Source organism: Ptychodera flava, chromosome 16 (assembly GCF_041260155.1).
Source record: "Ptychodera flava strain L36383 chromosome 16, AS_Pfla_20210202, whole genome shotgun sequence".
NCBI classification, from domain to species: domain Eukaryota; kingdom Metazoa; phylum Hemichordata; class Enteropneusta; family Ptychoderidae; genus Ptychodera; species Ptychodera flava.
The window spans coordinates 668,528-795,434 of record NC_091943.1 but is presented as its reverse complement, the minus strand read 5'-3'; the positions used below and the strand labels follow the sequence as shown (position 1 = coordinate 795,434).

The window sequence follows — 126,907 nt, the reverse complement described above, 5'->3', positions numbered from 1 at the left end:
GAAATGTATACTGCAGGTTTTTCATATCAGAGTTCATAACTGTATTACAATGAAGCGATGGTATTAAGTAGTAAGACATCGAAAAGGGTTCTTTACTTTTGATAAAAATGCCAAATTTCCTACCATGAAAAAATGTTAATTCGGCATGCATTCGTGTCTTGATATAGAGGCACTAAAACATTTTCCGCAAGTCACGCCGATTAAATGTACGTAAAGTTACCAACGCCGTTTTAAACCAGATATGAACTGTAAATGCTCACGTGTTTCATTATATATTGCAGTTATGTGTACATTTGAACCTTCGCCACATGTTTGCAACTTCATTGAAAGTGTTATGATCAACATAATGGATAATATTCACCACAGATTAATTCTAAATCCAAGTATATATCCCCAATCAGGAAAGTTCATTAAAATATGCAAATTAGGAATTGACTGAAATGTTCTCATTAAAATGCAAATTAGGAATTGGCTGAAGTAAAAATGTTAAATGACTCTCAATAATCTCGTATCATAATATATTTCATGTAAAAAGCAATTCGTCAACTTTGGTCTAGTCAAGACATATAAATACCCTTAATTAGGAAAGTTCATTAAACTTGCAAATAAGGAATTGGCTGAAATAAAAATTCTTAATGACTTTCAATGTTGTATCATAGTATCTGTAATGTACATAGCAAGTTTCGTCAAATTTGGTATAGTCAATACAGATAAACATGCCTAATTAGGAAAGTTCATTAAATATGCAAATTAGAAATTGGCTGAAGTAAAACTGCTTAATGATTTTCAATAATGTTATATCATTGTATCTTCAATGTACATAGCAAGTTTCATTAACTTTGGTCGAGTCAATTCAGATATATATTATATATATATATCTAATTAGGAAAGTTTATTAAATATGCAAATAAGTATTTGGCTGAAGTAAAAATGCTTAATGACTTTCCAAAATGTTAGATCATAGTATCTTTTATGTACATAGCAAGTTTTATCAATTTTGGTCGAGTCAATTCAAATAAATATCCCTAATTTCAAAAGTCCATTAAATATGCAAATTAAGAGTTTGATGAAGTAAAAATGCTTAATGACTTTCAATAATGTTAAATCATAGTATCTTCAATATACATACCATAACAAGTTTTGTCAATTTTGATCAAGTCAAATCAGATATATATCCCTAATGAGGAAGGTTATTAAATATGTAAATTATCCATTATCTTTTATGTAACCCCTTCATACCTTTATTAGCTGATATATCCTGATGTGATCAACATTTGTAGCGAATCTCATCAAATTGTGTGCAGTTGTTGTCAATATATATCCGTTTTTTCTAAAATCATTAATTATGCAAATGAGCAAAAAGTAAGCAAGCCACACCCACCAAAAACTAATCAGTTCTTGCCATTTTCAAACCCAATCTATGTACCAGATTCATTAATTATTCTGATCTGATGAGCTGTTTTTGAGTTATTGAGTACATAGACAGACAGACAGACATACAGACAGACAGACAGACAGACATCGCTGCGACATATGCCCACGTGTGTCAACACGTGAGCAAAAAAGGGATGCCCTTTGTTCTACTCTGTAGGAGGATTATGGCATAGTTAATTTTTAACGTGTTTCAAACTCTAGTGTAGCCCCTCCAGGGGTCACTTGTTTATTCCTCAGAACATGTATGCTTACATAACTTTCATTACTAGCCAATCAGAGGCTAGATCAACCAGTCGGTCTAAAGGTCACATTTGCTTGCATAATTTATTGATTTCTTTTGTTCATTTCAGAGAACCATAAATGTCACATTAACATAGATTACCTGTATTAGCCAATTAGAGACACATTCATAAAGGTCACATTTGCCTGTATATTCTATTGGTGTATGATGTTTATTTCAGAGAACCATGTAATGTCACATTTACATAGCTTATATCTTCCTTAGCCTATCACAGAGTAAATCAACCAAACATTGTTATAGGTCACATTTGCCTAAATAAATGACTAGTGTATTTAAGCGGGAGTTTTGAATTACATAGTCAATCAGCTATTACATGCAGCAACAGAAGATGGTTCTAGCAAGCAGCAGTAGCAGCCAGCTTTAATACCCACCCACCCACCCACCACTTATTTAATGCTTCAGACAATATTGTTACCTCTTGTTTACTAAGGAGATTTGCGACTTATTGACTTTATTTGATTTTTGTGTTTTGTTTAGATTTTTCGCCTATTTGTAGGGAAAAATAAGAGTAGCTTCACTGCATTGTAACTTCTAGGGGGTTTTTTAGCTCACGTGTGTAAACACGTGGGCTATTGTCATAGCGATGTCTGTCTGTCTGTCCGTGTGTGTGTGTGTGTGTGTTAGTGTGTGTGTGTGTGTGTGTGTGTGTGTCTGTCTGTCTGTCTGTTTACACGATAACTCAAAAACGCCTGAACGGATTCAAGTCAGATTTAGTACACAGGTACCATATGCTACTTGCAAGAACTGATTAGATTTTGGTTAGTGTGGCTTGCATATTAATGAAGTTATGCAATATCGTTTTTTTCCGTACAATGGTTTCCCTATGGAGACGGTAATTACAGTGTAGACATATATCAAGGAATACTGCACAAAATTTCATGAAACTTTTCACAGATGACAATCTAAGAACATAATGATGATACTGTGAGTGTCATGTCAATTATCTTCTCATTTGCATATTTAATGAACTTTTGTTATTAGTGAGATAACTCTGAATTTCCTGCATTAAACTTGATGATACTTGCAACAAATATTGATCTGATATATATCTAATTATACTTAGAAGCATTAGGAAGTGTCAAGTTGATAAATAGCTCATTTGCATATTTTATGAAGGTCTGTAATTAGTCATATAACTCCGTTAAAACTTCACCAAATGTGATGAAATCTGCTGCAGATAATGATCCAACTAATATCTAACTGTAGTGTAAAGCATTTAGTAGTGTGACATTAATTAAGGGTTCATTTGCATATTTAATGAACTTTGTAATTATGTATATAACTTTGAAATTACGGCACCCAAGTCAGTGAAATTAGGTACAGATATTGATTTGATAAATATCTAATTGTACTGAGAAGCATTTGGCAGTGTCAAGTTAACAAATCGGTAATTTGCATATTTTATGAAGTTTTGTAATTAGTGATATAACTCAAAATAACTGCACCAAATGTGATGAAATCTGCTGCAGAGACTGACCCGACAGATATCTAATTGTGGTGTAGAGCATTTAGTTGTGTGAAGTTAATTTAGGGTTCATTTGCATATTTAATGAACTTTGTAATTAGTGATATTACTCCAAAATTACAGAGTTAAATTTCATGAAACTTGCTACAGATGTTGATCTGATAAATATCCAATTGTACTGAGAAGCATTGAGCAGTGTCAAGTTAATAATTAGCTCATTTGCATATTTCATGAAGTCTTATAATTAGTCACATAACTCCGAAATAACTGCATCAAATGTGATGAAAACTGCTGCACATACTGATACGACAGATATCTAACTGTGTTGTAAAGCATTTAGTAGTGTAAAGTTAATTAAGGGTTCATTTGCATATTTAATAAACTTTGTAATTAGATATATAACTCTGAAATTTCGGCACCAAAATTTTGTGAAACGTGCTACAGATATTGATTTGATAAATATTTAATTGTGCTATGAATCATTGAACAGTGTCAAGTTAATTTAGGGTTTATTTGCATATTAAATGAACTTTGTAATTAGTGACATTACTCTAAAATTACAGCATTAAATTAAATGAAACGTGCTACAAATGTTGATCTGATGGATATCTAATTGTCCCATAAAGCATTGAGCAGTGTCAAGTTAATTAACAGCTCATTTGCATATTCAATAAGGTTTTGTAATTAGTGATTAAACTCTGAGAGTACTGTGCGAAGTTGAAAAAACCCTGCTACATATAGTGATAACATATATCTCATTGTTCTGTGAAGCGTACTACTATTGATGAATCTGTTGTAAAACACGTGAGCATATTCAGTTCATATCTGGTTTTCTTTGTTGTAGACTTTAGTCCTTAGGTTAGTGTTTTAGTTTGGTCACGTGTGTTTCCCATAGCCAGCAAGCTTTGTTTACTTATGATAATCAGCTAGTCAGCCAGCAGCACCTGTCAAGGGGGAATCACGTGACCTGTAGATTTGTAGAAATATCTGTTGTGTAGTATTGTAATAAATACCCCCTACTGATACCAGAATTTGAGAAGGTGTCACAGCCCTTTGTTTTCCATTGAAATTGTAATCTAGTGGGTAGATTTACTGATGAGACAATCTGGTGCTAACACAGGCCTATAAGTATTCGTACCTTGCCCGGTCCATGCATGCATGTAGAAACAAAAGGAGATCAAACTATTTGACAAAAGGTGGAGTAAGTAGACAATTTAGGGAGAAGGCAGGAGAGTAAAGAGCCTAGAGCAGAGACCTGAACAGGAAAGATGAAGATGCAAACTGGAACCTGAAACTAAAGTTAAAGGATGGGATTATGTTCTGTTCAACAAAACGAACGTCAGGCCATATCCTGACACCCGAACATTGCAAGACTCCACTCATCCCTGCCTTTGTTTCCTTGAGTATATGTAGTTATAATTGTGTAAGGATTTCGTCGTGCAAAGATTCTAAGTTTGGTCAATATTTGTAAGTGCTCGATGTAGGCTTCCTTTTATATTACATCGTTTTCATATCATATTCGAATTGTAAATTTGAAGTGTTCGTGTCGATTGATTCGACTTTAACACGATCCAAGGAGGTAGCTCTTGTATTTTGCCTAGCGAGATGGCTCCATGAAAATTGAACTTTCCCCAAGTCAAGATAAATCTAGATTTATATAGTATTGTATTGTATTGAAATTAAGTTTCCCAACAACTTTCCCGCTTGACAGATAAGACAATTCTTAAAACATACATGCTAAGCGGGTAGGGGTTAGTTGGTGGGTGACAGTCTGTATTTCAATGAGTGAAATTTTCATGACCCCATATTCGATTGTTAATCATTACAAATTATGAAATGCAAATCTGATGGATGTTTATATTATGAGTCTATTTTTTGTATTTTTTCTCGATAGTATTCCTGTGTTGGACCACTGTACTTTGCATTGCGTTTCTAAGTTAGTATATATGTAATACTTCGAATAAATGTTTTTCTGCACCGTTTTATTTTTGATACACCTTGGTTAAGACTGCAGGATTACCCCTGAGTGAGACAGACGATGTCAAGTTTTTATAATTTTTTTTGCTGGTGTTCATTCGTTTAATTCAGTTTCCCTATACATAAGCGTACTTGAACGCCATGAATTCAGCTCATTTTCACTCGAGTTGGACTCACCACGAAAAGCCAGCACAGTGTTATAATGGCGGAATTCGAACTGTGACGCTGAGGAACGATAAGTCATGACTTTTTGTGATTGGTTCGATTATTATCTTTCTATTGCTGTGTTGAACCACTGTTCTATTCATTGCATTACTAAAGTTTCAAAAATGTAATACTTTGAATTAAGTTTTTCTGTACTGTTGTATATTTGAGACACTTTGATTAAGGATGGAGTGCCAGCCTTGAGGGAGACAGAACTATGTATATGTTACACAATTCAGCTCAGATCTACACTACGGTGATAATTGGTTCCTTCATTGTTAACTATACATTTTACATGGTGGAGAATTCGGGTATAATCACGATACTGTATTGCCACAGTCACTCATTCTCTGAAACTCATTGAGAGATACTCTGATGTATCAGCGTGTGGACCATGCCTCGGTATTCAATAAATAGGTTCCAGTTCAACATTATTGTCCGTCAGTTTCGCCTTCGTATTACTGATTGAGTTTTCACTTGGTGGATATACCAAACCCGGTGAGAAGACCGATCATGGCATATTAGTAACCCTCTCGGCATGCCAAACGAGTGTCATCTACAACCCGCAAAGCGGCTGTAATATACTTCAGGGCATTCTCGAAGCGAAGAGCGAGCGTCATAAAACGAGCAGTTTCCGACATTAAGACCAAAATGTAACATGAGCGATCACCCGGAGAGACCGGCGAGTTGGAGGTTCAACGAAAACGAAAAAAATACACCTACGACTAACAGAAGAAAATGGCTTTCTTGACGTATGTCGACATTCCGAACAGCGCTAATGTTTGCCGTACCAACTCCAAAAGTGTCACAAAATTCCAAGCAAAGTGAAATTCAACATTCCACGGTGAAACCAACTTCAACCATGGAACATATAAAAAACGGCAACTGAAGAAATATGAAACAGGTCATGAACATTCCTTTTCATGAGACTGTTTTGATGACATGTCATCTACTGTCATCTTCACTCTATTGATGGTACTGAGTTGCACGTCACTGCTGTGCGGCCGGAGCGTGTAGACTCGGTCACGATGATTGATGAAATAAAAACACGGGTCAACTCTACACCGTGGAGTTTACTTCACTGGTTTCTCCATCGCTATCTCTATATTTGAAGATAATGTTCACTTCTAGCTACAATAAGTTTATTTAAGATTTTTATTCATACTTTAATCATGATAACTCTCAAAAATTTTTACAATCAAGAATACTCTTCATGGAAATGTCTTGATAAAAGAAAGTAACTTCGTCTGTTGGTTGTTGAAAATCCACCTGAAATGAGTTCTCTCTGGTACGTCAGTGGGAAAACACCTCAAATTTCACGTAAGAAAACAGTGAAATTTAACTTTATATACAAGTTTCATACTGAACGTAAACCTAGGGTCTGAAACTTTGTCCTGGAGGTAAAGTTTACAGTTAAGTGACAAATGTCTGATCCTCTGGGTGAGATACATATTTTTTCTGTTAATTATTTCGGTTGGATAATTTTCTTGGTCGACTGGCTGAAATTGTGAAAATTAAAGTTCATTTACTTGTTCTGCTTTTATTTTAATCCAATGACACTTTTGTTTGTTTTACTCTTTGAATACGTGTCTTTTTCAAAGACCCGTATAACTTCTCGCTCTTGGCTCCTATACTGACAACTTCAGAAAAATGGTTTATCAAGATTAAGAAGCATTGATATTGTGTTGTATGATACATATTCAGAGAGCTTTCAAGTGCCTATATTCCTCACTGATTGAAAATATTTGCATGTATTATTCATGAAATATTGTGCAGTTTGATGTCGTCACATTCAGTATTTGTTGATTGAAAATGAGTAATCAGCTTGTCTTTTTCAACTGTTTATATACTGGAATACAAATTTAAAAAGTTCAACAATTTTTAAAAAATCGAAGCGTTCTGTGTAAGTTTTGAAATAACTGCCTTCCCTTTAGTTGTCCATATAGGCTGTGCGTGCGACATTCACATTATAACATTTACATGCACAAGAAATATGCAAAACGTCGGTGTTTTAAACTATGCGTCCAAGTGTAGTGACGTGTCTTAATCTCTCCTTCAAAGTTTTTTTATTCACAGCTGACTCGGACCCATATTCTTTTATCTCGCACCTGAGCAGATTTTAACCTTTAGGCCTTTTCTTGTTGGCCCAAGGGTTTTTATCGTTTTTTCTTTTTGCCACTTTTTGGGACTCTCTGTGGCCCCTGCTCCCTAATACAAAATCCTATTCTCAACGTCACGTCACCGCCATAGTTGGTTTCCGCCCGGATCCATGAGGTCAATTTTTTTTCGCAAAGGTTTGAAGCAAGCATTTTGTATCCTTTTAGTTTTGACTGGTGTCGTCCTTGAATTTAAGTTTTGCTCGACCTTGACAGATTAACCCTGAAAAGATCAGTTGTTTTTGTATGTCATGTTTGTAGTACATTATTACGTAATTTGAAGCCTCGTCAGATGTATCAACAGTAATACTAATTTGTACCATATCTCGGATCAAATCTGATTTACTGACATGATGGGAATCCTGTTGGAAATCATACTTGATGATTGTAACTGGCATCGATATAGGCGGCCTTTTAATGTTAAATTACAATACCTGTACTTTTAGCACATTCTCCTTTCAGTTGAACATATGCTATTTATGACAAATGCTACTTCCTTGAGCGAAGCAAATACATGTGTGATATGATGAAAAGGGAGAAGTATATGTCAATCATTAATATTGAAGTTTATGGCAGGATAACTTTTCCTCATTTGCGATCAACTTAAAACGCAATACAATGTTATAAAATGATGCAGGCTTGTCCAATTAATACCTGACAAGTAGATTTGGAAGTTGGGTCTGTGCGTGGTGGTGTTAGCTACAAGGATTAAGAAATATTGCAGTGACCGTTCCTATTTTACCAAATCAATTGACAGGTACCTCTCCAACAGTAAAAATGGATTTCTTGAAGGTCGCACATTACTTCTCTGCCGTGTGTCTAGTTTTTGGGTCGATTCGGCTTTCATACAGTATTCCAGCTTGGAAGGTGTTCAGCAACACCTATGTGCATTACAATGCAGCGTGGTCCCCCAACCGACTTGGTCAGGAATTCTTTGACAGTTTACCAAGAAGCCTTACTCATCTGACGATTGTTAACGGCGGGATATCCATCATAACAAATTCTACTTTTGGAAAACTGAGCAACCTAGGGGAATTAGTGATCGAGAGTAACAAGATCCAAGACATCCACAGCAATGCCTTCCGCAATCAGACTCGTCTTAAGAGCCTCTCCTTGTACAAGAATGCTTATTTTGTTGCGTCGGCAGCAGACTGCATAAATGGATACAGTTTTGTTCTGAGTCCTCTTATGCTAAACGGGCTGTCTGCAATCATCAAGCTGGATCTAAGCTATTTGGGTCTGGGCAATGTAGAGTTGAACAAGCACCTGTTTGAGCCACTGAAGAGTCTTGAAGAATTGCTGCTTGGCGGTAACTGTTTTAAGTATGTCGCGGAAGACGCTTTTGATCACTTGGTAAATTTAAGAAAGTTGAACTTAACCCGTACCCTGATTGAAAACCTACAGCCAAACACATTTAGCAAGCTTATCAAACTGAAAGAGTTGTATCTCTCACCATCACGACTGAAGAAGATACCCAATGATGCTCTTGCAGTTCCAAGCTTAGAGGTGTTATATTTAGGTGGGGAGTTTACGGGCATCATTGAGTTCCATGAAAATTTTAATAACAAGACCAAGTTGAAGAAATTTGCAATGAACGGTTGCTACCCATCTTCAAGTTCATTCTTCATAGATTGTATCAGCCTCAATATCACAAACGACTCATTTACAAACGTCAGAGCTAAGCATTTTCTTTTCCATCAACACCAAGGGTTGAGATATGCAGGCCTGAAAAATCTACTCTCTTTCCCACCAGAATGTGAAGACCTGTATCTTGGATGGCACGACGGACTAATTGGCCATGTTCTTTCCCCTACATTCTTTCAAGGATCTTATGAAAGAATAAGAAACATAGAGGCGCTCACTTTGATACATCTTGGTATAATTGGGATACAGAACAGCACCTTCACCAACTTCACAAGTCTAAAATCACTCACACTCTCACACAACCAACTGATAAATCCGTTAGTTGCTGAAAATGCATTTTGGGGTCTGAAAGAACTCAGAAAACTTGATCTGTCATTCAATTCACTCTTAGAAGTTCCCTATCTGGCTCTCTTTAAAGACCAATCATGCAATTGCAAGTTAACTAATGTGCGTTTGAATGAAAACCAAATTCGTATGTTGAAAGAAAACACTTTGAAAGACTTTGGCAACATAGAAACTTTTGATCTGAGAAAGACGCTTGTTGGGGACTCTAGTGCAAACGGATTCCGCAGCATGACTAGTTTAAAAGACCTCAAGTTGACTGGAAACCGCTTCTCCCAACTTGGAAGTTTAGTTGGCGTTTTGTCAAATTTGACAACTTTAGTACACCTTGATTTATCGGAAAACGAGTTTGTAGAGGGTCAGTACAATGACACTTTAAGTCTGTCCATGCTTCACCAGTTGAAGTGTTTGAAACTTAGCGATTATGGAGCTGATTTACGATTACTGACAGACGTTCAATCAATTGAAGAGTTGCATCTCGTCAACCCACAAGGTTATGACATGGTCCTGAGCTGGAAGAAAAATAAACTCTTTTTTCCAAATCTCCTAATATTGCATATATCTGGCAGTCAGATGTCTCTCGATAGAGACATGCTAAGTTCAATGCCCAGTCTGACAATACTAGAATTGCAAAATAACAGAATTGACGTCCTAGATCGAGATGCTCTCGCGGGGCTCGTGTCTCTTGAACATTTGGATCTGACTTATAATGATATCAAGGAGATCAGCGGTCATGCGTGGCGTTTGCCAAGTTTGCACACACTGTATCTCCCTGGGAATAAATTACTTGCCATTGAAGAAGATGACATTGATAGAAAATACCTGCCGTCACTACGATACGTTGACTTCTCGAAAAACTCTTTTGCATGTCATTGTAATTTAGTGTGGTTCAGAAACTGGATTGCGTCGGACAAGATCGTGGATCTGCTTAATTATCACACTTTCACCTGTACGTCTCCCTCAAGTCCACGTGGTGTTATGCTTGTCAGGGACTTCGATCCATCTACGCTAGCATGCCAGTCACTGACACACGTATATTTAGCTGTTGGCTTGGCCTTATTTGCTATTCTGGTGGCAGTGATCGCAGTCACTGGTGTATATTACAGATGGCACATCAAATATGCTATCTTTCTGATAAGGTGCAAAGTAAAGGGTTATGCCAGAATACCTGACCCAGAGAAAGACTACGATGCTTTTATTTCTTTCAATAGTGGTGATGAGGAATGGGTACAGCACACACTGGTACCCCATTTGGAAGAAAACTGTAACACCCAATTCAAGATTTGTGTCCATTATAAAGACTTCATCCCTGGTAAAGCCATTATCGATAACATATTGGATAGCATAGAAAACAGCAGAAAGACTGTGTTAGTCTTGAGTCCCAATTTCGTGAAAAGTGAATGGTGTCATTTTGAAATGCAAATGGCCCATCATAGACTGTTTGAAGACAGGAGAGATGTTGTAGTCTTACTCTTGCTGGAACCGATTCCAGATAAAGACACACCAAGGATGTTGAGAAAGCTTCTGCTGAAAAGATCCTACATCACGTGGCCCAAGAAGGAGCAAGGCCCTGCAAGACAACTGTTCTGGGCACAGTTAGAATCAGCTCTCAATAGACCAAGTCAAGTCGATCATATTCAAGATGTCTGATGTCTGTATAATTATGATAACTTTTGAAGTGTGAAATTGTGTTTAGTCAATTAATTTTTCAGTTGTTGTGAAATATTCACTTCGTTTGTACTTTGTAACAGAACAAACATTACAAACACGAGATTTTTATTTGTTAAAACATTTTTAGATGAAGCGTTTGGCTGTTAAAAACTTCAAATTTCATTTTACATTGTCCTTGGAATGGTTTTCAAATCATTAAGTATTACAAGCAGCCACGTTCTCTGTATAACCGAGGTTTTGTTGAATCTCGACCAATAAACACTGCCATCAAAAGGTATTCTCTGCAAAACCTACAGTGAATTCTACTGTGTTGTTCTGAGCAATGACGTCTTTGTAATTTGTGAAAATTGGCATAAATTCTGCATATGTTCTTTTATAGGGTAGATTTCCCCACTTTTAGTCAAAGGGTGCTCTGCTCTGAAAGTATGATTTTGAAATGTTATTTTCGCGTTCTTTTCTTATTATTTGTTCAAATGATTACCAAATTTGCATTTTTTGAAGCTCAGCTTTGATCACGAAGTCATTACAACACCTGTTTTGGTAGTCTCCGTATTTGATTATTAAGTTTCATGCGCTTAGTTTGAACAAGAATGAGTTAGTTTTCATTGTTTTTCGTTATAAAACAAAGCATTGATGTTTTCCCACTATTAAAATTACAGTAAAATGGACCCACGCAAGTTTTTTGCCTCTTTGCAATATCATTCCAATGTATATACATTTGCAAAATGTTCACTTCTCGTTTTGTAGTATTTTGAGTAATTGTAGTTCTGCACTTTTTAAAAATTGTATTAATATATGGTTATTCATCTTGAAAAGGTTCCCCTTTTCATAAATATTAACCATAAGTGGATGCTATGATTGATAACCCTGGGTGTAACATGCTTCCGTACACAGGAAAGACTGCAATGTGTGTTCTGTAGTACCTGAAATTAAGATAAGAACAAAAACGCAGCAGGCAGAAATGTTCCACATTTATTAACTTTTTATCAGCATATTTTTCTTCAGTTACTGTCTGCTACCAATTGGTTGGTCGTCCCTGTTCATATTCGCCTTTTTTTCTAGATATTCCCCCATCACTGATATAGGTGTACTGTAGTGAAGATGGATCACGCGAAATCCGACGCCGTTTGGCACATACACCTACTCGGAGAATGTCCGATCGGTAAAAATAAATTTTGACAACACATGGATAAAGCCTTTTTCAAAGTCAACATTAAGGAAAAGAAAGACAGCTACTCTTTATGGCGGCACAACATGTACACCATAATTATTTTCAGCAGGAGCGCCAACGCAAAAAACATCAAAGTAACAAGAGACCAAGGACGACTGTCACCTTTATGTTGTCAGTGAAACTTACTCAAGAAATGACAACAACACTTCTACAACTAAACGTTATGCCCACCACAAATTTCTGCCATCCAGTCTGTTTTAGAAGGTACATTTACAGACAAGTTTTAACAGTTGTTCGCCGCAGCGGTCGTCAAACTGATGCTTCAATATCACTTCAACACCGTCTCCGTGCGACTGCAAGCCAAAGCACCGTCGAATCATTGACTGGGGGCTCAGTATCCGAAGTTTTCACGTTTTGTTTGTTTGTTTGATTATGAATACACAGGTAAAGTCAATAAAAATACAACAGAAACTTGACGATGTATATTTATTTCAAATAAATATTTACATAAATAAATAAATAAATTTTACAATGTGAAATGAGCTATCACTCTTCCGTGACAAATATATTCTAGTGGTAGTTCGGGCAGAGAGCTCGTTTTGGCTTGCATTATACATTTAACTCATTGCTTTATTTCACACAATCATACATCGTCATGTTTTAGGTATATTTTTATTTACTCTACCTATGTACCTGCCACTGTGATAGGTTTATGATTCAGGCGAGGACAACTGTAGACTGGAAGATCCGTCGCTCGAGGGCGCTCTCTACGCTTCTCCTCTTAGCTTAGTAGTGTAGGGAGCGTCCTCAAGCGACGGATCTTTCAGTCTAACCCAAAATATTGGACAGTTTGTATTTTTATTGTGGCATTCACAGTCGCTAAGTTTTTCCATTTTAATTTAATCAATTACCAGTGAATATTCCCAAATTAATAAAGCTCTCGCATGGTTCTGAGGACGGGATAGATACGAAACTCAGACTGTTCATATTCGGTGTTCGTTTTATGATTTCAGTATTTTATGCGGTGTTCAAATATTTGAGAATGAGGTGTTTATTCAGGAATAAATTCAATCTCTGATGAAACGCTGAGTAATTTGATTATTTTTAAATCCCAAAGTTGTTCTGTTGAAAATAGTTCGGGATGAGTTTTAATCATAGATGACAATGCGTGCCACGTCGTCATCGACAAGTTGCCATACGAGTGCGTGACGTTCGATAGATGAGGCATGTAATAAAACGGAAGAGGGAATTTTCCACTCCTGATCAATAGATATACTACATGTATAAAATCATGTCCTGAGCAGAACTATTGACACTTCCCATATCATTTTACTGTGTGTGTCATAACTTGTTCGAAAATTCAACGTACTTTTGTTCCTAGCAACTTTAGAGGCTGGACATAAATTACAGGGGGGGGGGGGGGGGGGGGGGGGTGGGGGGGGGGGGGGGGGGGGGGGGGGGGGGGGGGGGTGGGGGGGGGGGGGGGGGGGGGGGGGGGCGGTGTTTTTCGAAACACTGCTGCATCAAAAATAGTGACCCTTCAAAAGTTCATGCACAAAAATTAGTGACCCTCCCCCTTATCCGTGCATGAAAATAAGTGACCCTCCCCTGTTACTCAATACCCCCCACCAACAAACCCGCTATGCGTTCAAGACCTCCTTCTGACTTGCTATACTTTTGAAGTCCCCTCCCAAAAGGAAGGTAAAATGCGGCTGATATAACGCTTTGTCCAAAAAATATCAAATCATGTGTGTGATAATTCATGTAAATGTACTTTGCTTGAAGTGGCAGGTAAAAGTGCATGTATGTACAAAAATGTAATTTTTAGATTTCATCGACAATGTCCATTCACTATGCATGGCAGCCTATGATGAAACTATGAATATTTTTTCCCCAATACAAAACTAGGTAAATCTGTGCATTTATGTACACCTAATTATTAGAATTAATGTTCATGACTAGACTACAGTGGTTTCAAGTCCATGGTTGTGCAAGAAATTTGATTTTGGAATTTCACTGAAATGTCCATTCACTATGCATGGCAGCCTATGATGAAACTATGAATATTTTTTTCCCAATACAAAACTAGGTAAATCTGTGCATTTATGTACACCTAATTATTAGTATTAATGTTCATGACTAGACTACAGTGGTTTCAAGTCTATGGTTGTGCAAGAAATTTGATTTTGGAATTTCACTGAAATGTCTTTTCACTATGCATGGCAGCCTATGATGAAACTATGAATATTTTTTTTCCAATACAAAACTAGGTAAATCTGTGCATTTATGTACACCTAATTATTAGTATTAATGTTCATGATTAGACTAGAGTGGTTTCAAGTCCATGGTTGTGCAAGAAATTTGATTTTGGAATTTCACCGAAATGTTGATTCACTATACATTGTAGGCTATGAGGAAACTACAAATAACTCATAGGTTATCTGATCCTAAATTGTTATTCAAAAGTTGTTCGACCTGAAGCTTCCAGTTGTTATTGATGACATTTTGCACTATTCTGAATAGTTTGTATTCTGTCAATGTCATCAAAAAATGAAAATTGTACATACAGCTTCATGAACATTTGACACCGACCTATACCCAATGTATTGTCAAAGAGAGAATGATATCAAATGAGTGATCTCCCAAATTGTTATTGAAAGCGTCATTATAGGGGACAGTTTATATGTACAATATAGGAGTTGGATAAGTAGAAGTCGTGGCTGCTTGGATCATTAATACATTGTTTATTATACCCTTAAACTTGCGCCCGAAGGGCGCACCGAAAATGGAAATGACAGAAAATAAAAGTGCCAGAAGGTATTTTTTCTTTTTTCAGTATTCCATATTCTTTAATACGTGCACATGCAATCTCAGCTTTGATGCATAAAAAAAGGTGACCCTCCCCCATATGCTTGCACAAAATTTTATGACCCTTCAAAAATGCTTGCGCGAAAAATGGTGACCCACCCCCAAAAAACACCGGCCCACCCCCCCTTGTAATTTGTGTCCAGTCCCTTAAACCTTTTGTTGCCAAAGTTAGAACAGTGAACCAGTTGTATTTTGTTTGTAAAGTCATTCCACAAAGGGTGGTCACATTTAAGACTGAATGATCTTTCAAATCAAAAATACAAATCAGCGCTCTTCAAGCAAATCTGGATTAGACAACCAAATTACTTTACCTGCAGATAGTTGAAAATCAGTTTTCCATAGGACCACAATAGGAAAAGAAAGTTCGGAATTTCGTGGAAAGAAGATGACAGCTGTTCTACAATATCGTAACATTTAGGCTATTTGGAGAAGAAAGTCTATATTTCTCCAAAGTTTGTCTGGAGATGTTGTGTGTGCTTTAGAAGAGGGAATTTTTTCGTTGTACATGTGTGTCAGTTTATTATTCTCTGGAAGGCCTCTAAATTAAATTAAGCTTTCGAACTTCAAAGTACGGTCATCGTTACTTTATTGTACGTGCAAAGTTTACAAATTGCGGGACTACCGATCTGCTATTTTATATTTTGGCAGGAAATGTAAATTTTTGACATTTGCACAGGAAATGTAAATTTTTGACATTTGCACAGGGCGGAAAATGTAGACTTTTGACCCCATGTAACAGAAAATTATAAAACTGCTGTAGTTTGGTGTTTGAATTGTCGAGGGTAGGCTACACCCGATTCAGGACAACCCCTCCCCACCCCCATGGCAGACATATTCACATTATTAGAACATGTTTATACATAAAGAATATACAATAAAATGTTAAAACATTGTTCTGATCAGTCAATGCCATCCATTAAAGGAACATAGGAAGGGGCATAAGCTAGTTTTTCTATGAAAAAAGTAAAATTACAGGAAGTATTTATTTCTTGGCTATTTACTGTTATAGATACATATGAAATGAGAACAATTACAGTACCTGTAATGAGTAGATATAATATTGACTGCATGCAAATTTTGTAATACCAAAGTAAAACCCTTTCACCAACAAAGTTTTTATAGGCCGACACTAAATGTGTTGTTACTGCATGGTAGTTTGCCCTCTACAGGCTGGATGCAGTGTTGAAAGAGTTACCAAAGTGGGCTGTGTATCTTGGTATGTTGAGGGCGCTGTACATTTTGAAATTCGATGGTACTGCAGCTGATCAACACTGATCATAGACAATAAGCCTTTATCATGTTAGGTACTTTCCTGAAAACACATAAGGCATTGTTCTTCATTATCGGTCGACCAGAAATACTCTTGCATTAATTAGTACATGACAAACATACACATGTACACTTGCATGTATGCCTGGAGAAGGGCCAGTGTCATAGGAAGAGTATATACCTCATTATTTACAACCCCACACTTTTCGCCCCATACAGACTTTGACTGCGGAAACTCTGATAAGACTTGGCTCATAACCCCTGTGTTTTACTCAAGCATTACTTTCTAATCCATATCAGCATTATTGAACCATCATTTAATAGAAACTGCATCTTTTAGACAGGAAATGTGACAAAAAAATGTAGAGTTTTACACCCCTCCAATTTCATCGAATAGCACCCAAGAAAATGTGCTTACTTTGGCAAATTGTTGGCGCGATGCACAAGAATGATTGATTGCCATAATTGTAATGATTGATTGTATTGCCGAAAAGTGTCTGCATCAGCCAAAGTCCCTCTACCAAAGTGTCAGAGTAAGGTACAGTCTGTCAGCTTGTTTTCCAATGCGTAAAGTAAAAATCACTGGAAACATTTTTCTTGGCTTTAATGGTAATTTTGTTGTGAGAATACATTACCTGTCATGCACAGAGGCAAAGTTTTTGCATGTCAGTCTCATATTATCAGTAATATGCGACGGACTTCACCAACAAAGTTTAGGTCAACGCTTTTTTTTATTGTCAGAAGTAGTTTCCGCTATATAGGTTGGAAACAGCGGTGAAAATGTTAAAGCTGGTGGTGTATCTCGATGTGTTGAGGGCGCTGTACACTGCCCACTTTCACGATTTTTGCTACTGGACATGTTTTCAATTTTTACAGACGGAGGTGTACGACGTTGAAGGACTGCAAACGGGCCTTATGCTTATTTTACGCAGCATTGGGGTCACTTTATTTCAAAATCGACAACGCAGTCAAAAGCCTTTGTTCAGTGTACGGACTATCCCAAGATATAACTTCAATCTCTCCACGTTGCGAAAAGTAAGCTGCTGCAGCTCTCTGATGAAGAAGGGAAAACATTGAAATATTTTTAAATATCAAAATTTGCTCTAGCAATGGCATGCAGGGATCGAGGGGTCAAGGAATTTTTATTCTCGTCTAAGGAAGTCATCAACTGTTTTAAGTGGAAATGGAGTTTCACTAATTATAACGGAGGAACTAGAAGATGACATGTTTGAAGCAGAATATTGATAAAAAATATTATTGAGAGCTGTTGAATTATCTGAAATTCATTTTTTGGTACTGGCGTCTTTCCCATGATTAGTGAGATTTACAACAGTCAGTGTCAAGATAAGCATACTGATGACCTTTGTATGTAAGATGAAAGGTTAAATGTCGTTTGGATCATTTGAAGGTTGACAGCTTTTTGTGATGCCTATGTGAAGTCTATGTTCAGCTATTATGGAATATCAGTGATCTTTAACATAAGAAACAACATTTACATACTTGTATAGACAGTTCGATGGGCAGTTCATGAGTATTAACCATTTTATATACATTGTTTTCATCTAACATTTCATCGGATATATTAACATTCACTAAAGTTAGTACGTGCCTCAAATCTGAAAGTTTTAATCTTTCGGTCGAATTTTCGATAGAGAAATTTTAACCGATCCTTTTCCATTCACCTTGCATATTTTATTATTACAAAAATAAATTATGTGAAATTCATAAATATTTGAGTTCACAATGGCTGATGTACCTATGCCAAATCGATTGCGAACAAAAATATTTTCGATATTTATAAAACAAGGCAGTGAAAAGTTGATGTAATTATTCCAAAGACTTCAAAATCAGTCTACATAAGCAGGAGGCCAGCAAAATATCACAACAATTTGAGAGTCCAAAAGCTGTTATTATGAAAGTAATTTATCTTACACAATTGATAATGCATTCAGCGGTCGTTGACACCAATATAATTGATTAATGAAAGCACCAGGATCTGTATTTGCATACAAAGCTGCACATACGTAATTGGCAGCAAATGCACAAAGACGCTGATTGTGTTGTACGAATAGTTTACGGGCTTGTTTATCATTTACAACTTAATGAATGAATGTGAGAGTTCCACGTGATGTTTTTGTATCAAGTCAGTTATGAATATGTATTACGATATGTGAATTGTAAATCCAGAGCTGTACAGATATTTTATGATTTGATGAATTATTTTATCCGTAATTCATGTATACTGTATGGTTGAAACCATGCCTTCAAGGTATTGTTTAAAAGTCCATGTTTCGGACAATACAAAAAAAAGCAGCAGGACGAATCAAGATTCCAAGTACCTCTCAGTAAGCCACGACGAGTAATCCTATATCCATAAATCTTAGTAACACTATCGATAATGTAATTCTACCACATATATATTCAATTCGGTGAATGAGACCCTGCCCCAATTTTATCTTGGAAAGGTCGGTTGTTTTTATATGTCATGTTTCTACCTCATTTCTCATCGTTTCAAAAATCATTAATGGCTGTCGCAATGTCACTTGTGGCAACGTCAACAGTGGCAGTAGACCTTTTGAATCATATCTTAGATCAAATCTGATTTGCTTAAATGCATAGCGGGATTCCTATTGGATATGTGGTAAGCCTTGAAGTGTGTATTAAACCTAGCATCAAAATCGGGAGCTTTAAATCATGTTAAATTACAGTATCTAATTTAGGAACATTCTTCTTTCAGAAGACCAATTGCTATTTATATCAAATGCTACTTTACTGAACAAAGCAAGCTAAATGTGTGGTGTGCTGAAAAAGAAGAAGCGATATGTCGATTATTAATGATGAAATTTATGGCAGGGTTCCTTTTTCTTAATACACTGTCATCTTGAAAAAGAAATACAATGTTATAAAATGTTGAAAGCTTGTCCAAGCAATGCCATACAAAGAGATTTGCGAGGTTGGGCCTGTGCTAAGTGGTGCTAGGATTAAGAAATATTGCAGTAATTGTTCCTATTTAACCAAATAACTCGAGAGGTACCTGTCCTAGAGTTAAAATGGATTCCTTAAAGGTCGTACATTGCTTCTTGGCAGTGTGTCTCCTATTTAGGCTGATTCGGCATTCATGCGGTATTCCAACTTGGAAGGTGTTCAGCAACACCTTTGTGAAATACGACGCAGCGTGGTCTCCTACCTCACTTGGTCAGGATTTCTTCGACACTTTGCCGAGTAGCCTTACAAACCTGACTATCTTAAATGGTGGAATATCAATCATAACAAATTCGACTTTTGGAAAGCTCAGCAAGCTAGAGGAACTAGCGATCGAGAGTAACGTGATCAAAGATATCCAAGACAACGCCTTCCGCAATCTGACTCGCCTTAATACCCTCTCCTTGCAGACGAACGCTTATTTTATGAGGTCAGGAGCTGACTGCACAGCTGGATACAGTTTTTCACTGCGGCCTCTGATGCTCGAGGGGCTGTCTGCTCTAGCAAAGCTAGATCTAAGTTATTTGGGTCTGGGCAACATAGGTTTAAAGAAGGATTTGTTTGAGCCACTGAAAAGGCTTGATGAACTGCTGCTTTGTGGAAACTGTTTTACATACATTGACGAAGATGCATTTGATCATCTGATAAATTTGAGGAAGTTGAATTTAAAGCGTACCATAATTGAACACTTAAAACCCAAGACATTTAGCAAGCTTACTAAACTAAAAGAGTTGTATCTCTCACCATCAAAGCTGACGGAGATACCTAACGATGCGCTTGCAGTCCCCAGCTTAAAGGTGCTGCACTTGGGAGGGAAGTTTGTAGGCAACATTGAATTTCATGAAAATTTCAATAACAAGACCAAGCTGAAGGAGTTCGCAATGAACGGATGCTACCCATCGACCAATTCCTCGATCACAATTATAGACTGCATAAGCCTCAATATTACAAACATATCGTACATCAACCTGAGAACTGAGTATTTTCGTTTCCATCAACACCAAGGGTTGAGACATACTGAACTGAAAAATCTACTATCTTTCCCGCCAGAATGTAAAGAGCTGTATCTTGGATGGCACGATGGCCTGATTGGACGTGTTCTTTCTCCTGCGTACTTTCAAGGTTCGTATGACAGAATACAAAACATCGAAGCTCTCACTTTGACGCGTCTTGGTATTATTGGAATACAGAATGAAACCTTTGCCAACTTCACAAGTCTTAAAATGCTCATACTCTCTCATAATCAGCTGATTAATTCGTTAGTTGGTGAAAATGCATTCTATGGTCTGAAAAAACTACAAACACTCGATCTGTCATTCAATTCACTTTTAGAAGTTCCAAATATGGTCTCCTTTGAAAATGGTCCATGCAATTTAACTAATGTGATTCTGAGTGACAACCAACTCCACGTGTTGAAGGTAGACACTTTCAAAGACTTTGGCAGCATAGAATCTCTCAACCTGAGAAACACTTACGTTGGGGACGCCAGTGTAGACAAATTCCGTAATATGACTAAATTAAAAGACCTAAGGTTGACTGGACGTAAATTAGCAGGGGGGAGGGCCGGGGGGATTTCGTAAGAGAGTGACCAAAAATTTATGACCCTCCCCCAAAGCAAGGCTGAAAAATTTATGACCCTCCCCCAAAGCAAGGCTGAAAAATTTGTGACCCTCCCCCAGTTTCAAAAAAATAGAATATTACAAATTGATCGAATCTTTAACGATCAAAAATTGAGATGGGGATTTACAACACAAGGCAATATAGATGGATACCAGCAAGGGATGCCTGCAATTTTTTTATTTTCTTCTGCTTGTGACAAGAACAAGTCTAGATATGGATGTCAGCCTTACCTAAGAATACTTTCAATGACATGGTTGGTGTCAGTCCCATTTGACCAGCATGGGTACTATTTTGTAGAAAAAATCTTGATAATTCTATGCTACAGATTTTTCAGTACTTTTAATAAAAGGGAAACCCCTGATTTCTCTGCCTACACAATATGCATTTTGATTGTTATGATAATGGTTTAATATACTGTTTAACTCTTACACTGTTTAAACTTAGCAAACCAATCACCAGATAAAGGAGTAATGGTATTCTTGTTTCCAGTGTGGTAAGGGTGGATTGTTCTGGGGAACACCATAGGATAAACTTTTTGATTAAATTTATTCATTGTTTGATTTTCTGCACGAGTTTGATGAAATGCTTTATTTTCCACTTTTTCAGCACACTTGTAAATGTGGAACAAACCACAAAAAACAGTTTAAGACTTCACTGGACACAAAAAAATGACACCACTGCCCAAGTGTCATCAGGCTATGCTGACAAACTGAATCAATACTGAGCATATCAGGCTAAAATACAGCAGCTAATACTGAAAATTCTGAAATCTTATGAATGTATATAAGCAAAGTAAACAACAAAACCAACATCTTGTCCATACACCACTGTTTCAAATTACAGTGACTGAGAGGCAAAACTAACAAAACAGCAAACATGGAATTTAGCAATTTTCATTGGCCATTAAAGGGACAAAGTCACTCATTTTTGACAAAATTTTAGTCATTTTAATTTCCGTTGAATATATATGCTTTTCTGCTGCTCACTGAAATGGGCTTAATTGCAATATCTGGTTGTCACAGCTCAACTCATATGCATGCATGGATATAACATGTCGTCACTTAATAATTTGTACCAAAAACTGTCACAGTAAATTTCACATGCTAATGTGCCTTATAAAAAGTGAGAATTTAATTGCAATAACCAGAGAGTGAGCATATTTCAGTGGGAATAATCTATCAAAAGAAATTTAAATGGCAAAATAATGTCAATAACGAGCAACTTTGTCCCTTTAACTCAGTACATATCTAGTAGAGATTCTTTTTATTCAAGTGTCAAGCAGCATGATTGCACTGCTGAAGTATTAAAATGGTGGCAATGAATATTTTTATAATTGGTGCATTGACAAGATAGTACTGTAAAATGTTGACAAAAATAGCTTTGTCCAAAGTATCATAATATTAGCCATTTCTGAACAGGGATGTAAGATTACACCACCATGTGAACTCACAAATATTTCCAATATGAAAGTGCAGTCCTCTGCTGAGTGCCGAATCATGTACCGGTATGTTGTACACCATGGAGGTAGACACCAAGCATAGCATTATGTGAAAAAAGTTAAAGTCTTGGTACTAGATGACCACTAAACAAGATTGGCAGTCCGCTCGTTTCAAAGCTATTAAAAACTTTCTGCTGGGCCTATTTCACATCATACATGACCCTCTGCACTTGACCTGCAAGCTTGGTATTCTGGAAAATGACAGTAATTTCAACGTCATTTTAAGTCAGAGATTCGTCATATTTCACTCAATTATTTCTGTCCGTTCTTCCTGACTGTCAAAATTGATTGAGGTCTAAGTATTCAAAGTTCTTAATTTAATGATGATTTTAACAAATATGTTTCACTTACAACTTGATTAAATTGTCACTACTTCCAAGTGTGACTGTGAACATCATTCTAAAAATATTCAAATACCTTCAACGCATACTAGTTTGTTTACAAGTTTCGCGCTGTACCAAGAAGTTCTCTGGATGTACACTGTACATTTTAGCCTATCATTTTCAGGAAATAAAGGTCTGTATGTTTAAATGATTGACTTATTGGCTTATGAAAAATATATTAAGGATCAGAAGGATGTTGATATTGCAATTCACAAGTCTCGGTGTTGTTTTCCCAAGCAAGAGCGTATCAGCATCACCATGGAACCATAATGAAATTGATGATGAATTTCATTTATTATTTTCATGTAAAAATCATACTTCAGAAAGAATTTTATTGGGACAAAGTAGTGGTACAGATTTTTGTAAATGTTATAGTCTCTTAGAAAAAGAAGAAGTTGTTAAAAAGTTAATGGAACAAAATGTTCTTGATCTAGCTGTATTTCTAAAGAATACAAATGTATGCTGAACCCTCCAGCAGCTCCGGGCTGAAAAATGTCCTGGTAACTTTTGTTCATTTGTTGTTCAGACTTTTACTGTTTTCTTAAAGAGCACATGTTTATACTGAGCTCAAGGAGCTCCAATGAATGTAATTATTGCATGTTTTCGTATTACAGAGATGAATGATTGTTTTTCTTTCTCTGTATTGTTCACTTACATTTGTAACACATCTTGATGTACCATACCATACTCTCTGTTAGTATGTGTTGAGTAAATAAAGATTGATTGATTGATTGATTGATACCTAGCTCTGCATGGCAGGGCTGTGTGTTACCAGCGCGCGTTATACGGCCTCCTACCAAAGGCCGTATAACGCTGGTAACACACAGTCCTACCAAAGGCCGTATAACGCTGGTAACACACACTGCCCTGCCATGCAAAGCTAGGAGCTACCACACTCTTTTGGTAGTACCGTGGTATCATATATTGCTTTATGTAGCTGCAATTCCGAAACTGAAGGGTTTGCTTTTTTCGAGTTTAAGCTTTTAGATTTTAGGGTTTGATCAAGTTGACGTCCTACGGTCCTACCTAAACAGCAGTCCAAATATTGAGGTACAACGGCAATATTGCTCTACGCTAGGACCTACGCTCTACGCTACCACTGTCGCTACGCAAAGACTACTTACCCCAAAGAGCTCTCTCTCTACCGGGTGCATAGGCCTTCGCGTTGCGACTGTGGTTGCACCTGTGTGATGAGTATGCCGTTGTTGGAGGCAATCAAAGCAGCCAATAGCTGAATACTCTTACCAAGTTCTCGAAGGGCTTAGACTGCTACACCAAGTCAATGGCATATATCATGTCAAGTAGGCAGTAGATATGTACCCTTTCACTTTGGCTTTGAACTGCAGATGTGGAATGTTATGATTCAACAGACTGTCCAATAATTCCAATAATGAATGCCCAAATTGGCTCATAATGGAATAGAGCACACTTATACTCCATTAAGAGTGATTGTGATAAGTAATGCTCTTCAAATGTTTTCTTTTATATTAATGCACATGCATGTGCCTGCCATTTTTTCTAAGGAATTATAATTTAATATTTATCAAAATATCAGTGAAATTCATAATTTTGGAATGTATCACATTGACAATTGAGGGAATACCGGAAACACAATCTGACACTGATCTCCATAACAATGATATATGGTCATGTACAATGTATTGAGCAGTTCAATCTCTACATGGGGAGGAAATATGGGAAAGTAGGCTACAATGTATGTTTAAAATGTGTTCCTGGTACAGATATAGAACTACATGTGTGCATGACCCCATTATTCACTAGATTTTATAATATTCCTGATAGACCTGTGTAGTCAGAGAACTGAAAATACCTGTACATGTGCTCATTGCACTCATATCAAATCCAGTTTTACAAAATGTACTATTGTGTTCCAGTAGACAATTAGAAGTTTTGGCCATGTGGGGAAAGGTCAACAGAAAGGCTATGCCTATTCAAACAATAATTTAAGCAAACAATTCAAAGTATGGTCATGGATTGAATGCTATAGTGTGAAATTATGGTGTTTTAACATTGACAATACTTTGTTATTTTTGTGCCTCGTTTCTTTGCATTTTAAACATATCACAGAAAGCAGCCTAGATAATAGAGGATAGACTGATCCTGATTTGACACAGAAGTGGCAAACACTATTTCATGATCAATCAAGTCTTCATATTCTGAAATGACATTGGGATTTCACCATATTTAATCAAGTTCAATCTGAATACGTGATCAACATGGCTGATTCAATGTATAAATTACCCACATTAAATTTCAACAAATGTCATATATCCTGCCTTCACAACACAAATGAACACTATCCATTCCAAAGATAGTACCCACGTGGTAAAGCCAATATAAACTTAAAAAATGCCACAAGTAGCCATACCAATCAGATGACTGTATACTAAAATCACTTTTCTGGAATCAAAATTATTAATTATCACACCAAAGCTTACTCTTAATTTCAAACAATAGTATCTCTAAAAACTAAAATTCCTGTACCTATAAAGTGACTGATGCAGGGTGGAGCTTGGCCTTAAACTTTAAGGGGAAGTGGCTTATGAAAGAGAGGGAACTTTAGTTGATCAACAAAAAGTGGAATGAGAAATAATATTGTCAAATAGTTATAGTTTCAAGATTGACTACATCAGTGGAACAATGTAAGATATTGTGGTAATATCCAGCAGTGTTTTTGTTAAGGGCGGTACCTAGGTAAATGTTACCAGGGTTCCCCGGTCATTTTACCAGGGTTAGCCTTGGTATATCAGTGCAGTCATACTAACGGACAACTAAAATTTTACCAGGGTTCCCAATGTTCCCCAATCTTAGCAAAAACACTGTCCAATGTCAAAACACACTACATGTACACTGGGCAGCCGAGTGCCACGGGTTAGCTGCGGAACAATAGATTGGATTTGCTATAAACTTAATGGCGATAAGAATAGCAACAAGAGACACAATCCTATTTAAGATAATGGTGGGGAAGAGATACACAGAGAGTTGGGAATGAGAACTTAATAGAAAGTAAGAGGCAGTGTGCGAGTGATGTCAGGTGAGCATAATTGTCCATACAAACAATTTGCTTTCTACCTTTAGTGCACTGACAACAAGCCCAAAAATTTGTGACCCTCCCCCTTAGAGGAGCTCAAAAAATTGTGACCCTCCCCCAAACAGAGGCTCAAAAATTTGTGACCCTCCCCCAAATCCCCCCGGCCCTCCCCCCCTGCTAATTTACGTCCAGTCCCTAAGGTTGACTGGAAATCGCTTTTTCCATCTTTCAAGTTTAGTGGGTGTTTTGTTAAGTTTGACAGAGCTGGAAAACTTAGATTTGTTGCAAAATGATTTTGTAGAGGGTCAGTACAATGACACTTTAAGTTTGTCCTTGCTTCGCCAGTTGAAGTGTTTGAAACTTAGCGATTATGGAGCTGATTTACGTTTACTGACAGACGTTCAATCAATTGAAGAGTTGCATCTCGTCAACCCACAAGGTTACGACATGGTCATGAGCTGGAAGAAATATAAACTCTTTTTTCCAAATCTCCGAATGTTGCACATATCAGGGAGTCAGATGTCACTTGAGAGAGACATGCTCAACTCAATGCCAAATCTGACGAAGTTAGAATTACCAAATAACAGAATTGATGTCTTAGATAGAGATGCTTTTGTGGGGGTCGCATCTCTTGTACATTTGGATCTGACCAACAATGACATCAAGGAGATAAGTGGACATGCGTGGCGGCTGCCAAATTTGTACAATCTGTATCTGCCTGGAAATAGATTGATGACATTTGAAGAAGCTGATATTGCTACAAAATATCTGCCATCGCTGAGGTATGTCGACTTCTCAAAAAACTCTTTTGCATGCAGCTGTGATTTGGTATGGTTCAGAAACTGGATTGTATCAGACAAGATTGTCGATCTGCTCAATTACCACTCGTTTACCTGTACGTCTCCTACAAGTCCACGTGGTGTTATGCTTGTCAGGGACTTCGATCCATCTTCACTGGCATGCCGGTCATTGACATACGTATATTTGGCTGTTGGTTTTGCCTCATTCGCTGCTTTGGTCGTTGTCATTGTCGCTACAAGTGTGTATTACAGATGGCACATCAAATATGCTATCTTTCTGATAAGGTGCAAAGTAAAGGGTTATGCCAGAATACCTGACCCAGAGAAAGACTACGATGCTTTTATTTCTTTCAATAGTGGTGATGAAGAATGGGTACAGCACACACTGGTACCCCATTTGGAAGAAAACTGTAACACCCAATTCAAGATTTGTGTCCATTATAAAGACTTCATCCCTGGTAAAGCCATTATCGATAACATATTGGATAGCATAGAAAACAGCAGAAAGACTGTGTTAGTCTTGAGTCCCAATTTCGTGAAAAGTGAATGGTGTCATTTTGAAATGCAAATGGCCCATCATAGACTGTTTGAAGACAGGAGAGATGTTGTAGTCTTACTCTTGCTGGAACCGATTCCAGATAAAGACACACCAAGGATGTTGAGAAAGCTTCTGCTGAAAAGATCCTACATCACGTGGCCCAAGAAGGAGCAAGGCCCTGCAAGACAACTGTTCTGGGCACAGTTAGAATCAGCTCTCAATAGATCAAGTCAAGTCGATCATATTCAAGATGTCTGATTTCTGTATAATGCTAGTAACTTTTGAAGTCACTGTGTGGAATTTTTAGTCAATTAATTTTTTAGTTGTTGTGAAGTTTTCATATCTTTTATACTTTGTAACAGAACAAACATTACAAACATGAGAATTTTATTTGTTTGAGCATTTGTAGATGAAGCGTTTGGCTGTTAAAACTTTAAGTTTTATTTTACATTGTCTTTGCAAGGATTTTTAAATCATTAAGCATTACAAGCAGCCACGTTCTCTGTATAACCAAGCTTTTGTTGAATCTTGACCTATAAACACTGCCATCAAAAAGTATTCTCTGCAAAGCCGACAGTGGATTCTTTCATTGTGTTATTCTGAGCAATAACGTCTTTTTGATTTGTGAAAATTGGCATAAATTCTGCATATGTTATTTTATAGGGCAGATTTCCTCACTTTAAGTTACAGGGCGCTCTGCTCTGAAAGTATGATTGTGAAATGGGATTTTCGCATTCTTTTCTTATTATTTGCTCAAATGATTACCAAATTTGCATTTTTTGGCCTCAGCTTTGATCACGAAGTCATTACAACACCTGTTTTGGTAGTCTCCGTATTTGATTATTAAGTTTCATGCGCTTAGTTTGAATTAGAATAAGTATTCATTAATTGTTCTTCGTTATGAAACAAAGCATTCTTTTTTCCATAATTAAATTAAAGGGACCTGCACAAGTTTTTTGCCACTTTGCAATATCATTCCAATGTATATACATTTGCAAAATGTTCACTTCTCGTTTTGTAGTATTTTAAGTAATCGTAGTTCTGTTTTTTTAAAAACTTATTAATGTATGATTATTCATCTTGAAAAGGTTCCCCTTTTCATAAATAGTAACATAAGTAGGTGCTACGATAGATAGCCCTGGTTTTAACATGTTTCCGTGCACCGCAAGATTGCCAACGTGTGTTCTATAGCACCTTAAATTGAGATAAGAACAAAATATTCCTCCATCACTGATATACAGTACAACTGAAGATCGATCACTTCAAGTCCGACGCGGTTTGGTACATATACCGAGATTGCCCGGTCGGTAAAAGACAACTCGGACAACACACGAATAAAGCAGCTTTGAAAACCAATATCAAGGATTAGAAAGACTTAGATTCTTGATGCAAAACATGTGCAGCACGACCATCATCAGCCATCGCAAAAAAGCATCAAAATAACCAGACATTAAAGGTGGACAGCCTACTACATTTCGAGTCCATGAACTTCAGCTGAACGACCAAAGACGATTGTCATTTTTATGTACTCAGTGAAACTTTATAGTCAAGAAATGACAACAGCACCACTGCCACCAAAACTAAACGTTACGTTCACCACAAATTTCTGCCATCCCGTCTGTTTCAGAAGATACACTTACAGACAAGTTTTAAGACTTGTTCGCCGCAGCAATCAGGCGTCTTGTAAATCACTTCAACACCGTCTCCGCGCGACTGCAAGCCAAAGCATCGTCCATCGAATCACTTTGGGCTCAGCATCCGACATTTTCACGTTGTTTGTCTATGAATGCATATATAAAGTAAAAAAATACAGTGGAAACTTGACGATGTATATTTATTCCAAATAAATCCAAATAAATAAATAAATAAATGAAATATAAAATGTGAAATAAACTATCACTTTTCCGTGACAAATACATTCTAGTGATAGTTCGGGCAGAGCGTACGTGCCCGTTTTGGCTTTCATTTTACAGTTTACCGATTGCTATATTTCAAACAACCATACATCGTCACGTTTCAGTACATTTTTACTTAATCTACCTATGTACCTGCCACTGTGATAGGTTTATGATTCAGGCGAGGACAACCTGTAGACTGGAAGATCCGTCGCTCGAGGGCGCTCTCTACGCTCCCGCCCCCCCCCCCCCCCCCCCCCCCCTCAGCGTAGGAGTGGAGCGTCCTCGAGCGACGGATCTTTCAGTCCAGGGCAACTCTTGAGCCAAAATATTGGACAGTTTGTATTTTTACTGTGGCATTCACAGTCGCTAAGTTTTTCCGTTTTAATTTAATCGATTACCGGTAAATATTCTCAAATTAATAAAGCAGTTAATTGCATGGTTCTGAGGACGGGATAGATACGAAACTCAGACTGTTCATATTCGGTGTTCGTTATATGATTTTAGTATTTTATGCGGTGTTCAAAAATTTGAGAGTGAGGTGTTTATTCAGGAATAAATTCAATCTCTGATGAAACGCTGAGTAATTTGATTATTTTTATATCCCAAAATTGTTCTGTTGAAAATAGTTCGGGATGAGTTTTAATCATAGATGACAATGCGTGCCACGTCGTCATCGACAAGTTGCCATACGAGTGCGTGACATGAGGCATGTAATAAAACGGAAGAGGGAATTTTCCACTCCTGATCAATAGATATACTACATGTATAAAATCATGTCCTGAGCAGAACTATTGACACTTCCCATATCATTTTATTATGTGTGTAATAACTTGTTCGAAAATTCAACGTACTTTTGTTCCTAGCAACTTTAAACCTTTTGTTGCCAAAGTTAGAACAGTGAACCAGTTGTGTTTTGTTTGTAAGTCATTCCACAAAGGGTGGTCACATTCAAGACTGAATGATTTTTCAAATCAAGAATACAAATCAGCGCTCTTCAAGCAAATCTGGATTAGACAACCAAATTACTTTACCTGCAGATTGTTGAAAATCAGTTTTCCATAGGACCACAATAGGAAAAGAAAGTTCGGAATTTCGTGGAAAGAAGATGACAGCTGTTGTACAATATCGTAACATTTATTTGGAGGAGAAAGTCTATATTTCTCCAAAGTTTGTCTGAAGATGTTGTGCTTTAGAAGAGGGAATAAAACCGAATATGGAATTTTCCACTCCTGATCAGTAGATACGCTACGTGCATAAATCATGTCCTGAGCAGAACTATTGACACTTCCCATTTTGTTTTACCATGTGTGTCATAATTGTTCGAAAATTCAACGTACTTTTGTTCCTAGCAACTTTAAACTTTTTGTTTCCAAGGTTAGAACCGTGAACCAGTTGTTTTTTTATAGCTGGTCAAGTATTTTCACAAAGGGTCGTCACATTTGGTGTACTGCGGTTGTTTTTGATCTAACAGCTAAGCTAACAATACAGTAACAGTCAGCTAAAACATCAATATTCACGACTGAAAGATGTTTCATTATCAAGAATATAAGCGCTCTTCATGCCAATGTTTGGATATAGACAACCAATTTACTTTATCTGCAGAGAGTTGAAAATCAGATCGCTGTGGAACCTCAATAGGAAAAGAAAATTTGGAATTTCATGTTAAAGAAGATGATAGTGTTCTACAATATTGTAACGCTATTTGGAGGAGAAAGTTGTAGGACTACCGATCTGATATTTTCTATTTTGGCAGGAAATGTAAATTGTTCACGTTTGCACAGGGCAAAAATGTAGACCTTTGACCCCCATTTAACAGAAAATTATAAAATTGTTGTATTTTGGAGTTTGAATTGTCCAGGGTACACCCGATTCAGGACTGAGTGCCCCCAGCCCCACCTCACCCCCATGGTGCAGACATATTCGCATTATTAAAACCTGTACATACATAAATATATACAACAAATGTTAAAGCAATGTTTTGATCAATCAAGGTCATCCATCAAAGGAATAGGAAGCGGCCGTCTATAAGCTAGTTTTTCTATTGAGAGAGTAAAATTACTGGAAACGTTATACTAGTATTTCTTGTCTATTGATAAATAAGCTTACATACGAACTGAGAACAATTCAAGGACCAACTGTACGGTCCTTGTAATTTGCTGCATACCAATTTTGTAATACAAAATTATTAAATCCTTTCACCAAAAAAGTTTAGACCAACACTAAATTTGTTGTCACTGGTAGTTTGCCCTCAGCAGTGTGGAAGAAGTGTAGAAAGAGTTACCCAGACGGTTGTGTAGCTTGATATGTTGAGGGCGCTGTACACTTTGCAATCTCATGAGCTTGCAGCTTATCAAGCCTTTTATCACGTTTGGTACTTTCCTAAAAACACGTAAACCACTTTTCATTACTGTTGGTTGACCAGCAATACTTGTGCATCATGTTGACTTCTAACCCCTGTTTTTGACTAAAACATTACCTTTCATTCCATACTAGCACTTTTGAACCATAGTTTGATAGAGAATGCAGCTTCTTGACAGGGCATGTGACCAAAAATGTGACTTTTTACACGACCCTCCCATTTAATCGAAAAATGAGCAGCTGTGCTCTTTTAATTTTAGCTATCCATTACCCGATTCAGGACTGTGTGCATTATACATACATTAATACATACATCAAAATTGCTGAAACTCAAAAAACACACAAATCATTCACATTCAGCTCAAACTTTTCGGAAGCAAGGATTTACATCATTTTCAAGAAGATACAACGAAGCAGCGGTTATGTCATGAATAGCAATTTTATTGTGAGAAACTGTCCACAAACTCCACTGCTACATTAACAATTGAGCTTTCCTGAGTGGCAACAGCTTCAGAAACAAAAAAACAACTCTGTTTTCACAAGAAAAAATAATAAAACAGACCACAAAACAATATTAATTTATTATATCTTACAAAGCTGACAAAAAACTGAAAACCCTGCATGAAAAGGAGGCCGGAGTGCACTCTGTTACATGTACTCTGTTACCATGGATGCAGAAATAGACCACTGATTGGAGGAACTTCCTCAGCAAACAAACAGACATGATGGACCTCAGACCTCCTTGTTTATACTCTATTTACAAGACAACACATACAAAACACAAAGTGCAAAAGACAAAACATCTCCATCATCTTTGTGATATTCATAAATACAATAAAATGGCAAGTAATTTTCTTTGCTTTACAGTCATTCTAACCTACATCCAATTGACTTGTGATGGGGCAAAACCTTCAAATCATTGTGACTGAGGGAACAACTGGGTAAGTTATAGTGTCAAGTTATGTAAAAAAAGCCAAGCAGATTGTCTAACAGCTTTCAAATGAATAAAAATAGGTTTTTCTTTTGGGAAGGGGACCACACAATTTGACTTTCCCACCCACGTATTTCTGATTGTGTCAGATTGGGATATTTTCATGTTACAAAGACATAGCTGGTGTATGTTTTAAGTATGACCCTTTGCTGACATGACAAGCAGATACAACCAAAGGGTATATCATTCCATCCATTGCTTTGCACATGAAAAGTAAACTGGACTCTGGATATACTTGGGAAAGGTCAATCGATTGACATGTATGCATATTTTTTCAGCACACAGTGATCTTGGATATTCTTCCCGTATTGTGTGGTATTTGATTTTTACTGGTATACTGTTGTTACTGTGTAGTGTACTGGTCAAACCTGATGGCTTCATTGCTATCTTCATGAAAATTGTCATTGATCCAACATTGGATTATTGTTATGCAGTGAAAGTTATACTTGTTCATCACCAGAGACCAAGCGGTAAATACTCTCTGAGATTTTATAATAGGTAGTACGCATCTCAAAACTTTCAAAACATTCAACCAGTCTTACCAAATCAAGAATAAAATTTTGGGGTCACTGTGTAAAGTTTGGTTAGAGAAACACATTACCCAACATTTACTGATATTCCAAATTCAAAATGGCCACCATCTTTGTGTTCACACTATGGCGGAGAAATTGCATTTTTGATTTTCACTAAGATAATGAAAATTTTTCTTACTCTAAAAGCCTCAAACTGAGCCCAAACGACTGGTAGACCAGAAAAGTATGGTAAAAATTTGAGAGTCTGCATATCTATCCCTGACGTGCATTCTGCTGTAAGTACGTTTTCAAGACAGATGTGTGGTATTAGAAAATGATTCTCTGTCAACCTCATTCAAAAATGAAACATTCACTGAAATTTTGGTTCAATAATAAAAACTTATTGGAACTTGTAGAGCATCGATTTCATCAACACTTTGACCTGAGCATAAATGCTTGCACAGCTCATTAAGTACAAGATAAAATTGCTTGATGAATTCAGTTAAATGCTTGTGGGTAGAAATAAAAACAAAAGCAATACTATTTGATGTTTTAGACATCTGGTGGCAGCAGGTGGGACTTGCATCATTTTTTTAATTTTTGATCACGCAACCAACTGATTTCATTTCAAACACATGTCATGGTCTGGCAAAACAACCCATGTAATGGTCTGGCAAAACAACCCATGTCATGGTCTGGCAAAACAACCCATGTCATGGTCTGGCAAAACAACCCATGTAATGGTCTGGCAAAACAACCCATGTCATGGTCTGGCAAAACAACCCATGTCTTTAAAACCCTATTACAGCTGTATCTTTTTGCATTTTACTTAAAAAAAAACTACCATCCAATCTTCAGAGAGATGTTTGGATTCTAGTTATCAAGCAATATTGCCTTTATAGCTATTTCTATCCTTGGCGATGGATTTGATTCATTAAACAGCATATGTCTTGTATGCATGTTTGTTGCAACTCAAAAATTATTCACTAAATAGTTGTTAAAATCTAATTTGTGCGTCTGTCACCAATGATTGAAAAACATTCTTTTATCAAACTTTGATAAACATTTTTGAATAAGGCGTATTTGACTGCAAACATAGACACAATGCAAAAAGATTAAAACGAAATGGGGCTTTTAATACCATCTTTTACAGATACTTTTCTCACTGATGTTTTTGAAGTTTAAACTTTTTTGTTCAATTCAATATGCATTCCTATGTCACAAATTATGGCTTTATACAACTGCACCAGCATTTAACGGGTGGGCCATGAGGTTTCTTTGCACTGAAGAAGGAGAGATGTGTTTGCCATTCAGAAACTGAAAATTAACCCACTACACTGAAGATTGAAATTTATTATTAAAGCTTTAAGTTACTGTACATATATTATCTAGCTTTAAAAATATTGCACATGTTGGAGTTTGAGGGAGCTAGACAATAAGCAAACAAGAAAACTTTTTCTTTTTGTCCGTTCCTGTTTTGAGAATCAAGCACTGACTTAATTTTCAACTTTGACTTTTTGCAAAAAGTACGTTGAAGTGAAAAGAGATGTGTGAAAAGTAAAACTGTCTTGGGCATGGACCTTTTAGTTGACTTTGGATGGTTTTGTGACATCGGAGGAAATTTTAAGCTTGGCTACATCCCTGATGTGGGCATAGAAGAAATCAGAGTTCAAAACTAGGGAGCTAAATGTAAGTAGGTATTCCTGGCGACACGAGGATGGTTTGTTTTTCAAATTACTTCAGTTTTATCCATGACCAAAACAGTTTTACAGGTTACAAAACACACACATAGCAAAACATCAAGATACATATCAGTACAATGTAATAATTTATAAGCACAAATGGTATCATTTTACATATTTTTTGCTTTTCTTTTTTTTTATTTCAGCCGGTCATACCTAGAAATCAACTGACACTACTTTAATTGGTGATATGTACGTACAGAGAGCGATAAGTAACAAAGCCAAGGTTTTTGTAGAAGTTTCACATAATGTAAAATTTTCCTGTGAGTTTTTTAACGTTTAAGCAGTGCCAGTTTCTTAAACACTTGAATGATAAAAATCTAAAATTTACACTTGTTCGTTTTTTTTTTCACTGAAGGTAAAATAAATATTTTCTGTGCTTGTTAACATTAATGAAAATGGGAGGGACTTGAGTGGATAACTTTGTTTTAAAATGCATCTGGCAGATGACTGGTACACAAAATACTGCAACTGATTTCTTTCTTCTGAGAGTCTTTTTAAGTATTTTAAAAATTTATTCTGATCCATCAAAATAGGAATTTTGCATGGAGTAGAGCTTGTCGATCGGATTACCCAACCTGCCGTTGTTCGTGGCTGTCAATGTATCCGGACTGGGAACTTGTTGGCTGGTTGCTAGGAGACCATCGTCCATCATACGACCAACCATCGGCGGTTCATCTGGAGGGAATATTGGATCTGGTTGCCCTGGGTACATACCATGCCCCTGCATTGGTGTCATTTGATTGGTGAACATAGAGGATGGTGGGTAGGGAGGTTCCATGCTCTGTTGTAACATGGAAAGGCTGCCTGCCGCTATGGGTTGGTGATGGTAGTTGTGGTTCATCAAATCTTCCGGCATAGGATATTTCATGTTTGTCTCCTTCAAGTCACCGTCACTTTCTAAAGCGTAGTTACCTGAAAGATACAACAAAAAAATTCAGCCGCATGTACCTTGACGGGGCAAAGTTGTTGTTCGTTACTTAAAAGTTTCAAATGAGCAAACCAAAAGTCAACTTCCACAGAGCATAGTATAGTTCATACCTTAGAAACGAACATCAACCCTTTCAGAGAATGACTACTTGTCATAATAAGGTCTTTCAATCCACAGTTTGTTTGCATCAAAAACTGTTCTAAGTATACCAGGATATTCTGATGGTATTTCATCAATGATGGTGACATTCCCTCAGTGTCAATGGAATATAAATATATATTCCGTTACACGCAAAGGTATGAGCAAGATTAAATGTTAAGGACTTCAACTGTACCTTTATTGTGTTCATTTAATTTAGAAGTAATACCAACTGACAGCATGCTACAGGGGAATTTGACAACTTTTCCTCAAGTCATGTCAAATTTCCCCATCCACATGCTACAAAAAATATGTCAAATACCCAAGGGTAGGGGAAAATAGAGGCTACATTGTAGATAATTTAGGTCTTGATATCAGTCAAAATTAAAAAGTACGGTACTATTTTGTAGTATTGTCAAAATCCCCTGATTTGTAATCAGTTTCCTCCAGTAACTCTGACTGACTCTCATACCTTCCTCAGTACTGTTGTATTTCAGAACTAAACAGAGCAATCCTTATTATTATTACAAACAAAAACTTACATTTAAGTTTATGGTCAACTGTAGTGATGACCAACATATGTATATTAAAATTAACTTACTTTCATCCTGCTTATCTTTGAGGGCTCTTCTGTTTTGTTGTCTAGACAATCGCCGCGGTGATGTCCCATCTGTATTCTGACCTTGTTCTTGCAAATGTCTTCGCTGCAACTTTTTCATCTGGATCACAGACAGACAATAATTTGACAATGAAATGGCATCCTCAGTATGACTGTGATTGCTCTAATACTTGTTTGTCATGGTCACTGGTAGCCCTCTATGTATTATTATGAGTAATGTTTTACACATGAGTATTAAAAGAATTGAAGTCGTCTTTCTGATTCAATCAAATATTACATTTGATAGAAAGTTGAGTTACAGAGAGATTATACATTCTTTACTGCAGAAATGACTGAATACTTATATTGAACAAACCTGTACGTTGGTCAACACTTTTTAATGGTTTTTGTACAGATTTACAAATACTGATAAGAATATTATAGCAGCTGGCTTACCTTAGCCCTTTGATTCTGGAACCAGACTTGCACTACCCTAACACTAAGACCAGTATCTGCTGCTAGGGATTCACGCACCTATAATTGTGTAAAAAGATAGTGTCAAAGTGCTGAATTTTGTCATATTTACAGAAGAAAAAGAAATACTGAGGAAATTCTAGCAGAAAAGCTGTCTCATGATGGTGTAACAATACTGTTTTGCAAACTCTGACAAAGTAAGGACCATAAAAGTTGCATTTTCCCTGATGTTAGACCAACTGTCACAATTTTTCTTGATTTCTAATGTTCTTTACACATCACTTCTTCCTTTCTCATTTTTTTCTTTCTGAAAATTGTTTATCTACAGAAGATTTGGACCTCTTCAGTTGCCTCTTTCTTCCATGTTTTGTTCAGTGATTTGAATCAACTCTATTAAAGTGAAAGCTATACAGCATAAAGTCACTGCTGTACTAAGGTAATGGACATTTGTAACTCCATAGTATTACATATTGTTAGTCTTGACCATAAGACACCAACTTGCAGTGAGCTAGATCCTTGTTGTTCTTGGTTTGACCAAAGACAATGGAAACACACAAGCTTGGAATGAGAAATCACTGCTGCGTGCAGCACTAAAGGATAATTGAGTCAACTTCCTAGCATAACCAACATTTTCCACAATGTCTTCTTGACTGCAAGTCAAACAGTTAAAATATTTTACCTTGCGACACGGTTTCTGTGAAACTTCAAAAGACTGCTTGAAAGCCCTTCTCTGAGCCGTTGTTAAGATAGTCCTCGGTCGCTTTGGTCCTTTTCTGCCATCACTACTCCCGCTATTACTTGTACTCGTGTTGTTTTGCGTGATACTACTTGAATCACTGTCTTCATCAAGGTTTGTGCTTGGGGGGTTGTCAAGGAAACCGTCGTCTATAATGTCACTGTCATCACAAATGTCTTCTGAATGATGGCCTACATACAGGGAGATAATCACTGTAGTTGAAAAAACTATATTTGAAGATTTTTTGTGTGCATGGCGACTGGCATGAATGGGAAAGGCTGCATAAATAAGCATGTTCACTTCAATCCCCATACCTTGTGCATTAATCATAAATACCACACTGAAATTTACTTTCATTGGAGATTCCAGCAGTTTTCAGGTTTCTCATGCATGGAGTTAACCATTGCAACTAGGAAGAGTACAATAGTTGAAACAGTCAGCATAGCTCACTGTCATACTTTTCCTTGTATGTGAGGGCGCCCTCTATGTCAGAATATTTGCCAGTGAACAGTTCTACGCATGCTATAAAACTTACAATCTGGCATGTAAGTGAACTCTATTACGACTTTGTGATAAAAGCAAGGTCTCCAACTTTGTAAGGGAGACAATGCATAAAAAGAGTTAGAAGAAAATGATTTTCAGAAAAATCATGACTGTAAAAAACGAAGCAAAAAACAGAAAAAGACACAAAAAAATACTGTAAGTCTAGAATTAAATATTAAAGAGAACAGGTCATTGGATATCTTACCTGATGGACTTGCTTGCACAGATCCGTATTCTTTTTCATAATCTACTTTGCAAAACAACTGATTATCTCTCACTACGAACTCATCTCCCTTCTGTAACCGTTGGTTACAAATAACACAGAGAAAACAGCGGAGATGATAGACATTGGACAGCGCCCTCATCACCAGTTCATTTGATGGAATGGACTGTAGACAACCATTGCACTTTGTACTGAATAATCTGGAAGAAGAAAAAAATAACAAAACATTTTGTTAATAGTGTATTCACAAAATTCTTATTTTTTGTTTAAAGTGTGTCTGTGAGACATGGTCTTTTCACCTGCTTCAAAGCTCAGATCATATAGCATGTTACTGAAAATCACATCAAAATAGACTCATGAGGGCACCCTTGCAACCAAGGAGAGTCAGAAAAACAAAACATGTACCACTGTGTGTGCATCAACATTTCACAGGTACTTAAATTAACTGTATTGTTTTGACTGTAGCTGTCAGGAAGCATAAACTTTGCTAGTTTGTAGCACCATACTTTGATATAAAGTTACAATTTCAGCTCGCCTTGGGTAGATCATTATGAACTACTCAATCGCTTACAAGCCTTCCATGTCACCTAGAACAGCGCTGTGATGCACTGATATACATGTTGATTCAAAACAAACTCTAAGCATTGGTAGGCTAATTTGTAGCAAATAGCTCCAATACCAGATAAGAAATACGCCAGATCTGGTGGACTGCATATTGGGCCAGGCACCTGTACCCCAACACTTGACCTCCGACCTCTCAGCTGTCTAGATCATCCAGTGTTTCACCCATCCTTGGAGCGCATATCCCAAACACCATGGACACTACAGTGCTTTACGCATCACTGATTTTCGAGCTAGATAAATAAAAACCCGATCCCCCATCCCACTGGGAAAGCAGAATCTCAGCTATGTCTTCCATCACCCCCTGTAAAGATTTGAGTTTTGGCTTACATCTCCTGGAAATGCTACAAATTGCTGACACTAAAGCTGGTATGGCTGACAATCCAACGCTTGGAGAAGCGAGATGGTTTTTGTAACTTGATGACATTGCGGACCGGTTTTTCCCTTCAAAGAAAACACTTCACAGCGATTAAAGTTCCGAAGCAACTCATACTTGAAAGTATTCATTTGCTACTTTTTTTCCTGTAATTCAAACTATACTTGAGATATATACCATTGAAACGCACAGAGGAGCTTCGTAAATGTTGAATGAAACTTGAACGGAGTGAAATTCATGATGTATCATAGAAGTATACCCTGTCTTATATATAACATTTGGAAATTCCATATACATCAGACAAAATAACGAGTAAAACCTGAGACAAACTGCACCAACCTTGCCTAGTTAAAATACATGACTACTCGAATTTAAAGCTCAATTGACGTATTTCAAACAATCTTTATTCTGTCTGTAATTATAAGTTTCTTGTTCTTCTTATAGTAGTAGTAGTAGTAGTAGTAGTAGTAGTAGTAGTAGTAGTAGTTATTTTTATTTAAGTGTCCTATGTGGGACTTATGTTTCATACAAGAGTATCCGTACAAGGACACATTGAGTAATGTTGCCACATGATTTTCTAACCCATTGGGTTTGTAAGACTCTAAAGTATAACAGAGTTTGTATACATGAAAAAAGCAAATAAATAAATAAATAAATAAACAGACAAACAAATAAATAAATTCATGTCAAAATGTCTTGTATTCAGCTAGCTGACATAGCCTATATTACTGTCGATAGCTGAATTTCAGTATTATTAATCTTTCAACAGTAGCATTGTGAGCTGTACACAAGGGAGTTTTGTTGGCAAGGCTGTCATAATCTGTTTTTCAACAGACTTCAGGGAGAAGAGTAATTCTATAACCAAAATAATGAATATTACCAAAAACTTATAACTTTTGAACCTTTAAGAATTCCTTACAATTCACACACAACATGGCATTTTAATACCCATGACATTTGTACCGTAGTCTTGCTGTACTGTGGAGGGGGTTTACAATTTACGATGAGGCATGAGAAGATACAATATGCTAAAATATATACATATTTCATTGCTGAGTATTATGGCCCATAAAGGTAAAATTGACACAAAAGTCAAAGTTTCATGCAAATACATACTTATCTGACCAATGCTGCAAAACCTATCAGATTGAGCTTGTTTAAGTCATGACAGGGACAGTCTGGAGGTGATCTCATCCCTTTGAGCCCTAAAATCCTATATACAGGTACACCAATGATTACTCATCTATAGATTTAGAAAATATGAATGAAACAAAACTTCAAGTCCTCACATCCTAATACACTACCACACGGATCGTACGTGGCACCAAGGATTTCTTACTCCAGGGTTTTGGTCAGTGTTGTCGGGGCAGTAAACGAACACACTAGAGGAGAGAAAATTCTAATTATGCCGATGGTGTTCACTGATCACCCCAGACAGGAAAAATACAATTAGCAATTTACTTTTCTGCTAATCAATTAATTTGTAGCTGATTACTAATCTAATAATCAGGCTCCAGCGCAACAGGCAATTGATATTATCAGTTTTATTGCCCAAATTATGCAAAGAATTAAGTGAAAATATATTAAAAATTTGGACTGGTTTTGGGCTGGTCTATTATCCCACAGGGTAATCAGAATAAAGCAGTGTCATTGTCTGTACTATGGCTAATTTAAGTCAATGACACGACAACACAGGACATAAAGAGGTAATTAATCTGGTTATAAAGTCTTTTGGATAGAATCTCTGGGTTATTTTATTTTGGAGTAAGATGAAAGAAAGCGGTCTGATTGTGGTGAAGCTTATTTCCTTAATTCTGTCACTAATTTTGATTTCGCTGCTGTAAATGACTGGTGATTTATTAAATCAAACCGGTTTGATAAAAAATACCCCTGCATTCAACACACATCTATAGAGGAGGTAGAAACTGAGATGACAGCTCTGAAATGGACAACTTGAGAGTCTGTACTGATGTAAAAATATGTCACACTGTAAAGTCGATGTGTAATTTGCTTCAATAAAACTGAACTGTGTTCATTATGAACAGTACCATCAGGAAAATATGTCTCCCTTGGATTGAAATATTTCTCCTTCTGGAAACTGTCTGAACACTATTAGACACTGTCACAGCCCACTAGTTTGCTACACAGCCTCTAATCTGTTATCCACTGATGTGCCCTCAACGGGCTGGCTAAGCTGGACCCCAGCCATGCAAAGGTGTGGCGTTCAACCTGATAACACCCAGCTCACTGAGCTGGGTGTTATCAGCTCAAAATCACTGGAGGAGATGTAGTCCGTGGGCTAGAGGGGGTCTACGTGTACCCCCCCCACAGGATAACAAACCTGTATTTTTCAGAACCCTTGGGATCCCTAGAATACGAAATGGAATTTTAACAGAAAAAATATAGGGACGCAATAGCTGTTATGGTCATGTTTTGAAGGGTACCGCAAAATCACGATTTTCCAAGCCAAATGCATTTTCGTCAAATCTGTCTTCTTGTAAGTCATGTGGTGAGCTCATTTTTTAACATAACCTCTCTTGTTTGGTATCATTAGAAAGGGAATTTATTCCTCTTTAAGATGACATATTGCATTATGCAATATCTGCTACAGTTTTTGTCAAATATAACCAAAACTTACCCCTTACCCCAAAATTTAACATAACAAATTACAGAAAATCTCAAATTCTACCAATTTTTTAGCTAGGCATAATAAAAAATGCAATGCTTTGTCTGAAATCTGTTTTATTTGATACAGGGACATGTCAGAAATATGAAATAGACTTTTAACAGAAAAAATATTGGGAATCAACATCTGTAACAGTCATATTTTGAAGGGTACCGCAAAATCATAGTGTAGCAGATTTGCATGCTTTTTGTTAAATTTGTCTTCTTATAAGTTATCTGCTGAGCTTGCTGTTGAATATAACCTGGCTTGTTAGGTATCATTAGAAAGATAATTTACTAATCTTTAGAATGACATATTGTAACATGCAATATCTTCTATAGTTTTCATGATATGTAACCCAAACTTACCCCATACCCCAAAGTTTACATTGAAAATTTCAGTCATAGCTAAAACTAAATTCTACCATTTTTTTAGCTTGACACAAAAAATCTGGCCGTTTTTGCTATTAAATCTATTTTATTTGGTACAGGGACATGTCAGAATTATGAAATAGACTTTTAACAGAAACAATATTGGGAATCAACATCTGTAACAGTCATATTTTGAAGGGTACCGCAAAATCATAGTGTAGCAGATTTGCATGCATTTTTGTCAAATCTGTCTTCTTATAAGTTATCTGCTGAGCTTGTTGTTGAATATAACCTGGCTTGTTAGGTATCATTAGAAAGATAATTCACTAATCTTTAGAATGACATATTGTAACATGCAATATCTTCTATAGTTTTCATGATATGTAACCCAAACTTACCCCATACCCCAAAGTTTACATTGAAAATTTCAGTCATAGCTAAAACTAAATTCTACCATTTTTTTTAGCTTGACACAAAAAAATTGGCCGTTTTTGCTATTAAATCTATTTTATTTGGTACAGGACATGTCAGAATTATGAAATAGACTTTTAACGAAAAAATATTGGGAATCTACATCTGTAACAGTCATATTTTGAAGGGTACCGCAAAATCATAGTGTAGCAGATTTGTATGCATTTTTGTTAAATTTGTCTTCTTATAAGTTATCTGCTGAGCTTGTTGTTGAATATAACCTGGCTTGTTAGGTATCATTAGAAAGATAATTCACTAATCTTTAGAATGACATATTGTAACATGCAATATCTTCTATATTTTTCATGATATATAACCAAAAGTTACCCCATACCCCAAAGTTTACATTGAAAATTTCAGTCATAGCTAAAACTAAATTCTACCATTTTTTTACCTAGACATATAAAATCTGGCCGTTTTTGCTATTAAATCTGTTTTATTTGGTACAGAGACATGTCAGAATTATGAAATAGACTTTTAACAGAAAAAATGTTGGGACTCTACAGCTGTAACAGTCATATTTTGAAGGGTACCGCAAAATCACAGTATTGCCAACTCGCTTGCTTTTTTGTAATATCTGTCTTCTTAAAAGTCATCTGCTGAGCTATATTTTTGACATAACCTGGCTTGTTAGGTATCAATAGAAAGGTAATTTACTAGTCTTTAAATGACATATTGTAATATGCAATGTCTTGTTTAGGTTTCATGAAATAGGACCAAAGCTTACCCCATACACAAGGTTTACACAGCAAATTACTGCAAATCTGAAACTCTACCATTTTTTACAATTTATTAACTTTATATACCAAAGGCAATGCTTGTATGCAATCTATGAAATATGTGTTTTGTTAAAAAGTATGTTACAAATATGAAATTAACTTTTAACAGGAACATAATATGATTTTGTAGCCTTTTGGATCATATTTGGAAGGGTACCCAGGTATCAGGGCAAATTTGCCGAAACACATACATTTGCAATATATGGGTTCCCCCTCCAAAAATGATCCAAATGGCTACTAAATTGTATCATCTTAAAAGTTAAAAGTTAATTTTATACTTGTGACATACTTTTGTAACAAATAAATCAGATTTTAAACAAGAATTGCCTTAATATTATGTGCAGCAAAAAATGGTAGAATTAAGATACGCTGTAATTTGCGATTTTGAACTTTTTGGGTATGGGGTAAAGTTTGACCATATTCCAGGAAAACTATGTATGACATTGTATATTACAATATGTCATCTTAAAGAAGAATAAATTTCCCTACTAATGATACCTCACAAGCCAGGTTGTGTCATAAAATAAGTTCAGCAGATGACTTACAAGAAGAATAATTTAACAAAAAAGGTGCCAATTTGCGGTACTGCGATTTTGCATTTCCCTTCACAATATGGCTGTTACAACTATACAGTCCAAATATTTTTCTGTTAAAAGTCTATTTCACATTTCTGACATGACCCAGTACCATATACAACAGATTTAATACCAAAACAGAGCTATTTTTATCATGTCTAGCTAAAATTCACGGAATTTGATCACGTTATCTATGACAGTACTTTCAATATAAACCTTGGGGTATGGGGTAAGTTTTGGTCATATTCCATGAAAACTATACAAGATATTGCCTGTTACAATATGTCATTGTAAAGACTATGTAATTACCTTTTCAATGATACTGAACAAAACCGGTTATAATCAATAACAAGCTCATTAGACGACTTATAAGGTGACATATTTAACAAATACGCATGCGAATCAGGAATACTGAGATTTTGCTGTACCCTTCAAAATACAGCTGTTACAGCTATAGAATCCCAATATTTTTTCTGTTAAAAGTTCATTTCATATTTCTGATATGGCCAAGTACACAATAAAACAGATTTCATACAAAAAAATTGCCTAATTTTTTATGTCTGCGTTAAAAATTGCTTGAATTTGACATTAGCTATGACAGTAGTTTTCGATGTAAATGTTGGGGTATGGGGTAAGTTTGGTCATATTTCATAAAAATCTGTACAAGATATTGCATGTTCCAATATGCCTTTTTAAACGCTAGTAAATAATCTTACTAATGATACCTAACAACTTACATTATATTCTATAAGAAGCTCAGCAGATGACTTAAAAGACGATAGATTCAACAAAAAGGCACGCAAGTCAGGAATACTGAGATTTTGCTGTACCCTTCAAAATCTGACCGTTACAACTACAGAATTCCAATCTTTTTTCTGTTAAAAGTCTATTTTATATTTTTCACATGACCCATAACCGAATGAAATAGATTTCATACAAATAAATGCCGGAATTTATATGTCTAGGTAAAGAAAATGGTAGAATTTGATTTTAGCAATGATTGCAATTTTCAATGTAAATTTTGGGGTATGGGGTAAGTTTTGGTCATATTTCATGAAAACTATAGAAGATATTGCATGTTACAATATGTCATTCTAAAGATTAGTGAATTATCTTTCTAATGATACCTAACAAACCAGGTTATATTCAACAACAAGCTCAGCAGATAACTTATAAGAAGACAAATTTAACAAAAATGCATACAAATCTGCTACACTATAAATTTGCGGTACCCTTCAAAATATGACTGTTACAGATGTAGATTCCCAATATTTTTTCTGTTAAAAGTCTATTTCATATTTTGACATGTCCCTGTACCAAATAAAAGAGATTTAATAGCAAAAACAGCCAGGTTTTTTGTGTCAAGCTAGAAAAATGGTAGAATTTGGTTTTAGCTATCACTGAAATTTTCAATGTAAACTTTGGGGTATGGGGTAAGTTTGGGTTACATATCATGAAAACTATAGGAGATATTGCATGTTACAATATGTCATTCTAAAGATTAGTGAATTATCTTTCTAATGATACCTAACAAACCAGGTTATATTCAACAACAAGCTCAGCAGATAACTTATAAGAAGACAAATTTAACAAAAATGCATACAAATCTGCTACACTATGATTTTGCGGTACCCTTCAAAATATGACTGTTACAGATGTAGATTCCCAATATTTTTTCTGTTAAAAGTCTATTTCATATTTCTGACATGTCCCTGTACCAAATAAAAGAGATTTAATAGCAAAAACAGCCAGATTTTTTGTGTCAAGCTAGAAAAATGGTAGAATTTGGTTTTAGCTATGACTGAAATTTTCAATGTAAACTTTGGGGTATGGGGTAAGTTTGGGTTACATATCATGAAAACTATAGAAGATATTGCATGTTACAATATGTCATTCTAAAGATTAGTGAATTATCTTTCTAATGATACCTAACAAATCAGGTTATATTCAACAACAAGCTCAGCAGATAACTTATAAGAAGACAAATTTAACAAAAATGCATACAAATCTGCTACACTATGATTTTGCGGTACCCTTCAAAATATGACTGTTACAGATGTAGATTCCCAATATTTTTTCTGTTAAAAGTCTATTTACTATTTCTGACATGTCCCTGTACCAAATAAAACAGATTTAATAGAAAAACGGCCAGGTTCTTTGTGTCAAGCTAAAAAAATGGTAGAATTTAGTTTTAGCTATGACTGAAATTTTCAATGTAAACTTTGGGGTATTGGGTAAGTTTGGGTTACATATCATGAAAACTATAGGAGATATTGCATGTTACAATATGTCATTCTAAAGATTAGTGAATTATCTTTCTAATGATACCTAACAAATCAGGTTATATTCAACAACAAGCTCAGCAGATAACTTATAAGAAGACAAATTTAACAAAAATGCATACAAATCTGCTACACTATGATTTTGCGGTACCCTTCAAAATATGACTGTTACAGATGTAGATTCCCAATATTTTTTCTGTTAAAAGTCTATTTACTATTTCTGACATGTCCCTGTACCAAATAAAACAGATTTAATAGAAAAACGGCCAGGTTTTTTGTGTCAAGCTAAAAAAATGGTAGAATTTAGTTTTAGCTATGACTGAAATTTTCAATGTAAACTTTGGGGTATGGGGTAAGTTTGGGTTACATATCATGAAAACTATAGAAGATATTGCATGTTACAATATGTCATTCTAAAGATTAGTAAATTATCTTTCTAATGATACCTAACAAGCCAGGTTATATTCAACAACAAGCTCAGCAGATAACTTATAAGAAGACAAATTTAACAAAAATGCATGCAAATCTGCAACACTATTATTTTGCGGTACCCTTCAAAATATGACTGTTACAGCTGTAGATTCCCAATATTTTTCTGTTAAAAGTCTATTTCATATTTCTGACATGTCCCTGTATCAAATAAAACAGATTTCAGACAAAGCATTGCATATTTTAATATGCCTAGCTAAAAAATTGGTAGAATTTGAGATTTTCTGTAATTTGTAATGTTAAATTTTGGGTAAGGGTAAGTTTTTGGTTATATTTGACAAAAACTGTAGCAGATATTGCATAATGTAATATGTCATCTTAAAGAGGAATAAATTCCCTTTCTAATGATACCAAACAAGTGAGGTTATGTTAAAAAATGAGCTCAGCACATGACTTACAAGAAGACTGATTTGACGAAAATGCATTTGGCTTGGAAAATCGTGATTTTGCGGTACCCTTCAAAACATGACCATAACAGCTATTGCGTCCCTATATTTTTTCTGTTAAAATTCCATTTCGTATTCTAGGGATCCCAAGGGTTCTGAAAAATACAGGTTTGTTATCCTGTGGGGGGGGTGCACGTAGACCCCCTCTAGCCCACGGACTAATGATCATGTTGCATATAGCATGCAGCAGGTGATGAGAGAGTCTACAGCAGAATGTTTTTGTGTATTTATACTTTTTGGTTTTCATGAATTTGCTTTACATCCAGTTATACTCCATTCTTCAGTGTTATGGTGAACAGTATGAAGGTAGAATGGGCCAAGGGGACAGATATTAGAACACCAAAACTTCTACCATTCTTTTCTGATCTACCACTTGTGGAGGCTCATTTTAAAGCTCTTGGAGGAAGAAACATTTTCACCGTCTTAGTTTTTTTGAAAATCGAAAATTTTGCTTTTCCTCATAGAGTTTTCACAGGGATGGTGGCAATTTGAATTCAAATATTGATAAAATATCAGGTAATTTGTTTCTCTAGTACCAAGATTTGCACTGTGACCCCTGATTTTTATTATTGATTTGGTAAGAGTATGGCTAAAAGTTTCATTGAGGTATGGGAAAATAATAATAATAAAAAAAATAATAACAATAATTTAAAAAAATAGTTTTTATCACTAATAAAAATATAAGACAGCGAAGGAGAAAAATGATAATTGACAGCAACTACAAAATAAATTTGACAACATTGTATTACATCACATCACATTGTATTACATCACATCACATTGTATTACATCACATCACATTGTATTACATCACATCACATTGTATTACATCACATCACATTAATTACATCACATCACATTGTATTACATCACATCACATTGTATTACATCACATCACATTGTATTACATCACATCACATTGTATTACATCACATCACATTGTATTACATCACATTGTATTACATCACATCACATTGTATTACATCACATCACATTGTATTACATCACATCACATTGCAAATTACTAGACATCTAAAGGTATACTGGTGATCTATAATTGAGGTTTATATATGGTATTTTTTAGGAATACCCCAAAAGCAAGACTGCAGTTGATGATAGCTTTTATAGTAGTAATTTGTTTGTTGTTTATATTATTACTTTGTTATTTGCTGCTTTTAGACAATCTTTTTCTCGCTTGACTATGGCATTGGCAATTGAAATATAATGCATTTCATCTTCAACAGCATTAATGTTGCATTTCTTGCAAAATCTATTATCAGCTGGTGTCTTCAGTTTTCTTCGTCTACCCAATTCAATTTCAAGATCGATCAGCGCCAATTTTGATATCATTCTTCTTAACATAGTTTAATTAAAATTTAAAATGTTGTTCTGATAATTCTATTACATTAGGTGTAGCTCTGTCAGACCAACATCTTTGAGGCAAACTCTTGATTTTTACATTCTGAAGAATGTATTCTAAAGTACAATGCTGACAGCAATTCAGCATCCCTATTTATAATGCCAAGATTTCAACCACATGGTCACTCCTTTGACCCCGGGGCAAAACGTTTTCCAGGCATTTCAGGATAATATTCAGTTTAGGCAACCCAGTGAGTCTACCGGTATCACATTTTGTCATATGAGAAACAAACTTCACACAGGACAGAGACATTACAGCTATTGAGTGCTTCCTCAGGCCGCCTGCCACTCAGCAAAAAAGCAGATCACTCGAACCCCATGCAAATATAATGTCCGAAGACAGTTTTAAAAAACTTGAAAATTATTTCATTTCTGTATTAAGACCTTTCAAAACTGAAATGACGTGGGAAGGGACTCCCTTCATCACTTTCCACGACTTGTGTCTGTCAATTTTGAAAGTGAAAGTTGGCGAAAATGAGGTTGGGTGACGCATACGGTGGTGGATGGACGACAAACACACAACATATGTTTTAACTTTGTAAGGTAAGAAGGCAAATCTCACTTGAAGCATTCTGCAAGTAGTATAAATGTTTATGTTGTGTAATGTCCAATTACCCAGATCACACTTGTACAAGTATCCAGCCTAGACGCCAATGACAGCTAAGCCGGCGGTCATTTCTCCACAGCATACCGGTATTTTCTCTCCCTTATGTGTACTCTTACACGCCTCTGGTATTGCAGTTGTATTATTTTTCTCGTATTTTTTTTAACCTCTGTTTCTACAAGTTGGAAATCCTTTCTAAAAATTCATCAACAGTTTTTGGTCTATCCTAGGAACTAGATGACAACGAAGCGATACAAATAATCTCTCTTCACAGACTGCAAAGCATTTAAAGTTGTCATATTTTCTTTGCATTCCAGATTCCCTTATGCTTTTCTACTGTTAACTTGAATAAAGAGCTTAATAAACATTACAAAAATTACACTGCCTTGGATCCCCATAGCATGTTTTTTGTTTTGTTGACTTTGTTCTCGATTTAATGGCATGGTGGAAGAAATACAAGAATTTGCCACACCTGCAATATATTACCTAAGAATAAAATAAACTTTATACGATTAAAACTATAGAGTATTTAAAGCATAGAGTTCAGTCATATCAGTGGACAGCTTTGTAGAATCTGATTAAAAATTGACTTATCCTATTTTTGTGATTTCAGTGTTTGCAAAAAGTTTAATTAAAGTAGTAAAACAGATGATGAAATGATCTTTTAAAGTACTCTTAATGCGAGAGAAAGCTATCACTCAATGTGTTGTATGCATCTACTACTATGTACAAATCAATATTGAATACACACTGTCTGATTGGCTGATGTACGAATACTCATGATAGAAATTATCAGAATTTGCTATTCAGATTAGCTGCAACACTTTTTAATTTACCTGCGACTGCTGAAAGTCTACCGGAAACTGAAACAGTTACCAGTGACTTCAAGCTTGTCTGAGCCAGGACAGTCATCATAAAAAACACCTCTTCTAAGCTGCAGCCTTACCTACATTGCATATCAATTGTATGCTCGCAGTATGTAGATAAGAATTGCGTATCAAATCAAGCGAACACACAAAAGTACCATATATAAACCATTGATATGGTGTATGTCATGTAATTACAAACCTGGCTGTTCATAAAGATGTTTTCATAGCAGTTGCCAGTCTTGGCCAAGCTGCAAAGTCACTGGTAATTGCTATAATTTTAAGTAAACTTTCAGCAGTTTCAAGTAAATTTTGTATCCTCTCGCCCATCTAAACAGTAAACTGCAATATTGTCTGTTGTATGGATGGAAGAAGTACAGAATATCATGGTACGTTTGCCATGGGTTGTGCTGGCAATGCATTGTGACTTTTTGCTTGGTATGGTTGAGATACAATGGCCAAAATATCTCATTTGTGGTCAGTCTAATACTTTAAACAGCCTCACTGAATTTTTTACAGCAAACAGGACATAAAGATTTTTTATGCTTTGACCTAAAACTCAGCACTGTAGAGATGTTACAATAAATAATCGTACAAAAGAGAAAGGAAATTAATTTACCTTTAAATTTATTTACAATATATGTGCTGAAATCTCAAAATGTTAGAGTGAAAAACAATGTAAGTGTGAGGTACAACGAAACTGAAACTGTCAGTTGGCTTGCTTGTTCACATTTTCCTACACCCTGGCTTGGGCTGACATGCTGGGACCAAACCATACAGCGAAGCTGTGCATAAGCTCTTGTTTTTTAAATGTTAAAAGAAAATGGCCATTTTGATATCTGGATTAAGGCACAAGATCATCCTGGATAGAAAAGTGAAAGACAACGTTTAATTTATTTCAGCTTAGTCACAGTAGATCCAGTGCAGGATGACACATTTCATACTGTCCTGTTGGTCCAACAAGATACGGTACTGGTAACAGAGGGATGTGCCACTCATAGTTCTCTGATCACATCATCATCAGCATGAAGGGTCATAGAAAATGCAAAACTTTCAGTGTTGCAAATTAAATATGTCACTTACCCTACCTTCATGTGGAGCTATGGAAAATAATTTCTAGTTAATTTGGTAATTGTGAAAATTAAACTTTTGAAAACCAATCTCTGGAATAACTGTACATATATATATAAATTTATATATATATATATATATATATATATATATATATATATATATATATATATATATATATATATTATATATATATATATATATATATATATATATGTACATATATATATAAAGCTTTTTTCAAAACTGTAATACACAGATAAATCCTAAATTAAATACATTAATTAATAGTTTCAGTGATTCAATAAATGCAGTTCTGCTTAATTAAACGTAAATCTTTCAACAATGTCCATTGCAGATAATTGTGATTAATTGGTAATTAGGCTAGTCTCTGTTATTTGACTTGATTCTCTGCTGTTGATTTTATGAGGTACGGTCAATAAGTTGTTTTAGAGTTCACTGCCTGCATTTAACTGTAAATATAATTAAACATACAGAAAAATAGTATTTTTTTAGTAATTTCATTAGAAATTTTAACAAATTCCAGCTTGAAAGACATAAAAAGATCCTCAACTCTTATCATGAGACAGCTATCAATGACATCATAGGTTTTTAAGAAAAGGATCTAAAGGATATCATCATAAAAAGCAACCTATTACAGTAAACATTTCTCTTTTTAAATTTTTAAAAATGAAATACTTGTTCAGTTGTACTACAAACACAACTGCAACCAGTGGCAAATTAACAAGCCAGTGACATGTTGTATATATTATTCATTATTTAAATTGATTGACACGAATCTTTGAAAAACAGGCATACATACTTCAAAGTAAAATTGTCAGGACAAGAGAAAGATTTTTAATATTCAGCACAATGTACCAAGTAGGACGAGATTTAGTTTTTGGACTGGTCCTACACAACATGTAAACGCTGTGAAAGATGCAACAAAATTTGTGCCAAATTTTCAGTTCAACTTTTCAAATACGCAGTGCTTTTTGTTTTAAACAAAAAATGTCAATTTGAGACCAATGCTATGATATCTGACACAAGAAATACAGAGTTTAAAATGAAAGGAACAATAAACAATAGCATAGTAACTTGTAGAGCAGTGACGAAAAGTTGATATGACACGAAACAATGACCAACCGAGACAGAGGAGATTGACACACACACTAAAAATTTACAACTGTGTTGCATGGAAACATTATAAGATCTGATAAAAATGTCATCAAATTTGTATCTAAAGAGCAACATTGGGCCACAAAAGCTATTCCTGGCTGCTTTCCTTTTATATAGGTCGTATTAAACATTTTCTTTGTTGCAATTTACACACAGCAATATGGAAATGCCCGGCTTGATGCTGCATCTGTGCCTGCATAGCACCACATCAGTTGCAGTGTCACACAATCTGTTGTGCAATAAACACAATCAACGATTCTACTCATAGGAGCGTGACCGGGCAACTGATGACAAAAATTTCACTTGGCATGGCATCTGTGTGTCTAAACGCAAGCTTTTCTATACAATGACTAGAAATGGCACAACGTACTAACTGTTGAATCATGCCTCTCAACTGGTTAGATCATTACTTTTTAACCCTGAAAATTTTCACTACTCTTTGAAAGCAAAGCGTTCATGTATGTCTGATCTAATATGTGTCGTGAAAGTGAAAGACTTAAACTTTTGCTCAAACTTTAAAAATAAAATTTTTGATTTTTGTAAAACTAAGACTGTGAAAAGTTTTCTTACACCAAGAGCTTTAAAATGAACCCCAACATGTGGTAGATCAGAAAAGAATTGTAAATGTTTGAGGGCCTGAATATCTGTCTCCGAGGTGTGTTCTACCTTAAGTCTCTTCTTGATGGCTACATGGATGTTGAAATTTTTCCATTGCACTAGATCATAAGTTGACATATTTTGCCCAATTTATGCATAAATTTTGTTTTCTGGTTCTTTCTTGAAAGCAAGCTGGGTCACATGCTGGATTTGTTGATGCAAAAATAGATGTATGAAGATACACATCCAATTTTTGCAGTGATATTGTCAACACTATGCGCGGATACTAATTCAAAATCCCTATTCAGTGTGAGTGAAAAGCCAAGTTAAATACAGATGTTGCATGAAAATTCATCATCCTATTGTTCCTAGCATGCACCTGGTGTGTCAGATCCACGCTGTGCAGATCAAACACAACCATGTGTAAAACTTGATCTGAAAATATGACAACCCTTTCAATTGTAAAAAATCAGTTTTGCTGGTTTCCAAAAAGGCCAAACATCTCCATCTATGACTCTTTGTCATCCAGGTTCCTGCAGGCTTTTTTTTGTCTATCATTACATATATTCATCTCTTTTCTTAACAAAGAAATGAAAGAAAGAGACAATTATATTTACCATACAATCTTGCAAATAAATTGTAACAAAGTATTTTATCAGAAGATTGACAAAGGTACATCTGCTGTTTCCTCAAATATGAATTTTAGATTCGCTTCTAATTTTTACAAGAGAGCAAGAAGTAAATGTTATTCTAAACTGATCTGTTCAATGACAAGTGTTTGACGCTCACCTCAAAACTCTTGAGGAAAGTATAAAAGAAAATAATTTTTTAACAAAAGAAATCTGTGAAAATAAAAAATACAATTTTACTCACTTGGCATTGATGTTGGTTGGGTAATGAAGTAATCTTATATTTTCACATGAATTTCTTTATGGCATGAAAACCAAATGAGAGACCAGCTATACCAAATTTATAAGTCTGAGGTCTACACCAGCTGTCACTTCACCACAAAGAGAGTGGTGTAAAGAGTATACTCTAATTATTGTTGGCTAGGTTGTTTTGGAGGGCATATGACATATTTTGATGTTACGATGAAATTCATCTGTGAGATAGACAATGCTATTTGCTTGCCCCTTCATAAAAGTCACCACCAAGTCAATGCAAACTATTTGTGGCAAATTTGCCGCGAGTTTGTTTTCCAGATATTTCCTGCAAATTTGCTGTGACTTCATTTTGCAAATAGAAACTAGTTTTTTTTGACCTCACAACAAATTTACTGCAAACCAGGGCTAAAACCTTGCAGCAAAACACTTAGTGGCAAATTTGTTGCAAACAATTAAAAGCCAGTTCCCGGCAACAAGTGTTGTTTGCCATTTCCAAAACCTCATTCTAAACCTGTAGCAATTTTAACTTCACTTTAAAGGTAGTTTGTGCCTTGAAAGTGAAAAACTTAAACTTTTGCTCAAACTTTCCTTGCAGACTCTTTTCAACCATTCTCTTTCAAAATCAAGAATAAAAATAGGGGGTCACCTAGCAAATTTTGGTACTAGGGAAACAAATAACTCAAGATTTACCGATATTTAAAATTCAAAATGGCCGCCATCCCTGTGTTAACTCTATGGAGAAAAATAATATTTTTTTTTTGAATTTCGAAAAACTAAGCTGTTGAAAAGTTTTCTCACACCAAGAGCTTTAAAATGAATCCCCACAAGTGGTAGATCAGAAAAGAATTGTAAAAGTTTGAGAGTCCAAATTTGTTTCAATTAGAGGTGCGTTCTACTTTAATACACAAAGTTGAACCTTCCACCTATGACCTAAGTGGGCTGAAAAGCAAAATTCAGAGTTGCAGTAGTCTTTGAACTGTTACAAACTCTCTTTCAAAAACTATATGCTAACAATGTGCTAAATTTAATTGTTGCAAATTTGCCATGGAGAAAAACTTAGAAGTACCTTGGAAACAAAAGCACTATCCTCTTTTGGGTGTACACCATCACCAGATATTTGGAGAGAAACTTGAACATGTGCACTCTGCTATGGCAACAGGGTATGGGTACAGATATTTAATTCTGGTACACAGATGGACTTGAAGGCTATAATCCACCCATCAAGGTCACCTGTCTCTAAGAGACAAATATCTCATTGATATTCAGGGCGTCCAAAAATAAAAGAATTGCCACACTTTCAGTTTTGCATGTACATGTCAGGATTTACAGCAGAGTACAACTTTTAACTTCTTCTCTTGAAATCTCTCACCTGAGAAATAAACTTGACAGTTGCTATGTTGATCCTAATTACAATGAAAGTTTATTGCTAAACAACGGAGCTCACCTGACTGAACTATTTTTGTTGTCGTTTTCTCTGTCAGCGTGTGATACAACAACAATCTCTATCAACCAGACACACTTATGATCCAGGGCATTTATTCTGATCTTTGTACAGAGACTTGATTGATAAGATGTGTAAGACCTGACTTTGTAGCTTACATGTACTTTGCAACAAAACCATTCCTGCAAGAAAGTCTATTTGGGATGCCCTGAATGCACAAGTCCACTGACTACATGTATACCACTAACTCTGTCTGAGATGGACAAAAGGTTTGAATAACAGAATTGGTATCTCTAACACTTTTCATGCTGACAGAAATCTAGATCCAAATACCCAGGTGCATAAAATACATACAATGATCAATGATGGTATTCAATGTAAAGAGAAATACTGAAAACTGTAACATTATTCAAGGCACAGTGATGACAAAATATTCACGCTCCTGAACCCATGCATCGAATTTCAACAGTGTGTGCATTTATTTTCTTATAAATAAAAAGTAAGGTAATGTTTTGTTACGTTAGCTATATCAGAAATCACTATGAAAGACTATGATTATGATGCCCTCAGCCTTTCAATGGTATCTCAATGTTAAATCAATTTTAACACCGCAACCAGGATAAGTGATATGTACTGGTATGTGGTTAGGAATACAAAAAAATAAAACAAGAAAACTAGACAAGACAAACCTACATTATGAAATCCACACAGCTTAACAAGAGACCACATTTCTTTTGACATACAGGTTTCTGCAAAGTGAGAGGCACTAAAAAGTTCTCCTTAAAATTTTCTGAAAAACATACACTTCATTGAATCCTGGCTGTTTTTATAGATTCTTCCTGTCCAGTGGTCATGTGATTAATCTATTCTCCAATGCCATTATATCATACATTTTGACATATCTTCATTTGAACATCAGGATATGCCTGAAATAATGCCATAATTTGGATACTTTCTCTATTGTTATATATTCCCTATGTTGTTGTGCAAGGTTATTGACTGAGCAGAGTGCACGCAGGTGCTCCGTCTTGTGACTAATGTACTGCAAAATAGCAAGAGCTTGATTTTTTCTGTCTGGAAGAACTGACAGTGCTAAAATCTTCACTAATAGCGCTGATCACATATGACGTCACTGTTCTCTCTCATTAATATGCATAAATAAACATCTGTCTGCATTTTCCGCATAAACAACGAAAATAAAACCTGCGAGTGTTAGAATGGCTATTTAGCGTCACACTTATTCGTATGAATTGATGACTGAGACTACAAGTTGCAACAACAGCCACGCATACAACGACAAAATTTTGTCCTAATTTCAGCCTATTTGTCCGAAAGTCGCACGCGTGCAGCTATATTTAGTAACAAACCCGAAATCGCGATCAACACTATTATATATAAAGAAATCCGTTTTTTCTTCACTGTGACTTGGAGTATCTACAGTGTTCAGGAACACCACCTCGAAACACATCATAGTTAAAGCCTAAAATTTAAACCATAAATCGTATCACTTTCCCCTATCATACCCATTTCAACCCACATAGTTTCAACCACATCATCAAAAACAATGAGGGTTACACCATGTTTAGCGGTCTCAGGGTAAGCCCTTGGATACTTCTGCACTTTATGTCAACAGCAGTATTCAAAGTCTACTACAACAGTGAAAATTTTGAGAAAACTTTTGCTTTTTGGCACTTTTCTGTTTTCTTGCTTTTGATAAAAGTTTACATTGTGATTCAATATTCTCTGGGAGATCTTTACAGCCTTGTTTTCTATAAAAGTAAAAGAAAACAACAAACAACCTTCTCCCTTTGAAACTGTTGAATTATTATTAAATCAATGCAACAGTTCAAGAAAGTTGAGGGTATCTGAATGTATGAAGACTGCTAAAAGACTCACAGCCACAGTAATCACTTTTAACTCTTTGAGTGCCAAAGTCAATTTTTGTCACCTCTATAATTTTTTCAGGTCCAAACATTTTTTTCAGATTTTCCTCAAAATTTTGATCCAGAACTGGTGTCTATGAAAAGTGCTGTCAATTTAGTCCAAAATTTTCAAAAGAATTACAGAAAAATTCATAAAAATTGGGAAAATGTTACACTAAAATTTTGGTGGGAAAAATTTCAGCATTCAAAGGGTTAAAGGCAAAGATTTCGCAACCAGGGAAGGAAGTTGACTGTGACTGTTTCAGTTCTAATTTGAAACTTGTGTTCAGGTGTTCATTTTGTTCAGAAATAACACTGTTAAAAAAAAATTGCCCCTTTAAGTTCTACTGTCCAAACTCCAACAATGCTATCCTGTAACATTTTTCAAAATTTCACAGAAAGTATTCTTCCAGGATTTGGCAGGATGTTTTTCAAAAGACAAGACACCACTTTGCACACAGGCCGTATAAATTGTTGTGACATTGCATGTACTTGCTACATACTTTATTTGGTATACTCTGCTAGCCAGCACAAACAACAATGTTTACTCTTCAATTACACTTGTTTGATAAATGTGACTTTAAAAATCAGACTGATGCTACACTCACTGGTTATTTACTAGTTATTTTGTTTGTCAGTTCACAGGTTGCTAAGACCGTTTACTTACATACTTTGTAACACCTCTATGCCAGAACCATTAAATGCACCTATGACAGTTTGGCCTCCAAAAGTTCAAGGTATGACAATGACATCTTTGTGAGCATTGTAAAACACAGGTAAACATCCCACTCCAAACTCATTGTTGTTTTCTTTTGTTTATTATTTTCAGAAAAAGTCAATGTTATACTCTGCTGAACAATGCTTAAAGTACATCTTTTCCATAACCAGGGCAATGTCCTGATGACAAAATATTTTCTTACAAAAGTTCAATTTTGCCATAGCTTCAGTCAGATGCATTGATTGGAGTTTTATTCAATCAAGTCCCAATTGTTTTACTCCCAAAAATTGTGTCCAGATACAATTTTATTGTTGACAACCAGATTTTAGTCCAGACCAAAAAATCAACTGCCTACAAAATCATTGCATACTGTACACAATATAATGTGTGTTGGCATGGATTAAATATTTAGTATTTTATTCAACATCCTTTCAAGAGCAGAATAAAAATGCCTGTTTGTTTTATAAAACAACAATTACTGAAATTATTGCTGAAAGTTGCAAGCCTATTATCCCTTCAAGTGCACTGACAGCTAAATATTGGTCAAAAGAATGAAAAGACTATATAAATGCGTATTCAAAGTTGATGCAAAATCATCGAAATTCTAAAGATGGTGCCCAATGACAAACGTTCATGTCTTACTGTTGAAGTCTTAAACCCGTAGTTGTCTGTTCTGCAATACCTCAATATTAAAGCATTAAAAATAATTGTATTTTGATGGATTTTAGTCCACTGACATTGAATGATGATGTTTCTGTAAGAGACATTCACAGCTTAAAGAACACAATAGAAGAGATCATGTTATCTGATTGAGCAAAAGAGTTGGACAACAGTGAAGACGCCAACAGGAAGACTTCTTGTCTCCTCTTTCAAGATTTAACATGACTGAGCTTGACACTCCGGAGAAATGTAACTTATAAAGGCGGGAGGGAGAGGATTTCATTTTAACAGACATACAACAAATGTATTAGTGCTTGACTATTTCTTATTTGGGAAAATGCAAGATATCATTACATGTGCTTTGAAACTAACCTATAACTCATCACACTTCGAAGATTATATTATTATATCTACATACACGTATCTGTATATCTACATCTATGTATATCTATATACACAGTCTGTATATATATAAATATATATATATATATATATATATATATATATATATATATATATATATATATATATATATATATATATATATATATATATATATATATATATATACATACACTTCTGGAATTCAAAAACTCAATTATGAAAACCACGAGTTTCAAATTTTAATATAGTCATGTTCAAAATGATAAGTGTGAACCCACAGTAGCTTACTAGGCACTGGCTCACATTATAAGAAATATTCGTATGAGGATCACATTTCTCAATTTTAATTCATACTGAACATGAAGACTTGATGATGAAGCTACAGTTAATAAAAGGGAATTGTTGAAAGTTTTTTTACTTTACTTTAAATATAATGTGGCTTGAAAACCTGATGCCGTTTATTTTTCTTTTTGATAAGTTGTGTATGTCATGAAAGATACAAAATAAAATGGTAGAGTTCATCTTTTATTATAGAACACAACCCATACACATAAATCATTTTTTTCAATAAAGTGACAACAGCAATTTGTGATTCCCAAAAAGAATATGCTAATTTGGAAACCGGACTTGATAAAATTTGATGAGAATTCTGATATGCCATGGCGACCATTTCCTGTGTTTCCATGACGACACTCATATCATGTCTGACAAATATTTTGCTTTTACTTTTAATATAATTTGTGTTAACACATGGTTTGCGTTAGAGGTAAGAACTCATAAAAACGGAACGTTTGTCGAATTTTAAGCCTGATCTGTCTGGATTAAATTGTACACACACATTGTTTAGGTTACTATGTATCTTGTTGCTATGGAAAATACAAATTCAAACGCTGAGAACAACGGTGGTGCGTCCACATCATGGTTGACATGGCAACATCACCAGGTTCTGTAAATGGGGTACTGCATGTATCGCCAGGGTGACTACTTATACTTGGTCCACTTAACACCAAAATTCACGACACTTTCCCTGATGCCGATAGTTAGCAGGTTGTCTTTAAATCCTTTTTTATTGGTTTTTTCCCACAGTACTGGTACTCCATGCCACGGTCCATGGTGGGACCGTGTCCTCATGAAGTAGGAGTTTCGGCATTCTTGCAATTTGGGCCCTATGATGGATTCTAAAAAGTATAACTATTTCAAAGTGCCCTCCACCTTGCAAGTTCACAATTTTACGTAACTTAAATACATGCTTCAAATGCATGTACCTAAACAACATAGCACTATAAGGCTCAAAATGTATGCTCAGGAGTTCCATCACAACTATTTGCAAGTATTACAATGACAAATTTTACTAAATTGTTTTGAATCCATTGAAAAAATGATGTCAATATTTTTTTGTTTTCTGGAACTTATATTTGTACAAAACTTGCGTTGACTGACATGCTCTAAAAATCATTACAAAGGTGAACAATTGTGAGGAAGTTGGCATGGAGGAGGGGTAATTTATTTTTGTGAGAATGCATTATGTTTATTTTTATCTCAGACAGAACCGAGTGTACCTTAAATAACTTATCTTCATATTATGTTTAATTATACGTTTATAATTTGTTTTTGTGAGAATTCATTATTTTTATTTCTATTTCAGATAGAACAGAGGGTACCTGAAAAACATAACTAGTGCCATTTTACCACTTTTTAGATATTTGTTGGCAGGTGAGGTTTTGTTGACCCAGCACCACACTCTTCCACACCACACAAAATCCAAAGTACACTGTAAAACTTTACAGCTACAGTAATTTTTGTCACAACTGCAGGTAAGGCGGCAGAGATCCCAATGGTGACAGTTATTATTACCGGTAGAAACTAACCGCGGCTTTACAATTTGCAGAACACGACTTGCAGCTTTCTCCTTTCAAGCAGCAATAAGTCATGATAAATTCATGTCCAACTGTTCTAAAATAAATCGTTTTACAGCCAGAATCCTTCATTTTCCTACACCTAATAGCATTCTAAATCTGCCTACCATATCAGCCTTAGGCTACCGTTTCCACTGCCTTTCTTCCCATGAGTCCTTGCATCATTGGTCATTCTGCTGTCAAGCTTTGTCAACCCCATCTTTCATTCCATACTGACTGAGACAAAGGTGTCAAGACAATTTTTTTACATCCAACCTTAGTACGCCGAAATATATACAAGTAGTTGATTAAAATATCACGTAAGGCTCACATATCTAGCATAATTAGCTGTCAAACATTTATGTACATCAGTAGGCAATCTCTTTCTCTCTCTGTCTCTGTCTCTGCTTGTGTCTCTCTTTATATATATTTGTGTGTGCGTGTTTTGTGAATATATATATAATATATATATATATAAATGAAATAAACTATATAGCTAAACATGCAAGAGTTTACTGAAGCACACACATATATATTGATATACATATTTGCTAGAACTAAAGATGGAAATCATGGTGAGTGTGAATCTCACACTGCTGATTAGAAAAAAATAGAAAGATAAACCAGATAAATGATGGGTGTGAAATAAATTTTCACTGGTACACGCTAGCGCTTACAAGATAAGCATCCCTTTACACCAAGCACAAACTGATGATGCAGTGAGAAAAAAAATGCAAGAAATGTTTTTCAACAAGACTTAAATGTGTGAAAATATGGAGGGTAATTTTTACACACCTGGAATCTGTAGTTAGTTGCTGCATTCAAAGAGTGTGAGCATAGCTCTGGATTCAATGTTATTTATGTGGAGTAGAGGGCACTGTACATACGTCAAACACCACTCCATGCTGTGTGTACATATGCTTTTTGAGCCCACAAATATGGCTGACATTCTCAGAAAGTCTCCTGTCAGATTTCAATCCTCGAAAAAACATTGCCATTCCTGTGAGTAAACTTTGTTCAAGTTCTGTCAGCACGCAGCATGTTCAAAGATGACCTCCCCTGTATGGGCTATCAGCTGAATCAATATGTATGCAATTTCACTGAACTGACATAATCTTGATCTGCATTTTTCCTACCAAAAATATGACAATTCTTCAGTAAAATTTGCATAAATAAGCCGTCACTACTGTTGCGTAGTATGTTCAAATCCAGCATATGCTTAACGGTCAAGAGAGAAGAAATCAATATCATGGACTCATTGTAGACAAATTTTTGCATGGGTGTTTTCCCGGCTATTTTAGCAGCATGAGAATTATTCTGAAATAAAAATTTGTTTGATCAAGTTCCATCAGCGATCCTGTTAGAAGTTCACCTTTGGCATCTACTAGTCCTGCTGAGTCAATATGGATAAAAAGAAACACCATTTCCTGTGTTCTGCACATTTTCAAAGTGTGTGTTTTCAGTAACCGCCACAAATATTGTACTTTTGACAGCAAATGCTGGATTCATGTCCAGTGTACATTACTTATGGTGAACGCTACTACCGTATCTACAATTATGAGTATGTATGACAGATCTTTGGAATGCTGGAATTAAAAACGGAATATACTTTTAATTAATCTACATAGTGTGTCCTGAAAACTTAATCTGGATCTATGGGTCAATCTTCAATTTACTAGTCAAATCATGCACTATACATCTGGCTATAAACTTCAGATCTGAATAAAGCTTCCATAATATCCCATACTAACACAAAACAAAACTTGTCAGTCATGAGGAAAAGTTATTTTCTCGTATCTATTTTTTTTAAATATTGATACTTTTTCATTACTGATGATTTTACTTTGTTTGTTTTAATGAGCTGACAGGTGGAATGGTATAATTATTGTAGGATTACAGCAGTAAATTAAAAATTTCGTTTTTTTTAACAAAACCGAACAGTGAGCATGAAATTTTGACCAGGAGTTTACAAACCAATTTATCCTTGTACCAACAAGCCTTTGTATGAAAATCCCAGATTCTCTTTTCCTGTTTTGGTAACGTTTGTACATGGAAACATGTTTCTGTGGCAGGTAAAGCTTAACATTCCAATCCTCTATAAAATACATCATGATTGAAATATGATTTCCTGATACAAACATCGTTGACGACAGGATTAAAATATCTGTGATACCAAAATATGGTCCCATTACGTCAATTATACTCGTGATAAAAATTGTAACATTTCTGGAAAACAGCAGTAAAGTTAAGGCAGACTCAATTGAACCCTACAATTAGTAAATTTGGGTTTCATGCCTATACACTAGTAAAAAGAAGATGTGAACCATATTTCTGACAAACAATTAGTTACATCTTTGCGGCACATAACGGTGACCAGCTTTCTGCTTGAAATAGGGCTTAGAGCTATTTTTCAGCAAAAATACCAGTACAGAACATCGCAGGTTGCAACCGTTTTTGCTTAAAAATCCGAAAACATCTAAATGTTTGGAAGCAATCATCAGTGAGATTGATAGGAGTGAATGTGACAGAACCTGCCAGGCAATGCCATATGGCAGAAACAAAATTGTCATACGCCTGCACCACATTTCATCGCTGTGAGCTGACAGTTGTGTGTGTGTATAGTGGCTTGTACAGTACACCTGGCAGATAGAGACAACCTCTAAACTCATCATGGCCACACTTTGGCTCTAGAAGTATGCTTATCCCATCATCAAATGGCAACGAGATCACTGTCACCATAAAATTTAAAATTCATATGACTGACATATTTTTGCAAACAATTTCAAATTTTGGTCAATTTCTTAGCACTTGACTGATATTCAAACATCTACATTAACTTAAAGGCCACAATATTATTCAAAATTTTTGGCGTATCACCATTCTGCCCTTGGCACTTGGAAATGATTGTTGGTCAAAGGACAACAAAACCAGTGATGTGATGTTGTGGTAGACTAACACTATATTTACCAAGGCTGTGGGTGAACAGATTTCTGGTGTCAGTTGATATAAAGTTTTACAGGTATCTTGGAAACTATCAAAACAAGGTTGTCGTACAAGACTCCAGCACATATGAACAGTGGATATCTCTACTTTCAGATTGTTAGCAATCTTTGTAAACTCTTATACAATGAGAATCTTTGATAAAGCGTGTCTGCTTGCTGTTTTTAATCTCTGATAGGAAGGAGAACAGTATCTGTGGTGGAGATGTGTATTAGATCAAGTTCACAGACGTTTTTTTGCCTGGACCTTTGAAATGTGAAGCAATATCATGAAATATTCATGCAAAGTAGGTACCACTGTATACGAACACACACAGCATAATTCAACCAATATTTCACCAGCCTGTGCCATTCCTGTCAGCGTTTTCTAAACTTGGCTTAAACGCGGTAACAGTCATGAACTGGACGTAAATTAACAATTCCTGGAAATTATCAGGAAACAGCAAGAATAATTTCATATACCATGAAGAAAAAGTTGCTTTTGTTCTTAGTAGACTGCTGCCAGATTGACTGTCAATCTAAACTCGTCTGACTGAAGCCAATGTGGTCACATCAAACTGAGAGAATAATGATTTAATACCATAGCTTGTTGTAAGGTTGATCAACAAATTTCTTCATTTTGGGGTTTTTCTTTGAGGGGTTTTTTGAGAAAAAAGTTAAGTTCCTGAACTTTAACACAAAGATTAGAAATAATATATTATTTCTGTTATTTCTCATCCCTGTTGATTCATTGATGAGTGCAAAAGACACAGTTTGTGTTACGTGAAATAAGTTGGATTTTAATTACTTGAAATTTTAATTTCTCCACAAATGTACGTTTTAACTTTATTAACAATCACATTGTATAGTTTGGACAGCGTTGATGTCATCAAATGAATACCAGTTTTTGACAATCCATGGGAAAGGGTGACAGTTCAGACACAAAGCTGGGGGATTTCATTGAATCCTGTCTCAATTATTTTCTAAAGTGTACTCTGGGTCCATACAAACCAATGCAAGCAATAAAGGTTGCAATAAACAGCCATCGAAAGAAAGGCAAAACTTCAAAAGATGACTTTCTTGAGTAAAATGTGGCAATAAGATGAAACTCTTGACCACTGAAAGACAGATCTACATTGGCTTTCTGATTGAATTTTGATACTATCCGGATAAAGCTGGTCCTATGTTTCTTAACAATAGTTGGAAATACTTTGTCTGTGGTCAGAGCCCCTCTGGATTTCACCACACCTGCCGGGGTCTGCATGACATTAACCCTTTGAGTGCTGTAATTTTTCCCATCCAAATTTAGTGCAATTAACATTTTCCAATCTTTATGGATTTTTCTGTAATTTTTTTATATGATTTTGGACAAAATGGACTAAACTTTTTATTGGCTATACTTTTTGATTAAAAATTTGGGAAAAATCCGGAAAAAATTGTCTAGATCTCTTAAAATTTGTACAGGTTACATTTTGTGAAGACGACAAAAATTGATTTTAGCACTCAAAGAGTTAATACCTGTGCAGACTAGAACTTGAACGTCACCTAGCTTTGTAACAGGGCCTTGAAAGGTCAATGATGACATACACAAGTGAATAGGTCAATCCTCTCTCACCGCAGCATAGGACAATCCTATTGTTTTTAGCGGCAAAGTTGGACTTCTATACAAGGAAACGAGGTGAAAGGGTTAATGCAATTTTAGTGACATGATAAAGCTGAACTAAAGGTAGAAACGGAGTGCACTGTGTATGGCAGGCTCAGCTTGGGCACATTAAATTTCTTTTGTATGTGGAACTAGTTTGCAGGTGGAGCTTACTTAAAAGATTGCCTGGAGCAAAATTTTTCCCATATCAACATCCTGGTCGTTGGAGCAGCTCCCCCATTTCCTCTGAGGCTCATAAAACTTTTGTAGTTTAAGGCCCACTGTTGGTTTATCTTCTATTGAATATTAAACGGCTAACATATGTTTCAACAGATTGTATTGTTCAGACGATGATCAGAATTCTCCCCCTGGGGCAGTGAAAGTCTAGTGTCTTGGGACAATCAACAAAACACGTCCTATTTCACCCAGACAACAAAGCCTGCTGCAACACTTTTCCTCCTCAAGCAAACACTATTCCGTTTTCCTACAATGTGGAAAAGACAACCTGTCTATTCTGGATAGCGTGATGATTTCCGTTTCATTGTCTGCAGAAATATGTTGAGAAAACAACTGATAGGAAAAAGAAGGTTTCTGAAAGTAAACATCTTTCATATCTTTACTATCACCCTGACAGCCCGTCAAGTGAAAGACTGACTGACTGACATCACACGTCGTCACTCTCCAATTGATACACACTAGTGATTTCGCACTGGGGCTTCAAGAATGTTACCAATTTTCGGTGCGGGATTTTCTTTGTCACACTAAAACAGATGCCTTTTTGTGTTTTATGTAAAACCTGACCCACTTTGACCTGTTGATAGCAGCAGGCTCTAATAGTTTGATAGTTGCAGACGATGAAAAGTGAAGTGGTTGAAATGAAATAAAATTGTTTTAACAAAAAAGAAAGAATTATATCAATCTGAATATGGGGGAAACAAACTTCAATTTTCCACACAAGCTCCAGTATGATGTAAACAAATAATCTGATTACATTTTCAATCAGAATGAAGCAATCATATTGCTGAAAGTTGCTTTGTAAATAAATTTTAAGAACAATGAAACTAATAGGAAACTGGTGAACTGTTTATCGATATTTACTTAACCCTTTGAGCGCTGTAATCTTCTCCCACCAAAATTTTAGTGCAAAATTTTACCAACATTTATAAATTTTTCTGTAATCTTTTGATAATTTTGGACCAAATGGACATCACACTTCATTTGCTAAATTTTTTTCAAAATTTTGGCAAAAATCTGAGAAAAATTGACTGGGGTTTATTTTATAAAGGGGACAAAAATAGACTTTGGTGCTCAAAGGGTTAAACAATCATGTTTTGAGCTCGTTTACATCTCAGGAGCTCTACCAAGCTTTTCTCTGAACTGTAGTCTGAGATCAGTATGCAACGTGGACATCCTTGCCCCTAAAAATCTAGACTAAAATACAGCACCCTGAGACTGGCAGTATTCGACATTTGGAAACTCTTAAAACTGATACAATGTTTGAACAGGGGCACACCCTCCACCTCAAACCCTTCGCCTTTTGTACCGTATTTGTCCATGATGCATATTCAGGAACCGATTGATTCCGGAACACATTTCAAGATTTGGATGTGCCTCAGCACAAGGCAATTATCAAGCCGGCTTTGTGTTTGCCCTCTTTTGATAGCTCAAACTACTGGACCCAGGTGGAAAAGATCTCACTCGGTTGGTTTTACCGTGGATTTCTTGAATAAAACAGTCTCAATAGAAAACAGAAAAAAGGTTACATCTTGCTAGGAAATGTTGGATGTTAGAATCAGTTGTTCTTGCATAAACATGGATCCGTCAAAATTCCAACCTATACCTTGTATTTTTTAAAGAGATCAAATCATGTTTTGAAAGTCCTCCTGATGAAAGATTTTTCAGTATACAGTAAGTATTAAAACGATATCATGAAATGACAGTTCAAAGCCAAAATATTGTGATTTCCATTTGTCTTACAAGCTATACTAGTTTCCACAAACTTGAAGAGATTACAACTATTTCTTTCTGCCTATAGTGTTCTCTGGAAAAAGGATTCACACCAGAAGGGCAGTTTTTTATTTTTCAGTAAAATATTTTCAAACATTCCTGAGAATATCCGACAATTTTGCTTGGGTTCTTGCAGCCAGCTGAGCTTCAGCTTTTGAACATGTGTCATAATTTTCCCTCCTGTAGGAAGTTGGAAGGAGTTTCAGCCAGGTAATATTTTGTAATCAGGAACAAAACAATAGCTCATTGGTTAAACAGTCCCTGGTGATTAATAGTTCACATGATGGACAACCAATAAGATCACACCAAATAGAACACTTACGGGCATGCTACACGCAAATTTGTCAAATTTGTTGGAGCTTGTGTTAAAATCAGGACAAAATATGTAACTTCTTTCTGATTTACAAACAATGGTCTTTTTTTAAAGATAAATAACATTTATAGATTGTGAATAGTTAAAGACAGAAGTGATAAATACTGATACGGCCTAATTTCATGGTGATTTGAAAATGAAGTAAACCGCAAAGTCAGAAAAAATCTCAGCTGTTAATAAACACGATCGAGGGCTGACAGAAACTCAAACCACACACCATCAAGCGACAATCACCGAATAAATGAAGGAATTACAGAGAAATCTGGGTTTGTCATTTTTCTCAATTACAGCTTGATTTGAATCCGATGCGATTCCCAGAATAATATCACTCATTTGATTAGCTGTGATGACAGCAGAGGAAGCCTACTGCCTCAGTGAATTATTAAAATTTTATTATGGCATTGTACTATGGCCTTTTTACTAATTATGGAAACAGCAGTTGTTTGCAAATTATGGGAGACACCAAGTGACACACTGGGACTGAAGTGAAATTTATGACAAGCAAAAACTGTACACACATTTTTTTTTTGCAGGATTTCACAGTGCAGTCGGCCACTCATAATCTGTACCTGTTACTTGCATATTACTCTACTGGATGTCGCCATGGTAATTTTAGATTTATTACTTTTTCAAGGTTTGGGTTTATTGTCCATTGGATTGTTGGAGCGTGTGATACCTTATAACTTAAACTATGTCGATGGATTTATCAAATGGGGGTATTGTGACAGGCTATGTAAATTGTCTTTTGAATTTTCATACTGCAGATAGATATTTTGTTTTGTGGGGATGCAGATATGGAGTGTATCCGTATATAGAGTTTGAGATATATTACACTACACTCGTGAACGTTTATCAACACCTCTGTGCAAGAAGATTTCCTTTGTGTCATCCATCGTAAAAATTGACGGTGACAGTAAAAAGTTATGTTATGAGATAAACTGTGGATAAATGGATTAAAAGTCTGCCAGACTACAATAATCACTGTATGCATATTGTGTTGTGTACACACCCACCAAAGATGACTGCTGCTTAGAAGAGTTTCATATATGTTTACCATAATGGTGCTCTGCACTGTGTGATTGATTACTGTGTATGTCCTGCGCGATATATTCACTATTGTGACTCTTACATAAAATGATATGTGAAAAAACAAATGAAAAACACAGGACCCCTCGAGAAAGTGAAATTGTATGAGCATCTCTGAACTGAGAAAAAATAATGCCGGCATGCACAAGTCATCCATGAATTCTGGTTGGCCTTTCAGAGATCAAACAAAATATGTCAATTTACAGTAAGCAGGCCTACACCTGTGCACATAACTTTGTCAATACTGACCATGGACTGTCACAAAAGAAAAAGTTTCAATTGATTCTATCCGCTTAAGAAATTAAAAACAGAGGACGGTTTTTGAGGCAGGAAAAACATGTTTTACAGTGTAAACTTGTGGTGATACTGCACTAACTACTGTCACAGATTTACAATATCCTGACATCTAGTATGTGACAGGTCTGTGCGGTAACTGACAAACTCAGTGGTACAGAGTGATTGAGATCTGATAAGTCTTGGACTGACGATAAGTGTTAAGTCTATTGCAGTTCCTACTACAATCTAACACTAAAGAAATCAAGACATCTAAGTCATGGTGCACAATATACACGAACTGTTTAATGTCGATAAAATTATGAATCACAATTAAGTACAATTCACATTCCTTTTGTTCAAGTTCATTTATAGTTTTATTCTTGGTCACATATAACAATAAGAGAATAAATTTGAGAATGACTCCAGTCAAATAATTTTTTCACTTTTAATGGGGAGAGAGGACATTCTTCATTTCCTCTTGGTTGCAGAAAATGACAAGTTGCTTCTTTTTTTTTTCCAGAATTCTGTGATATGAGGTCACTAATTGCAGACGTGCAGTCAAATAAATGTGTAAGATAAAAGTTGACCGCAGAGTATAGAACTCACACTGCTGTGATAATATCAGTTCCTTTGCAATCAAACTGACATATATTGTGGGTCCTGCATCTGACAATACCATTGTTCTGACCCCGCCTAGCATCACCCTGTTTGACCTCTCGGCTCCGACCTTTGACAGATGTGACCAGGAGACAGGAAAAAAGGGTCCAAAGTTGGCAGCAGGGTTCTTGGGAGCTATAAATGTTTTCTTAACCAAAGCTGCTTCTCTTTTGCTGCTGGCTCAAATGGCTGTATAAATGATGCATGATCAGCAAAGGCCAATGTACCTGTCTATCAATTTGGTAACCAGTCAAATAATGTGAGAAGCAGTTGTACTGCAAAATCATATGTTTATCATGGTGTACAACTTCCATATGGCTTCTCACAGGGATTTTTTCTTTCAACAAGCCTGAGACACTGAGGGTTGGGAAATATATACCACTCATATATATATTCTTGAAAGTAATAGAGCATTTAATGGCATCAATCGTAAACAATGTTTGTCAAAGCTGGTCTAGAAATAAATAAATAAATAACTTAATAAATATTACACACACATGCACATATATTATATCATTATATATATATATATATATATATATATATATATATATATATATATATATATATATATATATATATATATATATATAATATATTATATCATTCTACACTGTATTTAAATATAATACACTATTACTTTCCTACAATGTACAACACTACATCTGATATGCATGTTAAGCTAATATAAGTTCTATCTGTGGTACACATGCACTGCAGTTTACTGTATTTAAATTAATATACAGCATCCTGTTTTAAACACTGCAGTGAAGTTTAAATACAGAAGAAAATATTTTGATTTTGTTTCTGTGTTCAACCCACCGTGTTTACGTATAAACTCAGAAAGAACACAACCTTTTGTGATCTTTGTGTGACCTCTGTAAGTTAATCAAGATCGGGAGTTTGCCAAATTTAGCTGACAGGAAAGCCATTTGATGCATATGCCCTGGATGATATTCAGTGTCTGATATGTTGACACAAAGCTCAAGTACCCAATGATGGACTATTAAAATGTTTTGGATGGCTGATGAATTGTAATGATCAACGAAACATTATCGTCTGGAATCTGCAACATGCCGCAATTAAGGCAATCCATTAACCCCAATCTAGTTTTTTGTTTTCATGTGTAACATGTCCTACTGAGCGTAATTAATGACAATTATGACAGCAACAGTATCTGATAACAGTTAAATTTCTTGAAAAAAAAATCAAATTTTGCTCTAAACTTGATTTTTCTGCGTACAATTTTTCATTGGTTAATTTTCCTTAATTTTTTGAGTCAAATAATGATAACAAAACTATTTTCCCTGGATCAAATGGATTCTGCACCCTGAGTTCAGTAAGCAAGGATGAAACTTAGTGACAACTGTCAGGGTTTATTTAAACACCACAGTGTGCATAAAGTGGCGTAACTTCCACAGAGGCAGCCATTGTTCAGTGTTTACATCCATTGTGTTGGCAGTAAACACAGCAGTGTGTTGATAAGGCATGTCAAGAGGCCAAAGTGGTACCCACCGAGGCTTTTGGACATCAACTGTGACATTAAAACATTTGCTCTGACACCAAACCATGATGTTGTCAGAGTACGCCTTCTGTATGTCCCCTGAGAGCTACGTGCAGACCGTACAAAAACAACACATAGGTTTATCTTGATGATCTCACTATGAATCGTAATATTTCAAAATGTATTTGACAACGATGATTCCCAACTTATGACACCAGAATGCGACTACCCATTACAACTGTCAAAGTGTAACTTACACAGTCAACTATACGAGCTTCTCAATGACACACAACCACCCATCCTGTACCATCACTCTGCAAGCTCATCATAGCAAGACACACCCAGTCTTCGAAGTCAACTGGCAAACCACAGCATTTACTTTAACACTGACCTGTGATTTTGTGAATCAATTTTCTCAACAACTAGTGAGACACACCCTAACATATCTCACACACTGGTCCAGACATGTGAGATAGCTCACAGATGAAGATGATCATCTCACTGTAGGTGAACAGCCAACCAAAACCTCATGATGAACATCCTTAGGATCAAAGCAGCTAGTGTGTTTATCAAACATACTTTCAAAATATGTTTTCCATTTCTTGAAGTTTCATGCTATCGCCTATCATAACACCCTTGAAGATTGAAACAAAAATTAATTTTTTGGCAAATCTATTGTCTTTACATCAATATAAGTGATCAGATTATATTGGCACATGAAGTCTTGAAGCACACTGCATTTAACCCTTTGAACGCTGCAATTTTTCCCACCAAAATTTTAGTGCAACATTTTATTATCGTTATGAATTTTTCTGAAATTTTTTTGATAATTTTTGACCAACTGTATATTACATTTCATTGGCTACACCTTTTTATCAAAATTTTAGCAAAACTCTCAAAAGAATTGACAGCGATATATTTTATTAAGGTGACAAAAAGTGACTTTGGCGCTCAAATGGTTTTAAAGTAAGGTATAACATCTCTTGCTCCTCCTTTAGCACCTCTCCTGACATGATGTTCAACAAGATGTGCGACATGAAAATTCATGCTGATAGTTTTAGGTAACTTGTTCAGTTTTTAATACAAACTCTTACGCACTAAATAGCAGTTTTATGGCTCATTTTAAGGCACCACTTTTATGAAAGGAAATGCTTGTGTGTATGCTTCACTTTTTTCCTGAAATCACTCGATAAATACCAGATCTGTTTGATGTTCACGATCCAACCCACAAAACATGGAGAAATAAGAATTTATGAGAGGTGATAGGTAAGTATGTAAAGCTATTGGGGAGGCATATAAGAGTTTGGCTGTTAAAAGGCAGAGGTGGGCAAGGATACTCATAAATGTAGAACCATAAACTGTATCAGAGTGGAGCACAGAGGATGTTTTTTTCACACAATAAATACCCTGTAACAAAGTAGTTATCAAGTTATGAACACTTTCACAGTAAAAAATGAAAAAACAGGAATACTGTGCTACTGTTTTAACCATTGTGACAGTTGATATTTTAATGCATCATAAACTTGGAGGAATGGTAAACAGAAATGTAGGATCTTTGCTCCATGCTCCTTTTGCATACTGTATACAAAATTTCATTAACATACATACAAAATTTCATCCATATCCGAAGCATTAATGTGTGATTAATTTTTAATTCAAACTATTTCCATCACAACCTCCCAACAATTGAAAAAGAAAGACTTACATTTTTCCATTCATTCTGGGTTTTACCAGAATGACTGCTTCATGTATTTTTTCCAAGTGAAAACTTACAAGTTACAAAGCTTTCTATGTTGAAGCGGCACTTGACTTGCCTTCAGTTGACAGATTTAATAGTCTGTCATGATTGCAGATCAGTCCTTCATGCATTCATGTCTTTACATGAGAAGTCAAGCCTTTTCGGTGAATCCAAAAAGACGTCAGAATTACCCTCGCTGATCTTTTAATATCCCGAGAGTTAATAACATTTGCCAGTTTACTGTCACTTTCAGAATTGGCCCAGGCTAACATCTTTAAAGGGAGGGAAAAAAAAAAGACGACGACTATTTGGCAAATCGGGATAAAATGAAATTTCTACTCCTGCCCATGAAGTAGACAACAAATTAATATCCTGTGGTAACGAAAAGGACTGATGCTACCGTTATGTCGCAGTGGGGGGAAGCCAGAAAAGAGCTTTTGTTGGAGCGTGTTTGAATTCAGAGTAAGACATATCACTGTATAGTTAGTACTAACTCGTTATTGATATGTAACGTCCTTAGGAGGTATCGCATTGGTAAAACGACTCAAAACTATCACACACCGGCTGCCAACCTGTCACCATAGAAACAGACACATGCTTGTTTAATTACTTTTGGGAGTAAATTTCATTAATTTCATCTTTTTGGTTGCCAGTACCGGTATGGGATTTGGTGCCTGTTGCTATGTCACTGCTAAGTTGGCTGCTGTTTGATGCTTATAGCAAACATCTTTCATAATTTTTTTTTCGGCATGGCAGGTTCTAACAAGATTATTAAAAAATAAAAACTTTTAGGCTTTTCACTCAGTTTCTTTTACCATGGCAGACGCCTCCTCAGCAAGCCTTGCTGTGTCACTGTTGTGTCTGACCCAAACGTCCACTTAGGGGGAATTTTACATTCATGCGACCATCTTGCACCTAGGCAGGGATGGTCAACTTTTAATGTGCATTTTCTAAAGAGTATGATGTGGGCAGGCCCTTGGGTTTCCTCAAATCAGACATCGGTTCCATAAAAGAGGATGCTCGGTGTGGTAGATTTCTTTTCACAGAGCGCAATCTCATGGCGATTGTTTAATTAAATAGTTCATTTTGGAATCGGCTGTTTTCACAACTCTCAGCATGGGGTGTAGGCAAACTGCTGCTCAGACCCCGATACTTTATTAAAATTTCATAAGCTATAATGCACGTACGACAGGCATGGCCTGAACATAGCGTTCTGCAAGTCTGTTTGGTGCTTTTTGGTGCTTTTCATGAAACTTTTTACATCATTTATTGTAGGATGGGACAACAAATTATCATTTATTTGTAGATGAAAGAATGCACTTCAGTTTCAGAAGAAAAAAACGTTTTCAAACAATTTCAAAACATCCTTTTCTTGGCTTGCTATTTAAGAGAAATCTGGGCAGAAAATATGTTATTGGCTGTTTTTTCATCAGAAAATTGAATTAGAAAGACAAATGCCATTTGAATTACTAAATCAATCAATGAATCAATCAATTGATTGATCAATCAGTAGAGAACAGGTTTTTGTTTCAAATTTTTGCATGAAGTTGATATGAACACCGTTATTGATACAAACCATACAAGTTATTGCTGAATTAAAATCTCTACAACTTTTGTGAGAAAGAGACATGATGCTATGATATGTGTAATTAATACTCAGCTGAGTTCAGAATCTACCGTTTAATGATCACAGCTTTTTCCCCCCAAACTCTTTTGATCGCCAAACTTTTAGGTACAAAAAATAATTACCGTAAGCAATTATAGTTACACAAATAGAATGGTATAATTGTTTCAGTATTTAATCAGAACCATACACTTTTTATGTTCTAGTCTTTTCAGCTATTTTAGGTTACATAATTCTAAAATTGTCACAACAAATGTCTTTTCAGACATCATTACAAGAATTTTTTCCAAAGCTTAGAATGAAAAGAAGTACTATAGAGTTTAACTGCAGGTTGAACACAAAGGTAATTATCGTACGCAAATTAATATGTTAACAACCAATATTGTGATTTCATGCTTGACCAATTTTTGTCATACTAATTAGAGAGAGATACAAAACTGGCTGTGTCAGTTACAGCGGGCATTATCAGTCATTGGGCTGGGATTTTGAGCACGTTGCAACAATGCTGTAACAACTGCCCCAAATTTCACAACCAAAAGTCAGCTTTACACAATGAATCTCCTGAGATCTTTTTTTTATTTTAATGTGAGGAAATTGATTTCTCGTCCAGATTTCAACGGATTAACAAAGAAAACACAGAGAAAATCAGTTTCCTACATACAGTGTATTGTTTTATGCTTGATCGATATAAAACCAAAACGTCTGCGATCTGGGGTGTGAACTGGGCAAACCTTGTGTTGGATGTTTCGTTTTGTGGGGTATGGATATAATAAGATTGTGTACGCTTGTCTAAATCTTATTCCAGCAGTTCTACAAGCCATTGTTGGTGCCAATTGTCCAGTCTCTGACTATTATCCTTTATGTGACTGCCCTCATTTGCATCACAGTAGGATTAAGACACATTGAAATTGACACAATGGCACACAGTTGAATAGGAGCTTTGCTTTCATTGCAACCCCATCCCATCACAAATCCACACGACACGGCCCTCTTTTTTTCCTCTCCCTCTTTCTTAAAAACAGCGTTCAACAGTAACTCTCTCTTAAAGTCTTAACAAGTAAATTACCCCGACACATACTGTGATTGAAACAAAATTGCACTGGAGACAAAAAAGAAAAAAAATAAAGATTTCTGCAGATCTGGCTTTGTATAGATTTATGGCAGTAGAGATTTGAAACACAACATGTCATTATCAAGGTGTATTGAAATATACAAAAATATTCACATAAATCTTTTGGAAGAAGTTTTCACAATAAAACAGGGAAAGTGTCATGACTGAGTACTGTACTGTAAAACAAGAATAAATTGCTCCGCTCAATGGTCGTATTGGTACGTTTTAGCCTGCACTGATAAGAAAGATGTGTTGGGAGACACCACTTTAACAGTCAATGATCTTTCTGACCATCCTACGACAAATCATAATGATGGGATGTGCACGTCACAACTGTGGGGGGGGGGGTACAGAATACAAGAGTTTCTTTGTATCAGCTTCTGATGCTAGGAGTTTTCTACCGCTCTTCAGTGACAAAGAAATCTCTGCAGAGCTGTTATTCATTAGTTATGTTGTTTTCCTGTGAATTGTTTTCATTCAGAAATACCAAGGTACTTATCCTTTATCTTGTGAACTTCACCACTGATCAAAATGATGAAGATTTTTATACCGTGATATTATTGTGCAACAGTGCACTATGGGAGCATGGCCAGGCAAAAATTACAAAGCTAAATGTTACATTTAATTCAATCCTGTCACTCTGTAACATACTAAATCTTATAACATACTCACATCAGTAAGCTAAAAGCATCATTTTTCATGAAATCTATGGCAAGCACTTTACAACTATTTCAAAATGATTTGGCATGATTGATTTAAATGCACTGTAGCCAAACATGTCACACAATATACTTGCCCTACCAGATAATCATATTGTGAATTGATAAACTAGATTAAAATTAGGAATCATAACGGAAATAAGACTGTCAGTATTCAAACTTGGAATGAGATTCATATTATCTGGAAAAAAGTCCTCATTTTCAGATCAAAATATACCCTTGGAACAAATACTGATTAAAAGAAAATAAGCCGTAATTTCTGATACTTCGATAATTTTTGTTACATAAAAAAATACAAGTTTTATCTATTATTTATTTTTTATTATCCGTTCTTCTCCCTGAGGTATTGTTGAAATACAAAATGATAGCCTTGCCAACATAACATATTTTGTGTACAATTTGCAAAGTTATAGCTGAAAAATGAATTATAGTTCCACCTAAATTCAACAAATACCATCGGACATTTCACACCTCAGTAAGTCCAACACGTTGTCTTGACATTATTTTATGCATGGAAAAAAATCAATATTTTACAGTCACAACAAAATCCTGGAAATGCACCAACAAAGGCACCTTATAAAGCTTTAAAGTTGGTAAAGTATTCATATTTTCTGTGAAAAAATCATTTTCTAATTAAAATCTATTTTCAGACAAAATACTTGTTAATTTCACAGAAGTTTATTACATGTCACCAGAACTATTTCCTCAGTTGAATTTGACTTATAGAGGGCCAGTTCTCGAAATCCTACACGAGCTGTACCGGCAGAATCCTTGAAGAATCAGATCACAACATCAAAACAGAACTATACATATATGAAACAACTTTTTTGATAAGGAGGAAAAAATTAATTCTTTTATTCGGTATCTCATTATCAGTACAATAAACAAGAGTATAATTTGTTCTAAGAATAGAAAATCAAAGAAGGTCACTCTGAATAAAAAATTTATTTTGGAAGGTCTCCATAATAGATTTGCTTGGTGGTATATGTGTCCCTGTTTTGATGAAAATTTTGAAACCATATACAAAGGTAGACATTATCACCAACCTAAGGTCAAGTATTTGACAATCAGACCTTTAAAGGGACAGGTTGTTGGTTTATCAGCTCTATCTCAAAATAAATTGATTGGTTTTAATAAACCTCCAAAGGAAACAAAAGGCCTACATCATATAATAAAACAGGGATTGAAGACTGGCCCTTTAAAGAGAGGTAGGCACTATCAGCAGCCACCAATCTTAATGTCAGGACCTGTATGTGCAGAAAGTCCTTTGAAATCAAACAGTACGAGAGGTAAAAGCACCTAACACCTATCGCCATTATAAATGGTTTAACCCTATTGTTTTTGTAGGTTCACATATGGGTGGAAGGATGTGCAAGAGAGGGTGTGTTGGATGCAATCTTTAAATACAAATTATTTGCATCTTATTCTTCCTCACAGGTCCTATTTGCTTGTTCCTTTACTTCAGGCAGTAGCTGACTCATCATGGCTATTACACATATTCCAATATCTTGTTGTTAGTACATTTATATGGCGGCTTTGTTTTAGTGGTCTGTGCAAAAAAACAATATTTTCTTTTACATGGCTTGAAGTCAGTGTTTCTTCAGGTTAAAATTCTTGTCGCTTTTTATTCATTACTGCAAGGTCCTAAACATATTTGCCTCTAATTAAGGCTGGAGGCTTGTTGTTTATATCTATGTCAAATAGCAAGATTAGCAGAATCCAGAATTTTTCTCTAGCGTTGTTAAAGTCACACTTTTTTCCACTACAGAACTATCAGGGAATAAAAACTACAAAAGAAAAGGGAAACGACAACAGCATCGTCCAGAAAAAACATAGAAAAGTGTTGTTCTCTTCAGCTAATTAAATACAGGGAAGTGGGAAGATGTGTGTATGTGTGTGTGTGTGTGTGTGTGGGGAATTTGCATAACAATATATAATTTGCATATCCTTATGTTGTGACAATGTATTCTTTTATATGTTTATTAACATGTGAATGGATTACTCCAAAAACTGAGGGTTATCCCATCCCTCAAAATCCCCTAGTGGAGAACCCTGCAACAAACCAGCAATGTCAAAACAACTGAACATTCTCCCACTACTGGTAGTTGGAATCACAGATGGCAGAAACTCCAAAGCAGCTATCGTAAAACAGCACTACAAAAGGGAACTTTCTAATTTCATTATTCAAAAGTGTATGCTAAGATGACTATTCATTCTCAGCCTTACCATGAAAAGCCCTTTGTTGCTTTTTTTATATCTGTCTTAATTAGATTGAAAAGAATAACCACAGCAAAAAATTGTTTATCTTGTTAAACTAGTTAATTGAACTCAAGAGAGCCTAGCTGAACACTGTAGAAAATTGTACAATTTTTCTGGTTTATGCAAATACAATTTCTGTCCTTTAGCACTCTGAATGAAGTACAAAGGGATTAAATTAGTGTTAATTTAACAATTAATTAGTGCTACAAATAGGATGGAATTGGAAATTTAGCAACATTTAATTAAAATTCATAATTTACATTCATAGTAACTATCAACAGTTCTTATTGAAATGAGATATTTGTCCCTTTTACAATTGTTTTGCAAAAAAAATGGTCATCTTGAGTGAGAGCTAATGAAACAATAGGGAAAACATACTCATTAACCTTTCATAATTATCATTTGCAAAGTTTCTCATAAACCTTGCTATATGGTTTATTAGCGAAATGGTTTCAACACAGCCATAAAAATTCACAATCACAACATGAATAAACTTGAATGCATGTCTACAAAGCTGTTGTGAAATGGATGACTTGAATCTGTAATCCTACTTTGATTTAGAGCTTTTTTTGAAAACAATAAAGCTAATCTTTCCTTGCAAATTTACTAGTGAAACCAGTGATTGAGCATACTGGTACTGAGTAACTTCAAGGAATTCTGTCAGTCTCACACTATTCACTATTTTTCATTTATTCTAGTCTTGATGTTGAAAGAAACGACGAATTTGAGAATTTTACCGCTGTATTGATTTAGAAGTAAAATGAGACGATAAAGTATCAAAAGTAACACATAAGCCACAAATTGATGGTGTTCAAAAAAGCCTGACAAATGGCATTTCAACCAAATGGTGCAGTACGACACAATCCGGTGTGCTCTATTCCATATCTGTTTGATTTTCACACCCTGGACATAGGAGATCAGGTGGAAAGCAAATAGGGAACAATCGTTCTGCGAGCCGCGGTAACTTCAAAGCAATCAGCCCTGTACGCTTGCATGAATACTAATGTCACTTCTGGCTAGCGAAGGAAGTAACCTTTTACCCAGAATCCCTGGTAACATGAACAACAGCCACCATCCTAGATGTCGTGCATCAGAGATGTGAAATAATTTCCAAAAACATTTTGTGATGAGAAAGCAACAGTTGAAATGACAGAATTCATACTCTGATGCAGTTCAGCATTGAACTGGTTGGCAAATTTCTAGTGCGTGTACACATACCGCTTCCTGTCTGAGTATACACAAATTCCTTCTGACTGCGAGGTATGTGGAATGAGGCAATTTCATGCACGCTCACATCCCTTACCACAGAGTGAAAATGAATTCAAACAAATACTATGCACAGGATATCTGTAAAATAAAGTCCACTGGCTCTCTCTTTCCTCTACCTATTGATTGAAAGTTCAAAATCTGTGATGTTATCTGCAACAGGGCAATTTGCCTGTGCGGAATCAACAGAAACAGCAAGAGATGAGGTAATAATATTACAAGTTATCGGATGAAGTTGAATGTACTCACTCCCCCATAACCAGGTTCACCGGAGAATATAGTCCAGTGAAGTTAGTACAAGCTTAGTACAAGCTCCTAGAGACTACGATCACATAAACCTTTTCACTCCCACTTTTTTTCATTCAACCCTTCTGTCATTAATGCTATATCTATGCCCATTTAGATGGACAATTATTAATGACAGAGAAAAGTTATACAGGAAAGTCTAAATTCAAAGAACATTTACAGGCTTGCTTTTTATTCTTTTGTTGTAATAATTGACTATATTTTTAAAGCGTTTTTTTTAATCACTCTGTTGTATTTGATATACAGTATTTCAGATCTCATAATTTGATTATATAAATATGTGGTGCTAGCAACATTTTCATTTTTTAAAAACTATTATAAGTGCTGAAAAACACCATGAAATGCATGAATTCCCTGTTTTCCATATTTAATACAAAAGTATGTTCCTCTTATGTTTTTTATGGAAATTTCTTGCATATGTCAGTGAGTGCATATGGTAATTGATAGATTTATATGCGCAAATGGAAAACTCCACAAAGGGAGAAATGAAAAAGATCACAGAATGCTATCGTACTCACATTCATAGAGCCCTGCATCGAGAGGGATGCATGAACAAGTCAGGATATACAGTTTTAGATGTGTAGTCTGAATGCAGTGAAATCACGCCAAGGCAGGCAATTCCCAAATACTGGGTACATCTCAAAGCATAACACACAATTAAAACTTTCTGGTCTGCTGCTTCACATTTAGAGTTGTTTCAAATACCAACAGTCTTCCTTTGAACATCTCAGACTGAAAGCATACAATGTTTGGGATAGATTCCAGACTTAAAGTCCTTGAGATTGAGCTGAAACAATACTACAATTCCACCCTTTTTTTACATTGCAAAGAACAGCAAATCTTTTCATGTCACCTTCTTTCAATCTCCCTGGCTATCTAAATACACTGGGCGTAGTGGCTATTAGTGATACTTATGTGTGAAAAAGCTTGCAACTGCTCAGTGATAATTTAAATAGTGCCTCAGTGGAACAATCAGTATATTTTTCCAGTTATTTTTTGAACTTATAAAACGAGTACCCTTTTACAGCAGCTGTTACTTATTGTCTGTCTAACTTCTGATTCAAATTTCTCATTTTTTGATGATTCAGGTCATCATAAGTGACTAGTGTGGAGAACAAATGTGGCTCGACCTGAAGAATACGTTGATGGTTGCATATCTAGTAGTTGATCAGCCTTGGCTATATAAAACTGCATGTTTTTATACGCTTTGAAGTGAAGGGTTTTGTGTCATCTGCATCTTAAAATGCATGCACAAACAGAGGATGAGTAACCACAAACATTCTGACAGGTACTTGTAAAGAGAAAATCAAGGTTGCTGCAGTCCTACTACAGATTTCTACACAAGTAGGAACAGGTTGCCGGTGATGTAAGCAATGGCACATCTGATGCATCAACACTGTATGACTTCTCTGAAGAAGATGGCCAAAAAAATAATCAACAAGAAATGTTAGTGTGCATGAAAGTAAGGGTATGTTCATAAACTCTGCAGAAAATAAATATAAAGGTTGTATACGATGACAGAGAATTGTCAGTCATACTTATTTTCAATGCATACTGTATAATGAACTACATCCGTGAGCAGCTGAGTGTCTCAGCTTAAAATATGCAACACAATGAAAACAACGTAGAAGTAAACAATAGAAGACAGAAAATGACAATTAAGTGGGGCAGCAAACAGATTTGAGCGAAAATAGCCTTGAGCCTTTAAATGACTAGGTTTACAGATTGTCAAAGCTGCCTTAAAGTCAGATTCCAACGCTGACAGATTTGCATTGTGTCGGGTGGTTGAGGGGATGAGAATTAAAATTCATGAATTTGGCCGGCGATTTGGCTACAGAAGTTAAAATGTAAACTCCATGTGTGTGTTCTGAAGAGAGTGAGAGCGGGAGAGAGAGAAAAAAGCCCTCCCCCAACAAACACGGCAGCACAAAAGCCGTGCCTCTCAATGGGACTGGTGGTACGCTGCTGAATAGCAGAGAAACAGCACAGGTGGACGGCACAGAGAAGACAGAGTAAACAGACTTGGAGAGAGGGTCACGCATCACATCTTTGGTGTGACAGATACGTGATACTTGGTTTCCGCAGGTGTTGCAAACAATGTGGTTGAGGGTCACTACCAGACACTGCATTGCAGTCAACCATAGTGCTCTCTCACAGCAATGTTTATGCTAGCATTCAACAGTTAGATGCTTTACTCTACACGAGCTAATTGTACCGTTTGGAATACACTGTTTAGCTGCTGCTTTCCATACACCCCTTCTCTCATTTTTCCTCGCCAACTCGTCAAAATATTCCCCAGGTGTAGAGCCAACAATATTGCATGTGTCCTAGCTCACACGCATTCCTGTCACTATTATTTAATTTTCTTCAACAGAACAGGTTTCTGATGAGGCATTTCAAAAACAAGGTCACCCTCCAGGGTGTAATCGCTCTGAAAATATTCCCAAGTGATACTCTGCTCTTTCTCGTGCACGGAAAAGTTGTATTTCCAAGTTATAACCTGAAAATCAAATATCCTCTACACCGGCAGCTTTGACCAATAATATAAGGAATATTATATTTTCAGATGCAAAACTGCCAAATTTACTCTCAATTGTAATTTAAAAGCAGGGACGTTTCCGGAAAGGTTAAGGCCAAAGATCTGATGAATCTAAATTTTCTAATTTCCATATGATTTCATTTTGTATCCATGGAAATAGCATTACCAGGATCATACTTTGCATCTGAAAATAGCTTTTTATTTCTTCTACACTCCAAAAAGTATACACTTAATTTTCTTTTGAAAACGTCTGAATTTTGGCATTTGCTTCTCACTTATTCTGCAGCAGTCACACAACCATTATGTATATTAGCTGATCTGTATACTGAGTGCACAATTACTGGGGGTGTCTTGCTGTGCTTAACTGCCTTTTAAAGCCTTTAGGCTGGGCTGACACAGTCACAGAAACATAAGGATCCCTACAGAGTTGAAAACATGTAAATCACACAGTGCACCCCTATCAGTGACCCCCTAGGGCTGTCATTAATCAACTAGCAACAAATGTCTACAGATGAAATAAATTCAATAATTCACTGACTACGGTTTCATATGCATATGACTGTCCGAGGCTTTTAGACTTAATTACAGACGACTAATACAGTATTACAGTTTTAATACATTGTCTAATTTAATTAGGCTTATTACCTTGGTCACAAAAACCTCAGGGTACACATGAAACTCACGAAAACTATTTTCTGCTCCAGCAAGACAGCATTTTCATCTCTTTGGCCATATTTTTATTGTTGAATCGTGTAACGTTCACATCAATACCACCGATACAGACTTCATAGATTCCTTTGCACTGAGGGTTGGGTAAACAACATGCTCTTTTGCAGAGCTTTTGTTCGGTCAATGGTGGCTGGACAAAAGCCAGGGGTTTTTCAGCCAGTCTGTATTCTATACCTTGTCTGGCAGCTGTTTTCTCTTCAGGAGGGATGGGGAGAGAGCTATTTAAGTGACTTGCAGGCATCAGAGAATAGGATGTAATGACTCCGACGAGCCTCCACACAAAGCTGACATCCAAATTATCCTAGTACGCACACATTGGGAAGAGTCTAATCTGGGATAAGAAAAGAAAAACATCCCACTCTTGAAGATCAAAGAAGTCTGGAAGTTGGGCAACACTATTGGATTAGGCTTGAAGTAGCACTTGACTGTAAAAGAGGCTTTCTTCAAAAACATAAACTGAGGTATTTCATGGTGACCGCACCACCGTGCAGCTCATACTTCACAGACAAAGGCATTGGTAGACTATGAGGGACCAACTGGCCGTCATAAAAACCCACTCCTGCCATACTCCTGGAGACGATATAACGTTAACTTTGTGAGGCGAAAACAAAAAGCATAAACTCATATTCAGACAGACAAAGACATAGTTGAACGGATCAACGATAACTGAGAGGCTCAGTCTAGTGCTGGGTATAGGGATCAAATGCTAAGATGAAAGATGGCATGTTTGGACCAATCAGTACTCTTGTTAAAAAATCACCATGTACCAACTGGTACCAGATGGGAATATATGTATGGTAAGTGTTGATGGTGACATCAGGATTGACTATTACTTAATAGTTGGACAAGCTCACTGGTGCTATAGGTGGAATTAAACAGCAACAAATACTACCAGACCAAATTATGTATTTAGCCAGGACAACGACAGATTTGAGCTTACTTGTGACATAGTTGGCAAACTAGTGTACTAGATTACACTGGGCTGCCAACACATACTTTGGGACTTGACAACCGGGGGAGACACATTATCTTGGCATGGCCTAAAAGACAGAATTTAGTTAGCTCAGATGACATAACTTGAACTGGGATACCATAAATAAAAACTTGAAAGGAAATAACTTCAACACAGAACTAGAAACACAGACATGTGACTATTCAAGAATTTTATGCACAAAAAATTTTCATTAACCCTTTGCCCGCCAAAGTTGATTTTTGTAGCCTATGTCAAAATACACACCAGTCAGTTATTCCTAATTTTTGTTAAAATTTTGATAAAAATCTAAAACCAATAAAATGTGATGTTCATTTGGTCCAAAATTGTCAAAAAAATAAAAGAAAAATTCACAAAATTGGTAAAATGTTGCACACTATAATTTTGATGGGAAAAATTGCAGCGCTCAAAGGGTTAAGTTGATTTTGTTCATGTAACAGAGAGGATACTGTATTTCAAGTCATAGACTGCTTACATCTAAGGACAATGTCAACATGTATCAGAAAACAAACTACCATTATTACCTGGAAACAATTTCAGGTGTGTAACTAACTGATGGGCCAATTTTAAAGCACTGACTGAGGTATTTAGTTCACAATCAATGTTTTATTAGCAAGTGTAAACACTGTCAGGAGGGTATACTACACCTCTGATTTTCAGAACACCATGAACCACAAAAGATGAGCAGAAATAGACTGTTTTGACATTTGGTTATTGTTCATTTTATGTGCAGTGATTCAAAGTTGTCAAATATTAAAATAACCATGAATCATAACTTTGCACATGATATTACAATCAAAATACATCACTGGAAAAACCATCACATTATTTATTGTTAAAGATGCACAGCAAACAGGCCAGAGAGAAAAAAAAAATGTCCCTCCAATTTTTGGACAACAGAGGTGGCAAGAGAAACTTTTGAAATTTTTTTAACAACCCAGCAAAATCTCCCATTAGTTACACTGTTACTGACAGTATAGATTTTATAGATTAATTGCAATAATAGACATATTACATATATAGGCGGACATCAATAGAACAAATTTCAAGTATTTCCACATGCTCCAAGAAGAAAACAAAAAAATAAAGATCTGTACCACAAAAATGCCCTTTATTTGCTGCAATTTCAAAAAAATTCAAAATTAGTTGAGGAAGAAGCTGTGATTCTGAGAGACGATTTAATTATTCTTCCTGGCCTTGTGAAAAATGTCCTAAAACTTACAAACAAAATCCCCTTTAGTGACAAATCTCAGCATAGAAAACAACTTTTTTCACAAGATGTATGCACAAAAGGCCAAGTTCACCTGAGAAGCTGGAGGGTATACATACTTGCGTTGCCAGCACCATGCCTACCTCCGCCAGGAATCTCCAACTAAATTGGTTTTCAGACATAGTAAAATGAAAACCTTTGACTTTCCACATGCTGGATCACTCCTTCATTTTTTTGCCTCTTCACACATGATTAAGCTATCCCAGCAGTCCCTCACAGGTAAAGCTGATGACATTTTCTTTTCAACATTTAAGAAACCAAACATTGCCTACAAACATGGCTGATCATTTGCCAAATGCTCTTCCATATTTATGAGGTGGCAACAAAAACGACACAGTAAATACTGCTTCTAATATCTTCAAATGGTGCAGGAAATATCTTTCCCATAATTTCTTGCAGGGTACATAAGATATTTTATCCCTTGACTAAATTTCTTGTGAAGTTTATAACACCCATCCCGCGCCATATGGGATGATGAATATCTTGCATTCTACAAACAGAACATTTAAAGCGTGTGTCACTTTTCATTCAAACAAAATTGACAGATATGCAAGATTATTTGACCAAATATGAATGTATCACTGCTCTAACAGCTTACATTTGTAGGTCATATTACATCATATTGCCCAATCACAGTCAGGCATGCTGTGGAGGATAGGTGGCTTTTCTGTCCTAAGATGCATGTATTTTTACAATGCCCCGTCTTCTTGGTTTGTTCTTTTGACAAACAATGCTTTTTGGAGAGAAAAGGTGATGCAAATCTTGAAGAGATCTTAATTACATAAAAATCCTGAATCTTTCAATCCGGGAGGCAGATTGTAAAGAGCATCGCATGTTGCCTTGGTTACATGTAGTAGATGTCACTATACTTTAGAGACCAAGCGAGAGTTTTGTTCCGGGAAAGGGAAACATGAAAAATGGTTTCCATGGACACCAGAAAGGTGATTCATCATTTTCAATGAGTGTTGTATTTAGAGGAGAAAGGACGCCTTCCAAAAATAAGTCAGTCGCATCGTCTTTTTGAACTCTGGCCAAACAGTCTTTCCGCAGCATACAAAAATTCCAAATGTTTCAAGCCTGTGAATTCTAACTGTGTCTTTTCATGCAAGAGATGGGCGGTTCAGTTGTCCGTGATTTGGGCCTCGGAGAGCAAATGACCCTGCAAACACGCTGTCATCAATGACCGCAGTGTTTTACACCTCAGCAAGCACTCCAAGGGACAGACAACAGAAAACCTTCAAACCTTGCAAAAAAAAAAAAGACAGGCACAAGGGAATGATTTAAAAAACCAACTTGAACCAACATGGGAGGAAAACCGTTGTCACAATTTTTGGCACTTCACAGGAAAACTGACTTCATCATACTGACATCAAACAAGACAAAGGGCTTACTCCTTTCAAATTATAAATTAATATCAAAGGTTTTATTCAATGGAAACTCAATGTATTTTGAGAAAAAATACATTAAAAGACACTTCCTTTTGAAAACATTAGTATTTCTTAATGGTTGATGATGGTGCTTTTCCCATTAACACACTAATACACTAGAATTTAAATAGTCATTCTGGCAACATTGGGACAAAAAAATTACAAAATATATCATTAAGAGAGTGTTTTTTATAGTGTGCTTTTTTACCGTTTTATCTTATCTTATTTTACATGTGTCACAGAATGCTTTAGATGATTGAGCTAGAAGATATATTTTTACACAAGCTAAGTAACAAAGAAAATGTCATCTCTGACATATTTACGCATGAAAAATGAGGGAAAACAGTGCGATTTAAAACAGTGTTTTCTTTACCTGGGGGCAAAAATCAGTCATAATTGCACAAACTTTCAGCAGCTGTATAGTAATGATGTTGATAAAAGAATTACTAGTGGAAAGAGAGCGGAACTAAAAGGTAAAAGCAGGAATCTGGGCGACGGTCTTTGTATCTCTAACAAAACAATCGCTTCTTTCAAGTTTTTAAATAGTGTTTTTTCTTCTTCTTTTTTTACGTTTGGAAAAGTTGTGCTCGTACTGCTGCCTTCGTCTGACAGTCTGAACTGACTTGTCAAACAATGGAGACAAATCAGAGCATTAACTACTTGACATTGATTTTATGACGGGTTCATTGTATTTGAATTCAAGGCTATCAAACGTACGCGCTGTGTACTGTACTCTGTACAGTTTGACTTGTAAATTTTACGATCTCAATTTTACTATTATTTGTTTAAAACCTGTAATATTTTTGGGCTCCACTTTGTCAAAATCCTCGTGGGGATCGTATTCCTCTGAGAGAGTAAAACGTGTAAATTGAAAAAGAAAATCTAGGCGAGAGTTTGTGTTCAAAATTTGTACTTTAATCCCTACACTGAGCCACATTAAATTTGATTTTTGTCATAGCATTGTGAAATTATATCATCTTCTGGCAATGCAAAAAATTAAAAGTAAATGATATTTTAGTACATTTGTTTGCATTCTGCTCAGAATTGATGCAATTTTGTGATAAATATTCAGATGGAAACCTGGCTCTACAAAATTTGCACGTCAGAGGGAATTCAAAGATTTATTCTGATAGAGAAAATATCATAGAAATTTAAGACGACCGTTGTTTGAGTTTGGCAAGTGAAAAAAACCCAGACTTCTGCGGTATTATCAAGGGAGAAATTGAGCTCTAAAGTGAAGATTTGGGTATTTACTTTAGCATGCAGCAGGTTCATTTCATTCATCGACAGTAAGGAGATATATGGTTATTGGCTTTCTATTGCCCTTTTTGTTTCTACATTAATGGCTAGGTACACAAACAGATAAAAAGTGTTTTCACAACCAATCCATATGTCAGCTCTGGATACATGTTAAGTATCGATATTCTGCTGACCTTTGGTAGCTCAAGAAGTACTTTATTTACAGCAGACATCTTTGTGGGGTCACAGCGGTTTGAAGCAGAGAAGGGTAAGAGGAGATAGCCAGGGTGACGCGTTATCAGATGGAACAGTCTGCGTGGGATCAAATTGAATGAGATGTTAAGTTTATGATATCATTTTTGATAAAATCTGTCAGTGAATTGAGTTGCAGAGATGGGAGATTACTCATTTTGTTCACCTAGTTTATTCAGCATGAATTTCGGGATTGATTTTAATCTAACTTTTTCAATACATATTCTCTACCTCTTTCAAATTTGTTTGTTCAGTTGATTACTGAAAAAATGTTATTGTTGGAAAAATTATAAGCAACTGATAATTTCACAAAGTTTCAACTACTGTTGAGCATTGAAATTATAGATTTATCTTGTAGATTACTTGTTGATCCTACGGATTCTAAAAACTACCAGAAAATGAAGAATATTTGTTGACTCACGACCAACTGACAAGGACACTCAAACAGTGGACAATACGGCATATAATATGATGGATGGTGGAATATGATAGTTTTATTGCAATTTTCATATGTTTCTGTGTTTCTTAACCACTTCAAAACTACGATGATCTTTCACAAGGGGGTCAAATATGGTGAATTTTTTACATTTCCTGATGTGTTGACTTTATATGGCTTTGTGTCAACCCCGTAAAAGCACCTGTAATTATTTTCAAGAGATGAAACACAACAATGGGAGACTACAGCTTTCAAAATGGTGGCTCATCTATCACGCTAGTTGTCCTAACCGATGATTCACAAGCTTTGGTCTCCTATTTTTTTTTCAGCATAACTTAGTGCCACCCTAGCATGACAATTTGTTTTATAATATGTGCTTTCCACTTTGGTGGCATGTATACTCTGCCTGTAGACATAAGAGATGTAAAACAAACCCATGAATTGATTGCAGCGATGAAGCGCTTTTGTAGACTTTCACTGTCTGACCGGAAGATACAGTAGATGAAAGTTTTCAGTCAATATTGGATCAGTCGAACACCCATTACAGCAGGAAACTACGGCTTTCGCAATCCAAAGCCCTGGCTTAATATTAGAGCTATACGAATTGGCGACAAAGATACACAAGGGCTGCCTTCCTGAATTTAGATAAATATCCCCTGGAAAAAATGAAAAGTATGAAATATGAGAAATGAAAGGCATTGGCACTGTATTATACATGTACATAGCAGATCAATTTCTACAATTAGTTCATATCCGATAGAATAAAAGGTTTAATACTGCTTCTGTGAAAACTGTTCATACTCCTCATAAGTATTGTTTCCTGTTTGCTTTCATTTTGTGTATTTCATTCACAAGGGGAGGGTATTTCTTGCTTCGATTTTTCTTTTCAATGCAGGACTTGCTGAATGTTGATCAGTCTTTGCGGTGTGCAGTTGACATTGATCAGCTACTGTCACTCATCGGCACATGTACAAGTTTGCGCTTCGCGATACCACAGAGTATTTCAGATTTTCACACAAGCAACAGTGACCTACTTGTTTGTTTGATGCTGGTGTTTTTTTTAGAAAGGTGTTTTTAAGGACAGATTGAAAAGTTCTGTAAAGTGACCTGATGTGTTCAGATGCCTATATCTTTCATTTTGTCAAAAAAAAAAACAACTTTTAAAGTAATTTCTGCAAACTTTACTGTTTGACACTAGTTCCATGACATCAGGAAACTATTATAAACAGCAATTCTTGCAAAAATTTATACTGTGTACTGCAGGCTGTCCTTAGTTTTTGTTTTGGACTATTTAGCAGTCTGGACTTTCAGTTTTCTGAAAAACAATGGCCTCAATGATCAGATGTACAAATTCTATGGTTGAAACATTGAGTCCTTGACAAGGAAGAGATTTTGAGAGATTTTTTCAGAAATGTAGCTTTTGTTGTGAACATATAGTGTGAGTGTTAAGAATTCTGTGCAATTTTTTTGGGTGCAAATGTCTGGGCTGATGAATACCATTTACTGTCTGTTAGCTGTCAGGTGAAACTTCTGGCTGGGTTTTTGTTCTTTGTTCTCTGATGTCGATGCCAAACCTGATATATGCTTTGTGGATTTCCAGTCAAGATTCAAAATGAGTAAAAATAAGAACTTGGAGTTGTGTACATTGGAGAGTCATACGCAGAAAAAAAGATTGTAAAGATCAGCATAATTCCTGTATCTTATTTTGACAGGAAAGTCAATGCTAACTGTGTAAACTCATTACCTTCACAGTCTGTAGCTCCTTAGGATTGGTGCAAGTGTGCTTGAACACCCAGTAGTTTTGGACAAAAAAGTCTGTCTCCTTTCAGGTCGAAGTTTCTTTTCCGCTGGACATCCGGCACAGAGTTGTCAGTGCATTCCGAATTTCAACTCAATTCATTGACAGTTGGCACAATACTCCGTCTTGATTTAACTCTGGGTCTGTAGTCACCATTGCAATTGCTAAACAAACCATGAAATTCTTTTCTCTCCCTTTTCACACTGCAGCTGAATATGTGGCATTTAGACTTGTACAAAGCTTGTCATCTTGTGTGTGCGTCAAAACCAAAGAGGGACTCCAGAAATACTCGGTGCGTACATACACAAATCTCTGAGGGATCTCTCCCCTAAAGCCATATGATTTCTGTCAACTTTCCTGATTTTGAACTATATGTTAAACTCACTGGCTTGAACAGATGGGGAGGGGCCCGTGCTGATGGGAGGGAGGAGCCCTGGCCTTGCGGAGGTTAGAGAAAAGACGGCATACATCTGCCAGCTGTGATTGAGTAGTCTTGACTTAAATGGTGAAGCTGGTCAAAGAAAAAGAGACACTAAGAAACTCAGGAATGAATATCATACGGAAAAAATGCATACAAGATTCTGTGGGACTGATACACATCAGAATAGGGCTAACTTGAAAACGACACAAACTTGCCTCAAAATAAGATCATTGAGAATATTGACGGAGACAGTTCAAGACAAAAACAGTCAGTTTGTTTTGTATTCCTGTGGAAGTTCCTGGTCATAACTGCATCAGCAAGGACACCTTGCAACATTTTTTATTCAAAATTCAAAACCTGCTCTAGTTTTGAAAAGCATGATACTCCAACGATGAACTCATCATTTATACGAGGGGTTAACACTCAGTGAGGGTGGTCAGAAGGCTTGTTTTGGTCCACTGACTGATTCCAAAGAAATGTTTAGAGAAACCACAACCATTTAAGATGGAAGACTACCATCACAAATCTGTTAAATATATTACAAGACAAACTTTTACAGTCACTGATATTAACAGCTGATGAGAAGAAGTTGGAATGGTGAATGGTTTACCAGTTTCCTTTGCATTTTGAATATTTTTTTAACTTTGTGCAGTGTACTTGGATTCTTGTGGAGGCAATGCTGGACAGACCTGAAAGATGTTCCTGAAATCTAGCCTACACGATTTCTTTCTGTCTTTTCTATGACTGGGTGAACGCCACTGTGCCCGGTAAAATTCTGAGTGAGTTTGTCATGGAGATCCAATCCTGGCATGACTCAGGAAAGGGAGATGCATGGTAGACATGACGTTTCACTGCATGCACATAAACTTCAGACAGAATTCTAAAGCTGAGACAAAAGGAAGATCACACTCATAATTGGTAAATAATATCCTTGAAAAAAAAATCTCTTCATCAAATCAGCAAGTCAATACCCTTGATGAGTAGCAATTCCTCTCTGTCAACCGTTTACCCAGAATTCTTAGCATGATGGCATGGGGATAGAAAGCAGTATCAACAGGTCTGAAAACCAGCCTGTTTTTATTCCAGGCCAGATAGAGGCAATTTCAAATTGAACTTGAATTTGCATTTAATTAGGGGATTCTATTTGATAAAAGAATTTAGAGAAATATGAAACAAGTGAGAACAAGCATGCTGTTTTCAAACAAATATCACCACAGCATAGAGGGATAATTTTGATCTAATGTCATCATCTTTAAAACAACATCCATTTACCAGATCAAGATAGAAGCCCTTCCAAAGAAACTCCAATTTAATACAAAATGTGTAAGTGATTATATCAGTCAATGAAGTGAACATGAGATTAAAATGACAAAAATAGCTGATCTTTTTTGTTTCTTTCGTTGCCAAATTGAATAATTGGATAACCTATCAGAGGTGAATTTAAATACGAAATTTTATAGTGATGATATGTCAACATTTTGGAAAAGCATGGAATACACAACACTTGAAATACCTGTCTCAATTTTTCTTACATATAATATATGCACATGCAGTTATCACACTCACACACATCATGCTGTATTCATTTCTCTTTGTCTGATTTTATAATTCCAATAACTGGCCTACTTTTACTGTATGTTTCCAAATTCCTTGAAATATAGACTGACAATTCTGAAAGACTGTATAGCTACATTTTGGACAGATTCATACTGTAACTCGATATCATATTCTTTTCACGCACACTATATTTTCGTAAGGATGGAAAGATAATCTGTTTGTGTCCAGAAAAAGTAATCATTGCTTTTCATCCTCAATTTCTTCTATCAAAATATTACTTCTATTTCAATGATGGAAAATCGACATATTATCAAAGTGTTTAAAATGTCCAATCTTGTTGTTTTCACAGAATTGTTGCTGGAAAATAGAGATTTTGGGAGAAAAAAAATTGAGAGTGCTAGGTGGCATGGGCAACTCATGGCTGAGTAGATCCACACCTGCTGGGCTGTGTACTTGTAGTTTGGGACTCCACTGCCCGACAAAAAAGCATTAGAACAAAGCACGCTAATCCAGAGGAAATAAACTGTGCATTATCCAATCTTCCTTCAGTTGCAACACTGTATAATCTGCATTCAGGCCATATCAAATAAATCTATTGTTTGCCAACAGGGGAGACAGATAAATCCCCCCTACCCCTTTGCAAACAATACCCAACTGTCTGGTTGAGATCACCATGAAAATGACAGATCAGAATTACACAGTAGCAACATACTGGTAAACAAAGAACTGAACAAATAAGTCAAACGTTCCAAGTTCTTTACATTGGCTCAATAATATGAAGTGCACACAATGATTGATTTGGTGCCTTCATTGAACCTGACTTACATTTGATATAATATATTTTCACTGAAAATGACTAAGTCATTGATTATGAATTTCACATGTGGATGACAAACTGGCGTTGAATATGGTAAACAAGAAATTCATTCTGCCTGGCCTTAGCATGACCTGATTGATTACTCGTTAGTATAGGCCGTCCCACTTCTATATTAAGTTAATACTGGCACTCTACGTGTATCCCCTAATTCTCACTTGAAGCTTGTTCCCCTTCCTTGAAAGGATTAGACATGAGAGGTGACAGCAACAAAAGCAGCAACATCACTGAGGTATTCCTGATGGGTTTCTCACACCTGAGCCACTTAGGTCTTTGGGAAAACTGCACCAGCCGAGACCTCAAGCGTATGCCACTCAAGTGTGGGAGGGTGAAACAGATCGGCGGCAATGACAATATCACAGAGAGCAAATTATGATTTTGGTTCAGAATTGTATGATTGGAATCACTTCTTATCATAACACAGAATCGTTGGCGTTAAATTTCCAATATAATTGCAAATTTGCCATTGTTGAAATTCACCGGGGTTGGGAGTCCAGGAGGCAAAGGGGGAGGGAAAAAAAGAGGTTCAAAGTGTCGGTAACCTAGGGAGTGTAGAGTAAAAAGGCAGCCTGGGGCTATGAGTGTGGACAGTAGTGCACTAAGATAATGGGACCCAACCCACAGACAACTATGCACAATTTACATCGCCAACACGGTGACTTGTGGTGCCTTTCAACGGGAATAAAAAGCCATTAATCAATATAATAAGGGCAAATGGAAGTTTTTATTTTTCTTAGCTGATTCAGTCTATGGCTAGTAAAGCCATCAGTTGAGGGAAGCCCTGAGGAGAAAAGAGCAGGCAGGGTACGCATTTACAGGCAGAAAGTGGCACTTCAACTCAGCGGGCTGCTGCCATGAACTGCCAAAATATTTGAAAACTGTAATGGTGAATTTGAGTAAACACTTGTCCAACTGTGGACATTTACTCCCGAACCCGGGGCTATATTAATGGATTTTAGTTTCACTCGGAAACAGCAAACGATGGCTGTCTTTGCTTTCATTGGGGGCTGGCTGTTTTTTTTACCTCACAACGGCTCTGCACTGTGATCAAACATGCCAATGGCGGTACATTCAAGACGTACCTCTTGCCAGTAAAACAATACTAAACCAACAGTGTGAATACTAACATGGCAAAATTGTGCAGAATAAATGCATTGAAATCGGGAAAATCTGCTCAAATTCTAGAGTTTCAAAATGAAAAATAACAGGTGATAGGGCAAACACTTGTAACTAAATCCCTTACACTTTCTACTGTCATCTTGATATTCCATTCATACTAAAACCCAAGGCAATTTCCTCCCTACATCACCAGACGCTCTGTCAGTGAAGCTGCTATGATTACCCATTGATACTCTGGAACAACTCATGATAATTTGCCAACACTCAGAATAATGGAATGCATACTCCCCACTTCCCTTCAGATTTGAAACATTTTCAATGACTTAACGAGTAAAAATTCATGTGAATTAAAATCTCTACGTGCAGAAACGTAATTCACTTTTGTAGAAACAAAGAAAACTTATTATTGAAAATAGATGAAAATAGATGAAAATAAACTTGTTACAATGGATCTACAAAATCTTTTAAAAACTTCCACAAAGTGAGCATAAAAATCGATCTCCAGAGATAACAATTATATTGAAAAAAAAAAATTGGGATCAATTTATAGTATTTTTGGCTAGTGTGTGTTGAATTATTGTGATATTGAGGATATCGAGTTTTGCATGGGGAGTGTTCTCAATGGAATGCACACTCAAGGTGTATTCGCTGAGCTGGGAATATAGGCCTAATATATATAAGAGCTGGCAACTCTTCACCTTGTTGAAACACATCTGTCTAGCTAAAAATCTCTGAATTGGCAGTCAATTTGTATGATCCACTGTCTGCACTGACAGATTTATTCACTGCTAGAGAATTCCCACAGCAGCTTTTAATATACCTCATTTGGGGTTCCCCTCCCCAAAATAAAAGCCTTCGGAATTGAAGTTATGTTCCCTCTGATTGGTACCAATCGAAATTCAATGAAGTATTTTTCATTCCATTATGGGCTCGTTTACTACCAATTGCTGTAGCTCACCCAACAATTATACTTATGGACTTAATGAATAGTAATCATCCTTGAAGTTAAAAAAGTCAGCCAAAAGAGAGAGAAACGGGAAAAAAGGAGAGAGAGACAGGCAAGGAGTAGTTTAATAGTCGTCCTGAATTTGACACCTTGGTAATTAACATCAACAATTCCTGGTGATAAATACTGTCAGAAATTGCAGACGATTAGGGGTAATTTTCTGAAGTGGTATTTATAGCATTAGATATATTGAATTGTTCACAATTCACAATCGTGGCTATTCACTACAGTTCAGTTACCCAAAGCATTTAAATAGTTCTATCCCCACATAGTATTCATTCTACAAATATCTTCTTCTGCAAAGGTGCACATTAAAATCTTTTTTTTTCACTCAAGTCAAAAATAATTTTCAGAAATGCAGCTGCTTAATTTTTTGTTACATGTGTATATGTAAAATTTTTTATATGAAAACAACTTTTTAAAAATATTAAAATTTTCAAACTTCTGAATGTTTGCTTTTATAAAAAATTGTTGGATACTATGTTCCAAAGACAAGACTGAGAATAAGGTTTATTCTTGAGGACATCAAAATTCCACCATTATTATGCAAAAATGATTGTCCAATTTTTTATGAGCCTTTCAGGATTGACTTTTACAGGAATTTCTATGAAATTGGTACACTGTAATAAGTGATGTCGAGCAATAAACAGGTGTAAAACAGATAAAATTTGTCAGAATTTCTGTTGGCAGCAAATGTCACACATAAGATGCTATATTAAATAAGATTCGTACAATTGATCGCGATCTGTGATATAAGCAAAATTTGACATTTTCGAAGTCTCAGAAATGGTTTCCTGGTAAATTTTGGACACCTCTATCAGGTTTCATTGCTACGTGGACCAGCATAAATATTTTTCTGGGCATATTTCTTTTACCATTTTGCCATGGTTACTGTTCAAACGGCCAAAAGACTCTGTGGAAGTTCCAACATTTATTCTTCTTTTCATCATGAGTTTAGGTAAAGACAAAATGATTGCCGGCAATTTCTGAAAATTTAATTTGTTGCAACTTGACAAAGCATTCACAACAAGTCTTTGTCAAAAAATTATCTGAAATTTCTTCCTAAATTTATCATTATCCACTTTTGGGTTTGTGTGACCAAATGAAACCTTTAAAATGATGAAATTATCCCCGATCAAAATAAAATTACTGATTGAACAGAAATTTTCATTAATCGTGAAACAAGGAGCAACAATAACAGAGGAAGCACAAGGAATTGGGCTAACTTTGAATTGAAAATTGCTGCCGGCATTGAAAGCGTTACACACTTAGATATGCAAATTAGCTATTCAATGAATAGCCGCTTGATGTTAGGCTGAGCAAATCCCTGTCAATAGGTTACTGTATAACTGTCGGCATTAAAACTCTCAATGCTATGTGCGTCTACACACGTTGATTTTTACTTTTAACAGATCTAAGACGCTGATGGGCCATCCGCACACTCGGTAAATGTGTTAATGGCTTGCGACCATTGATTTTAATAGACAGATTAAAAAACAGCCGGCAGAGGGATATAGCTCACATTGGAGATGATAGACAGAAGTGTCAAACTTTACTCTAAAACTATCTCTTGGCTTGTCAACTGACACATCTTGACATGGTAGTCTCCTTAACCTACCATATGTGATTACATTACATATTGGACTTCACATATCCCCAGGTAACTGACACAGCTATGAGTAACTCAACACTAAAACTTCTACTAGGCTGCTTTAAGCCAGACACTCTCAGTTATTAGCTTGACTGCCATGTCATCCACCATTCAACTTGGTAGATCGAGTGACCAAAATCAAAATTAAAAATAAAAATAATATGCATTTATCTATGTAAAGGTTAAATATCAAGCAATATCGCCCTGTAGGAATGGAACATTGTTATTCAGAATCTTCTTTGAATGCAAATTTCAGATCCCGGAAGAAGTATATTAGATTTATTGACCTGTGATTATTATGGGATGGCTCGATGAAAGAAATGTTTTCTTAAAAGGCACAGGTAGAATGTGAAGTGTAAACCCACAAGTCAATCACGGCAAAGAATTCAATGTATTCCCGGGCATGTCAATATTGCCTGTACAAAATTCACAGGTAATGAGTAATAATATTACACTTTGGTACAACGGTGTTGATCGTACATGACATCACTGGGATTTTTTTATCCATCTGCACATGCAAATTGACACATACAGCTGGATATTATTCTGATAACCTTTCATGAATGGCAGATATAGAAAAGAATGGAAACCTATGTTCAATGGCTGTGACACCACTGCGAAAGGCAATGATTCTGTGTTTGAATAGATCTATATGTTGGCAAAGCGTGAAATGCAAAGAGCAACACAGAAACAACGACTTGCCAAAATTTTGGCGCACAATTCATGATACAAATGGCGAATCATAATCAACATTTTTGAAATTTTTGGAAACCAATATTGTCATTGGTAGCATGCCTGGAAATATTTCTTTCATGTTCTCCAAGAAAAACAAAGTCATTAAGAGGCTAAGTGCAAGGAATAAATCTGTCAGCTTAGACACTCTGGCTTCATGTCATTCAAGTCATTACACAGATTTACACGTATCTGAATATTGGAAAAGCATTTACCCTTGTCATTTCAAAATATTTTCATTTGAAATGTCTGAGGAAACATGGTCACAGGGTTAGGGAAACGGATTCGAGTTGCCAGTTGCACGTGGCAGACGATAGTTAGAATTGTGAATATACGAGTTGCTACACCAACTCAGGGAGATGAAAAGAAGGAAGAGTGACCATCAAATGGTTCATAGCTTTTCCGGGACATTGGCACTTAACAGTCCCCATCCATAAATCCCTTCCAAGTGAATGCAGGAATGATTCAATGTGGGAATACTAACCTTTAGCAAGGCTACGGATAAGATTTAGCTATCCCGGCTATTGGTTTTCAGATTCAGGACATAAATAAAGAAAATGCTTCTAATATTGACTTTTGATGAATTGGAAGAGTTGATCTCACACCATAAATCTTTGGATATTTGTTACCTCCAGGTCTACACTCTATGCTTGGACATTACCCTCAGCTATGAAAGGGAGGGTTATTTAAATAAACATTCCTTTTTGCATGTAGATTGTCAAATATTTTTTGGTCAATTACATAGGCGGCATGATCATCACAACTACAAGACGAGTCTTTTCCTCAATCTTGGCGCTGTAATGGCTGCAACTTGGATATTGAATCCCTGCTAATTATGGGATAGACTCACCCACTTGGCTTTTTTGTTCAAAGAATTTCAAGCACTTTATTGAAAAGAGTGAAATTGCAACTGAGCATTCAGGTTTTGGGAAATCTATTCTGCCCCTGACTACTTCCTGCGTCTTGCATTTTTCTCCTACGTTGAAATTTTGAAATGCGGAAATCGTGCATTACAGAAGCAAATACTGGTATGATCTCAAATACATGGTGAAACTATCACAGACAATATAACCACTGTCAACATTGGAATTTTGGGAAGCAGAATCATTATTTGTAAGGCAAGTGGCTGAGTATCAGATAAGGGTCCCCTTCACCAACAACCTGTGGTGTAGCCCTATTGTTGTCTATGGAAAAGCTGGATCCCTAAACAAGAAAATAGGGGTGATTGGGTTGTCAGTGTTAAATATGCTCAGGTGGATTGTACAACCATGGGAAAGTCAGGATGGAACAAGGATGCAGGATGTGTATGTAACAGAAACAGAATGGTTCATGTGATGTGGATATGCGAGTGTGGGAACTGGAAACTGAAGTATTGATCCAAACAGTGATCCCAGGCATTGACTGGACATGGCAAATCGTTACCGCTTTGTCATGCAGACAATGCAAATCGCCGATCAGTTTGCTCAAATTTACAGCAACTTTTATCAAAACATTTAATATCGTAATTATTAAAGACGGAGCTGGAACAGCCAAAATAAGACAGGCATTCAGTACACATACGGATAAAAACAGACCACCAGCTACATTCAAACCTAGCATACATTCAAAGGTCATTATCCACGCACAATTATTGATTCACACCAGTAGAAATTAATTTCAAACATTTTTTTTCTTGCTGCTGCAGAACTGAAGCGATACTTTTTCACAACAAATAAACTACATAAAATGGTGATGAAACAAATCTGACCTGAGTGATAAAAATAATGACTGTTATTTTGAAGGTTTTGCTATTAGTGCCTGCATGGATTTTTTAAGCCAATGTCACCCATTGCATAGATGCACCTATATTTTAATTTTCTAACTATCAGGTCCCTTCTAAGATATGAAATATTCCAAGTTTCCACAGCAATAGGGAGTGAAGATTTTTAGAAATAGATTCACGTAGCATCAATTGAGAAAGACTATTTGAGGAATATTGAGCAATCTTGCCTCTTGAAACAATTACACTGTCTGTTTTCTTCATTTTGCTTGAATCTTTAATTGGGATCATGAACAATGGAATTGTGGGTATATGTTCAAAACAACTAGAGCAGACACAAATGAAAGGCCACAGTCTATTTAATTTTTTTTTGGCAGGGAGAAGGCACAAAAAATGATCTGAATTATTGAACAGTAACACAGGTGCACATTTTGGATCAAAGAATTCTTTGGTATCAATGTTAGTTCCCCCCATGGTCTCATTTCTGAATGGTTTGTAACATGTCTTTATTGGCCAAACAGCACTGCTGTATAAAACAGGCCAACTTGTCATTGAAGTCATATATTTTCTTTGCTTCTAAACTATTGGTTTGTTTACTTCCTTTCTATTTACAGGGACGGGAGAAGTTCCAAAATTCATCCATCTGCAATCAAATTTATATTTAACATATTACATTTAATTTGTTTTGGTTAATTAATATATTATATAGATGGGCCATTCTTACTGTGTTTAATGTTTTTCATTACTCATTTGTATAAATATTTCTATTTTTTGGTTTGGTCAGCAGAACACATCACAGAATCTCTATCAGCAATGACATGTACATTAACATATCATATTCCACTTCACATGGCAACACCAGTCAGGATATCATGGCAACATTTTAGATATATTTTAACAGTCTGTATGTTTTACTGATCTCTCTTGACACATGACCTGTAATTTCCTCAGTCCGTCTGTGTTTTGCATTTCATATCAACAAGTTACACAAAGGAGCAGAGAGTTTTGACAATTGCCGAATAAGCAAATTTAAATAGCATTTGACTCTCTCTGTCATGCATCTATGCGTGAAAATTTTTTATCAGCTTTCTTTTATCAAAGACTGAGAACTTTTTGCCTTTGGTATTAAAAAACTTCAAAGCTGATATCTGTATCGTAATAATATTTGGATATTACTGACGGTTATCATTTATGTCATGTTTTGAGTTTCACTATTGCTGGCATCAAAAAGACGGGTCTTTCAAGCATTTTCACATGGTCGTCATTTTTAATTAAGTCTTCGCTTACACTTTTCCCTCCAATTTTGTGATTAATATACTTTGTTCTGGTGTTTAATCTATCAAAAACTTCCTGTGAGCCAGCTCATGTGTGGCATATCGAATGACCAGATCGATGATGTTGCCACATCTTTGAATCTAAATCTATATCATATTTTGTATAATCCATAACACTAATTTTTCAGTGTACACAAGTGGCCATGTTGCTGCAGGCACATCCCGTTTATATCAATACCTTCAAAGTGAGAACTAAATTAAAACTGGCCAGCAGAATTATTGGTCTATAGTGCCATATGAATTCTCCTATACAAAATTTCTCCCATAAGGCAAATAGTTATCTTTAGTTACTGTGTGTTTTCCCCCGTATCTACCAAGGGCAGTTTTCTTATTACATTACTGCCACCACTAAAAGTAATATTCTAAAAAGGCTGTTGAATGCAAAGCTTTGTTCAGGGCATACATCATGAGTCTTCGATGTGTGGTTTCCATCTTTCCGTTTATATTTGATGATATCGATAATTCTACGGAGCTGACAAAAAACATATTTTCAGGACAATAATGATCGCCAAGTAACAGCACACATTAATTCATGATCAGTCGCCCTATGGGAATATTGAGCCTTCACAGCAGGAGTTTACACTCTCTAACAAAAATCTTTAGGTCTGTCTTTATCAGTGATGGATGCACTATGAGATGTTGTAATTAATTTATTCAACATATTTTCCTCAAAGTTTTTTTTGGAGAAGTACATAGCTGAAATCTTTGGTGAGGACTTGGCACTGTCTGAGAATGGGAACTCAGAATTTCAGAGAGTTGAAAATACGAGTGTGAAGATAATATTTGTAACAAAATTCTCAAAAAATTCTGATTTTGAGAATATTTTCTGTTGCAAACATGGAAAAATACATTATATTGAGATATTGTAACTAATAGTTTAAGGTAGTATTCCCCTCGAAATTGAAAGACTTGCCCTTTTATTTAAATTTTCCCAAGAAAACTTTCAACCACTTTCTTTCAAAATCAAAAACACAAATAGGGTCACCGTGCAAATTTTGGTTCTAGAGAAAAAAATTACCCTAAATTTACCAATATTTTCATTTCAAAATGGCTGCCATCCTAGTGTTAAGTTTGTGGGGAAACATTAATTTTTTGATTTTCAAAAAAACAAGAAGATGAAAACTATTTCCTCCATGAGCTTCAAAGTGACCCCCCAGAAGTGGTACACCAGAATATCATAAAAGTTTGAGTCTAAACATGTCCCAGAGGAGCATTGTACCATAACAAAAATAAGTTTATGATGCCATCTCTTTGAGCTGATATGAAATATTACAGAAATTTTCAAGTGTGAATTTATGCAACATTAACAAAAAAGTGATGGTGAGAGATGTTATTCAGAAAATTTTGCATTTCATAAAATTTTACATTGTTTAATAAGTGTAGCTTTTCACAAGGTTTTCCTGGTTAGGTTTCAATTTGGCTATACACCATACACTGTATGCAGATTATTTCTGCTACCCACTCCAAAAACGCATTTCCCAAGTCTCAGGTTACTTGCATGAATATCAAATCCTGTAGATTGGACAACAGGTACATTGCTTTTGAACCTTTGAAAGCAACAATAGCACAACAAAATTTCACACAAGTGGAGTAAACTTAATGGATTAGGGTCACTACTCTGTTGTTAAAGATGAGACCTATTTAAAGATATGTTGCATCAAAGCACCTGTTGCTCTTTGATCATCCCCCTTTTGAAATGAAATAGCCACTGTTACAATAGGAATATTCAATTAAATTTAGCTTTTGGGGGCCGATAGTAATGAAGGCTGATGAGTCTAGTGTGACCTTTCATATCGCATGTTTTCAAGTCATTGTTTCAACAACTCACAATGGCACGGTGGTTGTTTCCAAGGCAGTCCATTTAGGGAGCGTTCAGTTTTTACGGCTGGGGGGGGGGGGGGGGGCGGCAAAATCTTGCCGCCGGTGTTAAAAAAAATATAGACCCACCCTGCATTTTTCGTGAAAAAAGATGAACCCCCCCATTGTCAGACGAAAAAAATTGATGACCCCCCCCCCGCTTAAAAATAACTAAAACCCATACGTCAAATTTACCCGCATGGTTTGGATTTGAACTCCGGTACGCCGCGCACTTTATTTGTGTAGCAGAGATGCCAGTGCACAAACTTCTCAGCCACATCCATTGAAACGTCTGTTAATTAGGACGACTGTAAGGCAATTTTTAACTTCATTTCAATAGACAACTCATGTCCATGGACATTGTATAAAGTGAACTTTATTGGAGTGGTTCGCCAAGGCAGCCCTCCGGTTAAGAGGGTCATGGGCCATTACGTAAAGTCAACTTTATTCTATTGGGCCACCGGTACCACCGGTAAAGAGGGTCGATCATGGCTATTGCTATAAGTAGACTTTACTGTACAGGGCTGCTGAAGGCGCACGGCCACTAAGATTGCCGTGGGGTATTACATAAAGTCAATTTATTGTAGTGGGCCGCCGCAGGCGGCCGCCGGTGTAAAGAGGGTCGATCATGGCCATTGCATGAAGTAAACCTAATTGGAATGGGCCGCCAAAGGCGTCTGCCTGTTGAGAGGGTCATGGGTAATACATAATGTATATTATTGTAGTGGGCCGCCGAAGGCGGCCGCCGGTAAAGAGGGTCGATCATGGCAATGGCATAAAGTGAACTTTATTGTTGGTATTATGTTTTTGAAATGTGGTGACCCCCCCTTTCTTACCAGTGAAAAAGCGATGACCCCCCTTTGCGGATTCCAAAATTTTGATGACCCCCCCCTGGATTTTGCCGGCCCCCCCCCCCCCCCCCGGCCGTAAAAACTGAACGGTACCTTAGAAAACAATTTCGAACCCAAGGAGAGGATAGCTTAGTTTATGGTAGATGGGAATCAACAATAAGGTGTACATGCACACTATTTGGCAAAGTCACGTCTCGGCTATTCAACAAAAAATCGGCAGGTTTCGTGTTCCCGACAAAACGTGTCTATCCATCCAAGAACAAAATTGTCAAATGCGTTGATGATGTTAGATGTTCAAGCGATGTTTATATTTTTTGTGTGTATGTGTGTGGAGATCTTGATAGTGCTATTGTTTATGTTTCTCTTGTTTCTGCTACAACTAGCCACACCACCATAAACCAAGTTTTCTCTGTGTGTAATGCAGCGACGCATTCTGGGACACACATATATGAGGGGCAGATACCTACTTTTTGATGCTGCAGTGAGATTTTACTGTAAGTGCATCTGCACAAATATGAGTGAAAATAGATATATCGTGAAAATACAGTGTATTAACCAAAATGCTAAATTATTGTATGCAAAACTAAATTATTGTATGCAAAACTGTTTTCTTACATTGAAGGGGCATTATCGTTTTCATTTTGTTATATATATTATTTTGCCACCAAAAGTCAACATTTGATCCAGAAATTATGGTAAAATCATTTGAAATTGAGAAAAAAAGTATGGTATCAGGATGCCACCGTCAGAATCTGACATTTCACAACCATTTCAAATTTGAGCTGACAAGTTTTGAAAATGTGTTACTATTTTGATTTACTATTCCCCTGAGTCCACAAGAAGCATGGCAACTCACCATTGCATTGTCTGTGCCATGCTGTACACACACTATGCTTAGAATGCATCCATACACCCTAGTTCATCTTACAAAAGCCCCTCGGCTGAACGTTCAATCTTCATAATTTTAAAACAAAGCAGACCTTTGAAATTCAAACTTCTCAAAATAAGAGACAAGCTTTCAATTGATTTCAGGAGATCTGCACATCATTTTGAGATAAAATGTTGACCATTGGTATTTTAATAAACGTTTGAAAAATGCCACCATAAGAAAACGTCATCTGAACGATCTCTGAACAGAATATGAACTTGAAATTGAAATATCACAATTTTGTGAATGCTTCATTACTTCAATGGGGATAAACAATCCCATTTACATTAAGATCTCTGAGTTTTTTCAGAAGTTAAATTTCTGGAATCAGTATGAATGTCTCATTTTATACTCAATCATTTGTGTTCACTGCATCGGGGCATACCACATTGCCTGGAATTCCAGCTGTGACTGCTACCCCACATGCAACGTGACTAGTGGATCAAGAGCTCATATGTCACTGTTAAAAAGTTTTCCTGGGATGGCAGCAGTGCAAAAATAGTGGGACAAAAAGTACAGGTCAATTATCACCGGCTGGGAAGATGGGCTTTTAACTGAAGAAAAAAAGTACTTAAATGAACATGACAATTGTATATCCCATTGATAGTTTTGAAAAATTACCAAAAGTTTAATCCATATGTCTGTACTCGACCTGCGGAAAGCAGCTTGTGTATTATTTGTTTCAATTTGTTGATAAAGATCATTTTGAAGTACCAATGAACGAAGTTAACTATTGACAAGGATAGGATGTTTAATAGTTGGAGGAAATAATCCAATATGTTACCTTTCACTGAAGCAAACTGCCTCTCTACAGATTATATATGTAAAGACTTGGGAACATTTTCTCTTGTTTACAGTAAATACTCCTGCCATTGTCAATAAATTGTTGAGATTCCTGAGCATCCAGTGTCTGTGATTGTGAAGGCATATAAACTTCAACATGTAGTGGGAAATACAAGACTCGTGTGTAAACACAGCCAGCTAGAGTAAACGCCTCTTGAGAAACAACACAACTACACCAAAACAAGCTTGCCTACACATGCAGTTTCATATAGTCGCTGTCTCTAGGATTTACAGAACCACGATTGAGAGTTTGAGTATTGGATGCATGTGAATCCCTTATTCTTTATACAGCAACACCGAAAATGCTTTGAAAATTGCAAGGTCAAACTGCCTTGCAAATATTTTAAAAGATCTGCACATGTACAATAGAAGTACGGTGCATTATAATACTACTGATATTTGGCTAGCAGTATTTGCAATGCCGAATTTCATTCAAGGAAAATGCAAAAAACGCCCGGTAGGTCAGTCAAGGTTCGTCTCTGGAATACCCTATTGTTTGGATAATGCAAGCTGCATGAACAGTTCAATGTACAGACCCAAACTCCACAAGGTATGTACTTATCTGCCTTCACTGCTCCCAATCACTATCCATGGCTGGTGACATCAAAATTTTGTGGTCTCGGAAGCCATTTTTCCTTTTTGCATACTGATCTGTCAGACTTAATGATAAATACATTTTTATGTTTTGTAGATTTAAATATTCTGGTGGCCCAGAAGCTGAGGCTCTGTGCGGTGAGCTCTCAAAGGAAAATATTTTCAAGACGGTGTTCAAGTCGTGGCGACCAGTCTGAACAACAGGTGGATGGAATTAACTAAAAGACGGGATTTTACTGTGTGTATCAGCCAGGTGCTGCGAAGCATACCTATGTTACACCTTACGACATAGCTAACATACTATGTGCGCGAGAACAAGAGAACGCTCCAAGTTTACCACAATCTTGCTCTCCAAATATCCGATTCTTTACAACACTGACTATGAAAACATCAACTGGAATGCAGGGAACACCTGGTCCTCTGTTTCCCAAAATTCCTTCCTGAATTCCGGAAGAATACAACAACCTGGACACTGGTACCCTAGGGGTTGAAAAATTTTGTTGGGCAAGGTCACCACTGTAAATGATGATACCCATAAACCGACGATGAGGAAGACAAAAATAGACAAGCTAGCAACATTGTCATAAATTCTTTTTACGTTATGGAAACCTAAAGACGTAACATTACCATGAAGAGGACAAAACCAAGTGCTGAAAGGCACGCACTCTGTATACCTAACCTGAACTGTAAACAGAATGTACTGGACCATGTCGGGGAGAAGAAATATTTGAATTTGGAGCTGACCTGACCTTTGCACACATCAAACCGTCTCCAGACGCCACACAGAAACTCTATCTAAATTTACCACAGCCTACAAAAACAAATAAACAGTTTAAGGAAAATTGTGGCTTTAAGTAGAAAATGGAAGTGACAATACCAACAAAGGCGAAGATTTATGGCCACCGGCCTGGTTTTGCTCATGTTGTAAATTTTTTTAACAAGTTCTCCCTAATTCTCTCCTCTTGTTTCTGTAGATGTGGTTGGGCCTATATATTAAGAAATGGGGGTGAGAGGGTATGATTTCCAAGGAGGGACAAAAATTTGCTGTAAATTAAGATTGCTAATCTCTTTCTTTTTTGACTGACAATTTGCCGTAAATTAAGATTGCTAATCTCTTTCTTTTTTGACTGACAACACAAGGAAAACTTTTTTGGTGCATGATCTGAGCTGCAGGAACATTACACTAAAATCTATTTGTTGAAGCAAGGTCCCTCTGTGGTTGAAGCAAGATTTCTTTCCACTTGGATTGTAGCAAAAGAAGATTTAAAAAAGCTTGATAACACTCAGTGATGACATAATGTTATTACGGAACATTAAGTACAGACCGACCAGAAAAGATGCACAGCTGTATTTTGTTTTGCATTTCTTTATGACAGGGAGAAAAAAATGAATGCATCCCCTGAGACTGGTAATTCTCAGGACCTCACCCCATCACAGTCTTTCAGCAACTATGTTTTGAGATCAAAACTTTTCCGAAAAACCTGCCGCAGTTTGTGTGGCATCATTCGTCAGTGACTGATAGAAACAGCCAGGGTCTGTTCAATGACTCCCTCAAAGTGTAATGAAAGAATACGGATTGGGTTTCTTTTCCAGCACTTGTCTTCATTAATTTTCCCTATCCCCCAAAAATGTGGCAGGCTTTCAAACCAATTTGTTCTCCCTCATGCCTTGTCAAAACAGATCAGCCGGGCTCTTTATGGAAAAGTGAAATACCACAAGGCCTGGGACCTAAAAAAAACTGTGGACATGAAACGTTTGTCTGGCTGTTCACCTCTGGTTAAACCTGAAGGTCTTCGAAGACCACCTTTTCTATAGGTTTTATATAGTCTCTGTGTGTGGTATCCTTTGTACCAAGAAATAACAACAACAACTATAACAAAACAAACACAAACATAGAAGGTAAGGAGAGCTGTCAGCATGACTAGGATCACCATCGATTTCTTAAACTCTGTAGCCTGAGGCAAAGAAATTCCTCTTTTGCTGTAAATTTCAAGAAAAATTTTATGTCATGTCAGGAGCTCAAATTTTTTACAGTTAACTTTTCTTTTATAAAATGGTCCTATTTCACTAGCTTAAAAGATAATAAATTGTGGCAAAGATACAGTTTATTTTATAGTTCATGCGCAAAGTTCTTTTGAACTGCTTGCAGTAGAATAGCAGATATGAATAATTGCGCATTAATGTGAAAAAAACGATTTTTTAGATAAAAGTTCCTAGTTGTAGGTGAACCTTGGTGACTGCACGCGAGAGAACTAAATGACGGCATACACACAAGGAATAGTTTGGTATCTTAACTGATGCGGCTGTGCCTCTGTGATCTTAATCAGGCAATAATCCTAGCTTTAAATATTTGGTCTGCCTGTGTCTTAAAGGACTCAGGTGCTGCTCTCCCACAGTGACTTAGAGCAGTCAACCAGCGTTTATCACTTGCATAATACTCCTGCATAAAAATAAAACCCACTGCACAGCGTTGAAACCACACAAAACTTTCAGAGTCACTGGCAATTTCAAATGGACATTTCACTTCGGGGTCGGCACAGCAGGATGCCGTTGCTCAGTTGCAAGAGTATCTAGTCGTTGAAGGAGCGATTGCATGTGTAACTTTTTATGTAACGGTCATGTATACTGATAAACCTTATCTGCGATGAATGCCTGCTGATAAGCAAAAATATTTTCATAACTATTCTTCCTCTGTTGATAAATAAACCGCATGAAAGTAGGCGTAAAAAAGTAGACAGACCACTTGATTTCTCCGGATACTTCTACAGAAGACCTAGTGTCCTGTTTTTGGTTATTTTCACTGAACACAATTGTCCTGATAACTGACAAAAGTTAGTCAAGCAAAGTATAAAAAACTGACAGTTTAAGAGTAGACAATCGGCCAATCCTCCCCTGGCTGCAAAATTATACATAAAACACATGAACTTATAGGGATTTGAACAAACATGCAAAGAAAATACAGAGAAATGAGTACCTTTTTTCTTTGGGTGATAGAGTAATCCTAACATGGATTTATTTGATAGTCTTACAACTTAGCTTTCACAGAACACTATGTTTGTTAGTGTTTGACGTTTTCAATTTGCAATTTATTTGTTTGACATTTTCAATTCTCTCTGAACATCTTTGCTTCAAAAACGAATTTATATTGCTACCCCTTGAAGCAAAAGAAATTTTTTTGAGCTGTATTGCATGAACAGTGTGGCTTTAGTTTCAATCACTTGAAATGAATCATTTTACTATGGCTATGAAAAGTTAGCTACATAGTACAAAACTTTTCAAATTTATGCAGCAAACTTTAAAGTTCTCACAAATAGTGGAAATTATGACCTTGGCTACAGTTTTCCTTCATGAAAAAATTCCACATTGACTCAGAATAGTGGCACATACAGAGCAAATCAAATCTTCAAGGTTTAAAGAACAAGCAGCACATATTTATTTCTGCATTTCCCCCATCACAGTTCACATTTCAAATTGCTTTACCCAAGAGTAGACGGCATATTGGCCGTTAGACTGTTGTCATACTAACACGGTAGTGGTTAATATGACATCTACAGCTGTAGCAAGGCTTGAAACCCACACAGTAATATATTGCAACAAGGATTGCTGGTGTTATAACTGTCAGAATGAGAGATTAAAAGTTTTTTACAGCGCCCAATTTCATTTAGAATTGTTTTATTTCGTTTCTTGACTAAATAGCTTTATGATAGTATCACCTGGTCCTGGCAGATGTAAAAGAGGCAGTCGTGGTTAATTGTGTTATTATCTCCGTAAAGTATATGAACCGCAGAAATTATGAACCCGTAGCCGTCAGAACCATATGGACGTATCACAGAATAGCAAGGTGTACAGTACGCTAACCTCAAGAGTGATATATCAAAGCTGACTGTGTAAATGCTTCACGTCCAGAAACGTACAATCTCTACTCTCCAAATGACACATATCATGACAGGCAAAAATCACATCACAAAAGTGACGAGTGATATTTTTAAGGGTGCTATATCACACGACTTTGAATGGGTTTTCTCAACAGCTGAATCGTCTGTTCAACAAGTCACAACAGGATTACTACATGGGTGTTCCTTGTTCTACAAACCGAGATTCTGACCATGATATGTCGAACTGCAGGTGATACACTGTTTTTAACGTTCAGTTTTGTAAAACTTATAAATCATAACAGATCACTTAAATAATCAAATCCAGATGTTTTCATAACTTCTTAGAATCACATACTTAGGGGAAAAAGGAAATCTCTTTTTGAGTAAAATTACCTCCAATTTTACAAACTGCTTCTGATAGATATTCAACAGAAGTTCAACCCTTTGAGTGCTGTAATTTTTCCAACTAAAATTTCAGTGCAACATTTTACCAATTTTTATGACTTTTTTGTAAATTTTTTATAATTATGGACCAAATAGACATCACATTTTATTAGCTACAGTTTTTTATCAAAAGTTTGGCAAAAATCTGAAAACAAATATATTTATATATATGGGGTATTTCATAAAGGCAACAAAAATTGATTTTGGCACTCAAAGGGTTTTAACATTACAGTATTAGAAGGGGAGCAACATTCTACCAAGGTAAACTCAAATTTTTTCTCACAACAAGAAAAGATGCAACGCTTTTGTTTGTTTTATGGTTTAAAAAAAAAGACCATAGGATCACTGTATTTTGGGTAATCTAGTGTTTGCATACAGCATATAAGATTTGTTCATGTTCATGATAAGGTGTGAGCTAGATAAAAATGTTTTTGTGGAGCACTCCACCGCTGTTTGTTTTTGAGTAAAAACGTCAAATCTTTTGCAAATAAGATAACTTTGGTTTTTAGGCTGCGATAACCCAGCTGCATTGAAACGAGAAGAGTCCATATTTTTTTCACAACTGAAAACATATAGTGGACAAAATATATGGTGGTTCATGGCAATTAGAGTTCTCAACCACATGTTGGTTTGCGTAAAACAGACCACGGGAATCGACAAAGGTTGCGTACACTCGACATACTACCTGACAACAGCAAACCAGAGCATGAATTTAGTGTAGAAAACACTTGTACGTGTTAAGATTAATGATTTATACTATGTGCGGGAGGTTCTAGCACTCTTGAAACCCAAATAATGACAGCTAGGTTATGGTTAGATAAACAAAACCACATGTGCTTCTCCATCGTCGTTTGCCGATATAGTAAACTAAGGACTCTCACAGCTTATAAATCCCCCCTTACAATAGAAGGGTAGGTAATACCTCTGTTGAAAGAGCATCATTTGGTTTACGACTACTCATGCACGTACACTCGACTTTGTTTTCATGTGTGCGCACACACGACATGCCCAGCACAGGCCTTTACGGCAAAATATTTAAGATACTTTCCTCGGGTAATTATTAAGGATGGCTGGGCATGAACAAATGAACTCAAAAATTGACATCTGCAATTCAGTGTTGGTTTTCTTGTTTTTTCTGTTTGTTTTGTGATTCAAGAATCTTCACATAAAAATTTACACTGCAGTCATAATCCTAATGGGTAAAGCTCCTCCCAACCCAAGCAATGTCATCAGACCATTACGCAGTTTACAGTCGACTTCCCATTCATTCACCTAATTTCTATCAGGCAAGTAGCCAGCTCCTGTACAACTGCAAGAAATTTACATCATCTTAGCCTGTGAGACAATCATGGAAGAGAAAAAGATAACCCTCACTTATATTTTAGAATGGAACGTCTAGATTTCTGAATAACTAAGCTCTGGATCACGGTATCCTGTTTTTTTGTAGCTTGAAACAATTTTTTGATGCAGTGAATAGATAAAATATGTGCATGCACAACTATAATTACACATATCTATTATACTATTCAAATTGAGTTTTAATAATCTTATTTACCTTGTGCCTCAATGTATCAAAAATTTCACCGAACTTGATTTTTAATATCCAACCCTATTCAATCTCCTGTCTGAGAGTGTTGTTGGAAACAAAATCACGTATAATACACGAAAATAAGCATTTAATGTTTTGGAATAGGGCTAGATCCAGGCTCTGCATTGAAGCGTCCTTTTATTACTTCTGGTTCGGTGCTTGGGATAAAAACTAGAAATTGACTACAATTGTTTTCCTGTCTGAGTTGACATCCAAACGGCGGAGTGCAAATGACAGTCAGGTTATGAATAAGCCAATCACACACTAAGCGTCTTAACCCGGGTTGCTGCTGGCTGCTGGTAAATTTACAAATCGTTCCGCTGTTTTTTAGCAGTCCGCCTCAGATTATGTGTTCAGATCTGCTCAGATTATTAGAAAATACACCGACTTCAGTATATGGGAAATTTTCAGGAATAAGCATCTATCCCCCGAAAACATTTTGAAAGTAAACTGAATATGGAAAGTATGTTGATGACTTTTGGAAACAGCTTCTACTTTAACACTGAAGGAATCAATCACAAACCATTACCGAAGATGTTTAATATCTAATATTGAGGTATAGGACACTCTTGATAAATCTACGCAATATTGAATGACAGTAAAATGATAGAAAACCAGTTTACAGTTTGAACTCAGGCCATTAAACAAAAAAAAAGTGAGACAGACTCATCACTGCTCGGTGGTGAAAATTAACCACAACTCATACAGACAATTCCTCAAGGGAGCGTTTTGCACTTAGTGTACTTTTACATTTCAGTTTGTTGACAATATGTGAATTTATTCAAACTAAAAGCTATATGTGCGTTCAACATTCAGAGAACGCCCTTCAGTATTTCAATTAGCTGGGACATTGTTGGTAACCTGTTTGCACATGGGTGGCAAAATAAGTCCCGAAAAATACAATTTATAGCTGACAAGGGAAACAAAAACGCAACAAACGCTCAGACATGTTGGGAAAGCCTCTTTGCTGAGACAAAACTCAACTTGATGAGGTTATTCCTTTGCTACCTTCACAGAGAACAATCAGTCGCATCTATGTACGGGAGATTTTGTATCATTACCCTAGTTTTACAACCAATATGTCACCTAAATCCACATCAAACAAACCTTTCCTTTCAACCCATGAGATCTCCGCCTCTCCAAAATGACACACAAAAATATTTTAACATTACTGCTTTTATTCCATACCTGAGTTGCCACAGGAAAATCAGCCAAAGTTATCTCAAACCACGCATGATGATCACTTAAAACTAAAAAAAATCACAACTATAATTTCTAAAAAGTCCACTAAACGAAACCAACCCTGCATGAGGCTCAAAGGATTACTGCAACAAAGGCACCTCCCAACACCACCATGTGACAGAATTAAATATATTACCTTTCCCCTGAACTAAAATGGCTTTTTTTTCAAATATTTGTTTGGAATTGGGTTCTGATGGCGAGGCATTGGGAGTAAAATCATATCTGGTGAAGAAAGCTTTTATCACCGACTGATATTCTTGACTGCCACATCTTTCACTGGCAATTACTCGGCACAACATTGATCAGGCCTGTGACAATAAGCCAAACACCTAGGAGACAATGTTGCACCCAGTAAAAGGCACAGAAAAGAAAATAATTACAGAACTGTCAAAACATGGCCACTATAGGTGCCACCCGCTACTTCTGATTTCAACACAATTATGACTGTTTGAATTGTAAGAAACTCATGCCCATATCGGGGCAAAAATAACAGTCCCTGTATTCACCAACTGTTTATTTTATTGGCCTAAATTGTGTTTTTTAGTGATATTTATGCACCGATATTGACATTTTCTGAAAATATTTGTCTAGGTGATCAATATGACATGCACAAACCATGACACACTGATTCGTTTATTCATAAAATGCGACAGCGTTTTTTTTCCCGATAACACCGATCTGGTCATCATTTTGATCACAGCAGCTGCTGAACAGTGTAGAAAGCCAGTAAGCTGATTTTCCAATTATACCCGACAGGTGTGAGTTTTGACGAGTTATGATTGACAAGCCACAATAAATTGAAAAAACTCCACCAAAAGACACGATACTTTCTTCCTTTAGTATTTTCAAAAAGCAGGGCAAACTAGTTTCATGTGCAGATAAATCCTGCACACCGAAGCCATTTTGTCATGAGAATGAACGATGTCTCTGCACTAAAACTTCGGTAAAATCTTAGATATCAACTGTCCTTGATTGAAAAGATTTATCAAATCTGCCTTGCCAAAACATCTTGTGGGCCCTAAGCAGATGCCGAAAATTGAAAGCAAGTGAATGAAATGCGGGCACAGAGGTTGAACTTTTGGTGAACACTGTATGCTCTATGGGCTTTGGTGACCATACTATCTCAACGGCAAAGGGTTGAGAAGCCAGTGGACAAATTTGGGTTTTGTACTAGGCTTTCTGGTCCACTGATTTGTGAGAATAACGGCAGAGACGCACAAAGGAGAAACGTGAGAGAAAGGATTCCATGAGACGGAAATTTACTGTCAGTAACACACCTCTGAAACTTCTGAATGTGCATCGGGTGAAAGGCCTGCAAATCATGCGGTGTTTCACCCGCTCTGATCGGTTGGCGTTGTTGTTCGTTGCCACTGCTGCCATGACGGGCGCGAGGGCAAAGAGCTTGTGGTTTACTGGATCACAAGATTATTAATTTTGTTACAGTTTACGGATGTCATTTCGGTTGTGAAAGCATCAGACAACAAATTACAAGTCACCGGAGTTATAATATCTCTAATTAAAAGTGGTTAACATGAGTAATATGGGGAGCAGTTTAAACAAGCTATGAGATGACACTATCTGCCACAAAACACACCATGAAATTCAGTGTGTCACATTGTATCCATGTGTTGTAGTTATAATATCACATGTGATATTTACTGGTGCTTTGGAAAGCACCATGCTGAGAATCCAGGTCTGTCGTTTCAAAAGCTGGGGTAGTATTTTATTAATTAACATCAGGAACTACCCAGCTCGGCTCTTTCTTCGGCCGACTAAAACTCTCTTTAACAAGATAGCTTTAAATGGGACTCTGTGTACCGTATCACAAACAACCAAAACAGTTTTTGTTGGCCGATTTAAGCTATGTTCCTGTGGTGACAATAGAAAGTGGCAGATTGAATGGATTTGTTGGCGCTGGCAAGATGCACTGAATAGTTTGAAAACACTTTTGTTCTTAGAGGAGGACAACCAAACAAACAGGGGGGCATTCACAACTATAGGCCAGTCGACATGCTAAACTACTCAAGCATTCCCATAGCACCGTTTACATTCCCGCTGTACAACTGGATACTTTTCCTTGGTTTCACGAGGGATTTCAGACACAACTGGAATATTATGGATGAAACAGAGACATTAACAACGAGAATTTCTGTCAGCAAAGCCTCTTGTGTAGTCTGCTAGCGTGACTAGAATTATGTGAAGGCAGGAAAAAAATTATACTTGCTCTCAGTGAGACAAAAAACAAGCCAAGTGGAAGGAAAGGCCATCACTAAGAAAGCAAATACAATCATGCAGGGACGAAACCATTAAAATCCTAAAAATGTTAATTCCTGAAGAAAATCCAAATTTCTAACTACAACACAAATGGCAGACTACAGCCAGCATGATGGGAACACTGCCTTTAAAGATTGCCGCTAAAATGTTTATTTTTAAAATTAGAAAACACAGTGGAAGGCTTTAATTTAATATTTTAGGAAATATTTTGACTTAATGGCATTAAGACCTTGACTTGAAATACAATTATACATTACTACAATACTATGAATGATTGATATTAATGTAATAACTCAGTATTGAGACACCTCAGTGTGAACAAGAAATCAAATCCTAATCAAACTAATTTCTACCGATAAAATCAAATAATTTCGGTGCAAATCATTTTCTTAATTATAAAATTTTTCACCAGCGGGCAAAACTGAAAATAAAGCACAAATCATGATTGGTAAATTTAAAAGTGTAACATCAAATTGTGCATGTCAAAATGTCATCCATGAATGAGATTCCGACAAAAGCATGTCTACAGAGAAGCATATGCTATAGTATCAATAGACTGCACTTCCTCGTATTTTTGGATAAACTTCTTAGAAACAAAATTGCTGGTCTCCCAGGGGTATTTAGTTTAATAGTTATCTCCACAAATATTGAAAGTGAAACAATATGTGTCCACATATCTAATCAGTGTTATTAGAGAGGTTATAAAATACTAGCCGACTTGTCTACATGTGTTAAGTACCAAGCTCTGTGAACTGCAATCGTTCTCTGGGGGGTAGGGGACATGTCTAGCCCCTAATAGCAACAAAAACAAACATCGGAAACACGACCCTGTGGAACAACTTAGGTAAACTGTACGACGCTGCCGGAGCTGTCCATCCAATCGGCCGTTTTCACCCCGTTGTTTTTTTTTCGCTCGTTGTTATTTCAAACCCGAGATTATTTTCGCGGCCTTGTAGTTTCTACGGCACTGTTCGCGCATGGTTTGTGTTCTGTATTCTGGTTGTGACAATAAAAACAATAGGAACACCGTGCCCGCCCCGGTCGTAAACTTTAGTGCTTGGCCCGAAGTTCGGTGTTTTCTGTGGGGCTTTTTAAACTTCACACCTTAGAAGCGGCTGTGTCAACGTAACAATGCCGCGGTTTCTCCTCTCGTCAATTGTTTGTGGATCTCTTACTTAGCATCGGTACACCTCCTTGCCGTGAAAGAGGAAAATAGCTGGCAAAGAAAACTCGGCTACTTACTTTTCGTAATCTGTTTTGCAGTACAGCTTTCGGTCTTTGAAATAACAGGAACGGGAGAGCGGAGATTGACATATACTACACTGTAGACATTGTTCGTGCCAAGAATTGTCCATGACTCGCATGAGAAAACGATCCTCTATCGTTTGCTGACATCCAGCGCACACCTCCTTGCAAGTTTTGCCGTTTTTCTTCCTACCGTTGTCTCCTGTTCGGGAAAAAAATCACATATTATGATGAAAGAGTGCGAAAATAGAAATAAAATTACAAAAAAAATATTGCAAAATTGAAAATGTGTCATATCGTCCTCTGAAGTATGAATTTCAACTTACAACGGCTACTGTACGGGGAACCGTACGACAAAACTCCAGAATCAGTACAATACTAACTACGGAATATTGGAAATTTCAAAACTCGCGTGTATGCAGACTCGCAGTGGGAACTGTATTTTATTTTACTTTTGAAACACGGAAATAAGTAAAAATTATCGTTCTCTGACACATAAGTTGGATTAAGCTAAATTGTTTAAGATTTCTATGAAAATTGTTTGAACAAAGTCTTGCAGGATATAAGCATATGAGTGAATATTGATTTATGTCGGCGAGCGACCATGGCAAAGCGCCGGTAGGTATCATTTGCAGGGGCTGTGGATAAAAGTCTACCTTTGCTAGGAAAGGCGTGTACATATATTTTCCCTTTTGGCATGAGGATGCGTCAAACAACATGTCTGAGTGGGAAAAAGTTTTCTGATCAAGAGCGGAATATCTCGTCGCGTCAGTCTCGGAAAGCACTCTCAGCAATGTCATGTCATTTATTGCCTTTGAAAACGTAAATTTAATCATATCACGGTATAACCAGGATTTTTTTGTTTCATTCGATTGAATTGAAATATATGTCGAAGGTACATCAGCTTACCAAGGTTGACGGACGCCTGTATGTAGCTTCCATTCACTTGAGTTTTCGTTTCTTCCATTTTTAACGCCATGTCGGCCGACGCCGTAGGATAATCGCTAACGGATTTGGCCCTAGTGGTCGTGGTATCCTGCAAACGAATATTGGAAACATGGAAAACAACATCAACTTCGATGGGAAATATCAGTGCACAGGCCATGGTAAAATCGAAGCGCGTTAGAAAATTTGCTTAACCTTCGAAAAATACTGTTGCTGACATATGCCGAAACCATAGGTCCGTGTCTGTCAAAATTGTCCCCAGCGTAAAATATTAGATCTCGCGCGAATAAACAAAGCCATGCATTTACCTGACAGAACGGCATGAAGTCTAACGGCGTTGACCGAGCAGGTACGTGTCCCTGGTAAAATATCTCGAGGGATTGTCCCGGTGTCGTGCGTTGGTGTAGCGGTGAGCGTGCACCGTATGCCGCGATGTATCCACTTTGCAAGTCGTACCTGGTATTTTTTTTCTTTCTTTTTTTTCAGTTTCTTATTTTTTTTGCACAAACTCGGCTGTCCGTCGGACACCTGCCCCTATAGTAGTACTTAAGTATATCAGTCCAACACGACAACAATCCAAACACGGTATAATAGGTAGTGAGTAAATCGGCTTTATATATTCAGCGGTTTCGGGCAAGTTACAGTGTCGCTGGGCTGGTATTGACTCAAATTCCTCAAAGTATGGGTACTGTGCCAGACGCACGTTAGATGAACAACGTGAAAGTTACCGCTATACCATGTTAACAATTCCACTATGAATGGATAGGTACCTTCAGACTCTTCACATCAAACACTTTGCAAATAGTATTCCGCGCTTGTGATGGCAACCTCGCATTCCAATATTGCAAACTGTATAAACAATAAACATCACTCTTGATAACGAGACTGTTTTGTTTTCTATTAATTTAGTTGCGTCAGAGAGAATATGTCATCCCGGGAAAATGTGAAAAGTAGAACTACCTTCCGTGGTGGAAGGATATGATAATGGTGGTGAAGAGATACGACAGCTACTACAGCGTTCCGAGATTTGTTTAGCTATAAAAGGGGCGGGACGTATCACTGTTGCGTGCTAAGACAAACTTGGCAAGACGAATTTTTCTGGTCCCTATAAAACAATTAGTTCCCGGGCCACAAAATTTATTGCAAAGCAAACGGTGTGATTATCTTGCGCGTGAAGCAGGTTCGCTAAGGGTTCTGCAAGCGCCGGTGGGTCGTGCGAGAACACAGCTGAAGCCGTGATAAATGCCTGCTACATTTGCAGGTTTACCCAAAAGGTCACGGGTCAAAATTGTCAGCTCTTTGTTGACCAATGGGTATACAAGCTAACGTGATTACGGCCACTCAATTGCCGAAGCTACCGAAGTTTGGAGCGTAATCTTCTCTTCGGAAATTGTCAGCTGGTTCCACCGTACAAAGCAGATCCAATGTCCGTAGCGAACCTGGCTCCATTTGTTATACAGTCTTTCCATTGCTCGTCTGTATAAATCATGTATGGCCAAATGATCCTATTAAAACTCTTATGGCTTCTTTCCATTGACGTTAGTTAGATGTTTTTATTTTCAGTTGACTGGCATACAACCCAAAGCAAACAAACAAAACTAACTTAAATAAACACAGGTAAAAATACGAGCCACTCACACAGTTAACTTTGCTAACAATTTAAGTGGTACCTGTCCAAACTGGTGGGCCGATGCGTCGCGTTGTGCGCATATCTTCCGGTTCTATTCAATTACATTCGTTTCCTCAGAGTCGGAAGTTATTATATATCAGAAGTTCGGCGAAACATTTGTCTTAAATTTTGAACCGCGATTGGTATTGTCGTCCGAATGGCGGAGCTTGTCGGCTTGGGCTGCACAGTTGACGGAGAGTGAATAAGAAACGTGGTTAATAGCAGAAAGCAATATGAATGGTGCCGTGAAAGGCAAAATGTTTAATAGCGTTTGCCTGTCGAATTCGGTGTGTAACGCACAGCACTGTGCGCAATTGCATCTCGCGGTCAATTCTGCTGTCAAGTTAAATTTGAAGCGCACATAAAAGAAGTGAAAATGAGAATCAGGTTGACCTATATCAAATGTCGTTTTATCTTTGATACAAATAATATTAATAATTACTTGTGTCAGACAGTTGCACAATATTTGGGATAAATCTTTGAACAATCTCACGAACGTGGAAGTACGAAAATGTGACAAACACCGATCCGGGCAGGCAGGCGTGTTACCGAAGCAACGTGGAGGCTGGCGACCAAGACATGAAACTGCGCTTTTGTGCGTTTCCATGTGTGTTTGAGAATGTCCAAACGCAACATGAAAGAACACCGGCGTGTGAAGAATTAAGACTAGAAGGAGCAACATTGGTATGGTCGGCGAAAATCAAAACAATCGTCGCTTTAGGAGCTCACGGTGTTTGGGAAAAACTCGCCCGCTTCCATGTCAAGCGACACGATACGAGGGAAAACTGGCACGTGCGTCGGCGATCATCTATAAGCGAGGCTGAATTCGAACACAGCTATTACGGACCGGGGCTCGTAACTGTGACCGCTAAGCTCCCATGCAGAAATGGCTTGAGAGGGGTAATGCATGCCAAAGTAATGACTCACCAAAACGTGCGATTTTACAGGGTAAAATGCGAATTTTACTTGGTTACTTAAATATCAAGTAATAATATATTAAATTCGATTGCGCATATAAGTTGTGGTGAAACGGGCTCCATTGAACTTTTTTCGCGTACCCAATTTCTAGCGTAAAAAAATATTTGTGCCTCAATTGTCGGTCGCATTGACGCAGGCCTCAGAAACCATTTTTTCCGCACAATTTTTTTCTGAGAGTACATTTCACTCGATTTGACGATTTACGACCTCGCATTTTTTGTTGTCGTTTTTCACTGAGCACCACGGAAGCCTTTTTTCGGCAGCTGGTTGGCATAGTTACGGACGGGTAACTCTGCAAATACGCATTTTATCGTGACAGTATGTAACTTGCTACTCATCGCTGGGCTGTAAGACGAACTTCAAACATGAGACAACCTAATCATCTGTATCCAGATAACGGTCCAAGTCGCCGACACTCGGTAAACCTATCACTATACAAATAAATGTACGGGCGATTTGAAGGAAAACAAAAACGCGAAGGGAGGAAAAAAAGAATGCCGTAGATTTTGGGGAGTAAGCGGTGAGACAAGGAGATAGAATTATTGATTTGCGAAAACTGTAGTCAACTTAGTGTGAAATGTCTAGATCAAAAGTAGCTTTCACGTCTTCTCTTATCAAAATGTTCCCTATATTGATCTCCCGGGACTATCTTTGACTGGCAGTGAATTTATACCTGCTCCTTTGGTTCACGTTCGCGGTTCCAGGCATGCCTTCAAATATCCCTCTATCTTACAAAAACTATTACAGAAAAACAAAAAGCAAGTATTTAGACGCATCTTGCATAAATTCAGCACCTTGAAATTTTAAACGTGCGAGAAGCAACGACGTTAAATTTAAGACAAAATGGGCGTGCGCGTTGTCGACTTGGGACGAAAACGTTCATTTTTTGTTTAAAATAGTACCGCTATGGGTAATACCTGTTACATATTTCCCGCCATTAAAAGACATTCCGATGATTTTGTACATTTTGCTACAATCGTACGATTGTGTTCGGCTCTCGTACTGCCATTATTACAGAAGGGAACAAATCAATTACAGCGTTGCGAGAGATAACGCTCGAAAAGTTTGCCATTTCCAACTTTTTGATCAATTTGAGCGGACTTCAGGAACTGGGATGCCAACGTTTCCGCTTTCCTCCGCGTTTTCCTGCCGGGGGTGATTTTGTCTGGATTTCGTGTAATGGCGGCTTCCAGGCGTCTCTCCCCAAGACTGCACGAGAGGAAAGATAGGCTTGATAGCAGAGACGCTAAATTACCCCCGACACGAAAATGGGGACGAATTGAGCGTGAATTCTTGCTGCAAAGGAGGAGAGCGATTAAGAGGTATTATACCATTAACGAAGAGTATGGGGCGAAGAGATTTCCCCATTGACGAGTGTATCGGGGATCACCGAGGTGCGGATTTGCACGCTTTCTGACCGACTTAACGACTTTCTAAAAGTGGCGAATTTGCCAGAGTACAGAATATAGCGATGTACGTGTCATTGGATGGCATTTCGTGCGACCAATTCGTATAGACAGGGTAACAAAGGGCGAGGAAAGGGTAGTAATTATGTCGGGGAAAATTACAGGGGCGATATAAAGAGGTGTCGTTGAACGGGCACCAAAGAGAGAGACGGGCTGAATGAAATGTGAGACATTACGACATCGTGTAAACATTGATATGGATCGAGAGGGTTAGGTCTCCTCATCCAACCCGATCCCCCCCCCTCTCTGGACAAACGGGGAAAACTGTCGCTGATGTTGTGCAGGCATCCTCGCATCGAGGTGTTTTTACCTGCAGTTACATCGCTCGAACTTCCCATATGAGTTACGTGTGCCGGGTTGTTATGGTGAGGTGATGTTGAAACTGAAAGATCGGCGGCGCACTTTACCGGAGTTTGGGCTTCACCGATAGCTTATGTGACACGGGGACAGCGTGGTTAAAAGTCGACGTTCGACATAAAACTGGAAAATGAGCAACCAAGGACAGTGCGGTTCATATATTAAAACCTCGGGGAATGTCCTTAACGTTAAGGAGACATAGCAGATTGCAAAAATAGCGTTTAGGTGGGAGTGAATTTCACAAAAATATGGTTATGTGACTCGGAGTGTTTGTGTCGTCAAATTCTTGCGTATTTATCAAATCCGCTGACGTGACAGCAAAAATTAACCGGCCAATAAATTAAACCTTTAAGAACACGGCTGATGCAGGAAGTTTCTCGAGCATTTTAGTAGCATGGATTATGCACGAACGAGATTTTCAGAGAGTATCGAAGAAGTTCACGAATTCTGATGAAAGTTATATTTTACTTAATTTTCCCTAATATTTTTAAGAATAATTATTTACCTAAAGAAAGATGTACTTCGTTAACGTTGGCCGTAGTCTCTTAATATTTTTCCAAATTTGTTGACGTTTCGTGTAATATCACTTTTTAATAAAAAAAGTGCCTCATACACATCATGTGACACACGCGCAGTATTAATGTACCTTATTTTCGAGCCGAAGCCAGGGAAACGAAGCCTGGCGCCATAAAATATCGGCAACACGAGATCAGACTGGTAAAAATTTGTAATAATGTCCCAACTTTCGGTTAATTGTGGAGATGAAGTCTGCTCGTTGCCATGGAGAAAGTTCGGGCGCGGTATTTGTAACTATGGTACGTTGAGCTAATACCGTTCGAGAGAGAGCAGCGTCCCTGAACCCAGCGTGATCGGTACCCAGCCTGTTTATCCGTAGCTAGCTCCAACACATCGATCCCTCGAACGAACGGATACGCTGTATCTTATTTGAAAGTGAACACGCCACGCACTCAGAAGGGCGAGCGAAGTTAAGGGCAAGGAATACAAAAAAATTGTTTCTCATCCAAGACATTGTAAAAATGATGCGGTGATGCAGTTTTTTTCTCTCAATTTTTTTAATTCTTCAACCAACAAGACAGCGTAATAAAAACATGAAAACAACATAGGAATGCACGCAAAGATAAATGCACAGCAGTATTGCTTTAGTATTTTGTATGGCAACAGTTCTGAGGTTTGACTTTTAGTGCAGCAAAGCACAGTTTTAACAGTTTAATATAACAATGACATATGTGTACAGTTCTGAATGGAATGTTAGCGTCAGTTATTTTGTTTACAGTTCTGATTTATGAACACTGTGTTCTGCACTATCGTAGCTTTTTTGTGTTCATTTTTAAATTTTATTTCCTCAAGAGCAGAAAAAAAGGTTGACGCGGTGGGTCTGAATTGACGCGCGCGAGGATGAGAAACAAACTTTTTATATTTCTTGGCCAAAAACAAGTCTCCCTCATCGCACGCGAGACAAATCCATGGCAGATGTACACCTCAATGTAAAGGGCAACCTGGCCATTTGAAAGCGCGGGCGATGAAAAAAAACCCTCCAAAACGGGAAATAAACAGAAACTGTGAAGCAGAAAGAGAAGGCAAAGTCAATATACGTACAAACTCGACTGGATTTGTTTGGAGACCAAAGTCTTCATTTGCGTTTAATTTCCTATTCGTGCAACAAGATTTGGATCACTATTCGATATTTGTGAGGGGATAGGAAATGGGCGCCATCTTTTGATGTTGGGAGGGGGTTCTCAGACTTAGGATGTATAGAAGGAAGGGACAATAGCAAATTTGTTTGTAGAGATTTCCGATGTAACAAAAAAAAAAGATTTTTTTCCAGAGAAAGCCGCTGAGCAACGATGATACTTTTCAGACTTTCGGGAAATGTTTAGTTTGTGACTGCCAATTTTGGAGACCTGCTGGTCAACTCATATGTTATACACTCGAGAAAAAGCATTAAATAAAAGTTTGCCAAAATTCTCTAGAAAAATATGTAGATTCCTCCATGGTACAGAATAACAAAGATTACAGAAAGTTATGGTATGAGTAAATTTTTTCCAATATATGATCCTTTTTGGAAGTGAAACAGCAGCAAGTAAAAACTTTTTTCAAGTATTTGAAATTTTTGCAAGACCGACAAATTTCTTGGATTTAAGGTAGTATGTGCCTGGAAACTGAGTTGAATATTTGAGAGTCTGAATATCTGTGTGGAGGGCGCATTCTAACTTAATATACATAATGCAAAACAACACATGAATTACAGAAACTTTGATGTGATACAAGTAGTTATAACACATACAGGTGAAACAATAAACTTACATTGTCATTTTGTAATGTCTTTTAACAACGTTATATTAATATTAACAGTTGATATGATAATTCTGAGCAAGATTGATAAAAAGACATATTTTCAGAGAAGTTTGTAATTTGATGGATCAGTGAATAATGGGCACTGAACATTGAAATTTTGTCACTGCTGCTTTTGCTAATAACTAAGCTAATTAGACTTTCAACATACTAGTATTCAAAAATTAGTGAATGTATGGAATGGCACGATGTACTACCTCACTAGCATGTATCTTGCTTCCTGTTCCCTTGCTAGACTAACATCTATCTGAATGATACAATGTCACAGCAGATCTGTTCAAAACTGTAAACTGTCTGAAAGGTTGAATTCCACGTGTCGTGCACAGAAACCATCCCTGTTTTCTCAATTTTGCCATTCCTGTTCATAATAGTAAGGCCAATATTAACCATTGGTATTAAAAGAGCCTTTAAAATGTTATAAACAGACAGAGAACAGATAAAGATGGAGGCCTCCCCATCCAATGCGGTGTTGTGGTCCAACCTAACACCATTAGAAATAAATGGATGAATACATTTCTGGCTGTGATAGGGTCCAATATGAAATATTCCCAGAAATGGCAATGAAATGATACTTTTACCTAGTCGCAGTGTGAAATATGGAAAGATCACTTCCAGACAGAGTTTGTAATTTCGGTACATTCAGAGTGATTCACAGAATTTTCCTCTATCCATGTAATTTTGCCATATCTCTGGCAATTATAAACTCCAAGTGCAATCAGCTGTGACTGGTTCAATTTTATTTATTCCAATGTGATAGCTCATTACATCAGGACCATTACCTGACGTAAAACATTGGTGAAGAGTGGATACAACAAATATCACACGAACATTTTTCTGTGAAAATGGATACTGATAATCATGAAGTTAAAAATTTCCGACATTTCAAAAAATGAACGTATAAAATTGTTTCACACTTGCACACGTTTTTGTGAACACTCTGGGTGACTTTCCTTTTCTCATCAAAATAAACAATGAAAATACAAATAGAATTATATGACAAAGAAGAAAGAAAGGAAAAAGGAAAGACAGAAAAGCGTCAAGTCTTGATTCATATGTATTTGTAAATGGTTATCAACTCTACATTACAAACTTTGCTTTATTTTGATGAGGATAGCTTTTGATGACATGGAAATAGTGATGAAGAACATTGATTTTACGATCAAGAAGAAAAACAACCTCCATGTTACTTTAACACACAAGAAGATAACACTACCTTATATTTCCTACCATTCAGTATTTGTCTAACTAACCAAAACACCAAAACAACTAGTCTATTTCAAACAGCATTTCAAATTATATGTACATTTATACAAAAGTACAGTGAGCCAATACTGAAGATCCTTTACACTTCGGAAAGGTAATGTACTCTACATATCAGAGAATAAAAGGCTGAACAGACCCCACTGATTTGTAAATCTTTCATCCGGTACATTCTTGAAGTCTGATTTTTTTTTGCATTTCTTG

The 126,907-nt window shown here is 36.5% G+C and overlaps 2 protein-coding genes and 1 long non-coding RNA gene across 3 annotated transcripts; 2 read left to right on the top strand and 1 right to left on the bottom strand.

Moving 5' to 3' along the window:
• The first annotated feature begins 8,314 nt into the window (after positions 1-8,314).
• Positions 8,315-11,173, top strand: LOC139114883 (toll-like receptor 2). Its single transcript, XM_070676814.1, has one exon. The coding sequence runs from the start codon at positions 8,315-8,317 to the stop codon at positions 11,171-11,173; it is 2,859 nt and encodes a 952-aa protein (XP_070532915.1).
• An 11,861-nt stretch (positions 11,174-23,034) lies between these two features.
• Positions 23,035-35,549, top strand: LOC139152450 (uncharacterized). The gene is made up of 4 exons (XR_011556633.1): positions 23,035-23,118; positions 32,499-32,572; positions 35,023-35,068; positions 35,413-35,549. It is a non-coding gene; the product is annotated as an uncharacterized lncRNA (long non-coding RNA).
• On the bottom strand, positions 32,052-119,377 carry LOC139152449 (LIM homeobox transcription factor 1-beta-like). Its single transcript, XM_070725563.1, has 8 exons — positions 118,909-119,377; positions 118,565-118,691; positions 117,653-117,857; positions 38,502-38,719; positions 37,697-37,944; positions 37,000-37,077; positions 36,547-36,664; positions 32,052-35,791 (listed from the first exon to the last, which is right to left on the bottom strand). The coding sequence occupies exons 1-8, from the start codon at positions 118,921-118,923 to the stop codon at positions 35,391-35,393; spliced, it is 1,410 nt and encodes a 469-aa protein (XP_070581664.1). The 5' UTR covers positions 118,924-119,377; the 3' UTR covers positions 32,052-35,390.
• Positions 119,378-126,907: the final 7,530 nt, after the last annotated feature.

Bases quoted from the DNA above. Each gene is read 5' to 3' on its own strand.
- LOC139152449 (XM_070725563.1), bottom strand. The intron at 37,945-38,501 runs GTAAGATATCCA...CCCTGTATGTAG, and splicing joins TGTGCAAGCAAGTCCATCAG to GCCATCATTCAGAAGACATT. The intron at 35,792-36,546 runs GTAAGTTAATTT...TGTATCTTTCAG, and splicing joins CAAAGATAAGCAGGATGAAA to GTAACTACGCTTTAGAAAGT.
- LOC139114883 (XM_070676814.1), top strand. From the start codon at position 8,315: ATGGATTTCTTGAAGGTCGCACATTACTTCTCTGCCGTGTGTCTAGTT.